Raw genomic sequence first — 144,179 nt, 5'->3', positions numbered from 1 at the left:
CTAGAGGGATGTTTTATTCATTTGCTGTGATTTAGATTTCAAACACCATTAATGAGGCTTTGTGTCAGGGTGTTTTTGTTTTTAAGTTGGCTTGTTCGCTAATCATGGCCACAAGGTCCTTCTCTTGAAACTCCATATTCATAGCACATTCATTTTGGATTGTAAATGCTACTTAGACACAGTCCAGGAATCACTATATGATTCTTGTAAACATTTGTACAATGGGCTGCTGCAATAAAGGCAGATAAGAAAATGCCAGTTGTGTAACTCCACCTGGAGTGCTTTGTGCAGGCTTGGGCTCAAATGGTGTAAGTGAGGGAAAGAATGTAGAGAAATTAAGATGAGCTGTATTGAAGCTATTCCAACAAATCAAATACTGTAAAATACATAGATTGAATGACCGTGTCTTAGACATGCCAACTGAACATTTAACCTTTATGTCCCTGTACAGTACCCTGACTTCATTTCCCAGCCCAAACGGAGCAAGGAAAAGATGCCTGACCGCGATAACAGCTATAATGGTACTGGCAATGATGAGGCGAGTGCCAATTCCTATGTCATCTGCCGGGACTTCCTGCGCAACGTCTGCAAGCGGGGCAAGCGCTGCCGCTTCCGACACCCTGACATCAACGAGGTGACCAACCTGGGAGTCAGCAAAAATGAGTTCATCTTCTGCCATGACTTCCAGAACAAAGAGTGTGTCCGCATCAACTGCCGATTCATCCATGGCACCAAGGAGGACGAGGATTGCTACAAAAAGACGGGGGAGCTCCCCCCACGCCTCCGCCAGAAAGTGGCAGCCGGGCTTGGCCTCTCCCCAGCTGACCTCCCCAATAGCAAGGAAGAGGTGCCCATTTGCAGGGACTTCCTCAAGGGGGATTGCCAGCGGGGAGCCAAGTGTAAATTTCAGCATCTGCAGCGGGATTATGAGTATGATGCCCGGGGGCTAGCCACCCGTGAGCAGGGCATCACCACCCCCGTGCGTCGGTATGACCCCTATGACCCCATGTACGACTCTGACCGGTGCTATGACGACCATGACCCTGTGCTCAAGCGGCGGCGGGTTGATGGGCTCCACTTTGAGACTTATGAGTATAACTTCACAAGTCCACGTACAGTAGAATACCGGCTGCTGGAAGAGGAGAACATAATGCTCCGCAAACGAGTTGAAGACCTCAAGAAGCAGGTGAACAACCTCCTGGCCACGAATGAGGTCCTTCTGGAACAGAATGCCCAGTTCCGCAATCAGGCCAAAGTGATGACTCTAAGCTCCACAGCGACAGCCACTGAGCAGACTTTGGCACCCACAGTGGGCACTGTCACCAACTACAACCATAGCATTGCCCAGACTCACACTACCCTGAGCAGCCAAGCTTTGCAGCCACGGCCTGTCTCCCAGCAGGATTTGGTGGCTCCAGCTGGAGCACAGGCAGCACCCCCCCAGCAATGCAGCACCTCCTATGAACCCCGAAATCACCCCACTGTCAGCAGCTCTGGCTCAGACCATTGCTCAGGGGATGGCTCCACCTGTCTCCATGGCACCTGTTGCTGTCTCAGTGGCTCCAGTGGCTGTGTCCATGGCTCAACCACTGGGGGGCATCACCATGAGCCATGCGACCACACCCATGGTGACATACCCTATAGCTTCCCAGAGTATGAGGATAACAGCCATGCCTCACTAGCCCGCATCCAGGGGACATGCCCTCATTCAGCTTGTGCTACCCCTAAGTCAAGGGAAAATACAAGAATCCATGTCTGTCCTGTTGAAGGATACAGAAAAGATAATGAAACTGATTTTAAATGTGGATCTGAAAGCCACTAGAATTATCACATGGGGAAGGACTGTGTTGGGTTGACAATTTGCCTTAAGCAGGCATATATGACTTCCCCGCCACAAATAACAGCAGGGCTCAGGGATGATAGAACTAGCAAAGCAGTTTGACAAGTGCAGTAATCTCATAGCCTCTGTGTGTATGTTGTATCTCTTTTATAGCTTGTCCATTCTCATGGAGTTACCCACCAAGTCCTTTGAGTGTATTAATTCAGCAAATGGCCCTGCTTATGGAAACATTGCTTGCACATACATGCTCATTTCTCTGGTGTACCAGAGAAAATACAGTTGTGCTCCCTGGTACTTGCCAATGGAATGGAGAGAGGCTTTCAACTACTTGGTCAAAGAAAAGACTGAGGCTCAAACAGTGCTAGATCCACAAACAACAGAGACTGATCCAGACTTTTCTTAGTGTAGTATTGCAAGGACCCAGGCTCTTAGTTTTAACTTAATTTGTATCTTTTGCTCTAATAGACAGAGAGATATGTGGTAAGTCTCAGAAAAAAAACAGATTTAATGAATTTTTTTTCTAGCTTGATCAGAAATGGAGAGGTGAAATGATATATATGGAAACTGCAGATTCAATATGCTAGTGTTACTACAGTTTGACAATTTGTAGAGTAAAAGTGGTTGCAGACATACACTTCAAAGAGTCTAAAATGCAGAGACAGGATCTCTTGCAACCACTCAAAGCCTGAGCAGCTTCTTCCCCTTTGACACCTGCAGGGCCACCTGATGCCTTGCTGGATCAGAAGCAGTTCATCAGTAGTTTCCCACTCTAGTCTTTTCACTAAGGTCTTTACTGCCTTCTGCCTGTATTTCATCTGAATTTGTCTCATTTCCAAGAGTTTCTAGTTTGTAAGAAATTTCCTGCTCTGCATCACCTCATGTTTTGCTATACAACATAGCACTCTTTTATTTTTAAAGAAAACCTCCCTCCATGTGTTTTTTGTTTTGTTTTGGTTTTGGTTTCATCTTGATTCCTTTTTTTTTTTTTAATTGGTATGAACTTCAGCTCCTCCTTGGGTCAGAAGTAGCTTTTGCATCTTTTATGTTACGTTTGGGTTGATTTTTACTAGAAGGTTTGAAAGAAAATGAGGAAAATGTTTCATGACCCAGCTATTTCTACAATTAACAGTGTAAATGTTTTCAGCTATTAAAACAAATATACAGTACTCACACATTTCCAATGATTATATGATTTTATATATACATTTTTAGAAGGTCTTCTCTTTCTCTTCCCCCAGTATGTAGGTTTTTTTCATATGCAATTCAGAATTTCTTTTGTGAAAGAGTATGGATTTTAAAATACATTCTGTATAGTTGAACACATCAGTTTCCTCCAACACTAACCGCATTAGAGGAGATAGTGGGATTGTAAATGAAATGTTGTGATCTAGGAGAGTCTTGATTTTAGGCTAAATTTGTAGCAGTTGTAAACTTGATATACGATCTGGTCCAACCAAGATTTACCAAAAGTAGACACCCTGATCCTTTTCAGTAGGCCACTAACCTGAGGAGATATTCTTTCCATATCAGTGTTAGATTGAGACTAACTAAGGTATGTTAACTAAGTATATTTTAAATTATGTTTATTCAACATAGGTTTGTTTGTGATTGTAACCAATAGTTTAAAAGTACATCTTTTCATGATCAGTGCCTCTATAACAAAGAAGGAAAATCATATAGCCCTCCAGATGTTGCTGGATTGCAATTTCCAACTTTCCTTACCATGGGCCATGCTGAATAGGGCTGCGGGAGTTGCAGACCAATGGCATCTAGAACCACACGTTATTCCCTCCCCTGCTGTTTGCTCTATCTGAAAATCATATTTTAAGTTTGAACTCTTTTAAACTACTTGTTTAGGGATAGTATATCCCTTCAATGTTAGGGATAGTAACTTGGTCTGTTGGCTGTATCTATGTAGGCTTTTTGCTTCCACTTTGGAATCATAGGAGGAAGACCCAAAATCCCTCAGTGACATATCAGAGCTATAGAGAATTCAGAAAAAACGACAAGAAAAATCAGGGTGTGTTTTTATGGTTCAAATCACAATCTGATTTAAAGTTTTTGTTTTTTGCTGCCTTTGTATAGGATTGACTATCCATACTGTGCCATATATCCATGCATTCTGATTTAAATGACCTTTCTATTAGAGGGGTCTCTGTGAGCATTTTGCATATCTAATACTGTTTTCTAGGCTGCTGTTTATGGTGGCCCTATGAACGAGAGACCTTCAAGAGCCCTGCTCATCACAGGTCTTGCAAACTCAGGCCCAGTTTCTTAGGCTGAGGCAATCTATCTGTCATATGGTCTTCCTCTTTTTCTGCTTTCTTTGGCTTTACCAAATGTAATCTTTCCCAGTGAATCATGTCTATTCATGATGTGTCCAAAGTACAATCACCTCAATTTAGTCATTTTGGATTCTAGGCTTGATTTCCTATCACACCCATTTGTCTTATTGCATCTAACATAAAGGGGATAAAAGAGGTTCAGCTGCAGCAAATCTGACAGGGCAAAGACAAAAGAACAGTAGAACTTATATATACACTTCCTTGTCAAAATCTGTGACCAGTTCTTATGTGTATGGCCTACACTGCACATCAAATATGAATGCTGCATCTTTATATTGTAAGACACATTCCAGTTTAAATTGTATTCAGGTTGGTTCCTGCAGTGTGTAAGTGAAATTGGATTTTTTCCCCTAAAACCCTGCCTTTTTCATTTGCTAAAATGTATAGTGCATTTAAACACCAGAATGTTATATTTGTATAATTAGCCTTCATAAGCCATGTGTCCACATCATTGATAAATACAGGCTTGTCAGCATTTGATTTAAATATTACCCCTTGGGTGAGATGAAGGTTAAGAAGCTGACTCAGAACAGACACAGACCTGGACAGGTTGCTGGGAGTGGGGGGCAATGGCTGACACTATCTGGCATTTACTGGCTTTTCAGACACCAAATTTGGTTATTTCTTTGAATTGTACAACTCTTGCTGGATCAGATGAAAGGTGCATGTACTCTTATTCCATTCTGGCTGTACCTCACTAAATGCCTATGGGAAGGTCACAACCAGGACATGAGTAACAGATGTTACATAAAACTATACTAATAGTTATGAATAACACTATTCTTCACTGATGTGTCTAATTTTTTTAAGCTGTCTACATTGGTGCCTATCACTACATCCTGTGATGGCAAATTACAGTTCGACTATTCACTATATGAAGAAATACTTTTATTAGCCTACTATTCAGCTTCAGCGAGTGACCTTTATTCTAGAATTGTGAGGAAGGAGGAAAAACAACCTATCTACTTCTTCCATGCCTTGCATAATTTTTTCACCTTTATCTCAGTGCTCCTTACCTGCCTTTTTGTCAGCTAAAGATCCTCTATGCAACATACTCATTCATCATAGGCAATATGCTCCAGACCTTTGACCATTTTGGTTGCCTTTTCTTTTTAACATTTTCTAGCTTCTTAGATTGTAAGCCTGAGGGCAGGGAACCGTTTAACTAAAAGATTGTATGTACAGCGCTGTGTAAATTTACAGCGCTTTATAAATAAAAGTTAATAATAATAATAATAGCTATACAGAATTTATGGAGTATGGTGCTTAGATCTGGAAAAAATCTTCTAAATTGTTTTAGAGATGTGCACAATAGCAATAGCAAGTACATTTCTATACAGCTTATCAGCAAACTAAGCACTTTCTAAACAGTTTACAATGTGTAAGCTAATTGCCCCCAACAAGCTGGGTACTTATTTTACAGAAGGATGGATGGCTGAGTGGACCTTGGAGCCCTGCCTAGGATCAAACTCGATCTTGTGGCCACTGCACCATGAGTTGGTGAGATGATAAAGAATGGTAGAATGGATTCTTGGTGTTGTGTGCCTTCAAGTCACCTCCAATTTAGGGTGACCCTGAGGCAAACCTATCATGGAGTTTTGTTGGTAAGATTGTTCAAAGGGGGTTTGTCTTCCTCTAAGAGAATGTGGCTTATCCAAGGAATGGGATAAATATCAGGAATGGGAGACCAGCATGCCAGCATCTTTCTCTTGAGAATCCAGCCAGCTGGCTTTCCCTAACCTGACTACAACATGCAGTTCCAAGCCAGCATGGACATCTAGAGGAAAGTTGGGAATGCTGTTGGAAGTAATCTGATACACACCCCTAGTAGTTAGAAATGCCTTATTTGCACTCTTCCTATCTCTTGAGTTGAGTAGCTGCCTGGGCTTTTGGCAGCCACAGTCCTCTATCCCATTAGGAAGCCACATTTCCTGGAATGTGGATAACAGTGGAGCCATTGTTACTGTGTGCCTTCAAGTTGTTTCTGACTCATGGCAACCCCAAGGCAACCCTATAATGGGGCTTTCCTGGCAAGATTTATTCAGAGGTTTGCCATTAGCCACTGGCCAGTCAAAAATTAGCATGCCCCTTGGGGCAGAAGCACTTACCTGGGGAGGGCATGATACTGTTTTGAGTAAATGCCAGCAGTTCTTGATAAATGGCATGTATTGAATGTAGCAATGTCATAGCGGCTGCCTAGAGAGCCTTTGACAAGGAAAATGAAAAGCAGAAGTTAGCCAGGGAAAGGAAAGGTTTTAAAAAAACAAAGCATAAGAGTGGCTAGGATAAAACTGTCTAGGGTCAAGCTGTTCCTAGAGTCAAAACTAGGTGTATTTATGAAATAGGCAGTTTCCTGTTTATCTGTCAGGTGTGTCTGTTGTGCATGAGAGTTTTTTGTTTAGCAAAAAAAGTGTATGGGAGATGGGGCACCATCTACCCTTCCTTTGCCTCACTGTTCAGCTATTTTTAGTCCTTTCCCACAGGCCAGCTCCAGTACTGGAAGTGAACAGGATGGTGGGAGAGGCAGCAAAGTAATGTAGGGGAAAGAGGTGGTTCAGATCTTCTCCTTTATACAAAAGTGCACAAGTGGTTGCCTAGGTTTACTTTTGCACTTTGAGTTAGAAAGATTCTGAATCTCGAGAAAAGAAGCTGTTGCAGATATAAGGAACATTACATTGCAAAGGAGAGAGCCAGTGTGGTGTAGTGGGTTGAGTGTTTGACTCTGGTCCAAAGTACACTGCAAAAATAATCCAGTTTGAGACTGCTTTAACTGCCCTGGCTCAGTGCTAGGAAATCCTGGGAACTGTAGTTTATCATGGCACCAGAGCTCTCTGACAGAGAGGGCTAAATGTCTCACAAAACTACAGTTCCCAGAATTCCCTAGCACTGAGCCAGGGCAGTTAATTCTGTCTCAAATGGGATTATTTCTGCAGTGTGTTTTGGACCTCTGCCTCTGGAAACTAGGGTTTGAATTTCCACTCAAACATGGAAATCCACTGAGTGACCATGGGCAAGTCACACCTCTCTGAGGAAGGCAAAGACAACCCCCCTCTAAAGAACTCTTGCCAAGAAAACCCCACGATAGGTTTTCCTAGTCAGAAATGACTTGAAGGCACATAACAACAATAATGTTGTAAAGGCTGTAGAGAAGTAAACTGAAGAGAATACAAGAGTTATCTGTAAATGTCAGCAGGCATGAAATGGAGATAGCAAGAAAGGAAATAAGGATGTATTGTTGGGACAAAAAAATTGAAAACAGTTTTAAAATGTATTCCATTCTAATTCCATCCATCTTGAGCACTCAAAAAGCAATGGCCAGTGTGTTTGTAGCTATTTGAATCAAATTAGTCAAATGAGGTTCGTATCTCATTTGACTAATGAGATGGGGGTTATGCTATAAAACTGCAAACATTTTGAATAGGGAGGAAAGAACAGGCAGGGACTGCACCTGCGCTGCAGAAATAATCCAGTTCGACAGCACTTCAACTGCTGTGGCTTAATGCTATGGAATTCAGGGAATTGAAGCTCTGGTGTCACAGCAAACTACTGTTCCCAGAATTCCATAGCATTGAGCAGTGGCAGTTAAAGCAGTGCCAATCTGGATCATTTCTGTAGTGCGATTGTAGCCAGGGAAATTTTTTTGCCATTTGGTAATACTAGAATCCACAGTCAGTTTGATTGGCAAAAGAAAATACAGTACTTTATACAATATGTGCCTGTACTGCTGGATTAAACAGTATGTGGACTCACAGAACAACTATATAGGCTTTAAACTATCAGGTGGCTGCTCCGATAAATAGTCTTGTTTCTTTGTTTTGAAAAATTCACGTTCCTGGAGAGCCTGGATATGTATTAAAAGGTTTTTGTGACAGATCCACCTGGTAGACAAATGGATGTAATTTTTTTTAATGTTTATGAATATTCTATCATCTAAGTTCTCAATCACGGAATTTTAGTAGCAGACACAGGGATAGGATTAGCAAGTGACAGGCTATGAAAAGTCAATGGCATGACACAGGAATTAAAGAGGTTAAGAAGAATCAATGTAAAGTTGTGGTGGAAGAGATTGTGGAGTCTGGAAAGTCAGTGTTGGGCTAAGTAAACTCATGGTTGAAGGCAGAGCAAGCAATCTAGAAATTTGAACTTGAGGGAAGAGTAGATATAGGCAGTACCCTTTTTTTAAAAAGAGCTGCAGAAGAGTCTAGAAATTAGAAAAGATAATGGAAAGAGTGGCTCTCAGAAATCACAGACATTATTCTAACAGGCAACTGAATTCATTTTGTGTAGTACGAAGAAATATTTGCAGAAGGAAATAGATTTTAATGCAGTCAGCATCCAGCAACATGGTTATTTTTTAAATCAAGAGAATGATAAACTGAAAATTAAAATGACTGTTACCTTTCCATGTTTACAACATATATTAATTGAATATTGTTGGAGCTAACTACTTGTGTAGTCAAAAATGTTAATTAATTCATATTGAAATCTGCAGATAAAAGGTTTATGTGAGTATCTATAACAATACCAACACAGAAGACTACATCATTTTGCTATGTATCACATACACTATTGCATCCAATTTCCCTTTGTGCCACAATGGCTAGATCATCACCATCTTGAAGACATGACACAAAAGGAGAAGGGAATGGCAGTGGAGAAGGGAAATAAGTCCAGCGGTTCTTCTCTCCCTCTGAGGCCTGGACCCTGGCAGATGGCATAGAGGGAGGCCTCTCCTTACTCTGGGCTAGCTAGACCTGATGGACCTGGCCTGCCTCTCTCCCTTTGAGGCAGGATGGTATCAGATGGACTGGAGGGATGCTCATCCATGAAGGAAAAAGGTGACTTAGGGCAATCCCCATTCCCTTCCTAATAGACCTTATAGGGTTATTGTGGCAGGTTACAGACGGGCAAAAAGGGGTGTGCCCATGACGTCATGAAGGTATAGCCTTTAGACGGCCCTTACCTGAATGCTGCCATGAACGCACCGCCTGCACACCCCAAACGGGAAGAAGCGGCATTAAAAAGGTACCGCTTTTTACCGCTTCTTTTCTATATACTGCGCAACTGCGCATCTCCGTCTGTAAGCTGCTGCACCTGTACGCCACAATTGTCACGCCACAAATTTAAGTTGCCCATTTAAAGGCTCCGAGTCAGCTGCGTCGCATAATGAGTCGGGGTCCTGGAACATGCACAGTTTGCACCGAGGCTCTAATTAGAGTGTCAGATGCCATACAGATGTGGAAGCTGCAGCACAGCTGCACTCTATTTTAATGCTCCTAACCCTAACCCTAACCCTAGAGCTGCATGTACGCATGCGCTGCTAGAATTGTGGAAAGTTTGGACTTTAAAGTGAACCCCTACACACATTCCTGTGCCATTTTCACCTAACAATAAAAAAACGCTAAAACTTTAAATATTTACATATGTACAAGGGAGGTGATGGGGGATGGCAGGGGGACAGCGGTGGCAGCGGTGACAGCTGTGGCTGTGCATTGCAGATTCAGCAAGAGCGGTGACACTGGCAACGTGCAAGCGGACAAGGATGTCAACACCAGCTGATCACCAGCTGGCAGGAGCCCACCTTTGTTCTTGGGTAGGGCGGGGGGGGGGGAAGTTTAAAGGGGCCTGGGCACTTTAAATGTGCACATACGCTTTCTGTCGCTGGTGCTGACCGCCGCAGATGCGCAGCTGCGCATCCACCAGCCGGCAAAAGAAAAAAAAGCCGCGTTTTTGGCCGCCCGTGTGGAAGCTGCCTCTCTCTTTGCAGCGTCCTGCGAGGCGGCGGTATGGAAGCTGCGGGTAAGAAACGGCCCCAGGTGAGGCGTCTTCACTACCCCCAGTGTGGAAGCCCCATCCACCTTAGCCACGCCCCCGGGGCGGGTGGTCTGGAGGCTCCGTATTCAGGGGAAGACACCTTCAAGACGTCTTCCCCTGCCCGTCTGTAACCCACCTGTGAAAGTAAAATAGGCTAGTTCTTCCTACCCTCCCCACTCCCCTGGAAATGCTGTCCATAGCTTCTAAGGGGTTTATCACACTGGGGCTAATTTCAGCATTAAAGAGAGATTAAAGCACATTTAAAGCATCCTGCAAATAAAGTGAAAATGGGGAGTAATTGCGCAAATGATTTATCACACACACTTGCGCAAATAAAGTGATATCAGAAATGCATTGTCTCTGAAATCCCGAAAGTAAAAAGAGGTGCATTAATGCATCTTTGTGGCCACTTTAATGGCAGGTTTTGTGCAACATCGTGAGAAATGGCTTAGTGTAATTGTGCGGGATTTTTCCGGGATATTCACAGGAAAAACTCCCAATCTTCTTTGTGTAATAAACTCCTTAAAGAGATAAATCACACCTGTTCTTTTGTTTTACCTGTGTCACTAGTTCTGTGCTCAAATTAATTCATCTGTGAAAGCATTGTTGCCCTGGGGATATTGTGATAGAGATAGAGGTATTGGTTTGCTGTCTTAGCTGGAAGTGTACATCCAGTTATGGATTTCAGAGTGGTACTTGTGCTGATGAAATATTCATGTTGTGTGAGCTGTTAACATTTCTGCCTTCTTAGACAGTACAGGAAAATAGACCAAATGGGATACTGTCATCTTGTGAGTTTCATGTGCCAAGGAAAGTTTCCTTGGTTGGGATCTGTATCTAGCAAGTTGTGAACTTCTTCCAGGTTTACTGAATGTTGTAATGTGGCAAAACCTTAATTGTCACCAACAGATCAGCATTTAATTTTAAAGATTCCAAGAACTCAGCAAGTGAAGCAATAACTCCATTACAGAAAGCCCCCAAATCAGATACATATTGGTTGCTTTCCCTGCATCTTTTCTTATGCTTTGTTGATAGTTGAATTCCTGTCAGCATACTGTTCCATCTGGCTATATAATAGCTTCATCTTTAAATGTCTTGACCCATGTAAAATGAAAATGAGATATTTTTGTTCAGAAGAATGTCTTCTGAGCCTTTTTCATCAAAAATCATAAGGTAAGAAAGCATTTCCAAGATCTAGTTCTATTCACTGCCAACGTAGCAAATCCCCAACTACAATATCCCCAAGGGATGGTTACCCAGTCTTTGCTTAGGGATAATCTACACACTTGTATTATGCACTGCAGATTTTTGCACATTCACATCAATCGTTGCCTTTCCATGTAGACTTTAAGTTTTGGGGGGAAGGGGGCATGAACTCCTTTGTATCACATGTGGCTGGATTGCATTCTATTTGACTGGTATGAGTAGTGTTTTCATTGTGTAGCCTAGCCCCTAGGTAATGCAGCATATATTCACAGAAAGTTAAATGACCACATTGAATGGTTGTCTTCTGAGGAACCTTTATGCTGTAATAGCTTTTGAATGTCTTATCCCTAAAATACCACACAGGACTCATAGTAACGGGAATGGGTTTTCAGCTTCTTGGTTATACGAAGTTTTTGTCCTCATCTACCCTATAGGTAGGTAATTATTTTCTCTCTTTCTCTTCTGCTGTTCCCATATCCTCTCCCCTTTCTACAGTGTTTCTCCACTTTCTTTTAATTTTCCACACACACTCCTCTTTTATAGATTTCCCCCTCCCAGCTTTTTGCAGTTATGAAAATATTAGGAAGTCCTCCTAGGACAGCAGATCTTGTGCTAGCAGTGGGGCTGGGTCAGAGCATAGTTGCCCTGCCCCCTAGTTTGCTACCACACATTATTTGCATGGCCATGCACATCTCAACCACGCTCTAGCTTGACACTTTGGAAGAAGGGGAAACCAGGGCTTTTCTGGCTGTAGCCAAATATGTACGGTTACAATCAGAATTACACATCTGTACATGCTACTGATACTTGGAGGATTGGAGAGAAGTATCTCCTCAGTTTTGACCCACTGGCTTCTTGTGCACTGTAGGGGAGAGGTTTTGAATACTCCATGGGAACTGTGTTCCCCTTACTTTATTTAATCTGTATTGTTGTTGTGTGCCTTCAAGTGACAGGCTAAGAAGAGATGGCATGCAAAGCCATTTTTGAGGATGCGTGAAGAGTGGGGAAGAGGAGGAACAGGCACACCTGTTCCTCCTCTCCCCCCCCCCCCCCCCCCCCCCCCCGACCTTCAGTTGCCTCTCCGGAGACAGTTGAAGGCCTGGGAGAGAGGGGGGAGAGAAGGAATAGGCATGTGCCTATTCCTCCTGTTCCCCACCCCCCATGTACCATAGATTTGCCAACACGGCCTTAGAAATTACTGCCTATTTTTGGGGTGTGACTGCATAGAGAGAATAACAGTGGACCCTCTGTATTGGTGGTCTTTGGATCTGCTGATTTGTTGCCTGTGAATTGCCACAGCCCAAATTATTCAGTGGTGAACGTACATGCTTCAGCACACGCGTGTTCTTCACTGCCATTGAATAATGTGGAGGCACCTTTGTCTGCTTTTTTGTTTTGTTTTGTTATGGTGTCTGGGGGAGCACAAGCAAACCCCTGTGGATATGGAGGGCCCACTGTACAGAGAACAAACATGGTGGGGGAGAGCTAGGAACTATATAGAACTCCAAGGTTTCTCTCCCTTTTGGAGTTGTCTGAGTGTCCCCCAAATGATACTCTTAGTATTCTTAGAATAGATTTTAACTAGTTTTATTTTGCACTTCTAAAAATTAAAATGGAGTATTTCACCTAACAATAATATTAGGTTTTTCAACTATGCAGCTGAAACATCTATAATATATAATAAAATACAAAAATATATTAATCAATAAGAAATTAAAGCCAATCATCACAATCCATCTATAGAATGTGTACAAAAATATACATATTTTACATACAGCTTGATCCACCAGACTGTGGATATGATCCAATGATAAAAGCAAATGAATATAGCCACACAGCATTTACATGAAGTTTATGCATTTTCCACCAGGAGTTTCTTACAGATGTTCTGTCTTCAACCTCTGTTATGTTTAACTATATATCTCCCTAGACAGTCAACCACATCTAACCATTGAGGGAATGGAAAAGTGAGCCTTATTGTTGAACTTCAGTCTAGTAATTAAAAGGAAGACCAAAATATAGAAGAATGAATGGCAAGATGAGTGGACAAGGCCAGACAGCAGAAAGCAGCTAAAAGTAAGGTGAGCAAAACGATAGGGATAAGCTCTGGAAGGGACAGCCAATCTAGCACAGATATAAGGAATCATGAATGATCAGTTGATAACAGCTCTATATAATACAAACTTATTTAAGTATACTTAGGGAAACAGACCATAATACAGATGCCCTATTGGGATAGAACAACTAGGGCTGGAGCAAAGAGGCATGAAAGAGCAGCCTGAGTCTGCTCCGGCTGGAAGTGGTTTGGAACTGCGCTGTCCACACGCTGCGCTGTGAAAACAGGGGCAACTGTAGTTGTAGGAGTGCTCAGTTCTGTACAAACCTTTTTTTAAATTATTATTATATATTTTTTAAAAGTATAACAGCTTTTTCTTTTTCTTTTACATTGATTGTACATTTTCCATTTCCCCCCCACAATACGTACAGATAAACATACAATCATGTTCTTATTCCCACTTATCGTTTATACATTCTTCTTTTTCTTAAATAAAACTTCCATCCTCTGGAAACTTACTTTCATATTGACATTTGAGTCTGTTAATCTTAAAATTATAAATCAATATTCAACCAGTTCCTTCACCTTTTCTAGTTTATATTAATATCTGCTAATTTCTTCCAAATTAAACATGAATTTTTCCATATTTGCCTATTGTTTGGTTCTTTAACTCAAAACTCTTTTGTAATTCTGGCCATACATCATTTTTTCAACCTGGAGTATTCCTTTCTTATGTTTCTGTTATGATTCGTCATTACCTAGCTCTATTTTTGCGGTTAATCCTGTGTTTTCTGTATTCGATCAATATTATCTTTGACTATTTACAAGAATATTCTTCTTCCTTTACATGCTAATATTTTTCATATTAAGGCCTATTTATCTTGTTAGAGATTTCTTGTTTACATACCCAGAAGTATACTGCTATACATTAGTATTACAAGCTTTTCATAATATACATTTCCATTTAATTTTTAGAAAATTATAAAAAAAATTTCCAACATGATTGTACTTCTTCTTCTGTTTTGTTTTTCATCCATGCTGTTAATCTGTCCATTTCAGCTGTCTCGTAGAGCTTGATAATCCATTTTTCTAAAGATGGTATTTTCGTGCTCTTCCAGAATTTCGCATATGTTATTCTTGCACAAGCTAATGCATAAAATATGAGTCTACCATTTAATTTCATCAATTCATTATCTACCATTCCCAACAAAAACACTTCTGGAGTAAATGGGATTTCAAGTTTTAAATCTATTCTCAGACATTTATATATACCAATCCAATATTGTCTAGCTAACTTACACGTCCACCACATATGAAAATAAGATCCAGTTTCTTTTCTACATTTCCAACAAACAGAATTTACATTCTTGTACATATAAGATAGTTTTCTGGGGGTGAGGTGCCATCTATATACCATTTTATAGATATTCTCTTTTATTTGTTGTGAAGTTGTGTATTTCAAATCTTTCAACCAAACTTTAACCCAGTTTTCGTATTTTAGGTTATGGCCTACATTCTGAGCCCATTTTACCATAGTGTGTCTGACTACTTCCTCTTCTGTATCCCATTCTTGCAACATTTTATAATAACTGGAGATCAGTTTTGTTTTTCCTTTTAGCATGATTTTTTCCCATTGCGTCTTTTGAGTTTCTATCCCCTTTAACTTTTTATCAATTTTCCATCTTTCGTATAATTGTCTATGTAAATACCAATGGCATATTATACCTGTTTCTCTTAGTTCTGCCTGAGATTTTATTACTGCTTCTCCTTCTGGATTAATTGTTAATAAGTCTGAATAATATAGCCAATTGGGTTTCCCTATCCCTTCTTTACCAAAAAAAGCTTCATGAGGGGAACAACATTGTGGAATGTTTTTACAGAGTCTTATTTTTAACTTTTCCCATACTGATAATAAAGCTCTTTTCACAATATGATTTCTGAATTCCTTGTGTATCTTGTCTTTATCGTAAAAGATATAACCATGCCAGCCATATCTCATGTCCCCTCCTTCTAATGCTAAGGTTTTTTCTTCATTCAACAGTATCCAAATAGATAACCAGTTTAAAACAGATGCAAAATAATACAGTTTCAAGTTCGGTAAGCTCAGGCCTCCTCTACTTTTACTATCACACATGATCTTCTGATTAATTCTGGCTCTCTTCCCTCCCCAGATGAACTTTGAGATATCTGCCTGCCAATTTTTTAGTGGTTTAAATGAATGCAATATCGAAATAGTCTGAAATAGAAACATAATTTTGGGTAGTACATTCATTTGTATTACCGCTATCTTTCCAAGGAAGGATAACTGGAGATTTTCCCATTTCTTTAGGTCTGCTTTAATTTCCTTCCATGTTTTGTCGTCATTGTTATGGTAGAGATCGGTATTTTTGTTTGTCAGTTTGATTCCCAAGAATTTTACTTCTTTTTCTAAACCAAAACCACTTTCCCTCAGTAGTTTCTGTTCCTCTTTACTATCTATATTTTTTGTCATCATTACAGTTTTACTTTTGTTAACCTTTAAACCAGATATCTCCTCAAAATCTTTCAATACATTCACCAAGGGTTTAATTCCTTTCTCGGGGTCTTCTAATATAAACACAATATCATCAGCAAATTATCTTAATTTAAATTCAAACTTTTTAATTTTTACACCTTGAATTTCTTTCTTGCCTCTTACTGTATTACATAGGGCTTCTAAAACAAAAATGAAGAGAAGAGGGGACAGGGGACATCCCTGTCTCGTACCTTTAGTTATGCAAAATTCTTCAGTTTTTTCTTGGTTAATGATCAATCTGGCTTTTTAATTATTATAGATTTCTCGAATCCATCTTAAAAACACTGGACCTGCTTCAACCTTTTCTAACATATAAAGCATTGTATCCCAACAAACATTGTCAAAAGCCTTTTCCAGGTCAGTAAAAATTAGCACTAATTTTTTTCGTTGTGATTTTCAAAGTTCTAATACGTCCATTATAATCCGTGTATTATCTTTAATCTGTCTCTGCGGTAAAAACCCTGATTGATCTTCATGTATCCAGCTTTTCAGTATCTTCTTCAGTCTTTCAGCAAGTATTGTTGTGAATATTTTGTAGTCTGAGTTTAAGAGTGAAATTGGACGATAGCTTTTCATGTCCAATGGGTCTTTATTTTCCTTTAACAGAATAGTAATGTTTGCGTTGTTCCATGTGTCCGGGAATTTACTTTTCCCTATTGCATTACAGGTTGATTTTAACGGTATTATTAATTCCTCTTGAAACTCTTGATAATATTCTATTGGAAGTCCATCAGGACCAGGGGATTTCCCTTTTTTCCCTTTCTTTATCGCTTCTATCACTTCCCCTACACTGATTGGATTATTCAGTATATCTCTTTGTTCATCTTTGAATAACAATAGATCAGCTTTATCTAGAAATTTTTCTATTTTGTCTTTTGATAGTTGATGTTTTTTGTATAATTCTGTGTAGAAGGTTTTGAATTCTTGTCTAATCTCGCTTTGGTTCATTGTTAGTCTGTACAAACCTTGACTGATGAGGTTCACATTTTTTTCTGTCCTCGTAACTACAGTTGACTCTCCGTATCCATGGATTCTGCATGCATGGCTTGAAAATACCCTCAATTACAAAAAGCAAACCTTGATTTTACCATTTTATATAAGGGACACCATTTTAATATGCCATTGTATACAATGGGACATGAGCATTCATGGATTTTGGTATCCATAGGTATGTGTGTTCCTGGAACTAAATTCCAGTGGATGCCATTGTATTTAATATCTAAAAACATTTTCCGTAATATGCTGTGTTTCATAGTCAGAATTGACTTTTTCTGAATTTTGAAGAGAGAAAAAATGTATTAGATTGAATCTAGATTTGATCATGCTTGGGGTTTACCCCCCTGAATTAAAGGAGATTTGTGTTAGTCTTAACTGACAGCATTTCAGTGAGTCTACACTAAATATGACCAGGTCTGGATCAAACCCATTATTTCTTTGGGTAGTTTGCAATTTAATACAGTACTGATAGGACATTTTCTACATTTTCACTCGAATGTCATAGGCAACAAGTCCATTAAATGAGAAACCAAGATAAAATTTTACATTTTCATTCCCAGGCGGCACTGAATCAAAATGCAGAGGCAGAATTGGAAGCTGTCCAGAGTGCCCCATTGCAAAAACTCTGCCATCTTCTGTCCATCCATTTACCCTTTCCAGGATATTGTGTACTTCTTCTATTTTCCACACTTGACCATTCTGCCAGTTTTTTCGACGCTCATCCAGGGAGCCTTTCATTAGTTTATCAATCTTTGTCCTGGGCACAATCTTTGCCAGGCCATAGCCCTTGCCCAAGAAAAAGATTGTGTAGATTCTTTTCTTCCTTGGGGCAACATCCTTTATTTTGATATCATGCAAGCGCTTCAAGGTATCGAGGGCGGACTTTAAGATGTCATCTTTATCTGAGGAAGAGACTTTATCCAAAGCACCATCAGGCCAGTAAAGTAAAGTAAGCAAAAAATGAGCACTGGCAGGGAAAGTAGTTTTCCACTTTTTAAAGAACCTCTTGCTGAGTTCTCGGAGTGTGCGTAGGTCAAGGAGTTTGGAAGAACCAGGTGACAGGCAAGCGAGAGTACAGTGACACAATATATAATTTATAAGGTCTGTATCCTCTAGACTCTGTGGGTCTTCTGAATATAAGCTTATTATTTTTTCCAGACTTTGAACGGATTTCTTATCATTCTTATCTGAAAGGAATGAGAGAATAGTGGTGACATTTCCACCACCATGTTTGTAAATATTCATTTGTCTAATCAACTGGGTATTAGATCCTGCACCATTTTCTTCAGCAAGTGTATCAGAACTAAAAAATGTTGCATAAACCTTACATTGTCTTTTGAGCCATCCTCTAGGGTTATAAACTTGTTCTTCTCTCTTATCTTCATCATCTGTTTGGTTTTTATCTGTTTGGAAGTAACTTAAGTCCTCTGAAATCCAGTCAAGAGCATTGTAAATATTTTGCCGTAAGCCCTTTAACCGGCTGTGGAGTTTTCCCCATGGCTTTTTAATATCTTCTGGAATGTAATCTGTAAGTAAATACTGGACAAGTTCAGGATGCTCTCCTTTTGTGTCTTTAGGAAATACATCAAGAGTAGATAGCAGTTTCAGTAGGCGACATCCCACTTCTACTTCTCCAAAATAACCTGAGTTATTCATGGTATCCTTTTCAGATTTTGCAGCCTGCTGTGTGGCTCTAAAGCACTTCATAGCCTTAAGGGCAATTTCTATAATTTGAATGGTATCTTCAGGAGTGTCTTCATCTGATTTTTTGTCCACCCTAAAGCTAAACCACTTCCTATACACCTGCCCTTCTGTGTCTAAAATAAATGAATCATTTGGCAAACGAGATTTGGCTACTTCTGCCCAGAGTTTTGCATCCTCAAACTTTTCATAAACATAATGCAATCTGGCAAGTTGTTGTGCAAAGAATGCATCTTTTCCCAAGCATTCATAAGCATATTTTAAAACCTCTATGGCTTTTTCTGGGTTTTCTGTGTTACAGACATGCTCAATGAATGGGGAGAAAAGGCTGTCAGTGTTATCTCCTCTACTCTTTTTATCACGCCTTATGAACAGATCTCTGATGAATTTTATAAACTCTTCCCGTCCAAACCGATGCTGAAGAAACGCTTTCTCTTGGAGAAATTCCATGGCAATTTCACTCTGAGTCTGACTTCCTGAGAGCTGATTCAGTATTTCTTTTGCCACCAGGTGGTGTATTATTCGAATAGATGAAATATATGTGGTGGTTTCTCTCAGTTCAATGAAAATAAGCCGTGCCTGTTCACTTAAGTTACTTATGAAATCATACTGCCTTACTGTCATTTCTTCATATGGCATAAGTCCCAGGAAAGCCTCACAGTGAGATAAAGAGATGTATGAATTATGTACATAGAAATTGAGTAGGGCAACATATCTCATTAAACTAGTTTCCCGGGAAGTTAAGTCTATATCTTTAAGCAAGTGTTCTACAAATTCTCTCACGTATGTTGTTTCAAACTCATTACTCATGAGAACAAAAGTAAGTATGTATTCCAGTTTAAAATCCTTCTGATTTTCAAATTTTTCTATCTTTGTTCTGAACAGGCTTTTCTCTTTATCTGTCAGTTTGTGAGTAACAGACACTGTATCCTGAGGGGATGCTTTGCAAAATTTATCAGGGGCATTGGACCGTTTACAGCACAAAAGGATGAAAGAAGGCCTGGAAGAACGTCGTTTGTTAGACCCCATGGCATCTGTTAAAGCACAATTTAATTCCTCAAGGTATTCTTCATCATAATCTTCCACCAAAAGGAGGACTGGGAGACAGTTTTTGAGGTCTTTTTCATCATAACATTGGAACTCAACTGCATGCTGACAGACAGTAGTAACTGGATATGTGGTTTTGATGACAGCACAACGTAAATCTTTTCTCTGCTTCCACAGCACTTGCCTTGCAATGGTACTTCCTCCACTCCCAGGTTCATGAAACACTTTAAGTTTAGCAACAGAATACCGGAACAAACTCCCATATACAAAATCATTCAACATTCTAGACACCTCCTTACAGGCTTCCCTTTCGATAATTTCCCCACACTTCCTTTTATCAGCAAGCCAAAAATTTTTCCAGCTGACTTTTTTACCCCTATAAAACGTTTCATCTATCATCTGTATTTCTCTTGTACTCAGAAAATCTAATTTGATATCATCACATTGGTCAGCACACAATATTTCAAGAGAATACATTTTCTCTTCTTCCAGTGGGGGAAGTACACACAGACCCTTTGTGGAAACCGGTAAATGTCTGCAATTAGTTGTAGAGGGCAGCATGCTTTGGATGGTAGCATCCACATGGCTTAGCTTCATGCCTACAATACTCCGCTGTTGTAGTGTCTCAATGCTGCAGGATGTCTGTGCTAGATTAGCCCATTTCTCATAGTTTTCTCTAGATTCTGAAAGGCATATTATGAAATCCATGCCATTCATTTCACTGTAAAATTCATGGAAGGTGTCTACAATTGGTTTCTCTACAGGTGATAATAGTAAGAAGAGCACCAGAAAAGATCCCTTTGGGAGGAGGTCATCACAGATAAAAGATACTGCTTTTTTCAAATACTTTCTCTTTGTTCTAATCCAAGTGTTTTCATCACAAGTTTTTTCATTACCAAGGAAGTCACTGCGTCCATTGCAAAATATCCAGCTTTTCTTAACAAATAGGCACAGATGTTTTTGAAATTCAGTTGTGCTCATCTTGTTGTCATTGGAATAATTTTGCAAAAAATGAGGACTGGTTGCATGGTATTTTTTGTAGTTGGAGTACAAACCTGACACATTGGAGTCTTCATCAAAATCAAACACACAGAAAATGTTAATGTGCCTCAAAAAGTTAATAGATTTAAGGTCTTCCTCTCCACATTTGTTGGTAACAAGAATGTACCACATAGAGCTGTCCAAGTAGCTTTTGCCATCTGTCAACAAGACAGATAATTTTCGCCCTAAATTTTCCGGAACATCTGTTTGATTTTCATGACTGGATTCTTCAGCTTTCTTCCTCCAAATGTCTCTTTCTTGTAAATCCTGAATGAACGTCACTAGATTTTCAATTGTTACTGGTTCAGAGCTTGAACCAGCTCTTTGGAAGGCAATTTTATCTTTTTCTAAGTTTACCTTATTACTTTTTTCATTAAAATTTGGTAGACGTACTTGAAAAAACTTTCCTTTTATAATGTCAGATAATGGTTCAATGTCAACTTCTACTACAAAATACTGTTCATGGCTATCTGTCTGAATAACTTCAATGAAAACTGGAGGGTGAATACATTGCCTTGCAGCAGCTTGAACATTTGCATCAAAACATTTCCCTATGTAATCTAAAGCATCAACATAAATTTCTGTCTCTCTAATTGGTATCCCAATGATTTGTCCATGTGTCCAGCCCTTTTTCTCAACACGATCCATCACTCCAAAGTGAATAGTGCCATTTGTTCGGACATTCAGGCAAGCAGAAGCAAACTTTATCACTTCACGGGCAAATTTTGCTTGCAGCCGTGGTCTGTCCAGCAGAGCAGCAGTATCAAATGACTTGTATTCATGGCAAGGACTGATTAGATTGAGGACTCCCGTTTCTGGAGAAAGGACTGCATTTCTAACATATTTAAAATTAGTGTTGTTGGTGCTGAATGGCCTGAACGTGCTCAAGCGTACTCGATCATGCAGAACAGAAGTATTCTTTGTGCTTTCCATTTTGCTCAGAACATCACTTGTGTGTGCCATGACTTCTTTATTTGAGCACTGTGGTTCTGAATCTCTATGTAGCAAAGAAACTGGTTTAATGTCAGATGTGTGTTTCTCTTTCTCTCTGTCACTTTTACCTTCTTCAGTTGATGTATCTGTGTCTCTGACTTTTGGTTTTTCCCTCCTTGATGAATTAGTTTTGCTGTGGTCTAATGCAGGCATTTCCCTAATGGTTTCATAAACTTCTTTGGTGACATCTGCCCCACTATCCTGTTGCAAAAGCTGATCTCTTTTCTGCATTAATATGTGGATCTGGCCTTGTTTCATGCCCATTCTCTTGAGGAATTTATCGTCTAATATTTTGAGTGCTGGGCCAGTTACTTCCTCTTCACAGAGCTTTTCAACATACATCCTTTTAATCCCAATGGACTCAAGCCAACACTTAACATGACCCTCATGCCATTCATCCAGAGGTAAACCAGTGTGATCTGAAAGTAAAAATTGGTAGGTTTCAATATGGCATCAACTATCCTGCAATCCTTCCTATATATTTAAAATCCTGCATGCATTTAGTCAGAAGTTCATTTTTAGAAAAGTCAAAATTGAGAAATTAAAAGTTCTCAAAATGTATGAGATGATCTCCTGTTAAGATAGGTGTATACCACAGAAGACACATGGCTTCACTTCATCCATCCTTAGTTTTTGCATTTTATTATATTTATATTTTCATATATATATACACACACACATGTTCACACACAACAGACTAATGAGGATGGTAAAATAAAAGGTCAGAGGATCACGGTCTCGGTTTCCAGCAGTGACCATTTCCTACTGGCTAGGAACTGTTGCAAAGGGATTTATTTTTGTTTGTTTCTATAAGTGGGGAGTTGTCCAGTACTGTATGGCTTCTCTTGCATTCAGCATATCCCTGTTGAGGTACAAACCTCTCCTTCCAGCTGTGAGAAGGCTAGAACAGTACTGTGGTTAAAAGTGCCAGACCAGGTTTAGTGAGATAAGGGTTCATATCCCCAACTCGGCCATGAAGTTTTAGAAGGTGATAATGGGCAAGTCACTGTTCTGTCAAGCTAGCCAACCTCTCACAGTTGTGGCTCGATTAAAATAAGGGCTGTGAAAGGTCCATACATGTTGTTAATTATTATTATTATTATTATTATTATTATTATTATTTATATACCGCTTTTCCAAAACTGATCAAAGCGGTGCACAACAAAGAATACAAAATACAATAATCAAAAATAACAACATGATATATACATAACATTAAAACTTGAAAATAAAAATTCAATCGCAATTTAAAACCATAAAAATGTTAGCTTTAGTTGTATGGAGAAAATGCTGGCTCATAGCAAAGTCCAGGCTGCTGGAAGAGGAGATACATACCCATTTTGACTTTGAAGCTGAGTGTTTTTTTGGTGGAGAACTAACAAGCAGAGCTGAAAAGAAAAATAAATTGGTGACTTGCAACAAAAAATGAAACATAGTGCTGGAAATGTATACTTATGTTACAATTTTGTTTTTAATGAAAATTACTAACAAAGATATTTTTAAAAAGAGAAATAATATGGTGAAAGATATACGGTAGATTTCTAGCATTTGCTTTGCAGATAGGTTGAATGAAATTTTTAAACACTCTAAAACAGAAGACACTGTTTTCACTGTAGACAAAATCCACAAGTAAGACTATGGTCCAGAGTCTCTTGAATCTAGGAATAGCCACAAAAATGGAACCACATTTTTCATACCTCTGATCTAGTGCCAGTTCACTATACTGAATTACCAGGATAAAAGTAAGGACAGAATGACACATTTATTTACCCTTTGTTAAGAGGGAAATGTTCCCATTCCGATTCTCCTCTTCAGTAATACACCAACTCAGATCTTATTGGGCCCCAATTCCCATCATCACTAGCCAGCATAGTGAGCAGCGAGGGGTGATAGAAGCTGCAGTCCAAAAACATCTGGAAGGTACACATGTTCCTCATTCCAGATACAGGATGAGTCTCCCTTAGCCAAAATGTTTGGGACCAGAAGTGTTTTGAATTACAGAATACTAGTATTTGCATATATATCCAAAATGAGATAGCTTAGAGATGAGACCCAAGTCTAAACACAAAATTCATGTTTCATATATAGTTTATACACATACTTTGAGGGTAATTTTATGCACAATATTTTAAATAATTTTGTGCATTAAACCAAGTTTGTGTAGACTGAACCGTCAGAAAGCAAAGGTGTCATTTTCTCAGCCACTCATGGATAGTTTTGGATTTTGGAATGATGGATAAGGGAACCTCAGTCTGTATAATAATTACCAGCTCTTTGCAGGTATGATTTCTATCTTACAGAATCCCCCCCTGGAGCCATCCAACAAATTGTTTTACCAGCTGAAGGACAGGAGTGAATCCTATGATCCAAAAGAGAAAATTGGCCCAGTATTAAGGGTTAAAGCTTTACTGGCTCATGCAGCAGAACACACCAGAAAATGTTGCATAATTTTTAATTAACTTTCCTGTCAGTTAGCAAGCATACTGCTTCAGTTTCATGTAATCTTCAGTCTTTCCTAGGAGATCCATCAGGTCTCCACAGCAGTTTAATGGTCTAGTAAGGAATGGATATGCAGGGTTTCAGTTCCCCGCTGTTTTACTCATCTGTTTCTTTATGATTGAAATCAGGAGTGTTCCCACCATAACTAAGGTGGCCCATTTGATGCTTACTGCTTACTACTTAAGGTACAGTGTGTAAGATAGAGTTCAGAGATCTTTGTGGAATACTGAGAAATTTCTCCCAACAATAGACATCAGACTTAGACTGCAATGTGCATATTTGAGCAAGGAATTACTTGTCCAGGGCCTTCCCAGTTTGTGTGGACAACAGAAGACCTGTTGTTTCACAAAATACTCCCAAACACTACAGTGGACCAAAGGAATGGCAACAGAGCACTTTTCCACAGTAGGGCCTTTCTGAATTGGGTAAATCAACTAGTGGATAAATGATAAAGGTGTCCTTATTATTATTTTTAAATACACTTCTCCTCCTAGATCAGTGGTCTCCAAACTGTGCCTTTTAAGAGATTTTGGACTTCAGCTCCCAGAAGCCTCAGCCATGTTAGCCAATAGTCTGGGATTCTGGGAGCTAAAATCCAAAATCCCTTAAAGAGCACAGTTTGGGGACCATTGTCCCAGACAGACTGACCACACACTTTACCTTGTGATTCCAGTGACATGCACATTCATAATCTGGAAGTGTGCAAAGCCTGAACTAGTACCATGGCTGTTCTTGGTGTTCCATGTTATAATTTGCCCACTGTGTGATCCTAGGAAAGAGGGAAGTAATTTTAGAAGTTGGTGTAAATTCAGTTCATGTGATTTTGTTGATCCTTCTGAGCAGAATCATTTGAAAACATCTGAGAAACAAACTGTAGTCCCCTGGACTCCACATCCACTAATATCTATCAACAAGATGCTTTCATCATATCACCACATAGGAGATTTTCACACAGGGACAGGATAGGGATGGGATTGCTCCTTCATCCTTATCCCATCCTTAACCCTTCAATGACTGCAATGGTGCAAAAGGCTTTCAAACTGTAGCCCCAATCCTTCCATTAACCTGTCATTAAAGTGGAACTGCATTAACGTGAACTTCCAGCCAATGTCATTTTAATGACACATTAATGGCAGTATCTGTGTGACTTAATCTGAAAGCCTTTCATGCAATCACCATCATTTGTGCTTCCCGGACGGGATAACCACAAATCCTATCTGAAAGTCCTTCCTGCAATCATGCAGGAAGGGCGGGAACATGACAGGACAGGGACAGGACATCCCTTGTCTGATAATCCTGGTTGTTTAAGAAAATGGCGTTCACAGTATCTGAAACCATGATCAGTTTGAGGGTAACTAACTTACAGATCAAAAAAAAAAATCTGTTTCCTCATGGGCACCAGTGAAGCTTCTTATAAATCAATCATGAAACAAGAGGTTTCAAGTGAAGGATATTAGGGAAAATAACCCTATCTTCTGGTTCTCTCCTGGATAAAACAGCTCTCTTGTTCTGCCCCAGGCTGCCTGGCAGGGAGGTAAAAGCACAACTTCTTCCCTTTTGAGAAGCTCTGTGTGCAGCATGAATGCTCAAAGTCCTTCCTATCTATGTTGTGACAGGGTTTTAATTTTTACACAAAATCTCCACTTGGGAAAAAGTGGTGCGTTTGGAAAACTGATAGAGGTGCAGTTGGATGAACAGAAAAATTAGACACATGTTATAAATTGGAGATAGGACATTGGAGTGGAAACATATAATGGCATGAGCATACAGAAATCCTGGTGCAACTGTTTAGTAAATCAAGGATTAATGTGAATCCAGGAAAAACAAAGAGGCAAGACAACTCTGGAAAAAAAAAGCAGGAACTGATTACTTCATTATTAAACCAAGACAAATTTATAAAGGAGTATAGTTCGCCCTCCATTTTCATGGTGGAATCTGTTCTGGACCCTCATGAAAACAGAGGCTCCTGCATATTCAAATCTCATAGGCTTCAATGGGGCATGTGCCCATGTGCACACCTGTGCAAGCGCACCCCATTAAAAATAGCGGAGGTTGCTCCTCCATGGATTTTCAAGGTCGCAAGTTAGGAGGAGAAACTGTAATTGTTATTCTGCTGTTGAATTGCTGCCTACACCTCCTCCTGTTATACACCAGCCAACAGGATCATGGTTTGTTTATTTTTTCTTAATCATGGGATATCTGAGCAGATATATCCATGGCTGGAAAATCTACTTTTTTAAAAAAAAAACTGCTTTGGAAGGACAGTTAGCCTTTGCTTGCAATTTTCTTTTCAAAAGGGCTGCTAGTACAGTCTGCTAAAAATAAAAAATACAGCAATAATACAATGAAACACTGAAACCAATAAAATTAATTAAAAAGAGTAAAATAAAACCATAATAATAATAATTTTAAGAAGCAGAGCTCATGTACCTTGGAATTGTGAAGACAACAAGATTTCCCAGGGATTTAAAATTGATGGAGGAACAGGGAACTACAGTTTCTCACCAGTGTCCTAAACTATATCCCATCTGAATGGGGACCAAAAACAGCAAAATGCAGGCCTATTACTTTGTTATAGTTGTTAGCTGCCTTCAAGTTGGTTCCAGCTCAAGGTGACATCTCCAGGAATCCCTATCCTCCACTGCCCTGCCCAGGTCCTGAAAGCCCTTGCCCCATAACCCCCCTGACTGAGTCTATCCATCTGGTTTGTGGTCTTCCTTTCTTTCTTCTCCCCTCTACCTTTCCTAGCATTACTTTTTTTTTCTAGTGATCCATGCCTTCTCATGATGTGGCCAAAGTACGATGGTCTCAGCTTAATCATCTTTGCTTCCTCTGATCTGTTCAAGAATCATGGTATTCTAAGTACTCTTCTCCAGCAGTACGTTTCAAATGAATTGATTTTCTTTCCGTCTGCTTCCTTCACTGTCCAGCTCTTGCATCCATACATAGTAATTGGGAATAGAATGGCCTGAACGATGCTGACTTTAGTGCTCAGTTGTATGTCTTTGCTCTTTAGTATCTTTTCCTGTTCTTTCATAGCTGCCCTTCCCATTCCTAGTCTTCTTCTTATTTCTTGACTGCAGTCTCCAATCTGGTCAATGTTTGATCCTAGATACGGGAATGCTTTAACTATTTCAATTTCCTCATTGTCTAGATTGAATTTGTGTATTTCTTCTGTGGTCATTCTTTTGTTTTCTTTAAGTTCAGCATCAGACCTGCCTTTGGACTTTCATCTTTGACCTTCCTTATTAACTGTTCCAATTCCTGAATGTCTTCTGCTAATATTATGGTGTCGTCCGCATATGACTAACATCTTCAATTTTGTGTCTCCTGTATGGTTTTTAACACTTGCCTGATGAAGATGTCAGTGGAGCTTTGAAAGCTTGCAACATCTATACTGTATTGTGCATTTTGATCCAATAAATATATCATTGTTTGGTGGATTTTTGATGTTATTGGCTAAGCTATTTTGGTAAGCTTTAAGTGTAGTGCCAGAAGGGGGCAGCAAAGCATAACCTTTTCAAAAAGTGTTAAGTTTCGTTTTACTGCTATCAAGCAGCTTATAGTGAGATCAGGATGACTTACTGTATGTCAAGAGAATCAGAGTCAGAAGGCGCCTGAGTCCAAACCCCTGCTCAGTGCAGGAATTCTATCTAAAGCATCCCCAGCAGGTAGTTTTTATTTTATTTAAAAATCAAGCTTACAATAATATACATTATGTGCAAACGAATACATGGCACTTCAAGCTGTTAACATTTTCATAACGATTTATGTTTATATCACACTTAATGTCAAAAGTCTGGTAAGTAAAATTCCCATACTGTTAGCAAGACTGGATTTTTATAAATTTTGGAGTGTGTGGAGTTCCCTCTGACCCCAAACTGACTGTCCTTATGATGAGGCAAGGAGACCAGGTAGGCCACTCGCATGAGTCAGGGCAGGATCCCCTGTAACCAATGCTCTGAGAAATTCCCAAAAGGTGATGTGGGAGTTGCTAATGGGACAACTATCACCTTCAAGCTTAAGACAATACAAACTGGTTGTTCATAGTCTCACACTTGATGGGCTGGTGATCAAATCAACGACCCACCCATCTGCCTGGTTTTCATCCCCTGATTGTTTCAGACCCAACTGCAATGGCAATGCCATCCTACACCTTGGTTTAACAATGTCCAGGCAATCAAACACCTTTGTCTAGGCTCTGGCTTAATGGCTTGGCCAGAGGCTAGATTTTCCCTGTAAGAACCTTTGGATTTGCCCAGTCAGTGTGTTACTTTAAGAATACAGCTTGGCTTCATGCCACACTAGACTTTAGCTCCGGCTCAGCCTACCCCCCCCCCCTTCTGTTGGAGTGTCTTATTGCCCCACTTGACCCCCTTCCCCTGCATTGGATTCCAGGAGAAGACTACTGGAGTAAATATCACCCTCAAATCTTTTCCCATTTTTCCCTCCTTTATTTCCATTGAGTCTGAAGTGTGTGTGTGTATATATATATATATATGTGCCTATTGCTGGGTGTGTGTGTGTTTTTCCTTTTAATAAAAACCAAACCTTAATTGAAGAAGCCTGTCTCTGCACTATTTCTTAAGGAATTAATTGGTCCTTCTGTAGACAAATTTGTTTTTTTTTTTTTTAAATTAGTCTTTATTAATTTTCAAATAAAATAGCCATAAATTCAAATCACAATCACAAAGTCTCTATTACAAATAACAAATTAAAATAGCCAGTTATTCTTGTGTTTCTTCCGTATCTTCAAATCTTCATACACCCCTTCTTTAAATATCTACTTCCTTCTGTTTCAGGTATTGGAAAATAACTATATTAAAAAAAGAAAACAATCCCGCTTCCACTTTGTCAAATCGTTTGGTATATAACACAATAGTCCTAATCACTCATCTTTTGTACGTTTGTTCCCATCTCATACCTTACGATAATCTTAACAGCTTTTAAGAATAATAAAAAAAAATTCCATATATTCCTGGAACAATTTAACTTCAATATCATACAAACTCAAAATTGTATATAACCCTTTATGGTACATAATAGTCCCTCTGGCTGCTACTCTTAGCTTTCTCGTTTTTCCCTTTAGCCTTGTATTCTTCTCACTTTGCACCATTTCAAAGCTTGTTTCTTCCTGGAGATATGGTTAGCTATAACAGGTTAGTTCAGCTTTGTCCAAATCTTCTTATTCAATTTCTAACGTCCCCAACAATAGATCTTTATCCGTTGGTAAATTATCTTCACTCCGAGTCTCTGTAGCCACTTTGCTTCCTCCTTCTAATGAAGCTCTCCTTTCTCCAAATGTAGAAGTTTCTCTTGTCTCACTCGAAGGGGAGTTTCGAGTTTCCCCTTTTTCCTTTTCTTCACTCTGTAGCAATCTCTTATAGAATTCCTTTGCTTTCTCCAGTGAGTTGATTTTAAATCTTCTTTCTTTAAACATAAAGACCACGCCTTCTATATTTCCCCATCTATAACTAATATTCTTCCTTTGTAGTAGCGCGGTGAGGAACCTATATTGTTGTCTTTGTTTCAGTATAGATAAGGGCAAGTCTCTATAAATTTCCACTTCCACATTATCAATAGTCAAGCCTTCCTTAAAGTTTTTTTGAATAATTCTCTCCCTGATCCTTGAGTTATTAAAACTTACCGCTATGTCACGCGGCAGTCCTTTTTCTTGGGCTACTTTGGAAAATATTCTAAACAACTTATCAATTTGAACATTGATCAGATCTTCCGGGGAGTCCAGAAAATTGGCTAGGGCTGGAATTATTTTTGTCTCCAAATTTTCTCCTTCTGTTTCAGGGAGGCCTCTTATTTTAATTGCTCTATCTCGTTGTTTCTTTTCCTGTGCCCATAGAGCTCTTTCTTCTTTATTTTGTATTTTCACTATCTCTTTGATCTTATTTTCCAATTCCTCCGTCTTTCTTATATTCAAATAAACTTCCTCCTTAATTTCCTTAAATTCCTTGTTCAGACTGTCAATTTTCTTCCCTATGCCATGTATTTCTGTCTGTAAGTCCAATCTTATTTCTTCCCTTAGGCTTTTCTGTTCATCCCTTATTTCCGCCTTAAAAGACTTTTTGAACTCCCGTAGTTCCTCTAGTATTATTACAGTTAAATCCTGTTGTTTATTTGGCAGGTCTGTAGAATCTCTTCTATTTCCTGAATGTGTCCAACTCATATTATCCTTTCTAGTTTTTGTTTGCCTTGTCTCCATTTGATATTATTTATATCTTACTTCTGATGTAACAAATAATATTAAGCCAGAGCCAGAAATATAGTCCAGAATCAACTCAAATTCAAGGGCACCTCACTTTCTTTCTTAACTACTTGTCTGTATTTATATTCTATCAATAGCAGATCTAACCGGGACTTTCCTCAGGGTGTTATTTCAAGGCAGTGATCAATTGTAATAACAAAAGAAAAAACTACACCTGCCTGTAATTAGCCAAATGCCCACAGCGAAATAGAAAGCCTCTTTAAGCTTTTCAACAGATCGTTATCAGCTGAGTTGGATGCTAGCAGTTCTCCAGCAGCTGCTCCCAGCGAGTTTCCTTCACTTAAAGAGATACACCTTATTTTTAAGGCTCTGCCAAGACCGCCAAAAGAGAAAGATCCAGCTCCAAGTAAAAATCAAAGTGAGAGAGAGACAAAACGCAGCTGTCTCCTCATTCTCTTCTTCTCCTTCTATTAGCCAGAGATAGACAAGTTTCCAAAGTCTTTTTTGTTATTTCCAATCCGAATCCACCCAAATCCAAGACTAGTGAAACCCTGTGTGGGTTTAAACAAGGTTTCTTCTGATGATTAAAAGTTGTAGCCAAGGCTGGTACCTGAAGGTTAGGCTCACACCGCGTCGGCTGCCTTGCGACTCTCGTCGAGACCTCTTCCTCTCCCGCGACGGCTTCCCAGCACAGGAGGGCAAAGAGGACTCTGGGGACCCCGACAAGCCCTCGCCCCAAATCTCCCTCAATTTGGGGACTTTTCTGGCTCCAATAGATGTAGATATATATTGGAGCCTTAAACAAGTCCGCGGTGGACCTTCGGAGACAGAGCAAAGCTACTTGCCTCCGTTTGCCTTGACGTCTCAACCGGAAGTTCCCCTGTAGACAAATTTGGAATAGGCCTTGAGGAGTCGGCAGGACATCCCTCTCAGCAATTTGAGCTAATTAAAAATCCCTTTAAGTAGAAACTTCCTAACAATACGTACAATTGAGTATACTAGTCCACATCTTATCTGGACAGTATTTACATAAAATATAGCAGTGCACCCCTAGATCTCTGCCAGTGGTTTCTGGGGGAAGGGAGAGAAATCAAAATCCACAGTGGTAAGCAGTACTAATTCACATAGATAACATGTTGCAATGCAAATATGGATTTACCTTGGGTGTGTACCTTGGCTTTTTTTGCTCATCTGAAAGATAATGAGAAGCCTATACAACGACTCAGACAAGGCTGCAAATTTCCTTATGAAAACTCATGGGCAAAATGTTTTGCCTTCTATGGCGGGTTACAGACGGGCAGGGGAGGACGTCTTGGAGGTGTATTCAGCTGAATGCGGAGCCTCCAGACGGCCTGCCCCGGGGGCGTGCTTCAGGTGTTGGAGCTTCCACACGGGGGGCAGTGAAGACACCTCACCTGGGTCCGTTTCGGACCCGGAGCTTCCATACCGCCGCCTCGGAGGACGCTGCAAAAAGAGAGGCAGCTTCCGCACGGGCGGCCCAAACAGTGTGCGGCAGTGTGGCTGTGAGTGTGAATGAGGCGCAACTGTGCAGTCTAAAGCTAGGCAGGAGTGCTGTGAGGTAGCAATCTCCAAACTCTGTCCTTCCAGGCATTTGGACTTCATGTCCCAGAATCCCAGACCAAAGGGCAAGGTGGCTGGGGATTCTGGGAGATGAAGTCCAAATGCCTGGGAGGACAGAGTTTGGAGATTGCTGGTTTGGGGGCCAGTGAGCCAGGCATGGTGGGAGGAGAGAACAGGAAGGGTAGAATAGATAGGGCTGGGAGGGAACACATGCCCTGGGAGGCAAAATGATGTCTTTATGGGACATCATGGGACCTAGTGCCTTGTCAGTGCTCCCTGCCCCTTGATCCCAGGCCCTCTCTAGTTGCCCTTTGCCTTTGGGGGCAAGTTTAGAGGGCATCAAAAGGTCTTGGGCACATTCAAACTCCGGGGGTCTCTTTTTTTTTTTCTTTTGCCGCATGAGAAGTGCGCAGCTTCGCAGCTGCAGCGCTAAGCAGCGGCGGCAGAAAGCCTATGGGCACATTTAAAGTGCCCAAGCCCCTTTAAAACAATTGTGGTCTCCTGCCAGCTGGTGATCAGCTGGTGTTGGCATCCTTGTCCGCTTGCACTTTGCCAGTGTCAGCAGCATCATAGATGCCTCCTCTCCTTTGGTCCCCGCGCTCCTGCTGAATCTGCAATGCGCAGCCACAGCTGTCTCCGCTGCCACCGCTGTCCCCCTGCCATCTCCCCTCACCTCCTTTGTACATACAATATTTACAGTTTTAGCATTTTTTATTGTTAGGTGAAAATGGCAGAGGAATGTGTGTAGGGGTGCACTTTAAAGTCCAAACTTTCCAAGCAGCGCATGCGTACATGTTGCTCTAGGGTTAGGGTTAGGGTTAGGGTTACGAGGCTTAAAATGCACCACAGCTGTGCCTCAGCTTCCACAGCTGCATGGCAGCGGACGTTGCAAGTAAAGCCTGACTGCAAACTGCGCATGTTCCAAGACCCCAACTCACTATGCGACAGAGCTTTTAAATGGGCAACTTAAAGTAGCGGCGTAGCAATTCTGGTGTACCGGTGCAGCAGCTCTCATGGCTTCTTCCACTTCTCGATATGTGTCAGCATTCAGGTAGGACTGCTCCAGTTTCTGCAGTTACTCCAGTTTCTGGGACCATATAGCTATCAGGTCAGCCATCTCAGTATGAGACCAAGACGTCCCCCTGCCTTTTTTCGGGGTGCTGGTGGATGGCTGAGCCATCCTGCCTGGTGGCAAAGGGGAGCTGCCACACAGCTGTGCCAGGAGCAGCCAAACTGTGCCCGTTCCCAGGTGAAAATGGCGCAGGAATGTGTGTAGGGGGTCACTTTAAATCCCAAACTTTCCCTTTTCACTTTCTACAACCAAAACATCCGCCGGCAAAAGTTACAACTTCCCGCGGTTCTAGCAACGCATGCACACAAGTGGCTCTAGGGTTAGGGTTATGAGGCTTAAAATGCGCCGCAGCTGTGCCTCAGCTTCCACAGCTGCATGGCAGCGGACGTTGCAATTAAAGCTTGACTGCAAACCACGCATGTCCCGTGAACCCGACCCATTATGCGACGCAGCTGACACGGAGCTTTTAAACCGGCAACTTATATTTGCGGCGTAGCAATTCTGACGTATCGGTGCAGCAGCTTACAGACGGAGCTGCGCACGTACGCATCAAACAGAAAAGAAGCGGAAAAAAGCAGCACCTTTTTAATGCCGCTTCTTCCCGCTTGGGGCGTGCGGGGGGCGTGTTCATGACGGCATTCAGGTAAAGCCCGTCTGAAGGCTCTACCTTCATGACGCCATGAGTACATCCCTTTTTGCCCGTCTGTAACCCGCCATAATCACCTTCCTTTTTCAAAAACAAAATTAAAGTTGTGAATCTGACCAAGAGGCAGCTGGTCCCTATGACTGCAGCTCTTTTCTTCTTGACAGAGAGATCTGCTCTCATTGGCAATGACTTTATCACAAGCTGTCCAGGCCTACATCATGCAATGGCTTATTCAGAATCCAGTCTGAATGCATTCAGCAAGGCAGGCCCCCTGCTCCTGAACACAATACTGAGACAACTGCAACAAGATGTAGTAGCTGAGGATGGATTAAGCAAGCATACCCTCAAATATGAGAGGGCATGAGAGCCAGCGTAGCCTAGCGGTCTGAGTGCTAGACTACAACTCTGGAGCAGAGTGACCAGATGTCATAACTGCAAAGAAGGACAAGGCACTGCAATATATAAGGCATTCAAAAAAGGGTAGGGCATAGCAAAATAAAAGCTACAAAACACTCCAATTATAAATCCATGCTTCTTAATCCTGCTCAAAAGGGAGGACATTTTGCAATTCCTCCTGGACAGAAATGTAGGACACAACTTGGTCACCCTGCTCTGGAAAGCAGGGTTTAATTTCCTTCTCAACCATGAAACCCACTGGGTGGCCTTGGGCAAGTCCCAGGGGAAGGCAAGGGCAAACCTCCTCTGAACAAGCCTTGCCCAGAAAACCTTGAACTCCAGAGCATGGAGCCGTGGCAGTTAAAGCGTTGTCAAACCGAATTATTCCTCCAGTGTGTGTGCAGCCTGTTTCTTACCTTGGGCAGCATGTTGCATGCATCCTGCAGCAGGTGGCTTCCAGAGGGCTGCAAACGTTTGGAGAGGCTGCTTTGAAGGCAGAGAAGGAGAGCTGTGAGTTACAGCCTGGTGTACCCACAGTGTAGAGACCTGGCCTCCCCCAAAGCAGGCTTTTGGAAGGAGGGAGCAATGGAAATGGGTCCAAGGCTTCCTTCAGCTGCCCCGCCTATTTATTTATTTATTTGTTGGGCGGGAAAGGCTTGGTTCTTCCTCTTCAGCAGCAAAGGGGGGTGGCTACTGCCTTTTCTTCTCTTGGCTCCTCTCAGCTTTCCAGGCAAGGCTCCTCCTATGGGAAGAAAAAGAGATGCCAGGGGCAGTGGGGCTGGGAGGAAGGATGTGCTTTCACTTTGAAACAAAAGGAGTGGCTTAAAAAAAAAGGCTAAAAAAATGTTAACTGTAGCCTCTACATTACGAGCAGTTTCCACAGCTGTAACTGAGCACATCTCCATCTAAAAGCCCTGAGGAAAATTCTCCCCCTAGGCCTCCTCAACCTTCTGTCCAAGACGAATTCCAAAACGCCCTCCATTCTGAGCAGGACTAAGAAGCCTACTTGTCTCACTTATATGCTGAAAATGTCATAAGAAAAGCAGGATTAGAATCAGAAAAAAGGAGCGAAGAAATGAGGAAGCAACATTAACAACCTAAGATAGGCAGACAACACCATATTATTAGCAGAAGATATTCAGGAATTGGAACATAGACTCTCTTTTGAAAGAAGTCCTCCTGAATCTCCACTCCACTTCTTTCTGTCTATAGTGACTAGGGAGTTTATCATGCAAAGGTGATTGGAAGTTTATCCTGTGAATATCCTGGGAAAATTGCATAATTACATGAAACAATTTCACACGACGTTGCACGAAACCCAGAGTGAATTAGAAGAACAGTACATGTTTACTCACAAGTGAATCCCATTGTGCTCAGTGAGATTTACTCCCAAGTAAATGTGCTTAGCATTATACCCTTACCTTATCAGAAATAAATTTCCAGTGTGATCTTAGACAACTGTTCCGTAGCTATATGTACATTTAGGTTACTTACTCATCCTTTGTGCAGTTGAATACCCACAGTTGGCAGCTCTCATGTCAATGCCTTAGCCAGTTTTAGCAGGATTCATTTTTGTGGTTCCATTGTCAGAGAGAGCTAGATGAACTGAATTGCTCAGAAACAAGCTTTCTGAAGACTTTGGAGGATTGTTATGTAGTTGTGTGGATATTCATGTTCTTAATCATCCTTTGTCAATGAACAGTTTAACACCCAGCACTGGAACGAGGAAGCAACCATACAAGTGCATGCGTGCTATCAGCCTCACCCAGTTGCATCTTGTGGTTGTACTGTCAGATACAATTTGACAAAAATATTTTCTCAGAAAAACTTTCAGTGCTGTTTTAAGAGATGGCCACATGTTTGCATCCTTGGATCATGAGACTGGTGTAGCTGATAATATACTCTGGAATCGCTGAATGTGCACAAGTTTGGTACATGTATCATGGAGAAACAGATGTCGTCCTATGTTGGTGTCACTACACTGAAGCATCTGCCCTCCACAATTATGGACAGTTTTAAAGAAACATTTTTACATCTATCACTGAAAAGGGTATGTGGGGTGAGATGAGGTGCTGTTCTAGAATAAGCAATGGAGGATTTAGATAGTGCAGTCTCTGATGTTTTATTTGCCATAATCCATTGCAGTTGGCAGGACTTAATATGTCACATTTTATAAAGCTTTTTCAATAACTGGTGGCCTGCATCCCCACCCTGTCACCCCTTGGAACAGAAGTAACATTTGTCATTTCAGACATTGCTGCCACTTCAGTTCATAATGTGGCCAGGCTTGTAACATAGCACTAGGAAAATTTAGTATTGTTGATATAGCTTTCAGACACCTTAATGCAACATGGCCAATTCTGGGACTTACAGTCGAATTCTACAAGTTCTGGACATAGGAAGCTGCCATCTGAGGATTCAATTGTTCACTTCCACTGTTTCTCTCTTCCTTCTTGGGCCATGCTCTTCAACTGAAAGAACAGATGAAATGACAACCAGTGCATTCAGATTTTTCAGCTTTCTCATCAGCTCTTATAATAATCTGAAGGCTATGCCTTTCAATGTCTTTGGTTCCCACATGAACCAAAAGGAAGGGATTACGGTCAATAGCCTTGATGAGTCTTATCAGCCTCTTTGTTACATCATGGATTTTTGTCCCGGGAAGTCAGTACACCTCTTGAGACATCTTGTCAGGCTCACAAATTACTGATTCTGTTCCCTTCAGCAATCCCCTACTACCACCACGCCACTCCTCCGAGGATTAGCAGAGGCCGTTCCATGTGTTGAACCTTCCAAGGTCTCAGGGACATTCTCTGAGGACTGACACTGCTCCTCTTCTTGCGCTCAACAATAGAAGCTAAAGCTGGGCCCCCTTTGCCTGCTTTTTCCCATTGGGAAAATACATATTTACTATATTCTGAAAGAATTTTAAGATGGACTATCTGACAGTATCTTTTTAGTTTGCTGCGGATGACATATCTTTATGTTGATGAATGTTGTTTTAACTTCTGCTCATTTATGTTGCTTGTGTGTGCTACAATTTGTAGTTTTATCTGTAAGCCAACCAAGAGTTTGATATTTGTCTTAGAAGGGCAGGATATAAACATACAAGTAAATAAATGAATAGGGTGTTATAGTGGAATCCAGCAGGTTGGCACAATTCCACCATCCAGCACATGGTAATTGCACATGGGTGCATAAAGGAAGCTCCCTCTCTTGTGTATCAGAATACGGCACATGTCCCTTCTCAAAGGTTTAGCAGTACCAAGGACATTTTGATGCTCTCCAGTTGTTGTTGGACTACAACTCCCATCAGCCCTAACTTGTAGAAACCAAAGCTGAGAGATGGTGGAAGTTGTAATCCAACAACACCTGGAGAGCCACATGTTGGCCACCCTTGGTCTAGATCTATGTGTGGATTGTGATGCCAGTATTCTATCAGTGCACTTGCAGATATATTTGACAGCCTGAAAGGATTTCTTAATCTCTGGGCAAAATGCTTTGGTGGTTTGGCTCTCAGATCGTGGCTGTTTGACTTTTCATGTATGACAGTCCCCTCTTTTGGACCAAAGAGTGAATGCTGACAGTAGGAAACAGAATATCAGTATTTCCTCAACACAGAGAACTGGGAGCGGCAACTTTTATGAGATGAGCGTTCTGAGTATTCTAATATTTTCTTTCTTCATTCATTCAAGAAAAATGAAAGTGAAAGCACCGCTATGGCAGCCTGCTTTTCATAAATTTTGGATATAAACAGATGTGTCATTGGGTAACCTGTCCTCTGGCTGCAATGATACCATTGTTCTGATTTTACATTCATTGATTCATTGGGGTTTTGCTTGCCTATACTAGCAAGCAAAGCCACACTTGAGTCAACAATTAAAATGCTCCTTTGGCACATACCCCCAGTGCTTCTCAGAATTAAAAAAAAAAGAAGAAAGAAAAGAAACAAATTGGCATTGTAATTGCCACCAAAACTTGATGGAAAACTGCTAAATTACTGAAACTGGTGAGAAAAGGAACAAAATGCTATGATACTGACTATCACATTGATTTTAGTGCCTTTGGTTGTCAAGGGGATAGTCAATTTCATGTTCAATGTCATATTCATTAATTTTCATTTACTGGTAAGTATATTTGAGCTTTTTAAAATATATAAATACTAATTTAATCATATGGTATGAGTAGGGGGGAATCCTGTTTGTAAATAATGTAATTAAACTTTTCAAATAAAATTAAGCAGGCATGAGCAGGATAATTTTATTTGTTAATTTGTTAATGATGGAATTTAAATGTAAAAGTAAAATATATGTGAACATGTAGTCAATTTTCTATTTTCTTTTAAAAAAAAACACGAAGCTTGTGGAAGTAGTTCATCCTGAAGCACCAAGTAGTGACACATGCAGGCCTAGGCAAAGGAGATAAGGAAAAAGCATAACTGCACACTCTCTAACTCCCAAGGCTGCATAGGCAAAGGCCCTTGTGGGGTTCCCCCCTCATTGTCTATGCTTTGGCAAGAGAGTTAACGTGCTGCTTCTCTGTCCCAATAGTATGCTTATATTTTGTCTTTAAAAAGGAATAGTTCAGCCTATGCATGGATCTCAGTGTATGTGGATGAGGGTGACAAACTGACCTACAGGGTCACAGAAGGTGACAAATCGAACTAGAATTTCAGAGATATGCCAGTTGGGTAACTCTTACCTAATTTTCATAATGATTTTGAGATTTCTGATTTTTGAATACTAGATGGCAACCAGAAACCCATTTACATTTACTAGTCACTTTCTTCAGTATCACAGAATTGTAAAGCTGGAAGGAACATTAAGAAGGGGCATCTAGTACAACCCTCTTCCCCACTGCAGGAAATCCATGGCCAAAGCATGCCTGACAGATGGCCATATAAGGACAGGTTGCTTACCTGTAACGGTATTTCTTCGAGTGGTCATCTGCGAATACATACAAATGGGTTTCACTGCGCCTGCGCAGTGCTCTTCAGAAACTTCTAGAATCACTGGACAAAGTACACTTTGCAACATATAGAAACTTTTTGGCGGTAACTCCGCCCACCCTCTATAAAGCCCCTGCTTTCCCGCTCTTTCCCCAGTTCTGACTTTTTTCCGCCATGTAGGCGACATGAGAAAGAGCCACCCAAGAGCAGGACACAGAGGGGAGGATGGGCGGGATTTGTATGTATTCGCAGATGACCACTCGAAGAAATACCGTTACAGGTAAGCAACCTGTCCTTCTTCTTCGTGGTCTCTGCGAATCATACAAATGGGTTTAGACTGACAAGCTTAGGTAAGCGGCGGAGGGAGCGTCCTGAATCCAAGTAATTTCAAACGTGGTTGGTTTATTCAACATAATAAACTCTTAAAACACAAACCCTGAGTCAGTCATTTTGTTACTCACTCACACCTTAATAGTGCAATAAGGTACAGTGGCCCTGAACAAGGCAACCCATAAAAATTATCCAAGACCGGCACACTGAACAGCTGTGCCAAGGAAGGCACTTCGCCTCTGTGAGTAACATCAATAACCAGAGCAAAATTTTGATACCGGTTAATGTAATTCACCTTGAACCATAAGTATGGACCTGCCCTGCTGTATTGCCTGTGCAATAGACATACCTTCAAGACAACGTCATTCATAAGACACAAACATGTAGCAACCATTGTGACTTGGTAGAATAACAGTAATGATTACACATTAATGTAAACCAGATACCAAAACAGCCCTTCCAAACGCTGCATCACGTTTGGCCCTAGTGTTCAGCCTGTAGTGTTTAACAAATGTCATTGGCTGGGACCAAACAGCAGCCTTACAGACATCCTCCAATGGGACCCCATTCAAAAATGGAGAAGATGCTGCGACCGCCCTAGTTGTATGGGACCAAACCCTGGCCGGTAAAGGCCTGCCCAATAGTTCATAGCAGAGGTGGATGGTAGCAGCCACCCACTTAGAAAACTTCTGTGTAGAGACAGGTAGTCCTTTCTTCGGCTCCGAGTAGCATTGAAATAGTCTATCGGAACGACTCGAACCCGAAGTTCTGTCCAAATAGAAGGCCAGAGCTCTCTTAACGTCCAAGGTGTGCAAGTTCCGTTCAAAGTCTGTTGTCGGGTTTGAGGCCAGGGTAGGCAACACAAAGTCCTGACACAAGTGGAAGGCTGAGACCACCTTAGGCAGGAAGGTAAAGTCAGTACGGAGGACAACCTTATCTTTGTGAAAGACAAGGAATGGTTGGTCCCTCCGTAATGCACAAAGTTCGCCCGCACGGCAGGCAGATGTAATGGCCACAAGGAAAGCAGTCTTCCAAGTCCATAGTCTCAAGTCCGTTGTGGCCATTGGTTCAAAGGGCTTGGATGGTAAGGCAGACAAAACCATGTCAAGGTTCCAAGCTGGGGTTGGTGTCGAGACCGGGGGGTAAAGACTAACACAACCTCTCAGAAACCCCTTCACCAATGGGTCTTTGAAGAAGGAAGGTTTTCCTTCAAATTGGAAATGGGCACAAATAGCTGACAGGTAGCACTTGACGGAATTGAGGCATAACCCCGACTCCAGAAGCGCCATCAGAAACTCCAGCACCACTGGAGCTGTCACCTGAGCTGGGGAAAGGTTCCTGTCAGTCAGGAACTGGAGGAATCTCTTCCATTTGGAGGTATAGGACCTCCGCGTTGATGGTCTCCGAGCGGCACGGATCACCCTCCGTACCAATTCCGACAACCCGGCTAGGGATGGAGCCTCCAGGCCACCAAAGGTAGGCTCTTGATGTCCGGATGACGGATCCGACCACTCCGGATCGTGAGCAGGTCGGGGTGAGGCTCGAGGCAAAGAAAGGTCCTCCTGGAGAGGTGGATGAGGGACGGAAACCACGGCTGCCTTGGCCACCATGGTGTGATGAGGATCGCGTCCGGAGGCTCCGTCATCATTCTGGACACAACTCTGGTGATCAAGGGGAAGGGAGGAAAGGCGTAGAGCATCACTCTCGTCCGTGAGAAAACGAACGCGTCTCCGAGGGATATGTTGGAGGGCGTCCAGGAGCAGAACTGGGGACAGTGGCTGTTGTGTTCCGTCGCGAAGAGATCCACCTGCGGTGTCCCCCAGCGACAGAAGAAGTCAGTGACCGCTTTGGGATGGAGTCTCCACTCGTGGCAAGAGGATGGAGTCCTGCTGAGTTGGTCCGCTAGGATGTTGTCAAGCCCTGGAAGGTGAATGGCTTGGAGGAGGAACTTCCTTGGAATGCACCAGGACCAGATCCGTAAGGTAATGTCTAGAAGGGTCATGGACCTGGTGCCGCCCTGCTTGTTGTCTGTCTGGAGCAGGATCACCTTTCCAACAATTGTGGACTCAAATGCCCTCAGAGCCTTTTCCATGGCTAGCATCTTGAGAGCATTGATGTGCAAGGATTGTTCTTTCAGAGACCATCTGTCTCTCACACAAAGGTCGAGCAGGTGTGCGCCCCATCCCTCCAAGGATGCATCTGTGGTTAAAGTGACATCCGGTCGAGGCTGAGAGAAGGGCATGCTGACGCAGACGTTGCGGGAGTCTAGACACCAGCAGAGTGGCCGGGCCACGGGCCTTGGAAATGTAAGGAGCTTGGACGGTCGGTCCTTGGATGGGTCGAAGACGGAGAGGAACCAGGCTTGCAGAGGTCTCGATTGCAGCCTCGCCCATGGGGTGACAAAAGTCGTTGACGCCATATGGCCTAGCGCTACCTGGACATCTCTGGCTCTCAGTCTCCTGTGATGGATGCACGTTGCGACCGCCAACTGTACCACTCGGAAACGGTCTGGAGGGAGATAAGCGTTGCAGGTCTTGGAATCGAGGATGGCGCCGATAAATTTGACTTGTCTTGATGGGGATAGGTGCGACTTTTCCCAGTTAACCACCAGACTGAGGGACGACAGGAGGTCTAGCGTGAACTGGACTGTGTGTTGAAGCTCCAGTCGGGAGGAAGCCGCCAGCAACCAGTCGTCCAGGTATGGGAAGCCTCTGAAGCCTCTCTGATGTAGATATGCCACGACAGGTGCCATACACTTTGTGAAGACTCTCGGTGCCGTAGAAAGGCTGAAGGGAAGGACGTTGTAGTGGTAGGCGTTGGGGCCGATGGCGAAGGTGAGGAACCTCCTGTGAGACTTCCGAATTTCCACGTGGAAGTAGGTGTCCTTCAGGTCGACGGTTGCAAACCAGAGTCCCTGATGGAGCAAGGGAAGAATGGAGGCGAGAGTTACCATACAGAACTGTCTGCGGGCAAGAAAACAGTTGAGTTCCCTCAAGTCCAAGATTGGCCTAACACCTCCATCAAGCTTAGTACCTTGAGAAAAAGCATGAAGAAAATTTTTCGGAATCGACCACGGAGATCACCCCTTTTTCAAGCAGTGAGCGCACTTCGTCGAGAAGGGTGTCCGAGGGGATGGTGGAACAAAAGGCTCCAGATGGTGGGAGGTCGGTAAACTTGAGGGCAAAGCCCCTACGGATGATGTCCAAAACCTACAAGTCATTAGAGACTGATGCCCAGGTGTTATAATAGGGCTGCAGTCTATCTAGGAAAAAGGGGGCAGAGGAGACAATGTGTGCTGAACCCCTTCAGGTCCTCTTCTTTCCCTGATCGGGTTCCTGCCGGCGGCCCTTCCGATACCTAGACGGGATGTTACATCTACCAGAGGAGGAGGAGGACTGGGACAGGTAACGCTGCCTCTGCTGACCAGGTTGTTGGAAAGAATGTTCCTGAGAGAATGATCTGGCGCCCTGACCCTGATGTTGCCACGGGCGCTGCCTCCGACGGAAGGATGGTATGGAAGCAGAGGAGGACATACTGTGCTTCTTGGCTGCAGCCTCCATTCGATACTTCCGATTTAGCCTCTCGTCTGTCTCGGAGTGGAAGAGACTGGAGTCGTCCACAGGCATGTCCTCGATAGTGGACCTAACGTTGGGGTTTAGGTCCGAATCTCGGAGCCAGGCATGACGGCGCAATGCAATCGATGCTGCCATTGATCTCCCAGAGCAATCTGCCACATTTCTAGAAGCGGTGATGATCCAGCTTCCTATTGAATGTGCCTCGTCCCGTATCTCTACCAATTTCCTCTGGACGTCATCCGGGATATCCGGGACCAAGGGTGAGATTCCCTCCATGAGGGTTTGAACATAAGCCCCCATACAAGCAAGATAATTAGAGGCTTTGACCGCCAGGGCAGACGCAGAATATGACTTTTTGGCCAAGCCGTCGATCTTCTTGCCCTCTCGGTCTCCAGGCGAGGTGGCCAACTTGTGGATGGATGTTACCTGGGAGCCTTCCAATATTGCCGAGTTCTGCTTCGGGTGGTTGGCCAACCAAGGAGCATGAGTCGGTGAGATCCTATATAAGAATTCTATTTTCCTGGATGATCCCACCAGGGAAGCGGGGGAATCCCAAGAGCACTTCACTATGGACTCCAGGGATGGCAGAAGCGGAATCGATGGTGGTGTTGAGACCTTGCCGTGGACGCATCTATCCACCGGATCCTTAGCCGCGTCTTCAGGATAAGCCAGCTCGATACCGAGAGCGTTGGCGATCTTAATAACATGTTTGTTAAATGAACGGATGTCATCAGAGGGGGAGGCTGGCTCTGGATGCATCTGCTGCGGGGACGGTGGAGGAAACATCTCCAGGTCAGTCTGGTGCTCAGAAGACTGATCTTCCTGGTCCGACGCCGAGTCCAGGGTGATTATGTGATGAGGTTGACGGATTGGGGATGGCATTGGATCCGAGACGGAAACCCGCTTTGACATCGGTCAAGTAGGAGTCGCTGGTGGTCTGGAGGCTGTCGCAGAAGGAGTCCCTGGCGGAGGCCTGGAGACTGTCGCGGATGGGGCAGAACGGCTGTAAGGCTTCGTCAAGACACACAGGAGAGCATCTTCTCTCGAAACCGACATGTAGTATTTGTCTGTCTCGGAGTCGTAGAAGACATCTCGATCTGGACCCTTCTTGCGGGGGGGGGGTGCAGAGTGGGGAACCGGTGTGGGAGACCTCGAACCCGAGGACCCGGGATCATCATTGTCATGATGGAATAGAGGAACGGTGGAAAGGCCAGACATCGAGGGGACGTCCACATCAAACAGCTGAGGAGATTGTGCTCTCGCCTCCGACTGATGATGGTCCTTGGTCTTCTTGTGACAGAGGCCGGTTACAAACCGGCATTTGGGACATCCGGAGGACGTCCCATTTTAAAAAAGGGGCATCTCTTCTAGACGCCCCTGGGCCTAATACGGACTCTGTCCGTACAAGATGGCGCCGGCCCTTCTACATGGCCAGTGCCATCTTGCGTATCGGACGCGTCGCGTCCGTACGCGTCGCGTCCTTTGTGACGTAGCGAGTGCGCCCCTGGCGCCTCGCTACGTCGCAAACGCGACTCTAAAAGAAGCTCCATTTTGGAGCTTTTTTTTCGGTCCGCAGGGGAGCCGCGCCGTGTGGAGGCTCCGGCTCCCCCGCGGACCAACTGGCGGCGGCAGACCGCCACAAAGCGGCGGTTTGTATCCCGCCTATCTTTCTTAGAGGAAGAAGGCTTTGGGTCCTCCCGAGCGGATAATGTCGACTGCCCTGACTTCTTGGAGGCCGTCTTGGGATCCGAGGAGCCCTCTGTAGGCTTATGGGACTTAGCCTTCTCCGACGAGGATTTGGCCTTTTTAGGCGGAGGGGCGTCCTCCACGTCGTCTCTCTTATCCCGTCTTTCCTTGGGAGCCTTGGGCTCAGGTGCTGGCTTGGAGCCCGGGTCGGACGGCTTGGTCTTATCCTTCTTCGAGCCCGATTTTGGCATCGATCCCTCGGATTCAGCAGGTGCCGTCCGTTCGGTCTGAGGCCTTGGCAGCGGCAGAGAGAAGGACCTGGACGGGATACCCTTGGACCCGCACTGTTTGTGGGGGTACTTTGAGGGCTTGTCGGTGGTGGCACTGAATCTTGGGGTACCACGGGCCACATCGGTGACAGCACTGGGCTCAGAAGAACCACGGGCTGAGGAGGCGACCGGGGCCGACACGGTGCTAGCTGGGCTGGTGTGAGCAGAGAACGAAGGGGCACCCGGGGCAGACGCAGGATGGGAAGTCTCATCATGGGACTTCACGACCCCCTGAAGCAGAGCCGAGGTCAGGCGGGACTCACGGTTCTTGCGGGCCTGCAACATCATGGATTTGCAGAGGGCACAGGATTTAACGTCATGGTCCTTCCCCAAGCAGAGCAGGCATGAGGAGTGCAGGTCTTGGATAGGCACCTTGCCACCACAGACGTTGCACTTCTTGAACGGAGCTGGAGGCATCATGGAATCAAGCCGAATCTTTATCCTGAGACGATGGTCAAGCAAGCCAAGGTCAACAATACCGGGGGTGGTCCACCAAAGACAGAGTCAAAAAACGGTTTGAAGTAAAAAAAGCCAGTGATTCAAAGAGCAAAAATGAGCGAAGTTCCCTGAAGCAGCTAATGCGGCGGTAAAAAAGGAACTGGGGAAAGAGTGGGAAAGCAGGGGCTTTATAGAGGATAGGCGGAGTTACTGCCAAAAAGTTTCTATATGTTGCAAAGTGTACTTTGCCCAGTGATTCTAGAAGTTTCCGAAGAGCACTGCGCAGGCGCAGTGAAACCCATTTGTATGATTCACAGAGACCACGAAGAAGAAACTCTTAAAAAAAAAATCTCCAGTGAAGGGGAATCTATCACCTTCCAAGGAGGCGCATTCTACTGTCAAACAGCAGGTTTCCAATTGCTATGTTAAGAAAGATTTGTGTACTACTATACCCCCAATTGCCCTAATTTGGCAAGGACAGTCCTGATTAATCCTCTGTCTTCCCACTTTTTTAGCTGTTAAAATATCCCAGTTTTCCCTTCCTTCCACTTCTCCCTTTGTCCTCAACTTACTTTATTTGCTGCAAACTGAGTTCAAGATGCAGAAGTAATTTGCACTTCTCTCTAACTTGTGTGTTTTTCCTTATTAATAATAACTTTTGCTGTCTTGACTACACTCTGATGTTGTTTTTCCACACATCCCAGTTTTCATCTGTGAAATTGGAGGTTATGTAGCACATCTGTTGTTTCAAGTGCACAGTCCATCTATTTTGCTTATAAACTCACCACACTACACTCATCCCTCCACATTCACTTGGATTAGGGGCACAGGTCCCCCGTGAATGTGGAAAAACCACAAATAACAAAAACACCATTTTCACCTGAGATAACACCTCTCCAGGAATCTCTAGGTCCACCAGTGCAACTCAGTAGTCAACATCTGCCAGACATTGGCCATAGAGTTGCACTGGAAGAGCTACAAATGCCTAGTGGAGTGTTCTCTCTAGGTCCTTCGGTGCGACTTTTGGTCAACATTGACCATAGAGTTGCGTTGGAGGACTTAGATATTCCTAGAGATAACATATTAATAAAATTCTTGAATAATCAAAGCCACAAAAGTCAAAGCCGCAAATGTGGCGGGACAAGTGTACTTTTGTTGGCTTCTAGTTTTTTAATGCTTAAATGCTGTTCCAGAGACTAGGACCTGGAGCAATGGACACAAGCTACAGGAAAAGATTCCACCTCAACATTCAGAGGAACTTCATGACAGTAAGGTCTGTTCAATAGTGGAACACACTCCCTCTGAGTGTAGTGGAGTCTCCTTCCTTAGAGGTCTTTAAGCAGAGGCTGGATGGCCATCTGTCGGGGATGCTTTGACTGAAGGTTCCTGCATGGCAGAACGCGGTTGGACTGGGTGGCCCTTGTGGTCTCTTCCATATGATTCTATGATTCTATTTGTATGGTGCATCAACCATACTGCTCTGTCATGTCTCTCCTTCCTAAATTTGCTTTGTCTCATAGTAAATGATGAGTAGTTCTTTGGTCAGGGGTAGGCAACCTGCGGCCCGCGGGCTGGATCCGGCCCGGCGAGGCCTTGGGACCGGCCCCAGCTCGGTCCTGCCGCCGATTGCCGCCGGGGCCTTTGGGGGGCAATTGTCTATAGAAGCCTCAGAAACATGTATTTATATTAACATTTTTTTAAAAATCAGTAATTTTTTTCACATGTCCTCCATTTTTTTAAAAACAAAGTGTCCTCCATTTGAAAATTTTGTCCTACATTTGTCCAGTTTATTTATATATTTAAAATTTTTAAAAATTAATTAATTAATTATTTTTTGACTTCGGCCCCCCAGTTGTCTGAGGGACAGCAATCCAGCCCCCGGCTCAAAAAGGTTGCCTACCCGTCTTTGGTAATGATGCCTTCCATTGTAACAATTTCAACCACTGTTGGACATGTTAACCTTTGCTAATTTGCTACTAGCATGATGTAGTGGCATGAGTGTTGGACTAGGACTCTCGATATCAGGGTTTGAATCCTGATTCAGCCATAGAAACCCACTGTGTGACCTTGGGCAAGTCACACTCTCTTAGCCTCAGGGGATGACAATGGCAGTCCCCCTCTGAAAAAACTTGTCAAGAAAGCCCCTATGATAGGGCTGGCTTAAGCTGGAAATGACTTAAAAGCACATGACAACAACTTTGCAGATTTGTTAGTATTGAAGGAAACAGGGATTTTTGTGGTTTTAGGTACTTCCTTGGTGAGAGAAATGTGGTTGTTCTTTGTCATAAAGCTGTTGTGGTCCAGGTGCTTTGAGTTACACCAGCATTTTAGAATAGGAGTTAAAGCAGGGGTAGGCAACCTTTTTGAGCCGGGGGCCCGGTTGCTGTCCCTCAGACAACTGGGGGGCCAAAGCCAAAATAAATAAATAAATAAATAAATAAATAAATAAATAAACCGGGACAAATGTAGGACAAAAATTTCAAGTGGCGGACACTTTTTAAAAAATATGGAGGAGATGCTAAAAATTTGCTGATTTTTAAAAAAATGTTAATATAAATGCATGTTTCGGAGGCTTCTATAGACAATTGCCCTCCTTGCCCGCCGCTTGCTCCCCTTGCCTGCCACTTGCCCCCCCTTGCCCGCCTCCTCCTGATAGGCCAAAGGCTCCAGCAGCAATCAGCAGCAGGACCAGGCTGGGGCCGGTCCCAAGGCCTTGCCGGGCCGCAGGTTGCCTACCCCTGAGTTAAAGTCTTTCTTTTGGGATGCTATGAGTTTTGTTTAGAGGAGTAGATTGGATTTTATAGTGGTAAGAACTCTTGGACTGGGGAACTGAACTGAATGAAAGTTGTGTGAATCTGGTTCTATGTTTTGTGTTCCTACACCAGCTGAAGTGTTGTTTTGTTAAAATGGCACATCCAAAATTTATGTTTCAGTTTGGGGATGTAGGAGTGTAAAACATAACTGAACAAGATTTTTAAAACCTTCCCCATTCCAATAATAACATTGCTGAATCAGGACATACCACTGATTCCATCCTGCCACCCCCTCAAGGGAAACTAACGCCTCTGATGGGAAATGAGGCCTCTTCACAGAGAAATCGAAAGCATAAGATATCCCTTGCTCCTCCTCCTCCTCCTCTTGCTGCCTTCTTTAACACTTTAGAGCCAGCAGGGAAATTGCTAAACCTGAACAATGTTAACTTGTGAATCTGCTGCTATTACTGCCCCCTTGTGGATGGCAGAATATGCTGACTCCTATGTATCTTAACTGCACGGCCACATTTCAGAATTTCTGCCTTCAGGTTGGTCAGCTTTTCTATGAGTAGTTGGCTATTCCCACCCCAGTGCTAGCTATAGAAAAAATGTCAATTGAACAACTGTGTTTTACTTTACTGGCTATGCAGATCAGTGGGATACAGGTTAAAGAGCCTCTTCTCCATCCGCTCTTTGTAAAATCGATGCACAGAACTAATATCTTTCAACATTTCACAGATGAAAACCAGGCACATATGGTCAGGTGTTGTCAGAATACCAAAAATCATTAATAATGGTTTAGATCTTATTTGTCTGGCAGATCTTTTGCAGTGGTCACAGGTGGTCAGACTTCATCTCCTGTTCCCTTATCTGTTGGAGTTCCCCAGGGCTCTGTTCTGGGTCCCCTTCTGTTTTCTCTCTACACACTGTCCTTAGGAAAACTCATTAGCTCTTTTGGTTTTTCCTACCATCTGTATGCCGATGACACCCAGTTGTATCTTTCCACCCCCGACCTTTCTCCAAGGCTTGAACAGCAAGTTTCGTCTTGCCTCGCGGCTGTCTCGCAGTGGATGCACCATCGATGTTTGAAGCTCAACATGTCCAAGATAGAGCTTCTTGTCTTTCCTCCTAAGCCCACCCTTCAACACTCCTTTTCTGTCTCTGTGGACAACATTTCTATTCAACCAGTCCAGCAAGCCTGCAGTCTTGGTTTTATCTTTGACTCTTCTCTGTCGTGTATCCCTCAGATCCGGACCACAGCCAAGGCTTGTAGATTCTTCTTATACAATATTGCCAAAATCCGACCATATCTCTCCGCCTCTACTGCCAAGATCCTGGTCATTGCCCTAGTGGTCTCACGACTTGATTACTGTAACGTCCTCCTGGCTGGGCTTCCTCTTTCTCACCTCCGTCCTTTAATCTCTGTTCAGCGTTCAGCTGCACGCATTATCACATCTGCCCACCGCTCTGACCACATCTCTCCTTTGCTGGCATCCCTTCACTGGCTCACCCTCCCTTTCCGCATTCAGTATAAGCTCCTGCTGTCGACGTATAAAACCCTCCATGGGCTGGCCCCTCCTTACTTATCAGACCTTCTTTCTCCTCACCTTCCCACTTGGGCCCTCTGCTCTGGTAGTCAAGGTCTACTGTCCCAGCCCAGGATTTCCTCTGCCCCATCTCGGATTCGCCCCTTTTCATTCGCTGCCCCTCACTCCTGGAACCTTCTTCCCCCGCGAGCAAGAGCCATCACTTCTTTAAACAGCTTCAAAATGGAGTTGAAGACCATCCTGTTCAGAGAAGCCTTCCCAGGCATTGCATAATTGTCGCTTGCTATTTGATGTTCTTTTGTCTGTTTTATTGAATCATTTCCTGTATTGCTATGTATTTTATATGTATTATCCTACTAGAAAGGCCCCTTCCCCACCACCTTTCCCTTCTCCTTTTGTGTCGTGTCTTTTTAGATTGTAAGCCTGAGGGCAGGGAACCGTCCAATTAAAAAGATTGTATGTACAGCGCTGTGTAAATTTACAGCGCTTTATAAAGGTTAATAATAATAATAATAATAAAGAACACACAAGCTAAGAGAGGTTGCAGAAGTTTGCTTTTATCTGAGCCTACTGGGAAGAACAAGATTCCACTCCTCCTCTCCCCCCCCCCGCAAGGGGGAGGTAATGGAAGATAGTAGTAGCAGGAGAGAGAAACCAGGGCATTTTAAAAACATCTGAAAAACTGGGATGACAGATAATTGGGACTGTTGCTGCCAAATAAGGACAGTTGGTGAATATGTGAACTGGCTCTGACCTTTGTGATTTCTGCACTTTAACTCTTTATAGGCCATGCAACTATATTACTGCATATATATTTTTTTCAGCCTCTAGATTAATTTTTTTAAAAAAGCAATGAAATCAAAAGACATGTTTATTGTAGATTCTTCTGAATACAGAATGATAGCTATACACACCCAGTTGAAAATGAGCGTCAGCATTTGTTTTCACCTGGTTTCCCCCCCCTCCCTTCTCTGTCTTAGAATGAGCATCCCACAATGTGTGAAAAAACTGCTGTGTCGACCAGAGAACCAACAGACTTCCAAGTTTTCCATTTAGTTTTTGTTTTGCAAACCAGAAGTTTGATGGAGAGCAACAGAGGGATTGGATACTAAGGAAAGAAATGCCCATTCTGGATATACAGTATGGTGGATGTGTAGCAGTGAGTGACTGAATGAGTGGCAGGAGGCTGAAAGGATGGTTTTCCTGGGCTCACAGAAGGGCCATTCCTTCACTTACATGCAGAGGGACCATGCACACTGTTTTAAAAGGAAAAAATGCTGCACACTTATTTCAAATGCTATTTTTATTCTTTAGCTGTCTGATGTTCTTATTCTGAAGAAATATCAAAGTCTTGTACAAGAGAGCTATAAAAATAAGAAATATGATTTCAATTAAATTAAGATTAAGACTACTGTAATTTTCAAGCTTTAAATCCTGCAATGTCCATATCTGGTTATCTTACCTTACCTGCTCTTGCTTTATAAATCTAGAAAAATCTACTTCCCTGTAAAGTAAGACCCAAAATGAATAGAACAAAAGACAAAGCAAAATCATATGCCCACATCAATGCCCAATCATACAATTAACCATTAATAATTTACTCATGTAAAACACATAAGAATACAGCCACAGAGATTACAAACATTAAAACATTTTATCCTGATTCAGTGAAAATGCACAAATTGGTTGAAAAGATGCAGTATACCTTTGCTTTGTCCACTTTTAAAAATTTGTTTACTGCACCAGAGAAGGTTTTGTTTTTATATTTTTAGATTTTAAAAGATTTGGCATGCTTTACACTTGTACCATTTAAATGTGGTACCACTCTGTAGTAAAAATTAAATAAATATAAATATGTAAAATAAATATTTTGTAAAAGAATACTACAAATGTGATGGTGGAACTCAAGAGCACATTACTGGGGATTCTTAATGGTTTCTGGACAGACAACGTACATCATTTTTAGGGACACCGAAAAGGAAAACTGCATCCTTCACAATGTGAAGCAGATGCCTCTCGCTTTTCCTTCCAGAGAATCTACATAAACAAGAAATAGGATTTCTTCTCCAATTTAAAGGCCTGAGATTTTATTGTGGCTGTATAGATAAAATTTCTATGCAGTTCTGCTAAGTTCCACTACCTCAGAACAAACAACCTGGAGAGCAATCCCACGTAGGTGAAGGGGATGAGTGGAGTTTCTATAAAGGCACCATTTCCTAAGCACTGCTCAGTTTGTGCTGGGAAAAGGTACAGTATGTATGTATAGTTTTCCCTCACTTCCTTCTTTCTATCTATCCATCTATCTTTCTTAGCATCCTGCTTTCTTTTTTTAAAGAAAAACTCCCTCCCATTCATCATGGGCAGAAATACAAATACAGCCAGCCCTCCATATCCATGAATTTTTTATCCTCAGATTCAAGCATCCATGGTTTGAAAGTATTTTTAAATTTCAAAAAGTAAACCCTGATTTTGCCATTTTATATAAGGAATTCCATTTTACTTTCCCACTGTATTTATTGGGACTTGAGGTGGGGGGGGGGGGGTTCCCTGGAACCAAACTGCAGTGGATACAGAAGACCCACTGTATCCATCCATCCATCCATCCATCCATCCATCCATCCATCCATCCATCCATCCATCCATCCATAGTAGCTTTGGCCCCAACAGGTCTAAGGACATTGCCAAATGCATCCCTTTTTACTCCTCACAGATGGTGGAGCCTCTGCAACAGCAAAACTTCCTGCTACCATCCAGGGAGAGCCCTTTACAGATGGATTTCCCTCTTCTCAGGCCAGGAAGGAAGTCATCTATAATATCTAGCAGCGCCTCAAGTTACACTGAAGACAGCAAGGACTGATCCTTTGATGACCGTACAAACAAAATTAAAGAACTTTTCTAGATCTGCCAACTGTCGTGAAGCCAGAAATGGCATCTGAATAGTTTCCTCCAAAGGTATAAAGGATTTCTAGTATTATAACTCAAGTCATGTCTTGTTCCAGAAACATCTTGAGTTGTGAGACTCTCTCCCCCCCCCCCCCCTCCCCCCCCCATCATGGCATACACTTACTCATGTTTCCAGTTGGTCATTTCAAGGCCACCTTTGGGTCTATTTTGAAATATTTGGGAGATATATATATATATATATATATATATATATATACTATATATACTATATATATATATATATATATATATATATATATATATAATTTCTATACTATACTTCTCTCCTGGACAGTTACAGGGTCTTGAATGTTTAAATCTTATATTCCCATTAACAATCACTCATTCTTGCATCTGCTTCAAGTGCACAACATGGCAGTGGCCAAAAACAGCATATGCTACAGTTAAAAGGGTCCTTCTTGAACTCCTGAAGGTGCTTGGCAAAGTTAATGCTTCTCAATGTTTTTTTTAAATGATTCTGTGCAGTAACATTGCCTGAATGCCAGTATAAAAAGAGTACACAGTGTACGTATTTCCAGGATCATGATGACACATTTGTCAAATTGAACTACTTTGTATTCCACTTCACTTTTCTTTACAGGAGCTGCCTTTTGTTCACTCCTCACTTCTGTAATATAAAGCTGTGTGCAAGTTACCTAGTCTCCTTCCTTGGATTCCAACCTGGAGTCTATTTCCTGAGTTAGAGCAGGCAGAGCACAAGGCACATTGGGTAATTCTGGATCTCTCAAAGAGGCTTCCCGGTCTTTGACAATCCTGCTAGTCACCCTGTTATGGACAGGCCTGTTCCACAGCCCTGCATGTGTAAAGAACAAGGAGCCTCCGTCTTTCAAACAGCATCTGCAGGGAAATTGTGCCCATTGGAGTCCTGCATATAGTAAGGTTGGAATAGTCTTTCCTGGCAGCAGATTTGCATAGCATGGTAGGTGTGTAGAAGAAGGTGAGGGAAACGCAATGTAAAGTAATGAACAAAATCATCAGGGACAGAACCCAGGGTCTCCTGCACCTCTGGGGGCAGTTCTCTATAGTGGTGTTTCTGGAAGAAAAAGAAGGGACAGGAAGGGGAAGGGAGATAATAGAACAACATGTTTGCAACAAGTTCACATTTTTAATGCAGTATTTTACAGAAATCATCCTTAAACTTACTAACCCATGTCCTCTGGAAGGGTCTCTATAAGATACCCCAGATCTTGAAAGAGATCCGATCTCAGATTCCCTTCCTGGCCTTACAGAAATTTCTGCATCATTTACTTCTCTAATATTAGCACTCCAACACTGGGAGACAAAAGAAGTAGGCAGAATACATTCTCTTCCCCCTCCCATGCCATTTTCTCAATCAAAATCCTGAAGTGGCTGTTTATTCTGCTTAAAAAACACAAAGGAAATGCCGCAAATAGTAGGTGGAGGTTGACAGGTCTTGAGACAGTGAAAATAGTTCAGGCTAAAAACTTTATCAACTTTTCAGTGCTGCTAGTCCAATGGAGTTCAAGGGGTCTCAATGATGTATTTAATTTAAAAAATCATGAGATCCTATTATTCACCTGATGCACATATTATCTATTTTGGCTCACCACATCCAAGCTTTAACTGTTTACAATTACACTACATGAATGGACAGATTTATTCTGGTACAGGCAAAAAAAGAGAAAAAAAGAAAAAAGAAAAAACAAAGAAAAAAAGTATGGTTTACATCAGCGGTTCCCAGCCTTTGTTGGGCTGCGACCCCCACCCGTGGGAAGGGAGTGGAGGAGGAGGCCCCACCCCATCCCCTTTTCCTTGTGGGTCCCTGCGCCAGCGCTGGCACTCGAAGGGAAAGGAGGGAGCCCCGCCCCCTTCCTTTTTCCCTGTGCTGTGCCTGCTCCAGCGTCGGTACCCGCGGGGAGAAGGGGAGGGGGGAGGCAGGGGGGATTCCCAACCTGGCAACCCCCGAGAAGGGGTCACGTGACCGACCCCCAGGTTGGGAACCCCTGGTTTACATGAACATGTGGGAGAGAGACAGTTGTTTTTTGTCCAATCTTAAGAGATGCTTTCCAAAACACATACCTTATTTCTCATTGCCCGCAAGAGATCTCTGACGGATCCTCCTTTATAGGATCGGAATTTTCGAAGATCTGCAAAAAATATATTAGAATAATTGAGTGTACATGCAAACAAACTCCAAAGTGACTATAATAATTTATCTAGTTTCTCACAGTTGAGTCTCCCCCCCCCACCACCCACCAGAGGTAACTGCCTCTTTACCAAAGGGCAATTTGCACAATCATTACACATGAAGACCCCCATTGAATCCCAACTAGAGTAGACCTACTGAATCAATTGTTGAGTGTTAAGTCTACACCTATGTAATTCCTACTGACTCAGTGGGTCTACTCTACTTTGGATCACCAATAGGATTTAGACTGAAGTATTAGTTATTCCAATTAATTCCCTGTGAAGGTACCATGATGGCACTTTACCTGTCTGTAGAGGAACAGTGATGTGCTCTCTCCAGTCCATATTCACCACCGCTCTTCCTCCTTTCTCTAGCTCCTTGACGATTAGACCATCTAAGGATTCTTTTTCTATTCGATCACTCACATCCTGCAATTGACATTATGCAGTTGCAGATGTCATGTTTGGCAACAGGCATATGTCAGAAAAATAAAGAAATCTCCTTCCTCTGTAGTACCAATGGAAGGAAGGCTGCTGCTTTTTCCCAGGGTCTCCCAGGCTATAGCTTCAAATTTGGCATATACAACTCAAGGTAACAGCTTCCCCAGGAGGAATCAGGGAGACAGCAACAGGCAAATAGCAAGGTGCACAGACTTCCCTGGAGCCAAAGGGCAGCACTCTAGGTTCCAACCTCCCTTTGGGCTACAGTATGTGGGCTTCAGGGCCACTGTTCCAAAAGAAGGAAGAGAAGGATATGCAGTGATTGCCCTCTTTCTCCATATCTTTCATACTTTCTTCCACAGCTGTGACAGTGGGCCCTGCCTTGCATCAGTCTATTGCTATTATGTGCATTTGAGTTAATGCCAACTTATGATAATTTGGCAAGGTTTATTCAGAGGAGGTTTGCCATTGCCTTCCTCTGAGGCTGTGACTTAGATCATCCAGTGTGTTTTCATGGCTGAGTGAGGATTCAAACCCTGGTCCAACCTGCAACTGCTAACACACACTAGCTCTCTCTCTTGTGGGAGGGCCAAAGCTGTCAAAGCAGAGGGCTATACATTAGGAGGTATGAGCAAATGGTACTCCAGAAGTACCAAGGCCAGCAATACTGTGGTTCACTTGGCATAGGCATCATTACTCCAGAAGTGTTCCCATGATCACCTTCAAATTGGGTTATGGAAAGTGATGCTGGTCTGTAGTTGCCCTCCTGTCAGCTTCCTTGATACTTCTTGCTTTAAAAATTCTCAAAAGATTTAAAATGGCATCTGTTTGTACTACTGAAATGTCATGACTGAATGTCAGCAATTCTACTGTTTCAAAATAAAAAATAAAAAATGTAAAGGCAAGAAATACACTGAGTCCCATACTGGAGAAGAAAGAACAGCTTGTCTTACCTGTAAGATGGCCACTTCCTGTTGTTTTCACAGAAAAGAAAGAGAGGACATGAGAACAAAGGAAGCAAATGTGGTGACTGGAGCAGTTTCGTGCCTTGTCTCCGTCAGCATACGTTTTTCCTCATTCCTGCTCCAGTCGCCACATTTGTTTCCTTTGTTCTCATGTCCTCTCTTTCTTTTCTGTGAAGAGAGAGAGAAAACACCTTCCTGGGTTTTACTGCTTTGTCCCTTCCATTTGTTATTTTCCTCCCTTTTCCTTCCTAGCCTACTCATCCCTTCCCTATCCCTTCTTCCCCTGCCCCCCACTTGCTGGAGCAGACATGTATGCAGGGAAAGAACAAACAACCTGGGATGCCGGAGACAGTGCAAACTGGTAGGATCTGCACTGAAGCAGTGGGTCTTGTCAGATCCACCCATCCCATCCTAGTGGAAACATAGGGTCATATGGAGGGCAAAGGAAGTCAGGAGGAGCCTCCTTCCATAGTGTAGCTAAGCATCAGTATGCTGATGACACCTAAATTTATTTCTCTATGTCCCCAACTATTGCAGAGACTAGGGATGGCATCTCTCCTCTGGATGCCTGCCTTGGGTCAGTAATGGGCTGGATGAGGGAAAACAAACTCAGACTGAATCCAGAGAAAATGGAGGTACTCGTGATAGGTACCCCAAGTCCAGGAATGGAGTTTTGTCACCCAGTCCTGGATTGGGTCACACTTTCCCTAAAGGACAAGGTTCGCAGTTTGGGAGTACTCCTGGATCCATCCTTACAATTGACATCCCAAATAGATGTGACAGCCAAGAGTGCTTGGTATCAGCTTTGGTTGATAAGCCAACTGCGTCCCTACCTGGACCGAAAGCACCTTGAAGCAGTAGTATTTGCACTGGTAATCTCTTGGTTAGATTTCTGCAATGCGCTCTACCTGGGGCTACCCTTGTACCAGAAGCTTCAATTGGTTCAAAATGCAGCAGCCAAATTGCTCACTGGAACATCTAGGTTTGACCATATAACACCAATACTGAAATCTCTTCACTGGCTGCCAATTAGCTTCCGGGTGCAATACAAGGTCTTGGTTGTTATCTTTAAAGCTCTACATGGCTTGGGCCCGAGTTACTTGCGGGAGCACTTCTCCCTACATAATCCACCCCGCACTCTCAGAACATCTGGGAAGTTTTTACTAGAATATTATAATACCAGGTTAATGACAACTTCACATAAGGCCTTCACTGCCGCAGCCCCAAGATTATGGAATGACTTACCGGAAGAGATCCGTCTCATTACTACCTTAGAGGCCTTTAAGAAGGTACTCAAAATGGATCTCTTCCAGCGGGCTTATCCACTGAATTCCATATAAAAAGGTTATGATGACTGCTCTTCCTTGACTCTGATTGTTGGCTAATGGATGAATTGTAATTTTATAGAATTAATAGGAATTCTTGGTAAATTCAGTGTTAGTATTTTTTTTGTTGTATTGATTGTAAATTGTACTAAGGTTGTAATCCTGCCTCGATTCGTGGGAGAGGCAGGAGGTATAAATAAACTATATTATTATTATTATTATTAAGAAACAAAACTGGGATAGCAAGGAGGGTCATCCCACCTAATGGATACCCTCAAAGGCACTGCATATTTTCTGCCTTTCAGAGATGTGAGTGGAACAACACACATTCAGCATGTTCCACCCCTCTACACAAAGAAAAGGCAAGATAGGAATTAAATAAATAAATACTCTACTCATGTACCTTGAAATAAATCTCTGTGTGTACATGCCTTCAATCAGAGGTGGTCTTACTAGTTCCTTCCTTTGAAATATAGCCCACAGCACCTGATAGTCATTTATGGCCTCCCATCCAAATACTAACCAGAGCTAACCCTACTTAGCTTCCAAGATCAGAAAGGATCAGGTGCTTTTAGGGTATTCAGGCCCCTGAAATCTATACAAATGGTTTATTACCTGGGTTCAACTTGACCCTAAAATAAGAAAATTAAAATTTGGATTCCTCAGCATTCTAAATCTTGTCAAGGAAAAATGGGAAATTCTACCACCTTACAGATCATGCAAAGTAACTTCTTACAAGAAATTACCAATTTTGCCTGATTAGCTATGCAGTCTTTACAACTCTTATATTCAGCTACCACTTCTCTGCCTTCCGAGATTGCAGGAGGCATGGTCCATAAATTAACCCAAAGGTTTAGACAGTTACCATTTTTTAAAATGAAAACTGGATTTTTTAAGGAAGCTGAATTCTTTGCCATAGTACTAGTGCCTGCATTTTGTGTTCTTGCAGAATTGCAACCATAGAGTGCTTCCTGTAATATTATGCACTGAGTTGTAATTCAACCATGACATTTTAGAAGTAAAGAAAAACTTCTGACTCTCAGGATGTTTCTGTCTCTGAAGGATATAGGGCTGTAAATTGTCATTATACAGATTTATATTTATAGCATGCAAAATTAAATAGCAAGGGGAAGAGAGAAGGAGATCATGGCTGACCTGAAAAAACTGGAGCTGCTTCTCTAAACTCCAGAAAAATGGATGCTTTAGTACACAGTTAGCGGACGGCCGTTTTTGAGGATCTGTACTTATCATTTGCTCTATTAAGTCACGAGCTACTATGTCCTCTGTGAAGGGAAGAAGAAAACAAATGTTTATTCAAAGCATTTTGTATGTTTGTGAATTTGTTAAGATACTTTTGAGTAAACCTAACTGCTGACTTTTTGAGACACTCACACAAAAAAACCCCACAAACCAAATTCTGTTTCATCTTGAACTCTGCAGGCTAGAGAAAAGCAAGGATATTATTCTGAACTCCCAAATCTGAGAACACTTGAACATCACATTTTGGTTTTTCTCACATTTTTTTCTTTTGGTATAAATGCACAGGACATAGCTTTAAAGACAAAGGACACAAACCCATGGACCTCAAATGCAAGTTGGACAAAAATCGGGGATGTGCAGTCACAGGCTGCATCTGTATTGCAGAATTAATGCAGTTTGACACTGCCTTAATTGCCATGGCCGAATCCTATCAAATCCTGGGATTTGTAGTTTGTTGTGGCACAGAGCTCTCTAACACAGAACTGCAAATCCCAGAATTCCATAGAATTGAGCCATGGCAGTTAAAGCAGTGTCAAACTACATTATTTCTGCTGTGCATCTGCAGCCACAGTTACCAACAGTTGAAAATCTCTGTTTGCTTACCATGTTTTTCTGGATTCAAGAAATCCAGGCTGTAGGTACCAAGCAAAATGTTGGCTTGCCGCTGCAGGGATTTGCCAAATGGATGGCTGCCTTCAGATACCACGTAATAGAAGACGCATCCAGCTGAAAAAATATCTACTGTATGTGTCTATGAAGAAAAGCATAAAAAACAGAAAGATCAACCTTACACAAGAGATAGCAAACTTATGTTCAACACCCAAACACACCTGATTCTCTCCTCTCTCATTTTCATAATATAGTGACCACATAACTCCATTCAATTTTACTTGGCACAAGGTGCATTAATTTTTTTCAATGATTTCTTGTGATAAAGTCAATAAACCCCCAGGCCAAGTTAAAAGATGGAGGGAAAAAACTGGGTTTACAAAAACTCTGCTCAGCAACAAGCATTGTGCCTTTAGTGTTAAATTGTAGCTGAAATAGAAACATTAAATCAATGTAAGGCCTTCAAGGGCATTTGTTAACTTTCTCTCTCTAAAGAAAGAAAGTTGCCTAACAAAAGTCTTTCTTCAGTTTACACTCCAAAAAGAAAAGCAAACCAAACCAAATCAACCCCACCCCCCCCCCCCCCCCCCCCAAAAACCCTCTGGAAAATGTATAATGAATAATCAACCTGTAAGATGTACTTACAGGATTCTCTTTGCAGTCTTCACTCAGTATTTCTGGTGCAATCCAGCCTTCAGTGCCTGGTACTCCAGACCGACGACTAAAACTGTGTCTGCCTACTGCGAGCTTCTTACACAGGCCAAAATCTGAAATCATGGCTTTGACTTTGCCATGGGCGTTAGGCATAGAAATAAGGATGTTGTGGGGTTTCAGATCTCTGTGGACTAAATTAAAAAGCTATCTTATTTTTTGAATTTATTTATTTCAGATTGAATAAGTTTGCAATTACAGACAAGTTTTGAATAACACATGTCTTTCCAATTTCTCCTGTAAGAATGTGTACAGTGGTACCCCGGGTTACGAATTTAATTCGTTCCGCGGCGCCGTTCGTAACCCGAAAGATTTCGCAACCCGAAACCACTAGCGCTGGAAAGCCACAGCTTTTAAATTTCGTGCCAAAAAGCGCCGAAACACACCAAAAAAAATTTCGTAACCCGAAAAATCTTTCGTTACCCGGAACAGTTTTTTCCAAGCTAACTTTTTCGTACCCCGGAAATTTCGTAACGCGATCAATTCGTATCCCGGGGTACCACTGTATATGCATGTGTGCGTGCATGTACATGCATGCATATAAGAAAAAATAAATACTACCACACTGCAGTGGATACAGCTTCCAGAAAGATCTATTCAGGCTCCTCATCTTCACTCCATGATGCTGATATTTGGTATTCCCTCAGAGTTAAGGTAAGGTTAATATGATGTTACAGTAGCGGAAGGTACAGATTGAGTCTCCTTTATCTGAAATCCAAGTGTTTTGGATTTTGGAATATTTGCATATACCTAATGAGAAATCTTGAAGATGAGACCTGAATCTAACCATGACGTTCATTTATGTTTTGTATACACTTTATACACATACCCTGAAAGTAATTTTATACATAATATTTTTAACTGTTCATGAAACTATGTTTGTATACACTGAACCATCAGAAAACAAAGGTGTCATTACCTCAGCCACCCATGTGGATAAGTTTGGAATATTTTGAATTTTGGAATTCTGGATAAGGAAGTCTCAACCTGTAGTTGCTACCCGATTTGCTTTTAACCCCACTCCCCAAGTTCTCTATACTTCACTAGGGTACACACACTCTCCTTATCTGAGAATATGACCCATAACTAAACCTAAGCATGTGTAACTGAAAAAACTACCATTCCTTCCTTATTTAGCTCTGTTTCTACTTTCCTCTCCTATTGTTCTCCTGTGTGAAACTTTCAGTTCAGAACTCTTTGTGGCTTTGTCTTCTTGTAGTCTGTGAAGTACTACGGCTATTGATGGCACTAGGTAAGTAACTATGGGACAGAATTTTATAGTTTAAAAAAATACTTCATATTTCACCTGTTCCCATTTCAATATGAGTTTGCTAGATGGACATTAAATAGTAAGCTGTTCCAGAAGCATCCCACACTTGAGACTCTAATTTGCATATATAGAATTTACTGTCCTTCAATTTATGGAAGGATTACAATGAAATACACCAATCTACCATCCCACCAAACAGCACAGAATGATTTACAGATATTCAAGACTTGAGAGGGCCAATGTGGTCTAGCAGATAAGAAATCATACCTGGACTAAGCAGGTCTGGGTTTAAATCCCAACTTAGTCCTGAATTCCTTGGATAGTCTTGAAAAAGTAATTTTTAAAAATAGCTGGTTTCCCAAGATAAATTATATAAACATAAGAGAACAAAAGATTGCTTCTTCCACACTTGTAAGTATCTAAAAATGTAATACTGTTCTTTAAAAATTCAGCTGTCACAGAAGATGGATACTAAAATAAAATGGTTTCTTACCAATATTGAGAGAATGTAGATAAGCAAGACCAGACATTGTCTGCTGCAAGAGGGTGATTGGTTGCAAATCATGGTGAGTAAAGTCCTTCTGTTCCACATACTAAAATGCACAGAAACAAAATCAACATGAGTTCCCAGCCACAATGTTAGGCACAGCCTCTTGGGAACAAGCCCCACTGAATACAGGAGGATAAGTCCTGCAGAAACAGGCATAGGCGTGGGCTACATAGCTTGTAAGCTAATTCACAGGTACTAGATATATTATCCTGAGGCACGAAATAGCCATTAAATCTTGAGAACAGACCCAATTTAGAAAAAAAGCTGTCTATTCTTCCCCAAGGTGATTACAGTGCCAGTTCCTGTCCTTAATATACAGAGCAGAAAATATTATCCAGATCATGGGGTGAGAAATATACAGACCGTAGGCCACATTCCCACCTTGTCTTTGTGGGTCAACAAAAGTCCCTAGCATGGGTATTTGTTGCAAATAACCCATTACATTTCCTTTGCAGCTGCACTGGGGGAAGCACAAGCTCCTTTTAAAGAAGCACTTCTGTTTTCCTCATGCTGTGAAGTGAAAGTGCTTGTCCTAGAGAGGGTCTCCAATGTGCTGCTAAATTTCACTAATGAAGCAGCAGGAGGGATGCATCCCCCTGTGGTTGGCAGGAGACAACAAGGCCCCTGGAATTTGCTGATACCTGATGTGGAGGTACAGATGCTCCTGCCACAGATTTAAGTAAAATTATAAATAAAGTATAAAAAGTATGAAAAATAAATGACACAGGCTGAAATGATCAGGACCTGTCCTTTTGAACAGCTAGACTTTGGATTTTAGAGCTACTGGAGATGTATGTGGAACCCTTAATTTACCTCTTGTAAAGTGGCAGCACAAAGCTCCAGAGCTATGTATTGGAATTGCCGGTCCTTTTCTGTACAGAAATAGCGGATGACATTGGGATGCTCATCAGATTCTCTCAACAGCTGCACCTCCCGGTCAGCAAAGCTGAAACATTCAGGGAGAATTCTCTTCACAGCAACATCTCGGCTGTCAAATGTCCCCCTATAGTTATTGCAACACACAGAGAGAGATTATTAACACAACTCGGATCCTTCTTGTGGCATTTATCACATGAACAAACTTAAACTTAAACCTGTACTTAAACTGATTCCAATTTGGTTTAGAAGAAAGAAGATCTTGGACTATAGGCCCGTGCTAGGAAACATTATTTTTTTGACTACAGCTTCCTAGTAGCCCTGTTCTGGGAACTGCTGTTTAGCCTTTTCAACATCTGTTGTTGCTACAGATAAGCAGTTTCCTCCATGATGCTCATGGTATTAAGTGTTAAAAGGGGCATGCTTTCTCCACCACAGTGGTTGGATTCAGCTTCTTTTCAAAACTTTTCAAGACATGGCAGCCAGACTGGTCACTGGTACATCTAGGAGTGATCTTACATCTAGGAGAGACCATCCTGTTCAGCCCTCACCTTCAGCACTTTTCACCCATCTGTATCAGGCCTTAGTTTCTGGGAAAGGTACAAAGTGTTGGTAATTACCTTTAAAACCCTGGTTTGGGTCCAGGTTATGTAAAGGATTGCCTCCTCCTGTATAATCTATCCTGTACATTCAGGTCCTCTGGGAAACATTTACTCCCGTCAACCAGATTAGGTTGGCAGCTGTCACCCAGGAGATTTTTTCTTCAGCTGTCCCTAGACTGTGGAATGGGCCTGCCAGAAGAGAGTCAACAGCTGAATATGCTATCCAAATTTAAAATAGCATTAAAGACCATTCTCTTCTGGCAGGCCAATCCAGATTTTGAAATTGTGAATTTTAAACTATGGACTAATTGTTTATGTTCTTTTAGGCTGATGCTATATGTTCAGTTTTAATCTGTTGCTGTTCCCAACCTCAATCCATGGAGAAAGGCAGGCAAAAAAATCAATGAATCAACAAATGAATAAAATTAATAATTATTATTTTCCACTGGGAGGTGCTTTCCCTGAGCAAGAGTTCCATTCAGAAGGCTCAGGCTGGTACAAATGGGAGTGTGAATGTCTCTGTGTGATTTTTGTTGATGTACCAATTCCCTTGTAACCCCAAGCACCACCTACTCCACTGTTGCAGAGAGCACCCAAATCTTCCATAGTAAATTTGGGGAGGAGTTCAGAAGATGGCATGGGGAGAGAGGATATACAGAGACTGCCACTGTTTCCATTCTGCAGCAGGATTTCTCTGCTGGATCAAATGCCACCTCTGACAGATGGAGTCCTTTGGCACTTTAAAGACTATCAATTTTAATATTTAAGTTATAAACATTTTTAAACAAAGGATTTGAGGACTTGGCCAACCAGAAAAAGTGGTCCTTGGCCATGCTGCAGTTCTCAGTTGTAAAGCAAAATTGTTGACCTTCACTGCAGAGAAAAGAAACACGCTTTCACAACTTTCCCTTTACTGCAAAGTCTCCAAATTCTTCAGTATAAACATGGAAATTTACATGGCTAAAAGGAATGCAAGAAAGGTTGTCTCTGAACACACATGCACACACAAAGAGATTAGGCACACACAGGTGACTAAAAGAGCTGTATCACACATGCTTAATTTGGTGCAAGTACACCAGAGAAATAAATACTGGTTATTTGACCACATCATTTCTTGTCTGGTGCTTTACCTATAAACAATGGTTCCTTCAGCTCCATGTCCAAGCACATCTTTTGGGTTGAATGAAATCTTTCCAACCACTATGGTGTTTGTGTTCCTATCTGGCCAACAAAAGAAGGAGAGGGAACAAGAAAAAAACCAACTATCACACACTATGATTTTGCAGTCATATATTATCAGGTAGGTCCCAGAGCTGCCTATTATCAGGTGGAATTTGACTAACATCCTCCATAACTACACTGCTGTGGCTACACACCATTTCCCAATCTGTCTCCTGAAACCCACTTTAAAATCTAGACAGCCACACCAAGGGATTGAGTTCTGCAGCACTGGCAAGTGGGGACTGTAGGAAGTCACATCCAGCTCCCTCCCACCTGCAAGTGATAGTATACTGATCAAAGGCAGGGATCCTGTAAGGTCCTGTTGTGACTTGTTGACACACTGCCACTCACCAGCCGGAAAGGACTGGCTATGTCATCCTTCAGTGCCCCACTCACCAGCATCACAGGACTCCATCTCACAGTGCACCTGGCTGGATTTTAAGGTATTTTGGACCTATGCCAACCAACTGTGCCCCAATCTGGGCACAATGAAGGAAAAGGGAGAGGTTATTTACACTGTCTGATCCATCGTTCTATAAATTGTTCTTACTGCTGGCTAACTGCCAAAAGTTGTATCAGAAAAGTGCTTGCCTCCTGGTTTTTGTGGACAGGATACAATAAAATTAGTATCTAAAAAGACATCAACTTTGACAATGTAACAATGCAATTCTATACATAAGCAATCTGCAGAAAGAACCATATACTAATCCCTAGGTTCAATGCGATTTACGTTGGATAAAATATATGTAGGATAGCAATCTAAATAGAATAAATAAAAATGTTTTATACAAGATAAACTGATTCAGCCTTACTGAAGAAATGAGGAGCTGCCAGAAATTAACCTGGTCTTGAAAAACAGTGGTGGTATGGTGCTGTTCATTCCCCATTCATTTAACTCTGTTTGTTTAGACCTTAAAATAAATGCAATATTTTAGTCTTAATCCCACTAAAAGAAAAAAATAGATCACTGCTCCCACCTTCTTCTTGTTCAGTGGAAAGGCAGCTTCCCCCATCAGAGGCAGAGACATTGGAATATGCAGAATGGTTTGATACTTTGGGGGACAGGTTTGGGGAGCTGGTGGCTGAGCCCTGTAGCCGGGTGGATGGACTATCAAAAAATTCTCCTTCAGGGTGCAAATCTGTGGAGGGAATGAAGGGCTGCTGCTTCAGTGACTGTATCTTCTCTTCCAGCTGTTTCTGGAACTGCTGATGTTGTCGCTGTTGCTGATGACGTACACTCTTAAGAAGGAAGAAATAATATTTAATAAGAATTGTGATTGTTTTATGCTTTCAGGTATCACAAGAAAACATAGTATAAATAAATAAATAATAGTTTACCATAATGGAAAACCTTGGGTTTACACATTTTCTCAACGCTTTCCCTTCCTACTGCATAGTTTTGCCTCATTTTTTTCATTAACTGCTGCTTGTTTTCACCAAACTAGACAAAATAGGGATAATCTTAACTATTGTTTGTTTTAAACAAGTCAGCATCAAATTGCATATTATGAAACTGAGCTGTTTCCAAAACATCCTGAGAATTAACTAAATTTCTTCTGCTGTTAATCTATAACATTAATTGGTGGATAACATAAATATTAATCTGTGGTTAACTGAAACTGGTGGCAAAAACTTCTCATTTTGTGGTCAGTCAGCATCTGAATGCTGACTGAATCTTCAAATGCTGTGTAGGTTATTTTTTGTTTTCTTTTGTGAAAAGAAGTACAGTGGACCCTTGTTATCCACTGGGGTTTGGTTCCAGGAATCCCTGTGAATAACAAAATCCGTGTGTGCTCAAATCCCATTAAATACAATGGCAAAGCAAAATGGTGTCCCGTATGTAACATGGGAAAAATCAAGGTTTGATACTTTTTTTGAATATTTTCAAGCTATGGTTGCTTGAATCCGTGTATAAAAAATCCCCTGTGTATAAAAAAAATCAGTGGATAAGGAGGGCCAACTGTATCAAAATCAGTAACGATCCATACATCAATGCAGATAAATGAGAGACACATTCTGAGTGGTATTCAGCCTTTCAGGATTCACATTAAATAATGTAATGAGGAACATTAACAACTTTGCATGGCAAAAAGTAGCAGTAATGAAAATCATGTTGCTCTTCTGTCCATAATTCTAAAGTTTTTATAACCAAGCAGATATGAATCCCTACACAGGGTCACACAGTATACAGTCGTGCCTCCTTTTTCACGGGGGATCCGTTCCTTACCCCTCTGTGAAAACTGACTTTTGCTTATATTGAGCCCCACTGGCTTGAATATAGGTGCGTGGTTGCAGAAGCGTGCAGGCGTGTGCCTCGAGCGCACAACTCATTTTCCCCCTCTGTTCACCCGTCATGCGTAAGCGAGGGACGTAAGTTTCAGAACTGCTAAAACAGAGGGAGGACTGTATATATACCCAACTCTCTTCCATGCCAGCATTCTCTGAAGATACCAGCCACAGATGCAGGTGAAATGTCAGGAAGAAATTCTTCTAGAACATGGCCACATAGTCCGAAAAACCCTAAAAAACCATATCTATTTATTGGTTGTCACTATGCATATTGTGATTTGTTAGTCTTTAAACTACTCTCCCAAGTTGACTAAATGTTATAATCCTGAGTCAAAGGATCATACATTTATTTACTAATTCATATATGAGTCCAGTACTACGCAAATATACTGCTGAAGAGAACAAGTTATGAAAGAAATAGCATTAGATTTGGTTCTCTGCAGTTAAGACGCTCACTCTGATGATCGCAAGGTCAGCAGTTTGAGACCCAGGAGCCATGTGACAGAGTGAATTACTGTCACTAGGCTCAGCTTCTGACAAACTAGCAGTTTGAAAGCATGTAAAAGTACAAGTAGATAAATAGTTGCCACTTTGGTGGGAAGGTAACAGCATTCGGTGTAGTCATGCTGGCCACATGACCATGGAGTTGTCTTTGACAATGTTGGCTCACTTGGCTTAGTAGCGGAGATGAGCACTGGCCCCTACAGTCAGACACAACTAGACAAACATGTCAAAGGGGAAAGCTTTATCTTTTACTTTAAATTATGTCATACTGTTGAGATAACTGTATATTAAAGTTAATTGAGGCATCACTATCTGATTGAACTTTCACAGAAAGACCTCAAGATCCACTGAAAGCTGTTCTTTTATATAGATGCTAAAAATGCAACATTCATTGCACAATAAATTGTAATGTCCTTTATATTAAATATACTTATCTTTCTCTTCCCTTAATAAGTTTAAAGTGGTTGACATGAAGCCGAGTAGCTTCCCATGAAGACAATTACACCGTCTACACCTACTTACTTTTGTCATTGTTACAACACTAGGGGCCCGTGCATTATTCAGCATTGCTAAAAGACTATAGATATCTCCTTCTTAACTTAGAACCCAGTTCTTTGCGTTCATTTTATTCAAACAGGTTTTGGATCCGTCCTGCAACATTTAAAAAGAAATCCTCCAAAAGCTGAACAGAAAAATGTATAATCTAATATTGTATCTTCTTGATTTAACATTATGACCAGTATTCTATGTTAGCTACTTAGTTAAGTATACTTAACTAACTAACCTTTCCTGGGCCAAACCCACCCGCAAACCAGGCAGAAACATCAGAAATGTCATGCTCCAATTGCCTGCAGAATGGACCTCCTTCTCCCAATGCAACTGCTGCCTAGTACATAGATTGAGTGAGTTATGATCGTGGCAAGTGCTGCAATTGTGACTAAGTAGCAGATGTGAATATGGAACAGCAATCCAGATTTATTCATTCGTAATTGTTCATTATTCACTGTATTGACAGTATTGCCAGGATTGTAACTCCCCCCCCACCCCAAACTTACTTTGCTGAGCTTCAACTGCATAGGGAAAAGGAGATCCATTCTGCTGGTGAATGGAGCATGAGTAAATTATATTTTTGTTAGGTTTTTTTTTTTGGGGGGGGGGGAGGCCAGGAAAGGTATATACTTAACTAACTAGTCTATTTAACTAAATAACTGATATAGAATATTGGTTTATATTCTTAATTGTCCTGAGGATGAGCTGAAACTGTGCTTGGTAAGATCTAAATCTGGAACAAACACAAATAATAACTTCCCTTTGTTCTGGCGTGGATCTATCTGTGTACATTAACTGACAGAAGAAGCACCATCTGTAGACTGAGGGGTGGTGAAAGTGATTCCCCTCTATGTGCACCCTTTGTAGATTCACAAGATGATGCTTCCATTCTCTCCTTTGCCCACCTGACCCAGACCTGTAAGCTACTCCAAAACAGCTCCAGAGGATCTCCCTGGGTCCACTTGTGGGGTTTCCTTCACTGAATGTAACACAATCAGATGTTGGCCTCCGCAGCGATGACACACACTGTTGTCTGAACACCCAAACTTGTTACAACATAAACCAACCCATTACCATTGGATATGTGATGACAAAGGCCACCCAGCCAATGAGTAAGAAGGTGCTCAGGACGACTGTGGCCATGTCCTTCAGAACGGAGTCAACAGGAGCCTCTGGTCGGAGGCTAGTCTGGCTGGGGGTCTCTCCATTATTCTTTGGCAGAGGAGGAGGTAAATTGTTTGTAGAACTCCCAGTTATATCAATTGCCTGAATGGACAAAGGACTCTATTAGTTCAGAAGCTTTAATGAAAACCACCATTAAACTCATATCCATGGTGGGTGTCCAGTCATTTATATCACACATTAACTAACAAAGATAGTTCTCAAAAAACAACAACATTCAATTACATAACCCAAAACAAATTTACAGGACTCTAAGGAAAGAGAACAAAAAGTGGCCAAAACAGCAAAATGTTTAGTAAGGAGAACATCATGATTTCTAAAATCTATTACTGGTTGATTTGGGTACTCTAAAGATATCTGCACAATTGGCAAAAATTAGGGCAGATATCCTGTTAGGAATTTACATAATTAGAAACTGGCTTATGATCATGTAAAGGTGAACTGCAATGCTATGCAATACTCATCTTCTCAGAAGAGGAGCAGATAAGTAGCTAGATCTTGGGGACCATTACACAATTGGAACCAACAGCATGTATGTCGTGGCATGGTCCCCATCGCAATGGCCATCAGAATTCTATCAGACACATTGTGCAATGGACACCAGAATGCTATGGGACTTATTGTACAACAGAACCTCCCAATGTCCAACAAAAGAGCATGCAGGACACCCTGATATGCATCACTGTAATTCACTAGGTTTATGAATCCTGTCAAGGACATAGCTATGGCATTATAAAATTATGGACTGTAGTCTCTGAAGCAGGATCTTGGCCTGTATTTGTATTATTATATTGAGTTGGATCCATGAAGACTTAAAACTGATACACTGAAATTAATGTGACTTTTGAAAATCCTATTAATTTTCAAAATGAAATTACACTATGAAAAAGCATCCAAGATCTTACAGTTCATAATCTATTTCAGTGTGCTTCAAGATATATGTCATGGACCATGGTTCCATATTTATGCCACACTATTAACATATTTGCATACTTTCCTGGAAAGTTACTACAGCCGTGGTCCACTGACTACCACTTTGAATAGCACTGCTATAGTTCATATGTACTTACTGGAACTTGTGAGCTTTCAAGTAATTTTGTAACATTTCTCAACCGATTCATTATGTCTATATATCTATATTCACACTCCATTCTTAAGAAGGACCCCTGGAATCTCCTTCACTCTAAAGGACTGAGCAGGACCACAGCCATTTAGATACAGCAATACTGCTGTATCTAGATGATGCTCTCAGACTTCCCACTGGATCCATAAACAGACTTTTGAGATTACTAAGGAGGATGCCTGTGCACCTTGTGTCTTTCTGGTCCTTTGTAACAGCCATATCTGACAGAATAGCCCTTACATTGCTCCCAGCAGACATATCCTCTGAGGCTCTGATCATAGGCTTACCAGTAGTCCCATATCAAGATATAGGGTGCATGAGATAATGACTCATATTCTACAATATCTACTTATTTATGTATGCATAGCTGCTTGTGTGTGTGTGCTGTGCCCCAGGACTGTTTGTTTGGTTTTTTCTGCCATCTCTGCACAGCTGTGCAACTCCTGAGGAGCACTGAACAACTACACCACCAAGGAAGCCAGAAACAGCTGTGAGGAAGAGGAGGAGGGGCGTGCTGGTGAGAGCAGCACCTTCAAAAGGCTCCCTCCTCACTCTGACCCCAAAGGACGCTGCTTGTGTGTGTGTGCTGTGCCCCAGGACTGTTTGTTTTTTTCTGCCATCCCTGCACAGCTGTGCAACTCCTGAGGAGCACTGACCAACTACACCATAGCTTTCTACTTGCGCAGCTGTGCAGTCGTGCAGTAGTAGTGCCCAACCCCAAGGACAGGCGTGTGTGTGTGCTTTGTGCCCCAGGACTTGGGTTTGTCTGTTGACCCCTGTGCAATTGCGCAGTGCCTGCGGAGCACCGGACCATCTACACCATCTAGTTGTATTAATTGTGTTGTGTAGCTGTGGGGTGGGATGGTAGTGGGTGAGCACATCGGCCAGAGGAATGTGCCTATTGTGGGCTCTCCTCCAGGTACTGACTGTGTCACTGCTTAGTGGGAGAATGTTGTATGGCAGGTACGACTCTGGTGGGGAAATGGGGGGTTGTGTTAAGTTAGACCTACATGATGGAGCTCCAAATGAAGTAGTGTGGGGCAAGGGGAGATATAGCGGTAGAAGGGTGGAATTACGACATAAGGGAAGGCAGGATCGATGCTTAATACCTATCCTGCCTTCCATCCACCCTCCTAACCCAAAAGAACCGAGGGTCAATCCAACTGTACCACTGACCCTGTCCCTGCTCCTGTGCAATGTCAGGTCAATTAAGAATAAGACCCACATCATTCACAATCTTTTGGAGGATAAGAACTGTGACCTGGATTGCATTACAGAGACCTGGCTGGGGGCTGAGAGCAATGCAGTGTGGGCACAAGCTCTTCCAGCCGGGTATACTGTTAAGGAGTAGAACAGGATATGTGGGCGGGGGGGGAGGTGTTGCCATAGTCCATAAAAATACTCTTACCTTAACCAGGAACCCCATCCGGAAAACGGACTTCATTGAGTGTATTTACCTGACCTTGAAGGCTAAGGATAGTCTGGGGATCCTGTTGGTCTACCGTCCACCCCGTGGGCTAACAGACTCCCTGGCCAAGCTGACACAGCTGGTCTCGGGACTGGTGCTGGAGTCTCCCAGACTTCTGGTTCTGGGAAACCTCAACATCCCTTTTGAGGCCGTCTCACAAAATCTAACAGGTGCAGCTTGGGAGTTCATGGCTTCCATGATGGCCATGAGCCTATCCCAGTTAGTCTCGGGCCCAACGCATTGCGCAGGTAATACGCTCGATGTTGTCTTTAGTACGGATTCGGACACTCCGTGGGCAGAGGTAGATGGTACCTCTGCTCTGTCATGGACGGATCACTTCCTGGTTGAGGTTCGACTTAAGGCAACTACCCAAATCCCCCCCGGGGGTGGAGGACCGATTAGGATGGTCCACCCTTGAAGGCAGATGGAACCCAAAAGGTTCCAAGAAGCCTTAGAGGGGTTTATGGTTGGATCTGGCGGCGATTCTGTTGATGCCCTGACTAACATCTGGGACCATGACCTCTCCAGAGCTATACACAGTATCGCTCCTAAGCGTCCTTTCCGGCCCGCTTCCAATAGGAAATCATGGTATACTGAAGATCTCCGGGAAATGAAGCGGGCCGCGCAACAACTAGACTGCTGGCGGAGACACCAGAACTTATCCAACAAGACACTCCATGAGGCTCTTTTGAAGTACTATGGAGTGGCATTAAGCGCAGCAAAGAACTCCTTCTATGATGCGCGTATTGCGTCTGCGGAGTCACGTCCAGCAGAGCTGTTCAGGATGGTTAGGGAGCTGACTCAGCTTCCTCCCACTCTGAATCCTATTTTAGAACCAACTAAGGCCTGCTGTGACGATTTCAACAAGTTCTTTGCAGATAAAATCTCTCGGATAAGGGCTGATCTTGATGCTGGCATTTTAACAGAAACTATAGGAGAGGTATCCAGAGCTTCCGTGGACTTTATTAAACTGGATCACTTTGAGTTTGTTCATACCGATGAAGTGGACAAGCTTCTTGGAAGCGTTAGGAAGACGACATGCTCTCTCGATCCCTGCCCTTCTTGGCTGACCGTCCAGGGTGGCGATGCTGTAACACTATTGTTACAACGTATTATCAACGCATCATTCAGGCAGGGAAAATTTCCATCAAGTTTAAAGCCAGCAACAGCCAAACCATTGCTCAAAAAGCCCTCCCTGGACCCCCTGGTAAGGAACAACTATAGACCAGTCTCATTGTTGCCATTCTTAGGCAAGATGATCGAGAGAGCGGTCGCTGTCCAACTCCAAGCAGTCTTGGATGAAACCGATTATCTGGACCCATTTCAAACTGGCTTCAGAGCGGGTTATGGAGTGGAGACTGCCATGGTCGCCTTAGTCGATGATCTCCGTCTGGGCATGGACAGGGGAAGTGTGACCCTGTTGGTGCTTTTGGACATCTCAGCAGCTTTCGATACCATTGACCACGGTATCCTTCTGGAATGCCTAAAAGAGTTAGGTATTGGGGGCACTGCGCTCCAGTGGTTCCGTTCCTACCTCTCGGGCAGATTCCAGATGGTGCAGTTGGGGGACACTTGCTCCTCCAAGAGGGAACTGACATCTGGCGTCCCTCAGGGAGCTATTTTGTCCCCCACTCTGTTTAACATTTACATGAAACCGCTGGGAGAGATCATCCGGAGACATGGGGCGCGGTGTTATCAGTACGCTGATGACACCCAAATATGTTTCTCTGTGCCTCTGACTGATGCAGTGACTAAGGATGGCATCTCTCCTCTGAATGCCTGCCTGGAGTCGGTAATGGGCTGGATGAGGGAAAACAAACTCAGCCTGAATCCAAAGAAAACGAAAGTACTGGTGATAGGTCCCCCAGGCCTTAGAAAGGAAATTCATCCACCTGTCCTGAATGGGGTCACACTTCCCTTGAAGGATGAAGTTCGCAGTTTAGGAGTACTTCTGGACTCGTCCCTGCAGTTGACATCTCAAGTAGATGTGACGGTTAGAAGTGCTTGCTATCAACTCTGGTTGATATGCCAACTGAGACCCTATCTGGGCCAAAGGGACCTTGAAACTGTGGTACATGCTCTGGTAACCTCTCGCTTAGATTTCTGTAATGCGCTCTACATGGGGCTACCCTTGTACCAAGTCCGGAAGCTTCAGTTAGTACAAAACATGGCAGCCAGATTGGTCACTGGTGCGTCCAGATTTGACCATATAACACCTATCTTGAAAGATCTCCACTGGCTGCCCATTCACTTCCGAGCGCAATACAAGGTGTTGGTTACTACCTATAAAGCCCTACATGGCTTAGGCCCGAGTTACTTGAGGGACCGCATCTTCCCCATATGATCCGCCCCGCACTCTCAGAACATCTGGGAAGAACTTATTGGTAATTCCACCTTCCAAATATGTTGCCATATCCCAGATGGCCTTTTCAGTGGTGGCCCCGCGGATGTGGAATTATCTACCCGAGGAGCTCCATCTGACAACCCCCCTAGAAACATTCAAAAAGAGGCTTAAAACTTTTCTTTTTTGTCAAGCCTTCCCCCCCTGAAGAATGAAGCTGCCTACTCTGTTGCCATCGATTCCCTACGCTTACCCCTGAATGTGAACGATTGTGTTTAAAATGTTTGTGATTGCATGGTTTTATTATGGGATTTTATCTATTTTATGCAATGTTTTAATGGTTTTTTAATTGTTTGTATACCGCTGTGATCTGCGGAAAAGCGGTATATAAATAAAATTTATTATTATTATTATTATTATTATTATTATTATTATTATTATTATTATTATGTAGCCTGACCTCACCCATCCATCCACTTTACCAGGCAGCAGCTCAATGATTTGTTTAGCTGGTGATAAGGGTGCATGATGATGACAAGTATGCCTCCTCCCACCAGTAAATGAGGCTGCAATAAGGAATTGTGATATGGCTCTTCCTTCTGATAGCCACAGCTTTGCTCACTTGTGAGGGGGGGCTCCAATTTTTCCCATTAGTACTCCTTTCCCATGAGAAATTCACATAATTCTTTTACTATGAATTTTAAGTTTTAAATACCAGTTTATTCACAACTACATTTACCTGATAAATTTGCAATTGGTCAGGCTTTTAAACAGACTAGTATTTATTTGTTGACTGCTTTTGTTATTTCATTGTTAGTTTTAGATGATAGTGTTGAATTGTGAATTTGTTATTGTGTGTCAATTTTGACTTACAGCAACCTATCACATGAGAGACGGGATTCCCATCCCTGTCCTGTCCTTCCCGCCCAATCGCAGGAAGGACTTTCCCACATGATCCGTACCTGACCCATCTAGGCAGCGCCAGTGAAAGTGATTGCGTGAATCACTTTCATATGTAAGCGCACTGAACTTCTCATTCGGCCACCAGGGAAGTGCTAGTGAAAGTGATAGTGCTAAACGCTTTCACATGAAAGCACTCTGAAAAGTGCTTTCAGCCATCAGTGAAATGTAATTCTCCTGTCATTTGCCATCATTTTTTATTAACAGAAGAACACATTAATACAATTACACTTCACTGTCAAGTGAATAACAGATTCAGCGTGCTTCCATGTGAAAGTGATTAGCGCCATCACTTTTATTTGGGTCATGGACAATCCCGTCCTTATCCTGTCCCTGTGTGATAATCTCTCTTGTCAGAGTATTCTTGGCAAGATTTATTCAATGGTATCCCATTGCCTTCTTCTAAAATATAGCCCACAGCACCTGGTGTTTCCTGACAATCTCCCTTCCAAGAACTGTGCATTTTTGTTTATCTATTTTATATTATAAAATAAAATAAAATAAAATAAAGCTATATGTGACTGAGAAAATGTACTGATGATATTCTCCTAGGTTCCAGTCTGTTTAAGAATCTGTTAGATAAAGACATTTGTTCTGTTTTTGAGTGAGAGGGTTTATGAGATCTGAAATTTACAAATCCTATCCCGACCACTCCCCACTATCCAGTTTAAAAAAAAACAACAAACACACACACACACACACACACACACACACAAGATAAACTTCTCCATGCTGCTACTTCCCTAATGAATGTGTTAACAAAAAACATTTTATTTACTAACCTCTTCAAAAGCAGCTTTGTCAGATTCTGCTGGGATCACATTTTCATGTCGCTTTGGCAAATTACTTGGAAATTTCTCCAGGATCTTGGTTGGAGCCGATAATGGTGTCTCATGGTGCCCTTGAAACAGAAATATGTTTTCTATTATTCTCATAGAAAAGAAATGGCCAAGTCACATCATTTGATAGTAGGCTGTATTTAAATGGCTTGAAAATATGGTGACTCAAGGCATTGCTGGCAACAAACTTCTAGATAAGGCCAAATATTTGTTTCTTATTCAGTATTCTGCCAGGAGTAACCAGTTTATAAGATCTTTGCAAGCAGGACATGAAAGTGACAACAGCCCTTTCTGATGGGTGGGGAAGACCTGTGGCCCTCTAGATGTTATTGGACTACAATTCCCATCATCCCTACTCACCATAGCCCATTAAGGACAGTATGAATTGCATTCCAGCAACATCTCAAGCTGTCCACATTACTCATCTACCCTCTATCAGTTTATCCAAATCTGTTCTGAAAGCTAACAGTCGTCACTACATAGCCACTACATGACTACAATGCTACAAGGCCCCTTCCCCTCCACCACTCCCTTCTCCTTTTGTGTCGTATCTTTTTAGATTGTAAGCCTGAAGGCAGGGAACCGTCCAATTAAAAAGATTGTATGTACAGCGCTGTGTAAATTTACAGCGCTTTATAAAGGTTAATAATAATAATAATAATAATAATAATAATAATAATAATAATACATGTTGTGGGAGCAGATTTTGTAAGTTGAATACTTATATGCTCTGTACTTACAAAATATTTACTATTAAATACTATTAAATATCTTCTAATTTGCAAATGAATGCAAAGGCTGTGAACAGAATGTCTACCTATTCAAGTTTTAGTTCACACATTCATTCTTACGATAGCATATAATTTCAGATTCTAAAATCTAAAACTAGAAGTACACTTTTGCTAATAATCCATACAAAAGACAACTATACTGTTTTGTCCTTGAGCTATTTTACATCCCTTATATATTAAAAAGTGACAAAAATATAAAGTAGTTTCATCACTGTAAATATAAATGGTTGTTGAACTCCCATATGAACTTTTATGTTGCATTACTTTATTACTTAGGGCAGGCCAAAATAAAGCTGCTTTTGGTCACTTTGGAGGTATGCTATTCAAATACGGCATGCGTCCTAAGAGGCCGTAAGCCACACCAAAGCAACACTCCAGTCCTTAGGACTGCAGTGTAGCTTTGGCACAGCTTCTAGCTTCTTAGGATGCATGCATCATTTAAAGAGCATACCTCCAAAGTGACCAAAAGCAGCTTTATTTTGGCCTGTTTGTATGGGCCCTTGGTTATGTAGAACAGGCACTTTACTGAAACCACTTTACTGAATTGCAAAGACAATTAACAGGGCATCAGCAAGAGTGCCTGATGTGCACTGAACCAATGTGATATGCATCACGACCATTGCACATTGGTCCTGTTGTGCATTGGGCTCCAATGTGCATTAGACAATTTGTTGGATCTGCTACATAGTAATGTAACAGCAGCTTTTTAATGGACATTACACAGCTGCCCAATACTAATTCCTGCGTAAGTAAGTCCACTTATGAAGATCTATGTCCCCAGCAGAATTTTGTCCATGTTTCACCAATATGCTCCTTATTCCCTATCTTAATTTTACATTTTTTTCCACCAGAGGGCACTACAATGCAGAAGAAGTTGGATGTTTACCTATTAAAAGCCAGTGATTTCTCAAATAGTGGAGACTGTTCTTTTGTTTAAATCCAGATGAGAACTTCAGATCAGTACTTGGAGTGATAACGCACTCTTCAATGGTGACACCATGTGTTTTCGGACCCTCAATCAGAGGTATGGGACTTCCTCGGGGCTATAGAAAGAGAGAAATGTGTTGATACTGTTCTTTGGACCCAGCAATACAGCATCTACTTTTTACAAAGCAAAACAAGCAATTTTTAAAATTTCACTGGAGTTTAATTTCACATTTTGAATCTCAGATGTCTATATTTATATAGATGAATGAAGGCCTCCATGATATTGCTAGCAAACAGATAAGAAGCTCAAAGATTATGGGCCATAAACTAGGTCCATTACTGACATAAGGTGAAGCACCAAGAAGCCCTTCCCATATGCAGGGGATCCATTCTGGACCACCACCCTCAGCATATGGGGAAAGAGCGTATGCTCAAGCTCCATAGAAAATAATGGGGTGCATGCTCGCAGCAGTACGCAACGTGGTTACGCACCCCATTACTTATGCTGGGGCTTGCCTTCCGCATAAGCTCAAAGCCGTGGAAGGCAAGCTCGCCAATGGGGAGGGCCGACTATATTTTATTGGTACTTTGGATTATTAATTCAAGGTTGGATTTGAATTAGCCCTGCTCACTGAGAGAGAACAAGATGATCTCTGTGCCTTCTATGAGGAGTTTTTCACTTAAGTGATTGGTAAGATACTAAATAATAATAATAATAATAATAATAATAATAATAATAATTTTATTTATATACCGCCTTTCCAAAAGATAAAGGCGGTTTACAAAATTACAGAAACAAATACATAACACATGCAGACTAAAATTCACTCCCTTATCCCTTAACTAAAATACAATCATTAAATTATAATTTAAATTAACTAAACCTTTAAAATGATTAAGATTAAAATAAACAAAGTTAAAATAGGCAGGCATGCAGGGGATATTTGGGGCAACCAGAGGATGACCTGCATCAATGAGCAGGAGGATCAATTGGGTAACCACAGCCAACCTGGTTTTTCTTGGCTGCAGTAAACTCATCCCAGAGGACCTGAGTGTGCAGGGTGGATTGGGTGGAAGGAGGTACTCCCTAAAGTAAGCTGGACCAAAGCCATGAAGGGCTTTAAAGGTTATCACCAACACCTTGTACTGCACCCAGAAACTAATTGGCAGCCAATGAAGCAATTTTAATATGGGTGTTTTGAACCACTTGAAGTTTCCGAACTAGGTACAAGGGTAGCCCCATGTAGAGTGCATTGCAGAAGTCTAGTCGAGAGGTTACCAGCACATGTACTACCATTTCTAGGTTCCCCGGTTCCAGGAAGGGGCACAGCTGGCGTATCAGCCAAAGCTGATAACAGGCACTCCTGGCTGTCACATCTATCTGAGCTGACAACTGAAGGGACAAGTCCAGGAGTATGCCCAAGCTACGCACATAGTCCTTCAGGGGAAGTGTGACCCCATCTAGGACCGGTTGACAGATCTCCATACCTGGATTTGGGGTCCCTATATTAAGTACCTCCGTCTTATCTGGATTTGGTTTTAGTCTGTTTTTCCTCATCTAGTCCATTACTGCCCTAAGACATTCATTCAGAGGAGAGATGCCGTCCTTAGTTACTGCAGCAGTTCGGGACATGGAGAGATATATCTGGGTGTCATCAGCATACTGATAACACCCTGCCCCATGTCTCCGGATGATCTGGCCCAGCAAGAACTGATTATGACTAGTCACAGCTTTGGGAACAATTTTAAAGTAAAATGATGTAAAATAATTTACTTTCCAGCTTTAAAGTGGCAGAATTGGGACAATTCATTTCTCATGGTGGCTAGCATCTTGTTCAGCAGTTTCAAGATTGTAAAATGGATTTACAGTCTCCTAATGACTGAGGATTCATGTTTACAGTCATGACTGAATGTGACCCGCAAAAAGCTACCTTTGCAGCCTGGCAGTGCCCCAACTGAAACATTTCCGAGGTGCTGCAGATGGGTGTGTGCGCGCACTGCAGTGCTCTCCCAGTTGTAAGGCACCTTGAGAAAAGCAATTTTGGGAGGCTGCTATGGGTTCTCTCCGGCTTCCTCTTCTTGATGTGCCACATGACTGGGAGAGAGCTACAGACATCATTTCCCAACACCTCAATCTCCATTACCTTGGAAACTCTTTGGATGGGTCCCTACCAGCCTGAATGAATACATTTTGAGGGGGCTTCTGTGGCATTGTAACTGTCATGGCCAGCCAAGAGCAGGTCTCGGAGGACGAGGAGGAGGATGTGATTACTCCAGTGCAGGAGGAAATGGAGGCTCCACCAGGTCCTAATTCTGCCCTGCCAGATCCCAGTCCTGTCCTTCCAGTCCCAGAGGACGAAGGTCGGCCAGGTCCTAGCACTGGAGAGATTCCTCTTGAGGCTGAGTAGCCTAGTGGTGACTCTGGGGAAGAGCCAAGCCTGGAGGTACCTTCCTTTAAGCAACGCAGGGCTGAGAGTGCTTGCGTGCGTCGGTCCAGGAGAAATGCTGAGAGACAATTGGCAAACAAGCCTCAGCTAGCACCGAGAAGAGAGTCTCCTACTTAACCACCTGGGAGACGCCGACTCGATGCCAGAGTTTATTGCAGTATCCTTCTGTGTGATTACTGTCAGCACTGGCTCCTTGCTCCCTGGAACCCTTGTTTGCCTTGAACCCTTGACTTTGGAATGGACTGGACTCTTGTTACCTTCTGGCTGCCCTGACCTTGGACCGAACTGACTTCTGTGCTCTGGAATCCTGACCTTGGCTTTGTTACTGTGGACTAACCGAAAGGCCTGTAGCATGCCTTTTAGCTCCTTTCTTGTTAAACAATCCTTATCAGCAATTGTTTGGATTTGTGCTGGCTGTAGTCCAGGACAGAAACTGTGATGACAGAACTCAATTTTGTAGTTTTGCTCATCATGGGCATGATATTTTTCTGTTTAACATGTCGACATTGATTCCTCCCTCATCTCTTCACAGAATGTAACTAACTGAATGATTAGGGGGAAAACCACATGACTTATTTGTGAACAGAGTTGCTCACTTAAGCAGTAGTTAAAATTAACAGAAATCCGAACTGTAAAGAAATATGGAAAGTTCAGATTTCCATCTTGCAAAAGGGATGGCACAATAGAAATTCAGTAGAACATACCATAATAGCTACTCCTTCATGAACCATTGATGGCGATGCATACAAGCCTGTGGAATGTTTGCCGACATAGAGCGTTGGCCTGGAAGCACAGTAATGAGAGGCAGGAAGGTAATTTTACAGGGCTGTTTCTATCTCCCCCAACATCCATCTGTAGACATAGCTGCACACTATATGCTATTGCCAAGCCAACTGGATGACCAGAAATTTATGGTATTAATGTAAAAGAGCACTCTCGTTTTTAGGAAGTGCAATTCCTGCTTTTTATAATCTCTGGTGGCACAGTGGTTAAATGCAGTGGTCAAACTGTAGCCACTCACTCACAAACCACAAGGTTGTGAGTTCAATACCAGCCAGGGGCTCTGGGTCGACTCAGCCTGGCATCCTTCCATAGGTTGCTAAAATGAGTACCCAGCTTGTTGGGAGCAATTAGCTTACACTTTGTAAACCACTTAGTACATCAGTAAGCAGTATAGAAATGTACTTGCTATTACTGTGCAAGATAGCCTGTCTGTTGAAACCACTGGAAATAGTTCCCATTCATTGAGAAGGAAATAAATGTGTGTGTGTGTGTGTGTGTGTGTGTGTGTGTGTGTACCCATTCACCATTTAACCTGCCTACTCTTTCTTATGCCAATGCCTGGTTATATTAGTAAGCCAGTGCATATAAACATGGTTTGGAGCAGATGTCATACCAGACCATGACCTACACGAGGAAGCCATTCTTTATCAAAAGATAAACAAGGTCCAAACCAGAAGAGCCAGTGTGTCACAGCAGTTTGAGTATTGGACTATGACTATGGAGACCAAGGTTCAATTCCCTGATTGGCCATGAATCTCTCTTGGTGCCCTTGGGCAAGTCACATGCTCTAAGCCTCAGCAATGGCAAACCTCCTCTGAACAAATCTTGCCAAGAAACCCCCATGATAGGTTAGCGTTAGGATTGCTGTATGTCGGAAATTACTTGAAGGAACACGGCAATAACAATAAACCAGATATTTAAAGGCCTCAGTTAAATGGTGGTGGTGAGAATGTATACCTTTTCTGTATATTTTGGATGTCTAGTATTATTTTAACGGTACAGGACTTGTTTATTAACAGGCTGAAGCCAAATCCTGAATTCCATTATGTTAAGACAATTTGAAGCTTGACTTCATGTTAGTAATTCAAAGGCTGAAACAATGTTGAAAGTTGATTATAAAATGATCTTTCCTGAACTGCATGTGTTTTAATGAGATAATATCAACATCACATTGGTCCTCTTATTTTCTGTATTTGAATATCCACATATCTTGGTCTCTGGTTGCTCCTATGCATAAGGCCTTTCCAAGTGATACAAAACAATACTAGTGCTAGACCTACTCCAGCATTATCAAGGTAATATTCTTGAAGGGAAACAACAGGTATGCTATCAGTAAGTTTAGTTCATGTACTAGATTTTAAAAAACCTGGACTGAATGTAGAGAAGTGCAAACAAACACAGTGAGACTGTTCATCTCTTTCTTGTTGCTGCAGCTCCTAGAAGATGCTCTTGAAGATTGGAGCATACTTCAAAATTGCACGAGTGGCACAAACACTTGCAGCTGGACAGTGATTTGTGGAAATGTGGGGCCCCTTTTGTTCTGGGCAGAAGCACCTTCCACAAACAGAAAGAGGCTGCTGTTTTAAAAGAGGGAAGAGATACAACTCAATAATGGAGAAAAATAGTCTAGAAGGAGAACAAATACTTACACTGCACAATTCCCACCCCTGATCTAGAGCAACAGTGTAGTAGGCTTTGAGGGGAGAGGTTAAAGCTGACTGGACTTTAAAAACACATCACATGTAACAAGATTTAATAATGATTGTAAAAAAATTATATGGAAAGATCCTACAACCATTTCAGTGCTTTGGCAAAGCAGAATCTCCTTCTACAGCATAAGACTGTACATACAATTCTTTTAAACCTACACATTGTTTGAAGGCACTGGAAAATCATAGTGAAAACATGTATCTCCTTCCTCACCTAGATAAACAGAGCTGACCTCACATAACAAGTTTTTAAAAAAGGAAAAGAAATCAAAACAGCAGTGGGGGGGACTTACATCAATTTACTTTTGGCCTCTGTTTCTTTTGGGAATGGATACTTCCACTTAGTGATGCGTCCAACTTCACCAGACATGAATGTTAGGTAGCGCAGTGTTTCTACCCCCACATTTGTGTGCATCACTTTCCACAAGCCTTCCCGCTGCCAGATGTAAAAAGCTACAACAGGGGAGCCATAATTCTGGAGCCACAAGATGTCCCCTGACTCACTGTCAACAGTCACCACCAGCCCATCTCCATTAGACGCAAAGTGAGACATCTCTACAACAGATACAGAGGAAAAATATCATATTGAGCTTTTGTTTGTTCAGAGCTATGTAAAATGTGCCAAAGTATCATTTCAGCCTGGCATTAAAAATCAACATTCTTACTATATTGGACGTCTTCATCAGGCAAGGTTGCTGCATAATCAAAATAAGTAGCATTCCAGCGGACCTCTTTACTCTTGGTATCATACATGGTGATGGTATATTCTGTTAAAAAGGAATACACCCTGTAAATCTGTATTTCCACTAGACAGAATAGTTCTACATTCTCAGCCACAGCAGAGGCAGTATGACTACCAGTGCAGGCAGTAAGGAACATGAAAGTGAGGGCACTGTGACACTCATGTCCTGGTTACACACTTCTCCTTGGTATCTGTTTGGCCGCTGAGGGAGCAGGATGCTGGACAAGCAATGAAGTTGGTCTGAACCAGCAGGGATTTCTTTGCATTCTTATATAAACAAAGACCGAACTGTTCCCATATTAGTTAATCTTCAAAACAAAGTATGGTTTCAGATGATATAGGATGGCACTGTGGGAGAACCTCCCTGCCCTAACTAGGGACTTCCTGAGATCAGTTAACTGGCTACAGTTGGAAATGGATGAGAAGATGGATCCATGGTCTGAACCATCATGGCTGCTCCTATGGTTATTTTACCTAGGACAAAGTGTCATAGCCAGGCAGGTATTTCTGAAGAGACAATGTGGCATAATCACCAACATGGGCTGAATAAAATGTGATGGTAAAGAAGTCAACCAAAGATAATGATTTATACAGCCATTGTGCACTTCACTGAGTACCTGCAAAACTGCGCTTTCCATTGTTATGTGAAAGTTAATTATTTTTTAATGCAAACCCTTCATCTTGGGGATTAAACAGACCTCATGACCCAAGGTCCTTTCAGGCCTGCCTGGCTTTACATAGTGACCTTCTTAGTGAAGCAAGTGGGAAAGAAAACATACCTGTTCGGCCAAGATACAGGAGAGATGTAGATGGGCAGAGGCTTTCAGCAAATGAAGAAGTTAAAGTCTGCTGTTTTTCCCCAGTTGCAAGGTCTACCACATACCAGCTATCCTGCTTCTTCCCTAACAGAAAAGACAATAATTGAGTATCATGAAAATTGATTCTCAAAACACTACCTTCCTCAATACCCAGCCAGCAACTTGCTGTTCAAAAAGTTGTTTTACAGTGTGGTGTGTTTTATTATCCCTTTTATTTTCATCCCCCTAACAACACAAGGGAATTGAGGCTGATAAGGAAAAACAGCCCAAGCCCAGCCACTGATTTCAATTCTGAAAAGAAATCTCAACATCAATATCTAAAAAACCTGCATAACTGCAGGATAGAACCTACTTCAATAGATAAAAAGGCCAATAACAAAGCAGTGCCTTGGACAACAGCTTGAGACAGGTAACTTATTTTTATAAGGAATTAAAAACAAATTTAAATATCCAAAAACATCATGAGGAATACAAAATTTACAGCTATTGCTGGGGAAAAATTTCCAAGTGTGATCCTTGTCAGTACAGCATAATTAGAAACTGATATGTGTACTTGTGTGGCAACGTCCCATAATAAATACAGTTTACTATTAAGGAAGCAAATCAAGCCATACCCATGTACAGAATTCCATCCGAACTGCGGCAAGGAGATGCTTGGACTAGTTCAGGGATGGTGAATGGCAGTTTCTAGAATACAAATATCAGCCATCTTAATATAACACAGAATATGAATGTTAGCCACCTTAGATTTACATCTAGTACTTGGTGAGTTTTGCAAGACAAAACTAAATTACAGTAGTAGATTTCATTTCTAAGCATGATGTCTGTGCCAAATGAAAAAGAGTGAGGAATTGCCTACTTTAGCAATCCCATGTACGTCACTGCCAATTTGAATTATCTGCATGCTGTATCTGCGTCACACGACATGACAGAGATTTCTATCAGGAGACCTGCTGCATTAAGTTATCATCACAGCAAGATAGTGACAAGTATACGGCCATATATTTCAAAAATCAGATACTGTTGCTGTTTCTAATGGAAAAACCTTCTATTCTTCTTGCTCCTCTGTTTTGCCTTCTCCCTATTTATACCCCTGTAATCTTAGTTGTTAAAAATGTGAAGTTTCTCATCCCCACCACACAGCAATTTTATCATACACCACATTCACATTTGCTCAATAGGATTAATATGATCTAAAGTTCATTTCACACTACTGTACCTAATTATAGCAATATGATTCCACTTTAACTGTCTTGTTTCCAGTGGCATCCTGGGTGATTTGCAATTTAGTCAGAGGCACCAGAGACTTCTTGCTGAGGATTCCAAAGGTCCTGTCCTCAGTTGTATATCCCAGGATTCCACAGGATGTTGCCAAGACCAAGTGAATCAAACACCTTTGATTTTGTACTATGAACTTGATTTAGGCTGCTGCAACACTGCATTTTGACAGTTAGAATTTAACTGTCGTAGCTCCATCCTAGTGAATTCTGGCACCAGATCTCTCTGACAGAAAAGGCCAAATATCTCACAAAACTACAAATCCCAGAATTCCACAGTACTGAGCTATGGCAGTTAAAGTGTTGTCAAACAGCATTATTTCTGCAGATGCAACCTAGGTCTGTGTTTCAAAGAATAAAACATAGGAGCAAGAAACTCATATTACCACTCTCTAATATTTAAAAATATATTTCTTGTAAATGAGGAAGGGGATGATGACAATTTACGGTCTATGAAGCCAAAACTAAAATGTATCTTCGCACCAAATGGAAACATAGATTTACTTTTTATGTTTATTTCATTAGGCTCTTCCTCAATGGAGACCAGAAACAGCATATTTTGTCCTCCACATTTATCATCACAATACTGTAATTTTATCCTCACAATAACCCTGTGAGGCACTTTAGTCTAAGAGACAGAGACTGGTTCAAAGTGAATTTCATAGCTAATCAGGGATGTGAATGATGATCTCCCCAGTCAAAGTCTATTTTTCTATCCATCATACACCCTTGGCTCAATCAAGAGGACATCTAATACTGAGCGGCAAAATGCCTTTAATTAGTTAATAAATAAAAAAAGTTTGGTGTGTTAGTTTAAATCTCACACACAGAGGGAGATTGGGAGCACTTGGGAACATATATGAAATTCTTCTCCTCCGTCACGGCCAGATAGCTATGCACTGGATGTTACATTTACATAAACACAGTATGCACATCTTAATCCTGCATACAACACATGCATGGCACATACATATAATAGAGACAGGAGCTAAATATGTTAGTGCATTTAGCTGCTATTTAAATGATAAGACGAATGCATGTATGTCAGAGAGAGTGGGGGCACCACAAGGAAAGGCACAAGGTTGGACTGTAATGTCTTTTTCACTAAAGCCTCTTCATAGCAATAACGTTACAAAGTGAAAATAGAGATATTTTTGCACATTCAACTGCATTCTCAAGTCACTCACCACACCACCACATACCAATACCTGCACTGCTGAAGATGCTGATCCACTTGTTCCCCACCCCACATATAGGGAAAGGAAAAAACACATACACACTTGCTTTTTACTCTGAAATATCCTGCACTGACTTCTAAAGGATATAGAGGACACTGATGGGCAGCAGAATGAAGATGGCTCCATGCCTCAGAGATTTAACTTTCGGCAACTCATGGAAAGGACCAAGCTTCAAGTATAACAGTTCTGCATACAGTATGTTTAAAAACAAAAATGGAAAAGGTATCCTCAAAATGTTAAAGTCATCCAACCAGTTCAAGTTTCAAGTTTGTGTGCAGGGCACAAAAATACTTCTTGTGCCTTATAGAAACATCATTCACAAGAACAAATTTGTGAATTTCACTAATAAATTGGTGACAGTAAACTGAAATAGTGAAACAAATCTGGTGCATTTTAGAGCTGCATAGAAAGAAGGTGTCATTTTTTCTTTGCTGTGGGAAGAGGAAAAATGGAGCATAACTGCTACCCCCAGGAGCTAAATATACTTCAAAAGTTAGAAGAATGCCTTCCCGTGCATAATTTTAAATATTCTAAATGATACTAGAGGTTAAAAACACACAATGTTCAGAAAAGGCTGCCACCTACACAAACAACAAACAACAAAAGTGACGTTAAGAGCACAGGAAGCTGCCTCACTGACCATCTCTGGCTATGAGTCCAGCTAGCCCACTGCAGGGATGGGGAACATGCCATCCTTGAGAAGCTGTTAGACTGCAACCCCAGTCAGTCTTAGACAGCATAGCTGATGGTGAGGTTGATGGGAGCTGCAGTCCAACAGCACCCAGAAGGTCACATATCCTCCGGTTTTGGTCTACTATCTGGGAAGATCATATTCCATCTGATTTAATCAGCCACCATCGGATTAAAATAAAAAATAAGATGCAAGATCTGTAAAGCACGTTTACAGACCACAATGTCCTGGGAGGCATTTGAAAGGAAATATATTATTTGTCAAAATTATAAGAAGTCAGAACAAATTCAGGGGGTAAAACTTGTAGGAAGTTAATATTTATCTCTGTTTTATCACAAGACTGCACTTCTTAAGAATTACACAATGAACCTCTGTGAGGTGATCTTATCAGTCCTGTTTAACACTTCAAGAACTTTGAAAGAAACTATAGAAGCATCATGTACTGAAATTAATACTGGAACTAACACAACCACTCTGTACATACATTTTTCCAGGAATAGGTAGATTTCTTTATAAGGTTGATGAACATCTTGATTATTTCAGGCTGTCATTAACCACTGTTCTAGCCACGTCAAAAGATATTGCAAGTACCAATTACACTCTTTCAAATTCAGCATATATATTATATTTTAGTGTCTATTAGGCTTCCTGTAAAGCCAAAGACATTTTCCTGAAGCTGAATGCAAATTTCCTAAATGCAAATTCAGCCCATCTTGCCCTCAAACCAGGGTTCAGGGAATCTAGATAAACTGGCATCACAGCTTGAGTGCATTTGTTCTTGGAACTGGCATCCTAAACTTGGCTTCAACACATAACAAGCTTATTAGCCAACTGTATGAGTTGTTCATCATACTGGAAAATATAAGAACTTCACAGGCAGAACCTGACAGGGTTTTTTTTAAAAAAATAAAGGACACTGATTGACTATAAATGGGCCCCTGTTGAGGTTAAACTGTTGGATTTGGCTTGGGAGATCTGGTCTTAAAATTCCCATTGAGCCACAAAATTCCCTGGGTGACCTCAGGTAGTTACTTTCTTTTTCAGCCTGACCTACTTCAAAGGATTGTTATGATGATCCAGTGGGGTGGGGTGGGAGGCTTTATACCACCCTGAGCTTATTGGAGGAAAAATTGGGTATAATGTGACTAACATAATGAAAATTGCTTTATATTTATTCATGCATTTGCTCCTTTTAGTACAAAAAGTGCCACACTCATGACTTATCATTTACTCCTTGTTCAGACAAAACTGTTGTTACGTATGGATTGACAAACTGTGATTTTCACCTGCCCTCCAAACCAGCACTGGAAAACTTGGGAGTTATTACAAGATATGCTCACACACCCGTGTTACATCCAGCCTAGCCTATTAAGATGCTGTCTACTTTGTACTGCCTTTAAATAAAATTCAGAAAATCCAGCTGATGCAAAATTTGGCTGCTAGAATACTTGTAGGATCTAGCCTGCTAGACAAAAATAGACCAAATTACAGATTTCTTTACATATTAATTTTATATGTCAGGCTGATTACCAATTTATTTCTGGGTTCAATTTAAATGGTGGATTTAATATTTAATACCTTGATCTAAAGGACTGTCAACACCCATATCCATCTGTTTAGGGCTTAAGATCAGTCTCTGACGTCCAATGTTCTGACTCCCCATGAATGTTTATCAGGTCAGCAAGCACAAGGAACAGGATCCTTCCATCTGTGGAAAATCCTTCATTCCATGAGAATATCCTTCTGTCAGAATTTAACTGGGCTCTCTCTATTATGGCCTTTAAACTGACTCTTTCATCTTTCATTCTACTAAGCTTTATAATGCTGTCTTCCTATATATAATTTTACACACACTATTTATTTATGTATTCCAATGTTGCATTGCTTTTCTAAGTGTGTGCTCAAAAAGGCAAAATAGAAATTAAACAGAAACACCATAATTCATGAAATTATAACAGATTTAATTTTATGCCTGAAATCTTTGAAAACTTGGAACCTTTCAAACAATTAATTAACAGCACAGAAATTATAATCTTCTCCAGGTATTTCTAGAGAAACATTAAAGGTAAGGTAAAGGTATTCCCCATTGATAAGGTTGTCAAGTTGTGTCCGACCATAGGGGGGCAGTGCTCATCTCTGTTACTAAACCAAAGAGCCAGCGCTGTCAGAGACAAATCTGTGATCATGTGGCTGGCATGATTGCACAGAACGCTATTTACCTTCTCACTGAAGTGATACCTATTTATCTACTTGCATTTGCAGGCTTTTGAACTGCTAGGCTGGCAGAAGCTGGGACTAGTGTTGGGAGCTCACCATATCACACGGCACCTGGGCCTCAAACTACCAACCTGCCGATCTTGCAGTCAACAGAGTCAGTGTCTTAATCACTTGAGCCATTGTATCCCATTGTGCAATAAATGTAGTTTTCCAGGATGGAATTGCAGAAATCCAAGAAACTATTGCAAATTCAGGGACAATCAAAAATGCCCAGGGATTTACTGTTTATTGTTATACTTGACTGTAAAATTTTTAAATTATTTTTCGAAAAGGCCAGTTACAAAATACAGACACGGGACAGCTGGCACATCACAGAGATAAAATCACAGTCATAACAGTTTTATCAGGCCTTGAGAATGTCTAATGGAAACAAATCTTTGTCCTTATCCCATGTGACAGTAGTATGTTTTCAAACACAGGTCTGCCCTAATCATGTATGAAACAATACTGTTTGTGTATTCAGGAGCAGTGATGGATGAGTTTAATTTCAAGAACAAAATGGGAGGCGGGAACTGCATTTTCCAGTTACTCATTCCCAGCAGCAACTTCCCAGGCATTTTGCTTACATTTGGGTGGCAAAAATGATGGCAGGTGACAAACTGAAAATTGAGCTGCTGATGGGGAGAGGATTCAACACCTTTACCCATGCTTGTACTCCTTTTGCTCATTAAATTAAACTCCCCAACCGGCCCTAAACAGAGACTGAGGTAGGTCTTACAGATAAGGGTCTGTATTTCTGTCTCTCTATTTCTGACCTCAGAATCATCCTCTCTAATGCAATGGATGGAAATTCCATGGCAGATTAATTCATGTGGAAAGGCTTTTGGACAAACAAGGTGACCAAACTCAAAGCTGTTTAGGGAAAGGTTCCCATGGTTTTATTGCAAGATTTTCACTTTAAAACACACACACACACACACACACACACACACACACACACACACACACACTAAATGGTCTCTACTGCAGGAGCATCAGGTATTGGGAACAATTAAGGCACGTACTGTAAAAAATACACTGCCAGACAGCCCTCTTCAGTAATGCCTTACCATTTTGTGAATTTTAAAGAAACATATTTTTTCACTTTAATGAAAAGCCCTTTGAAGGCTGTGCATGAATCTTCTCTTGTATTGCCTTGGGCCCATTCTGTAGAAACAAAGCAGCAATTGTCTGATCACATTATACGTACAGTCAAGCCTTCGTTATTCTTGCCACCAAGTGTATACAGGCTTCCATCATTAGGATCAGGAAGAAAGGCTGGTCTAGGACTGAAAAAAATTATTAGAACAGTAATTAATTACTGCATCTGTGAAAAGGGAAGCACAGTAATACATAGAACTTACTTCCTTGTGAAGACAGCTGTTTTTAAAAGCATATCTTATGCTATTTTTAATGGGAAAAGTGAAGTGCAAATACAGCACATTAAGCCACCAGTTTTTACCACAGACCTAGTCCCCAGAGCAGACACTAGATTACAACATCAGACTTTTATGCCAGTACTTTAACTTGCCTTGATGTACTTTTTAAACTCTTATCTTATATTTACTCTTTCCAGAAATCTAAATGCTCTTTATGGCCAAGAATTTATATCCATTTATCTCTTTAATAAATTCAGAATTCTAATGACATATTTAAATAAAAGCCTTTCTTTCCATGTTTTGCGGTGGTCCTGTTCTGATATCTTCATTTTTAGAGATTGTTTAACCCACAATATCTTGATTCAGATAATTTGAATTAAAGTATGTGTGAGAAGGGAGACATAAGCATATCATCACAAGACTTGTTCTCAGTTTGAATAACCATGGATTATCACACTGAGATCTTTATGTCCAAACCAAGGCACTAATTTCAATTAATGAATCCCCTCCCTCCTTCCAACTGTCATCTTCTGGCCTTAGAGGGAGTGAAAGGACAGGGCCAACACCATTGGGCCTGGGCTCGATTAAGAAAAATAGCCCTCCTTCCAGTACATCTGCCTTGGTTCAGGCCTCAAAGGGAGAGAAGAACTGTTGGACCTGATCCCCCCCCCCATTCCCTTCTCCTTTTGTGTCATATCTTTTTAGCTTGTAAGCCTGAGGGCAGGGAACCATCTATTATCCCCTCTGTTGTAAGCCGCCCGGATTCCCAGTGATTGGGAGGCATATAAATAAATCCTATTATTATTATTAATATAGGATAAGATGATATCAAAAATTATTAATAGTCACAACACTATATACATTCTTTTTATCTTACAGAGCAAGTTTCCTTTTTAAAAAGAATATTATCTTTGGATCTGGAAACTTGTTTTTGTTGGTACTGTAGAACAAAGCTCTGATTGTAGAACAAAGGACCTGGAAACTTGTTCTCTTACTGTAGAAATTATTTCTTTGAATACCTTTAGATATTCAGTGTAAGCACATTTCCTTTTAATATGAATGGCTAGGGACTGGGAGAACATATAACTATCATTAATTAATATAATTAAAATTAATTAACTAGTTTATAACTAATTTAAATTACTACTAGGATACTACCATGAGAGTGATTAATTTTGGGCAACCTATATCATTTATATTTTTTGGTCAAGGGGGAGCACTAAATTAATATTGCTCCCTGAGTACAAAATAATCTGGATATACTGTAGGCCACCAGTCTTTTTAGTAGCCTTTTCTGATGTTTTTAATAGCAGATTTTAACAGCAGTTTTTTTTCCTAGCATGGAGGTTAAGCGACTGTAAATGCTGCACCTACATAATTTTGTGTTTTGGCTGCTGCTTAAAAGTGGAGGCAAAGATCCAGAAAAGAGGTGGCAGTACTGTATCAGCTAGCTGCAGGGCATTCATTTAAACAGGAGAACATGATGGGAAGCACAATCTTCAGGACTCTTCCCACCACCACTGCAATGCACTGCAAATCCAAAACATTTAGGCTGCATCTGCACTGCAGAAATAATCCTGGTTGACACCACTTTAACTCTCACAGCTCAGTGCTATGGAATTCTGGGACTTATACTTTTGTGGGATATTTAGCCTTCTCTGTCAAAGAGCTCTGGTACCACAAGGAACTACATTTCCCAAAATGCCACAGCATTGAGCCATGAAAGTTAAAGTAGTGTCTACCTGGATTATTTCTGCAGTGTGGATGCAGCCTAAAAGCACAATCCTAAATGCAAACTTTTCCCACCTCTGATTTCCTGCTGCAGTTTTGGGTGCCCTCCCAAAAAGTTACCTGTGTCCTGAAAGTGGTAGTTCTGATAGGGTGGAGGGGTTTGCATGTTGCAGCTGGAATGGAGAAGCAACAGGTACCTCTCTTGCATAAACAAAAGGCATTTCATACATGAACCTTTTTAATATAACACACAGATCCTATGAGAGGCCTTTTACTTAGAAGTTTCTTTGTAAATTAAATAAGCAGCAAAATGGTGTAATGATTTTGGTTTCCTTTTCCAAATTACTGAGGCCATAATCACAAAGGATGTGCATGTACTAGGTGCTAGTGACCATGTGCAACCTGAAGGATTTGGGAGTGTCCCCTTTCTTCTACTGTAGTACTCATTATGTCCTCATAAAATTTTTTTACAGCTTGGCATAGAGGGCTGTGCTGGAGATGAAATGGACTGGAACCCCTTTCTGCACATGCATTCATAAGTTATTGGTTGTATACATAAAGTTCACTTCACAGAATTATGGTCTTTATATCTGGGCCAATTCAATGGCTTCCTTTTAATTTTAAGAGGCATTGACAAATATCTTCATCTTGTTATGAAAATCAAGCTAGTAACCACAGGAACTGGAGATGGGCTGCAAGGGAAAAGAAAGTAGACTTACTCTTCCACATGTAACGGCACTTGAAGCACAGGATCTGCACAGAAAAAAATATCAGAAAGTCAAGGTCCAAGCAACTAACCTCTCCCAGCATCACACCAGGTTTGTAGTCTATGATGCACCTGGCCCACCTGCTTCATCTACAAGTGATATTAGAGGTTTATAAGAAAAAATACCAAGATTCAGTGAAGGGGCAGGTTGGGTTAGTAAGTGACCAGTATTCTGTACATCAGGGACCTTGTCAAAATGAGCATCCTGCTATGTAATACAATTTACCTGAGTTTCTGACCATGGAAAGTGTTTCTGTCATCCTACTTACTCCATTATTAGATTTCCCTCTGATTCTTATTCTTACCTTAAGCCATCCTCTTGTCCTCTTCCTCTATTGCTCATATTTATGTCTCATCCGCACTTGAGAAATAATGCCATTTGATACCACTTTGACTGCCATGGCTCAATACTATGGAATTATGGGATTTGTAGTTTTGTGAGATATTTAGCATTCTGTCAGAGAGCTCTACAAATCCCAGAATTTCACAGGATGGAACCATTGCCATTAAAACGGTGCCAATCTGAATTATTTCTGCAGTGCAGATTAGACCTTAGACTGCAAATTATTTGGGTCAGGGACTAATTTGTGCTTTTTACTCCACTAACCTTCCCACAAAATCAGTAGTTCTCACCCTCATCACATGGTGATACCAAATAGTGATTTATAGGGACAACTGATGGTAGTCCAACCAGCATGGGGACCAGACAGTTTGCTGTTTGTTGTTAACTGCCTTCTAGTCTACTTCTACTTATGCAATCATTTTAGAGGCAGAATGGGAGGGACAATTACTATTCCTACATGATTCAGCATGGGGTCTCTCATACAGTCTTGAACAATTCCTCTTTCTGATGTAGGTTAGTTCCACAGAAGCTTGAGTTCCCCCCACTCTCCCACGCCAATGAACATCAGCTTGTGTAGAAGAGAATCCAGGTGATGTCACTGCTAACCAGTTGCATTCAAGTATCCACCAAAAAGGGGGGAAATGTCACTTAAGTGCCAGCAAACAAACCACCAATAAAAGGGCCACGAGAAAGGAGAAGCATTACCATTCCTCAAACAGCATTTACTCAGTAAACACATGTTTGGATCTTCACTGGGATCAGCCTTGCAGAATAAAAACAGGAAATGCTGTGTTATTAAGTGCTACATGGAAGCATCTACAATTCTCCATTCAGTTTCTGAAGAAAGAGCAATGCTGAGGCCCTGCCGAAGGATCTTTTGTAAGGAAGCAACATTGTTCTAGAGCTGTGGTGGAGAATGATACGGCTCTCCAGATGCTGAGTAGGGCTGATGGGTGTGGTGATCCAACAAGATCTGGAGAGCCACACAATTCCCAACACTATTCTAGAACCTATGTGATACAGGTTGAGCCTCCCTTATCGGAGATGCTCGAAACCAGAAGAGTTTCAGATTTCAGAATTTTTTTGGATTTTGGTATATTTGAATATACATAATGAGGTATCTTGTAGATGGGGCCCAATTCTAAACATGAAACTCATTTATTTTTCATATATACCTTTTACACAAAGTCTGATGGTAATTTTATAAACTATATTTTTAATAATTTTGAGCATGAAACAACATTTGTGTACACTGAATCATCAGAAAGCAAAGGTGTCACTATCTCAGCTACCAAAGTGGGCTATTTTGGATTTTGTAATATTTCAGATTTTGAAAATCTGGATAAGGGAGACTCAAAGATATTGACAAACAAAGAATATGTCCCGATGAGGATGACCAAGAGGATGAAAGCTCTGGAAACCAAGACTTACAAGGGAGGTGGTGATGTTTAGCTTTGAGATGAGAAAAAAAGAGAGGTGACATGATAGCTATCTTTAGGTATATGAAGGACTGTCATATAGAAGATGGGGCAAATTTGTTTTCTGCTGCTCCAAAGTCTAGAACACAAACCAAGGGTTTCAAATCACAAGAAAAGAGATTTCACCTAAAGATTAAGAAGAACTTCATTACTGTTAAGAACTGTTTGACAGTGGAACAGACTACTTTGGGTAGCTGGGCTCTCCTTCTTTAGAGATGCTTAAACAGAGATTGGATGTGCATTTTTCTGGATTGCTTTAGTAGTGTACATGGCAAGGGTTGGATTAGGCAGCCTTTGCAATCTCTTCCACCTCTATGATTCTATGATCCTCCAGGTATTCTTGAACCTGTAATATCCATTATCCTTCAACAGCGGCTATGGCTATGCTGTTTGGAGCTGATGGAACCTGCAGTCCACAGGTTGCCCACCTATGTGGTAGAAAAAGTTCCTGACAGTTATAAAAATATTTATGAAAGGACGAAGAGAAAAGGCAAGAATTAAAACAATATTTTAAAAAAGAAAAACAAGACCGCAATCCAATAAACACTTATTTTGGAATAATTCCTATACAGTAATATCAGATTGTTCTTACTTCCTAGTAAATGTGCACTGAATCCCATAAGCAGCTGTGCAACCCTGCAACATACACATTTGCCTTCAGTTGCTTACAAGTAGAAAATATACATAAGGCATGCACATTTGAACTTCATCTACATAAAATGATCTTAAGAATTTAGATAATTTAGAACTAGAGATTTAAAAGGCCCTGATCTTTACAAATTAAAAGCAGTAAAACTGTTAATAAGAAAACACATCTATATGCCAACAATGTCCAATGCTACAAGCAATTTTAGACTAGCCTCCTCCCTTACACAAATAAAATGATGCAACAGCAAAGAAATAAGAGGACAAGCAATCCACGCTCCAGACTGCTTCACAAAAGGCACTGTTTCTGTATAAACACACTGTCAGGCTTAGTAGCTAAGTTTTCCCCATTACTGAATCTCCATGGTGGAGAAAGCCCCACCTGTTGAATTTCTGACAGTCCAACAACTGTTTAAAGCACAGAGGTCCTGCCAATAAAAATGTGCAAATTCAGATCTTGTTTCTCAGTGGAATAGCACATGCACACAATTCAAACAAAATTATTTTGTTGCTATATATGCTATTTTATCCTGTGCCTACATAACAGCAACCTACTGTGCTTTTTCAATACAGGGCAAAATAGAGAGCTATGCTTTTGCCACATTTTGTGTGTGTCTGTATTGTGTGCCTTCAATTCGTTTCCAACGTATGATGACCCAAGGCAAACTTATCACAGAGGTTTCTTGGGAAGTTTCTTCAGAGGGCCTTTGCCATTGCCATTCTCTGAGGCTGAGAGACTAAAAACCCTTGGGTTTTTAAGACAAAGTGGTTTTGAATCCTGCTTTCCAGAATCATAGTCCAATGTTTAAACCATGGTACCACATTGGCTCTCTTGCCACATTTTACAATGCACATATAGTTTTCATGCATGCAAATGAAAACCATGCAGGAAATAGTCCTGTGCATTAATTGTTGCAATTTTCAGAGCCAGGATTTTGATCCCCAATATGAACACACTTAATTTTTAGCCTTGCGTCTGCATATCTCCATCAATACACTTATTCCCCCCCCCTTTCCTCTGCCTTTTAAAAACAAAAAAACTCTCCCCAATGACAATGCTACAACTGAACCCTGATTTCATGCTTTCAGAAGGGCAGCAGTCCTGAAGTAGAAGCTCAGCATTTTGTAGCCGTTGCATGCACCCAGTCTTTATTCAGCTGTTTGGAAGTGGAACACACACACACACACCCATTTTTCCCCCACATCTATACTTCTTTGTACTGTTGCAAACCTTGACATTCATCAAACCTGCTGATACTTTTCCCCTTGTGTCCAGATGGTGTCATTTTGGCTACAGACAGATCAGCAGAGAAGGGAGATCACCATCAGGATAAAGGATTGTGGAGCCCTGGATTCTAAAGAAAGTGTTCTTTAAGTGCTATGCGATGCTCTCCTGACAAGGCATACACTTAAGATTAAACAGGACGTTCAGAAAAATGCAACTGAGAGGAATAAGAGAGATAAGAACCATGGGCTCAAGTGTTTACAGTCAATTGGATGGTTAATAAGCAAGGAGAAAGAGAGAAGAACCCAGGGTGGCTGGTTATCAAATCTCTCTCTCTCAAAAAAGTAGTGCCTCTGTTAGATGACACTTTAATTAACATGCTAAAGGCACTACTCAAGGCATGTAACCCACTGACTTTGCCAGTTGTCTTGGTGAACTGATTAAGGACAGAAACTTTTCATCTTGGAAAAAAACAAGCTGTGCTGATTAGAAAGGTCACTCAAAAGCCAACTTGAGCAATACCAATAGTAAGCTTCTGTAGCAAGAAGGTTATTTTAGGAGTTTCTTTTCCTGAATCACAATTCCACTTGCAATGTGCTCTAGCCTGATTATTTTAAATACCCAAAATACATTTTAAATGTGTTAACTAAAGTCTCTTATGATTGTGGCATAAGATTGTGGCTTCTAAAGTCATTGTGATTGCAGCATTATAATAATTTTCAAAAGTTCAGAAATGCCATGTTGCATCACATCAAAAAGTTTGCACAAGTCAGTACTGTGATCTCCAACTATGGACAGCCAGCTACCACTGTCCTCTGTGAGAAGTGCACACAAGCAGCACATGCATATGAAGGATAGATAACCTTTCTCTAGCCCAGGTCCTGACAAATCAGTGATATACTTGCCTGCCTCTTATGCAGCAGGTTCTCTTTCTGAAACTTTCTTGAAATTAATTTGACAAAGCCCTTTAAATAAAGGTTATCAGGGCTAAACACCACACTATAGTTTATGGCAATACATTCATTACATACTGCATGTCAATGCAGAGGTATCACAGATGTATCTAATGGCTATAGAATAATTACTCTTATTCCTTATAATACTTCCTGATATTTAATTTTTCATTTCACTATCACCAAGGCACATTACTGACTCATTAATTCAATTTTGGAATAAGCAGCAGAATATGTAATCATAATCTGCATCCTGGAAAAATTACTTTTTGGGCTACAGCTTCCAGAATGGCTACTGGCCATGCTGGCTGTGGGATTCTGAGAGTTACCATCCAAAAAAAATCAACATTTAGCTTGTCCAAGCTGTGCAAAAATCAAGTACATGCCTTCTTCAATAGCTGGCTGTACAGTACAATTTCAAAATAATGATTGTTGCAACATTTATTCCCTTTCCAGAAAACACCCCAAACCTTTAGCCAACAAATGTTTTAACTGGAAATGCAGATTAAGTCTGTTCAGGTGTGGGAAAGCTTCAGATACAAAATCTCTACATTTTAGAGGCCAGATATTCTTTATCAGAGGTAAACTAGACACAAGGCAAAAGGCAGAAACAGGGCAAGGGGTATTCATGCATGCATGAATTGTGAATAATTCTACTCTACCCTTCTCCAAATAAGAACACAGAAGGGTTTGCAAGTATTAATCATGCAAAAACCAACAAAATGTGTAAATACATCAGGGATAAATTTAGTAAATAATAAAGCAGCAATATATCCACGCTATCACAACAGAACAGTTAAAACAATGGCAATACAAGATGATGGTCCTGGATAACTTCATTACCATTACAGAGTACACATAAGATAAACAGCCAAATAAAGCTCCTTGAGCAGTGACACCTTCATTTTTTTCTGTGTGTGTGTATGTGTGTCTTCAAGTCACCTCTCAACTTATGGAAACCCCATGAATTTCATAGGGTTTTCTTAGGCAAAGAATACTTAAGACGTGGCTTTGCCAGTTCCTTCCTCTGAAATATAGCCTGCAGCACCTAGTATACATTAGTGATCTATATAACTAGATTTCATCAAACATTCATTGTTTGCCAATAAGAATCCCTAGATCCCAAGCCTTCACACTTAATAGTACTACTCTGCTTGAAAGGTTCTGGAAATATCCAAGTTCAAAGCACTTTGTTCTTCTGCTTGTTACATGTCTGCAGTATAAATTAAACACTTTATTGGTCTTGTCTAGACCAACATATATTTATGTCAGAAACTTTTAATTAAACACTCGCAATGTACAAGAAATGGTAGTCTTTAGAGGATACATGTAAACTGTTATTTTTAGTTAATGACATAAGACAAATGGGAATTACAGTGTAATGTTGCTCTGAGCAAAGTCTGAATCTGAACTCTTTGCTCCAGGCCAAATGAAACAGCTTCTGGCCACTTTAGAGGTGTTCAAACAATGCATGCCTCCAAAGTGGCTCAAAGCCACACTGAAGCCATGCTGCAGTCCTTTGGACTGGAGCAAAAAGGAACTGGGATAATCCAGCTCTTGATGGTGTGGATTGGGTCCTGTGACCATGCCCCACTTTGCATGGTCTTTGGGGCGGGCCGTGCAGTCAGAATGGTCTTGATCTGCTTGCAGCTAGAGTGGACTCGAGCTATTCTTTGGTGCCTGTCTGTTCTGGTCCTCACTCTAATTAAAATATTTATGAAGATAAGTCGGAATGTCCCATGCCTGTATTACTTCTACAACTGCTGTACAATGAGTGTAGTGGAGTGTTTGCTGTGGTGTGGGACTGTGTCACCTAAAGATTGAATAATACAACAAAAGTTGTAGCTACCCTGTCTTTGGCAGACTAGCCCTGTTACAGACTGCCAAAATAAAGCTGCTTCGGGTCTCTTTGGAGGTATGCTATTTAAATGACGCATGGGTCCTAAGAGTCCGGAGGTCACGTCAAAGCCACACTCCAGTCCTAAGCACTGGAGTGAAGCTTTGGTGCAGCTTCTGGATTCTTAGGGTGCATGCATCATTTAAATAGCATACCTCCAAAGAGACCCGAAGCAGCTTTATTTTGGCAGTCTGTAACAGGCCTATGTTTACTTATTGCCATTTTGCAGCTTGCTTAATTGGTCTGCAAACCCTTCATGGAGAAAGGGAAAACCCAAGTTTGTTAATTCACATATATACTGTACACTGTAAAACTTGTTTAATAGTTATTTTTAATAAATCAGTAATCATCATATTGTAGCCAAAGACTTATGGGTATGCACTCATTCACAGTTATTTCTGGGTAGAGTGAATTTTCTTACACTCCTGCTCTATTTTAGCTTTTTCAAGAAATATCTAGGGAAAAACCTGGTTTCCAACCTTGCAGATCATGACCAGAACTGTGTTGGTGACACCCCTTGGTGTAACCACCTGTTATGCCAGTGTATGGGTTTTTGGTCACTACAGAATCTCGTTGTGCAGTGACACCTTTCCATTCCCAAGACAAGCCTGGCTGTGCTGGTGCTCCCTCCTGGAGTCAATCAGGCATCATCTGGCTGCAGTTTTGCCACCAGGAGAAAGGACCAAAGATCATCCTGGCCTCAGACCTCCATGGCACCTGCTGGAGGTCTGGAAGGGTAATGGCTCTTCCCTTTTCCCCACTATGATACTGCAGGTGGATGGTTCCCTGCAGTCCCACATAAACTGACCACTGACTGGTCAGGGGGTTGTACCACACAGTATCAATGTGTTGCACGGAGAGTAGAAGGGGAAGCTGAGCAAAAGTATATTGGCAGAAATGTACAACACCTCTTAGTGTTGGCTAAGAACAGGAACTTAGCCAATGTCAAAATATTTAATTTCAAATTGCTGTACTGTTTATCAATAACAAGCACAAAGCAAGTGTTGTTGTTCTTTTTAATTAAAATACTGTGGAATAAGGAGCACAACGAACAGGGGTATTTTCTTTCCCACACCACCCCTGGGTTATTTTAAAATCCTGGAGAATATCCATATTTTCAGGGGGTGGGGGAATTACATTTCAGACCTCAAAAATCCAGATATAACCATTGAGAAAAAGTGTTTCTGTTTTATTTGTGATATTAGCCTTTTAAAAATGTATCTTAATGTATATTTATTACTGCCTATTAATAGTATATTATGACACTATGAGTTTAAGAGTATAATCCTATGAATAAGAAAGGGAGTCACAGGGATCCGATGGCTTAGTGGTTAAGATGTGAATTCTGATGATTGGAAAATCAGAAGGTTGGCAGTTTGAGGCCAAATGCTACATGATGGGGTGAGCTCCCATCACTAGTCCCAGCTTCTGCCAACCTAGCAGTTTGAAAGCATGCAAATGCAAGTAGATAAATAAGTACCACTTCAGTGGGACCGTAACAGTATTCTATGCAGTCATGGAATGACTGCCACATGAGTCATGACCACCGGAGTCGTCTTCAGACAACACTGGCTCTCCAGCTTAGTACCTGAGATGAGCACTGCCCCCTACAGTCTGATATGACTAGACATTCATGTCAAGGGAAAACCTTTACCTTTACTCAAGAAAAATATTTCCATTTTCTGCTGCCCTGGCGGGAATACTGTGAAGTTGGAAAGATGCTTTTCCATGGCAAGGTTTATCATGCTGTGTAGAAGCCAGGACCCCTCTTTGCAATGAAAGCAAGCCCCCACATAAAGTTGTTGAGGGAAACATCTCGAGACACAGTGGTGTAAGGAAAGAAGAGGTACCCTGGGGAGAGTTGCAAGAGGGGCCTCAGATCCCAGCAGAACCCAAAGCCAACACTCACAAAAGATGCTGGGCAACTGTACATGAAAGGAAAATTCCTGTCCCTGCTTGTTTACTCAAATGCCAGCACTGTCATCCTGCATTGTTATCTGCAAAGGCATCCAGAAAGCATACAGCTCTGCCTGATCATGTGAAGAAACACTTGCCTGAGTTATATAACCACAAGGCAATAATTGTATTTTCTGATCAAGCCACAACACCAGGGACTGCTCTCCAACTTTCCTGGAACTGGAGGTATCTTTCAGCTCATAAAACTCTTGGGCATATGCCATCTGTGCTCAGGGACCCATTAACTTTTAATTTTTCAGTTAGTCCTAAAACTTCACCCCTATTTCACATAGTTATTTAGAATTTCACTAGCTAATGGTCATGAATGCAATGGACTTCAAATTTTTCCCCAACTCCACTAACCACATCCTACACACAAGTGTAGACATAGGGCTTATCCTATGCCTTGCACTGAGTGCTATAGTGATAGAGAAGCAATTCTGTCACATGCCCATGGTAAACGCAGCCATTCAACCCTATTTTACTCACATAGCCCCATGCTGGATTCTTGGTCATGATACAGTGAGGGGCAGGATGAGATGCTGACAACTGTCTTTTCTATACAGAAGGAAGGGGTCATGGCAGGCAACACTAAAAAAATAAATTATGCCTCCCTTTGATTTATTATGAGGTACAAGAGGCTCTAAAGATGCCACAGTGCACTTCAGAGTTCTGGATTCCTAGCCTTCCACACAGTGGTCTCATGTGGGCAATGTATGGAATAACTGGCATCCTTGTTACCTGTGTTGCTGATGCTTCTGCGTTTTATCAGTCAGGGACTCTGAACAGATCAAGGAACACAGTCTCAGGCACATACACCTGCTAGACTGAGTTCCTCAAAAAGAGGGAAACAAATCCTTAAGTGATTCTTTCCCCTGCCTCCTTTTTCAGATGGGAAGGCACACCCAGAAAAGATTATTAGACCTTGCCAAAAGTTCCTCCTCTTGTGCAATCCAGCAAGGGCCCTTCCCAATTAAATCCCAACTGCTGGGTCACAGTAACCATTACAGGCACTCCCTAGCCATTCTTCTCTCAAGAGTCTTGGTGCATTTGTAGCATTGTGTTAATGTTGGAACTTCTTTTTCCCTCCAAAATCTGAGCATGGGTGCCTTGGCAAGCACCCCCTCCTTCTTAAGGGCTGTACTGTAAATCTTGGACTAACTGTTTCAGTTACTGCTTCTGTTTTCCACTTCTCCTTTTCATCTACAGCTTTCATGTGCTTCTTTGAAAGTCTGCCTTGACCTCCTCCCACCTTTTTTGTTTGCTTATGATGTAAAACTGGCAATACAAAATGGATAGGGTTTGGGAAAACAACATGTTTACATTTTGCAAAGCTGAGAAATACACATAACTGCACAAGCATCAGTCCAGCTATGAAGGAATTAGACAAGATTCTTAAGTGTAAAGATATATAATTGAATACTAAAGTTAAGATTGTCCATGTCATTATATTTCCGTGTTCTATGTATGGTTGTGAAAGCTGGAGAGTTAAGAAAACTGACCGGAAGAAAATCAACTAATTTGAAATGTGGTGCTGGAGTTCTATGGATACCATGGACTGCTAAAGAGACCAATAAATCGATCCTAGAGAAAATCAAGCCTGAACTCTCCCCAGGAACCAAGATGATTAAACTGTCATACTTTGGACATATCATGAGAAGACATGCCCCACTAGAAAAGAGAATAATGCTTGTAAGGTGGAAGGCAGTTGGAAAGGAGGAAGATGAATAGATCAGTCAAGAAAGCCATGGCCGTCAGTCTGCAAGACCTAAACAGGCTGTTGATGGTAGGGTGATTTGGAGGGTTACTATAAGTTCATAGAATCACAGAGTTGGAAGAGATCCCAAGGGCCATCAAATCCAACTCCTTCTAATGCAGGAATACACACTCAAAGCACTCCCGACAAATGGCCATCCAGCCTTTGTTTAAAAGCTGAGGTTGACTTGTCCACAGTTAACAACAATCTCAGGTAGGGACACCAACTTAGATATGTTATTTATTTATTTGTTCTAACTTATATGTCTTTTACAACATCTCCCTATAAATACTGAAAATTTTTACATAAAGTTCATGGGTAGCAAAATAATTTAAATCTTGAAAAAAATAATCTTCAGTAGCTGTGCCAATGGTATTTAAGACCAGCTAGGATGAAAAATGTTAGCAACTTTTAACCCAAAAGAGGTGTAACATCCTTTGATTAGGCTTAAATAAGACTAAACACTGTCAAAGATATCTAAAATGTTAGTTCTTCATTTTAAAAGGGGGTAGTAGCAAGCACAATTCTCATGGTGTCCTGACCCCTATAGACTTCGTAACATTAAGCCAGAACACAGAAATGCTTTCAAAAGTGTTCTCTATGTTACTGAGTCTTAATGTTCTTTGTACTATAGAGAATTGTAGTTTTATTACATACGGAACCCCATCAATGGGTATTAAGTACTTTACAATACAAGTATTGAGTAGACTGCATGCTGATAAGGATCCAGATGAATAGTGCAAGTGCAATAAAACTTTTTCCAGAACTGGATTATCCAGTCTGACTGATCTAATGTACCAATGATATTTTACAATAGGTTTGCTTTAAAATTAAAAGTATTAATTTAAATAACTCAAGTGCTTTCCATATCACTGCTATCTACAAGTTCAAAAGCTTTCCTCAAAGGAATCTCTTTGTCTCTTATTTTTTGAACCATTCGAGTCAAAACCACCAGTGGGTTTTGCTTTGCAAGTGATATTCATTTAGCATTTATTTTACTATTTGAACGGCTGCAATATTATATTCTTAAGCTAATCTGGATACTGCCATATGAAATATTTCTGGAAGAACCATACCATACATAACTATTAAACTTAGTCCTCTAAGAGTTTGCATAAATATGAGATAATAAAAAGTCAGTCTAGAACATGCCAGAGTTAGTTTATCAATATACAGATGAGCAGTTGTTAATAAGAAAACTGAGGGTGCTTCTCAAAGGGTGTCAGGAACATCTCAAGATATTTTGCTGCCTGAGGCAAAGGTCAGCATGATGCTTCCCTACCTAATTACCATATAATTACTGACTATGCTATTTAACTTGCAAGTGATGAAGAAGCCTTATCAGGCTGAAATGTGTCTGCAGTTTGAGTTTAATTTTATTTTACCTATGTTGTATGTTTGTGATCTTTATACTTTAACTGTACCAAGTATGCATTTAGTATTTTTCTAGTGATTGTAAAAAAAGTTATGCTTGGAAAAAAATAACATAATGATGCTTCTTTCATTTTGACATTGTGACTGAGAAGATAATGACCTTTCAAATAATCACGGTCAACTCCATTTTACATTGGCTAAAACCCAGAGCATCCTTTCCTGTGAGTAAACAGTTGGTATCCTCTGAGGTTTGGTTTCAGAACTCCCCGTGCATACCAAAATCCATGGATGCTCAAGTCTCATTATATACAATGGCGTAATAAAATGTTTCCTTTACATAAAATGGCAAAATAAAGGTTTGTTTTTTGGACCCCCCCCCCCCCCCCCCCACATATTTTCAAACTGTGGATTACTGAATCTGAGGATGCAGAATCTGTGGAATTAGGAAGGTTGAATGTATTCACTTCCAAAAAAGTATTCACTAATTGTGGTGTTTACTAATTTACTAAGTAACTCCTTCTGTCAACTGAATGGTTCCTGATCTCTTCAGCCATTCAGCTCCTTCTTCCCCCAGCAGAACTTGTGCATTTTCAAAAGCTAATCCTGATGGTTGGAGCCCCACTGGAGTAGATTCTGGAGTTCATGGGTCTGCTGGAGAGTAGGGAGAGTAGGGAGAAAAGTGGGGCAAGTGCCTCTGCACAAGTCCACTAGTTTCACACTAAAATTTATCTTTAATTCATGATATAGTGCATCAGCTTCACACAAGTCTTTCATGTGCAATCAGTTCGCAAGAACTGAACTCAAGCCATTTTTGTTTGCATGAAGTACAAAAGGTAAAACTGAGGTTTGCTTTGACATATCCAAAATTAGCTTTAGACTGAAAAAACACAAGTCCATTCAAGTTTGTTGATGGTCTGCAGCATCTACATAATCATTGACAATCATATTTGTTAATTAAACGAACAATTCATCAAAATCACCAATGAATGCAACATAGTTAAATATAAACTCCCTGTACTGTAGAGCTCACAAGTGAGTTATCCTAAAAAGTCCACTTAAATATGTCAACTTATTTTAAATTAAAGCCCTCTTTATCTAAAGGAATAGATCTCTTACCCATTGTGGAATATCCAGATGGCAGATTCCCACACTCCTTATTGCGAAAGAATAGCAACCAGGACAGAGTGTCCTTTGCCAAGCAGCACACCAACTGGCAGGTAGAAGCAGAGTCTAAACATGACTCTCTAGCACATAAAGACAGCAGACATACAAAGCCTAGGAACAGATTCACCCAGGCTGAAATAAGAGCCAACTGATTATGTTTTCCTTGTAGGCTTCTGATGACAGTCTTCATAGATCATGATACTGTACCTAAATGGTGGCTGATTTTATACACATGATGGCTGTTTATGTTACACTGTAGTGGAATTAAGCTGCAAAATAATTATAATTATCCACAAGGATAATGGTCTGTTCAACCTTAAATTGGCTAAATGTTCAGATGCATTAGATGTTTATGGTCCAAAATATACTACAGAAATAATCCAGTTTGCGAAAATTTTAACTGCCTTGACTTGTTTCCAGGAAATCCTGGGAACTGATATTTAGTCTGGCACTGGAGCTCTCTCACAGAGAAAGCTAAATGTCTCACAATACTACAGTTCCCAGAATTCTCTAGCACTGAGCCAGAGTAGTTAAAACCATCTCAAACTGGATTATTAAAAACCAACCAACAGAGATTGCTGTAATTTCTGCAGATGAGTTGCCCTGAGAAAAGGACCATAGACTCAGCAGGCAATCCTATACACATTTACCTATGAGACTTACTTCTTGACTAGACACGCATATGATTTCGCTATTCAGCTGAACTCATGTGCACATTGCCTTAAAGATACAACCCACTGTAATCAATAGGGCTTATGTCCAAGTAAAATGGGGGAAAAGGTCACCCTATTCAGACAGTAGTTATGTTTTCTAATATTTGAAATGTCTCCCAACATTATGTTGACTTTTCAGTTATCAAAGTTAGAGTGAAAAGAAGACAAGATGACATTTACCATACCAACCTTCTTTTAATGTCCACTTAATTGACCCTGTCCTCTTGCTAACTGCATGCAAACTCCCGTCAAGAGTTGAAACAAACAACAACGTCTCTGGCAGAGTCACTGAATTGGCATTTCCAAAGTTCTGAGGGGAAAACATGAAAAAACAACAACATCCATTTACTCTACTGTTAATGAAGCAAATGTTAAGAACTGTAGGAAAAGCAAGAATTATAACTATGCCACATTCCACATAATGACCAGTTTGCCTCCCAGCAAGATAAACACTAACACAAAAGCAGTGCTGAGAGGCAATATGGTGTAGCGGTTTGAGTGTTGAACCAAGACTCTAGGAGACCAGGATTATACGGGGTATAAATACTTCAAATAAATAAATAAATAATCCAACTATATTCAATTTCTGGCATATACAGTGGGATTATCAATCAACCAACAAGAGCTTCTTTCACTCTTCTCTGAGAGAAATAGAAAAAAGGCTCACCTGGACACCATGTTTGTTAGGGCACAAAGCAGCACACTGCCCAAGGACCATCAGATTAAACCATGCCTATGCTTCATTTGTGACCATTGCTGCAGCATAGGCCTTAACCTAGAGGGAGTTGTTACTGACTCTCTGCCACCTGAAGACCATAGAGATTGGAAATAGAGCATGCAAAGTTCTCAGGAAGTTTGTTGATACAATGTGGAATTAATATGATGAAGTATATCCTGTAAAACTAACTGACAGAGTAAAGAACACTGTCTAAAAAGGAAATTGAGGAAGGGTTAATAGTGTTTGTAAAAGACCATCATTTAATCCAGAGCAAAAGTTAAAAATCTAGTTTGTATTTCAACCTCATCCCTGAAACTCAAACCTACCAAGTACGTAGTATGAAACCCACCAGCTCCCTACTCTCATGTCACAGTGAATACCAACTACAGAAGCAGTCTAGTCATGAGGCAGGAAGAACAGCTTTTTTGCGGCACTATTAAAGATGGTGCAATGCTAGAAACGGACAGCATGGATCCATGCAGCACAATCCAATAGAAAGTTTGCATTCACACACCCTTCTGAAATGAACTAGGGCTGTGAAAGAGCTAGAGTACTCTATTCAATGGGAAGGAATGGCGCAAGGTGCCTAAGAAATCCTGAGGGCTTTACGTCAGTTGCTGTATGAAGAGACCACAAATTCACCAACAGCAATGAAAAACCTGTTAATACACATTTTTGGTGGCTCTTGGAACTCTGGAATGCCCCTTTACTAGATATCTATCAAGATCCTTGTCTTCTCCAGTCCATCAAAAAACAAAGAAAAAACCCAAAACAAAATCCTTTATTTTACTCTGAACTTTGGTTATTTCTTAAAATAACTGCTTAGGTACTGTGTTTTTTTTTCTTAACCACCTGTTAAGTCTGAGAAGTTTCAGAAGTATATTTAAAACTTAGCTGGTATAGCAAACAACATGAAACTAGCTCTAAGAACGACAGAAATTCTGACCAGCCTAATCTTCTATGTCACTGCAACAGAATTTGTTTCAACTAGAAAGTTAACACAACAAAGTCGTACGCATTGCACTTCTGTTCTTTTTCTTTGTTGATTGTAGACTATAAATGTTACAACCCCTCCCCAAATGGTGCCATGATGGAAATACAAAGAGCAGAATTTCAAATCTGATTGGTGTGTTACAAGAAGAATACAGATATAATGCAAAATGTTGCACTTATTATCAATGAAACTAGTTGCAGATGATCAAAACCACACATTGAAGTGAAAAAGTGAACACTTAAGATTGGAAGATTCACTGTTTTGCAAAGACAATAAATGAAGATGTCCAATTTTGCTCTTTTTGTTATATTTTTTACTTCTAGTGTATTTTGTTATTTCCAGGAACAATAAAATAATATCTTTATAATAAAAAATCAAGCATCCATTCTGGTACAATATATTGTTGGACTATCTCAAAATTATGGTGCTGAATACTTGCTGCTAAATACTTTCTTGTTTAAATATAGCCTCACATGTGGAATAAAGCTCTCTATTCCTGCATCTCCTTTCACATAAAAGAGGTAACATTTTGTCAATATGGTATAGCCTGAATAATATTAGGTGCTACCTAAAACTATCTGAAGTGTCAGTTTACAAACTAATGCCTATGTAGTTTTGAGGAGCTCTCTTCCAGATCGATTTCCACCGTTTCCAGAATAGTGAAATCCATGTCCAAGACTGTAAGGTATGTTGCCAGAACAAGAGTCATTAAACCTTTTTTAGATAGGAGTATCTAATGGGAGACTTCAGATGCAGACTGGGAGTAAATCACATTTCATGCTTTCTAATATTTAACATATGGTAAAGAGCAGTGCAGGTAAAGTGCCCATGTGCATTTCTCACACACCATAAAATAATAAGTCTAGAATGAAACAGTGGGATGAAGTTTATGGAAGAGATATAATACTATATGCCTGCAAACACTTGAAAAGAATTATATAAACTTCAAAAGAATGGCCACATTTTTTATTTCTTTTCATACAGCATCATGCCATGCTTGACAGAGTAATAAAAGCAACAACCAGGTCCCTAACCTAAAGATCTCTTAGTCTACATTTCACACGAGACAACCAAAAAGAAGAAACATTGATAAATATTTAAATGTTGGAAGAGTTAAGCAATTCTCACACATCCTTTTCTGACAAATGGTTAGGAAATCTTAAATGAACACCAAACGTGTGGGAGGGAGGGATGGTGCAATAAAAACTGAAGCACATGGTGTTTCTAAAAGATGGCATTGAAATTTTTGGACACTGGTAGACTTTTATTTGGATGGGAAGCTGCCAATGAATAGCAGGTACTGTAGGCTACATTTCAGAGGAAGGAACTGGCAACGCCACCTCTTAGAGTATTCCTTGCCTTAGAAAACCCGATGAAATTCATGGGGTTGTCATAAGTCTACAGGCAATTTGAGGGCACATATGTTCACACAGGCTTGGCTTTTTTTTAACTTTAGGATATAATAATTGCATTGATATTTAGGGTGTGTATTTCATTCAATCAGCTTTTACCTGACAGATTGCACTTTCAATATTAATTATTTAATCTCTCACCCTACACAGTGCAACAGCCATATGGCAAACTTGTAATAAACCACCAGACAGCTCCAAAGAAACAAGTGACAAATTACCTTGTTGATCAAACAGTTAGAAAGTAGCAGCCCCTGTAAGTTAAACCAGTTTTAGATCCTTCATGCATTTTTTTCTGTTTCAAATGGATATGTACTAAAATATTTATATCCTATCCTGTCTCACAGGATTTGAGTGTTGTATGGATGAAATAAATTTTAAACAATTTAGAACAATTTAAATGTAAAGCAATGAGAAAATTTTTTAAACAGTGTAAAAACATATTTTGAAGATGAACAAATAACAGATGAAAACAAGGAAAAACCTGTAAAGATTTTGGGCCGAAGAGTTAGCCTCCAAAGGTTTCGATAAAAGCCAATTTTTAAAAGCCAACAGGTGGTGCCAGTCAGTCCTTCACAAGGAGGACACTCCAGAAATGGAGCAATACAGCAGAGCAGGCCCTCTCCCATATCCCTATGTCTTACTCCCACTGTTGGGACAAAGAGGGGAACCCTTCCAGCAGATCTGTCCTTGGAAGTGTACACAGAAAAACACACTCCTTCAGTTATCAAGGCCCTAAGCCAGTGGTCCCCAACTTTTTGGGGTTACTGCCCTCTTTTCTCTTGGGTGACAACCCTAGTCCCCCCCCCAACACCTCTTTCTTAATATAGATCTACTATAAGGGTAAGGTAAAGGTTTCCCTTAACATGAATGTCTTGTCCTAACTGACTGTAAGGGGTGAGGCTCATCTCCGTTACTAAGCTGAAGAGCCAGTGATGTCCGAAGACAACTCCATGGTCATGTGGCCAGCATGAGTACATGGAACACTGTTACCTTCCTACCAAAGTGGTATCTATTTATCTACTTGTATTTGCATACTTTCAAACTGCTAGCTTGGCAGAAGCTTGGACTAATGACAGGAGCTCACTCTGTCAGACAGCACTTGGGTCTCGAACTGCCAACCTTCTGACCTTCCAATCGTCAGAATTGGCATCTTAAGCACTAAACCACTGCATGCAAATTCAAAACAATCTTGGTCACTGCTCTCTTTGCAGCCAATAATGTTGGGAGCAGCAACTGAGCAACTGGATGAGCAGCAATCAAAAATCCTCTCACCTGTGCCAGCCTTACAGAAGCTTGAATTCAGCCAGGAAATGTATTGACAGCCCAAACAATTCCTTTAAAAACCAACATGCTACAGTTTCTATAAGATGCTCTAGTTAACAATCTAGTTACTGTATTCTGCATTACCTGCAGCTTCTGACTTGTCTTCAAGGATGCTTATACTGTATAAAAAGAACTACACTTTTTCAGGAAATTTATCTTTTACAATTTTTTGGCAAAACAGAACTATTTTTTTCCAGTTTCAACTAACTCTTTCTTGAGAATCTGTCATCATCTCAAAACATTTGCAAACTGATCCAGTATAATTTACTATAGAAACTCTCTTTCTCTCTCTCTTTGCTGCAAGAGTCAGGAACAGGAACTTTGCAAACTAGTAAATTACAGTTCATAAGCAAGCCAAAACACTCATGAATTGAAAAAGTGAAGGAGCCAGAAACAGGATGCAAACATCCTGGCTGTTAACTCTTAAGCTACTAGAATGGTCTAACCAGTTTGTACAGTTGCATCCTGTCTATCCAAGTTCACATCTGAAAGGCATATTAGAAGCCAGTGGGTTACGCACTATTTATACTTTCCGTTATAAATATACTTCTAAAAAATTTGACTGAACATTTTTGTGTCTTATATGATTTTTATATTTATCCCTCTTTAGGCCGTCAAGCATATTTCTACAACATCAAAATGTTAACCAAGTGTCATTCCATTCCGTTCTCTTGACATATCATAACTTTGAAACTAATTGGTAAATACAGAATGTCATTAAAAAATCCTTGTTATGTCACATATATGGACTATCAGTGAATAAATATGCAATGAAGCATATGGGTTGTTCCCACTCTTATAAAGTAAGTTTCACCTCTTCATTTATGAAAATAAAATGTCACTTCAATAGTATTATTTGTTTTGGCTGGGAAACTCTGCTTGAAATCCAACCAATGTTATTTAATGCCAGAAACAGAAGAACAGAAGTGTGTATTTTCCAAGGAACAGCCTTGAAGCTGAGCAAATTTTAATCACTCCAATACCAATCAATAAAATATTAACACAAAACATATCTCGTAAGTGTATGGCATTACTAAGAAAATAGGAGTTTCTTTGATCAGGACATTCTGTTTGATAAGAGAAGTGTATTAAAGGAAGTGGTACAACACTTGGAAAATATGAAGCTGATCATATCAGCTTTCCCTCACCTAGGACACCCCCTCGCAAAAAACCCAACAAACCCCAAGTCACATTTCCTCAGTGTTCTGATGCAACTTTCCCTCTCTCATTATATGTTCAACAATCCAAATTCCATATCTAAACATTTGCAATATATAGCAGGGAAATTTTCCTTCCAATGTAATTTAAATGTTTCCAATAAAATACAATTATACATATTAAAATACAATTACATTCATCAGAGTAATTACATTATGATATCAAAATTATAAAGCCAGTGTGGTGAAGAGATCTGAGCACTGAACTACAACTCTAGAGATCATGGTTTGAATCCCTGTTTGGCCACTGAAACCAACTGGGTGACTTTGGGCAAGTCACCCGCTCTCAGCCACAGCAGCAGACAAACCCCCTCTGAATAAACCTTGCCGTGAAAACAGAATGATAAGCTTGCCTTGGAGTTACCATAAATCAGAAAGGACTTGAAGGCATACAACAAAAACCCAAACTATTAAAATTATACATTTAAAACACCAATTAAAATAATTTAAGAACAAATGAATCATAAATAAGAAAATTGTTTGCTACATGCTAAATTTATATAGCTACTTTACTATTAATATATAGCATTGCTTCATAATGCATGAACATTCATTTCATAAAGTCTGGATGCTTCGTGAGATAATAATATGTTTTTAGTGATGTCTTTGTACATTTTAGCAATGTTTTTCTGTATTTGTTTTGTATCTTTTTATAAGTTGCCTTGGAGTCCAAGAAAAAGAGGGATAAAAATACTGTAAATTAAATAATAAATGACAATCATCAGTATTTTCACTGTAATCTACATTGCCTCATAGTGAACAAAGAGAATACTAGATTTCTTGCTATGAGGCTTCATAATCTTTTATATATAACTGAAATCCGTGAGGGAAATTCCATGTGAGCAAAGACTCCTTAAATTTTTAAAAATTGTCACCTAAGAGTTGTAAACTGGATGAAGTTAAAACTGATTGCTCACTCCATAGGTCCAATCTACGTATTTTTGGAAGCGCTATACGCGGCTGAGTTTATGTGCAAAACTGTGTAGAGCTGCACGGGAGCGTGTGGGGCGCAAGGGGCAGAGCGTCCCATTTGCCACATGCACAAGCCCCATTCACTTGAATGGGGCTTGAGCATACACGGTATTTGGCTTACGCGAGGGGTCCGGACTGGAACAGATCCCCCACATAAGCCAAGGGTGCACTGTATGTCGGGGGGGCTATACCAAGGAAGAACCCGGAGCTCAGTGAAGTAACTAGAACCCTTGGAAGTTATACGGGTGTACCTTCAGTGATATAACTGAGGCCCATTTGTTCTCCTGATTGAGACTTAAGCTGTTGTTTTAGGCTGTTAATTTGAAGTTTGGAGCATTCAACGCTGGCTAGTGTGCTTTATTGTAACTGAAACCGAAAGTGGTTGCATGTGTGCTGCAGCCATGTCTCAGAGAGTTAATGTCCCGCCCACACTAGTGGAGAATGCGGGCACTGCCCCAAGGGCAGGGCCTCCTTCTACTCAAGAACAATTGTTTGCTTAGTTCGCAGAGCAACAAAAACAATTAATGCAGCAGGTGTCAGCACACCAATTACAGGTATTAGACCAGATATATGTCACCCAGCAAAATGCCCAATCGCGACTAATAACCCAGATGGCTGAAATGTTAAAGGCTCCCAAGACAGAAGGGTCAGAAGAGGGAACTGCTTTGTGGGCTATGGGTCTAAATCCTTTGAAACTGATGAAGATGGGCCCTCAGGATGATGTGGAGGCATTTTTAAATACCTTTGAACGGGTTGTGGAGGCGGCCCACTAGACCAGAGAACAGTGTCCCTAATCTTAGCTCCATGTTTGACAGGTCCTGCCCAAGAGGCGGTTGATACTCTCAGAAAAAGCCCAGAGCTACGAAAAGGTGAAAGAGGTGATATTGCATACCCCTGAACATCTCGGAGGAGACTTATAGACGAAGACTCTGAGAATTGAAATGGCAGACCGGGCTACACCCATGCACTTTAGGGCAAAAAATTAGAGACAATGGCCGGTTACACACCGGCACTTGGGACGTCCGCAGGACGTCCCATTTTAAAAAAGGGGCGTCTCTTCTAGACGCCCCTGGGTCTAATACGGACTCTGTCCATACAATATGGCGCCGGCCGTTCCACACAGCCGGCGCCATCTTTACGTATCGGACGCATAGCGTCCGAACGTGTCGCAGCGCCTATGACATCGCGAATGCGCCAGCGGCGCCTCGCGACATCATAGAGGCGCCGCAAGAAGGAGCTCCATTTTGGAGCTCCTTTTTTGCTCCGCGCGGGAGCCACATGGTGTGGCTGCTACAGCTCCCGCATGGAGCAAGCGGCGGCGGCGGCGACAGACTGCCTCAAAGCGGCAGTCTATAACCCGCCCCCGGGATACGCTGGCTCAAACATGTGGTTAGGATGTCCCTGGAAATGGCAGAGTTAGTTTTAGTGGAGCAGTTTGTTCTAGCCCTGCTGGTCGCTGCACGGAACTGGGTCAGGTGCCATAGACGGATGAAGCCATGGCTTTAATGGAAGCGTCTGTTAATAGAGAAGACCAAGAGTTAGAACCCCCCCCCCCCCCGGCCTATCCTTCAAAAAGAGGCTTCTGCATGCACACAGCAGTGGTGGCAAGCAATATTTTTCTTCTCATGGGGATAATGCTCCAGAAAACTCCTCAATATCCAGGCGCCTCCTGCCCAGAGACCCATGAGGCATGGGCTATGTCCAAAGAAAGAAAGCCAAGAAGCCCCTGCCACACAAACGCTGCATTCACTCTTCGGACTGCACTCAGGATACCACCAACAGCATAATTTTGTATTCCAAAGTGAGAAAAACCTGCTGGGAAAGGAAGATAGCACTGATTCCCACCATCAGCTTCAGTCTTCCTTTCCAGTATCATTTGTATATGTATCTCTCTACCCATTTAATGGGCATCTCAGCCACCATAAATAACTTGTGTAGCTCACACACAGTCTCTTTCCTTGGTGAGTTTTCTCTTGTACCCTATGTGATTTGAGGCAGGTGCTGCATTTATGACCTGCCCCCTAGGTTTTTCCTAGCATGGAAAGCTTCAGACTGAATGGAAGATAGAAGGGCACTGCCTAGAAGTCTGTCCAAAATCTCTCTCTCTCACACACACACACATGCTCACACACATACGCTGCTTTTCTTCTTGAGAGGTAACAACATAAGGTGGAGGTTTAACAATCCCAGTGTGCTCCCACACTCCTCTTCCGAATCCACCCACAGCTGCTCAGAGACTGGAAAAGTTACTTTTGAGGGTCACTCCATCCAGAATCTCCCAACCGCCCTGTCCCCTGACTTGGGGATTCTGGAAGTTGTAGTTGTAGTCCAAAAAGAAATGTTTCCAAGTTCTGTAGCTGCTTCATGTGAGAAAATAAAAGCCCTTTGGGAAAAGATGTTCAAACAAGTTGCAGCTGCACAGACCACTGAGGTACAACCAGAAGTGCACAAAACCAGAGAGGTCCCCTTTCACTTCCCACTGGGGAATGTTTTGAGCAATTCTATTTAACATGAGCATTATTATATATTAAATGCCCTACTACTGTTGCATTTTGAACAATGCTATCCTACACATGTGCATTCAGAAGAAAGAATATTTGAAATACAAATTCTGAAGTATGCTATGTTTTTAAACAGAGCCAGAACAGGTAGACTGAGGAGACTAAAAATATAAATAAAAAAATGATAATCAAAGCTGCCTGCCAAATACTGACATTTAAATAGGGATATAATGGACTAACCTGTACCTAATATGGGTTCATCATGCTTCTTCCCTAAAGCATTATTATACCCTTTAGAAAAAAGTGTTCCGTCTCTTTTACAGTGTGGTCGTACCACAGCCATTACTCCACTGGGGATAAACAGTCCCACCTGACATTCAGATGCAGCAGGAGCAAATATTTATAACAGCAAATCAGGGAAGTTATTTATCAAAGTTGCATTCATAACCTTTAAGCGAAACCTGGGGGTAGGTGGTTTTTTTCCAAAACTTGACCAAGTTTCACGATGTTCCTTGGTACACTATGATCAACTAAAGATTTAAACTTAACATTTCCTTATTCTTTCTCTTTTCAGAGAAAAAGTTATAAATCTGAAAGCAACCACAGCTGCTTCTATATCCTTCCATTAACCTTACTCTTCATGAGCAGAATTGTTAGATATGGGCTACTGAGACACTTCAAATCAGAGATGATAATGAATGAAGCATAAACTTCAGATTTTAAAAAGTGATATGCCAGCAGCCAGTAAAATACAATCCTGTCCGAAGTTATTCCAAACATGGTAAAAAACGTTCAGAGTGGGAGGAAGGCTGCATGTGCTACCCACTTCCAGTATTACCTCTGAACTCTAGAGCGCGGACTTTCAGATATTTAATAGTAGACAATACGGCACAAGCCTCAGGCTCACACTCTCCTCTTGGGAGATCAGAAGTATCCACCACAGATCTTAAATGAGCTGTGGATGCCTCAACTCGTGAAATTGTTGTGTGTTTAAACCAGAGATGAGCAAAGTGCAGATTTCCAGGTGTTGTTGGATTGCAGGTCCCGTCCATCCTAGACAACACAGCCAATGGTGAGGAATGTCAGGAGATTCAATCCAACAATACATGGAGACCCAAACTAGGCCCATTTCTGCTTTAAACTATGCTTTAGGAACAAGCCAAGATTTCAACCCAAGTGTTACTATCTACCATGATCTACATGCATCTAACAATGCAAAAGTACCTAAATGACACATGCCAGGGATCTTTGGCCTAAAGCCATGGGGCACAACTGTTCTCTATGGAACAGGAATGTGCCCAAGCGACCTCTCACAGCAGAGAGAACTGTAGACTGCAGAAAAGATGAAGAAAGGAGCTTTTTGCTTTTCAGCGGCAACATATTTCAACCGTGTACTTGTACCAGCAGTGGTAGAAGTGATAACATACTATGATTAGGGTAGTAAATGGAGAAGGTGTGGCTACAATAAGAACCAGGAGGCCAGATGTTGCCCATACTTTTGATTGCAGAATGGACAGAGAAAGGCATTTGCACACATACATAGGCGGGTTATAGACCGCCATTTCGGACGTCCCTCAGGAGTCCCATTTTAAAAAGGGGGGTCTCTTCTTGATGCCCCTTTCTCTATCACAGACTCAGTCTGTGACAAATGGCAGCAGCCGTTCCATACAGCCGCCGCCATGTTTACGTCTTGGACGCATAGCGTCCAAAAAGGTCGCGGCGGTTATGACGTCGCGGGTGCACCATGGGCGCTCACGACATCATAACGGCGCCGCAGGAAGAAGCTCCATTTTGGAGCTTCTTTTTTGCTCCGCGAGGGAGTCGCATGGTTTGTATGCTGCGACTCCCTCGCGGAGCAAAGAGCAGCGCCGGCAGACCGCCGCAAAGCGGCGGTTGTAACACCTCCTAGTTCTTCAATCACTACAGAGTGGCAGAATCCAACCTCTTGTATCTGCTCAAGGACAGGATGATGATGAGTATTGGTTTGCTAGTCTATGTTGTTTAGGTTAGCTTTCACCTCATCTGTTTTACCTAGGGAAAGCAGATTTCTCAAGTGTTATAGAGTTTAACTTAAAATGTCAGAACGAGTTAGGGGTTACATGGTTTGATCTGGACTGATCTTTTGTCCCAGTGTTCTCTGATGATCTGAGCATCTTGGGGAACTATGGATAATTTAAACATATTTCCCTGCCTTTTGTAGGTTGCAGAAAGGGGGGGGGGGAGGAAGCAGAGGTTACACCTACAGTACTTAACAAAGCAGCAAACTATGATTTCTACAAATACCTGTAATGGGCCTATGTCAGATTTATCACGTCTCTAAAACTTACATTCAGAAAGTTAAAAAGTTTTAACTTCTTCAAATCAAGCATTTCCAAAGTACATTAACCTTTTATAAATATTCCTGCACCTTTTTAGTAAGTGCTAACCATTATGTCAAAATAGGAAACACCATGCTGCCTTCCTTACATAATGAGTACCATGAAGACACCAAGAGATACACACAGCCAATTCAATTTCTTGCTTAAAGCATGTTAGGAGTATGATCATTTCAACTTTTTAGATTCTCTCTCTCTCTCTCTCTCTTTTACGTTTGTATTTCTGACATATTATAAATAGAAAATTCAATCTTAAGTTCCATTTTTTTTAAAAGAAAAAGTATCCACACAGCAGAAAAAATCCAGTCTGAGACCACTTTAACTGCCATGGAGGGATGCAAAGTAGCTTAAAGGAGAAGGGATGGAAATGCTGCATTGACAAACATTTTCATATGAATGCAGTACCCAGTAAGACTCATTACTTAGCTTTCTTTGAAAGCCCAATAGGGCTTTGCCGTCAGTAAATAATGGTACAGTACTTGCAGTCTTTAGACCAGAGACCATACGGCCTTGTCTACACATCCAATAGACTCCAGAGGTGTCAGAATGAATGCTACAGGCAGCAGGAGGTCATTTTAGGATTTTTTTCCTAGTGTGAAAAAATAATTTCTAAGGCAACAGGCAAGGGACACAGTCTGCTTCTTCTAAACTGAAAATTCATGATTTTTCAGCTTAAAGGGAAATTTTAGTGAAAGGATGCAAATATGCACTTCCCTCACCTGCTGTGCACCATAGTCTATTCTGCTAGCTCAGAACTCAACTATTATACCCTACAGCATGTGTAGATGTGATGTACCTAAATCTTAATGACTAAAATATTATATTGGGTTCAACAGGTTTGACTAACAACTTTGGGTAAGTGAAAAATGTTCTGTGAATGTAAACGAATGCAAAAATGTACAAATAATTTTAAAGGCTACAGGTTTTTGAGACCGAGGTGGTATTTATTTGTGCTAGTTCTATAACCTAGAATAAGACAAAATATACTCAGTGTTATAACAAATTGGTGAACAATGCACCACTTTTCGATTAAAATAGTCTAAAATTACTTATTGTATATATGGTTTCTATTTCTTTTATGATATACTTGAGAAATTATGACTACACAAAAGGCTTAGAAACCATAAGGCAATGTAATGAAGTAAGCATTCAAGATTTCTATACTAAAATTGCCAGTTAGTTTGCTTAATGTGACCTCATACCAAGCGAAAAATGTTAATAACAATATCCAATCAGAACATACTAGTTAACATTGGATATTGTATGCAGGAGTTTATAAAACATGGAATTTTTGTTCATCATTAAAACTTAGAAACGATCATGCTGAGTTAGCTAATGTTGTCATGATCACAATACAAGCATCTGGTACTGCAACAGTAGTCTCTGGAAGGTTTAGAGGGCCTTCCCAGATTAACTTGTCTGTTCCATCAACTGCCTACCTGCTTGACCTTGTTTATTGGCATTTAGTCTGGAATGTTATTTTAAATTTGGGGTGGGTGGGTTTTTAGGTTATAGGCTTTTATGAGATGAATGATTATTTGGTATTTTAATGCATTTTAATGTTGTTTTAATGTTGTAAGCCGCCTCAATCCAATTGGAGAGGTGGGATATAAATACATTTTATTATTATTAACAAAAATGAAAGCTATTCCACTAACAGTAATCATTAGCAGCCTCTCTGGCACAAGAGTCTCTCTGTCAAGCAAGCATCCAGCTATTGCTGTCTTCTGATTTATTGATTTATTTGAATGTAAACTTACTGTTCTAGTCTACTATTTTAAATGAGGAGATAAAGTTACAAACAAAATTCAACAAACAACCAAATGGCTCCTGAAACAAGTAGCTCTTGATTGCCCAGCAAAAGGCAACCAGTAATGAAGCCAGGCAGTACATTTGGCACAGACAAAGTGTTGCAAGGTCTATGCACCAGTACAGAACAGGTAAATAATGTCATTTCCCCAATGGGGAAGATGGAACATGTCACCCCATACTCTGCATTGGAGGAATGGATATTCTGCTGGACATCTGGAATGATGGCCACCTCCACCTTCTCTCCTGCAAGAGGTATTTGCTGGGCTAGTGCCGGAAGGCAGAGGAGTCATACAGAAATCAACATTCTGTGATTGTCCTGGACTCTTCTGAGAGCTCCAGAGCTGTGCACTTGCAAAAGATGTAAGGTTTTGCAAATGTTTCTGACATGTGTGCACAATCCTTTAGGGGCTCTAAACGCAGGATTCATGCGAAACACTGCTTAAGAAAGATCTGAAGCAGAATTCAAGACTCCTCCCTCGCCCTTTCCCCCCACTCCTGGGAAAGAACCAAATGACCACAGCCAAAGATCAAGATACAATTTAAACAAAATTTCCCTAACCCTGATATCTGTTTTCTTAAAAGGTTTAATCTAGCAGTGATCAAACAATCTCACATTCAAATCAACCAAGGGCACCCCAACTGAAGAGTCTGGTTCTTTTCTGGGGAGTAAGTGGGGAAAAAGAATGGGAAAGAACTGTTTGAAGCATAAGAGACAAACACATCACACACCTCCTCTTGTGTGTAGCCCTGAAGGGAACTGTAGCCTGAATCCCTCCCCTAAATACTATAGATGCAATAAGGGGGAGTGGGGGGAACGGGGATGCTGCATTAACTTCTTATCTGAAGTTTAATCTCATGTTCTTTGTGCTCCCAAGAATTTTATTAAATTGAACAGAATGTAGGATCAGACTGTGCAGTCACATTTGCAAATATTTTACTGAATTCAGTCTCTGAACCTGCCTCTGCTCACTTTGATGAGAGCACACAATTAGCTTCAACAAACAGCTGAAACATAAACTGCATTACAGAGAGCTAGAATTGGACATATGGGCATAGCAAAACATTTAGGAGCACTTTCGCACAATAACACAAGCAACCAGCATGATGATCATATATACCCTATGATTCACTGCACTTATTTTTGTCAACCAGTTCTCTAATTACATTGCTAGGTTACAGGCAGATAGCATGCATAGTTTTTTTTTAGAAAAACAAGTCACTATGTTTAATGCAGAAGTTGAACCTGTTATTTCTATGGTATTACTGATGTTTAAAGCAAAATGGAAGTGTCACACTTTTAAAATATAAGCTGAAGCAAAGCTTAAAAGTCATTTTAGAGCCACAATAATTCCAGCAACTTCTGTACTGCTAATCAGATTTTGCAACAGTTCTGTTTTTTTTTCTTTTTAAAAATTATTTATTCCATTTTTATTCTACTTTTTCATCTAGTAGCTTTCTCCATTTTATCCTCAGAAGAATAGATCTGATCTAAGTAACACATGCCTTAGTTACGCTCAGTTTAGATTACTGCGACAAGTTTTACATGGAGCTACCTTTGAAGAAACTTTGAAAAATCCTGTTGGTTCAGATATCAGCAAAGGTGATCATTGGCACTCACCCATGGGATTGCATTATGTCTGGACTAAAACGTCTGCACTACTACCCAGTCCAATTCCCAGATACAAATGAAAGTGTTGGCTTGGATAGAGTTCCTAAAAGATCACCTCCACTTGTACTAGTCTGCATGCACTGTACGATCTATTGGAAAGTTCCCTCTCTGTATTTTAGTCTTGGATGGCAAACTTCATTTAAAGAAAGTGCCGTGTGTGTGTGTGTGTGTGTCCTTCCATCTTGTCTGTCTGTCTGTCCTTCCATCTTGTGGGTACTCTGTGAGATTTCTTGCACCCCATGTCTCCCTAGGATTTGCTAACTAGTTAAAATATTCCTGTTCTGGTAAGCCTCCACTTTGCTGGGCAGATCATTTGTATGTGGTGGCTTTTCAGGTTCCTTTTTTTTATCTTGATTTCTTTCTTTCTTGGAATTGTTCAGTGTTTAATTGTTGCAATCTACTGTGACGCAGCAATATAAATGTAATGGAAGGGTGGTTTACACATTTTCCATGCAAGGTACTGAATTTAATGAATGAATAACTGCTTTCCAAATTAGGTTAGGTTAAGAAAAAGTCCTCATTAAATGAGCTTCCTGGCTGAGCAGACATTTGAACCTAGATCTCCATAGTCCAAACACAATATACCCCATTACATTATACTGGCAGTCAATATTTTAAATGCCTAAGTGGGATAGCTTTCTGCAACATTATGCTCTCCTGATGTATAGGACTATAACTCCTGCCATCCCTTTCTGTGGATGATGGAAGTTGTAGTCTAATACATCTGGTAGGCATCATGTTACCAAAGGCTGATGTGCCATACAAACTTAGCCCTGCTATCTATGCCCTTCTTTTCGGATAACAGAACAGGCTTGGACACATACAGTATACAGACTGGGTTTTCCAATTTTGGCCAATATGTGTATGCTATGGGCTACATTCACTTCTTGAACAACATTGTTAAAAATATTAAACACTATTGAATTTCCATTCAAAATTTCATGAGATTGCTTTCAGTATTAACAAGTATATTATCTACAGAAACAACAATAACCAGAATTAGATAAAAACACATACAGTGATCCTTGCAAATTCACTGGGGTTAGGGGTGAAGGATCCCCCTGAATGTGGGACAACTGTAAATAAAAAATACTACTTTTTAAACCTCAGAAATACCTCTCTAGGAATCTCCAGGTCCTCCAGTGCAACTCTATGATCAACGTCTCCTAAAAGTCGATTATCTTGCTGGAGGACCTACAAATGCCCAGAGAAATGTTTTCTCTAGGAACTTTTAGGTTCTCCAGCAGAACTTTATGGTCAACGTCTGGCAGAGTTGCACTGGATAACCTTGAGATTCCTAGAGAGAACAGATTAATCAAAAATATAAATAATCAAATCAGCAAAAGTAAAAGCTGCAAATGTGAAGGGACAACTGTATAGATTTCTGCAAAGAGGATGGCTATATTATTGGTAGTAATTGTACATAAGGGGAAAGGCATCACATTCTGTCTGACTTTGGAAACAAAGCAGAGTCAGTCCAGGTTGGTCTTTGGATGAGAGACCACCAACAAATATCAGGTGCTGAGCAAGGAACTTGAAAAAACCACCTCTGATTATTCTTTGCCTAAGAAAACCCTATGCTATTTCTGGAGTCGCCATAAGCCAACATGCCTCTTGAAGGCACATACACACACAAATGTACTTGCCATATAGGCAATTTATCTGAAAACTAACACAACAGTTTTTGTTTTCTCTATTCAAGAATTAAGAATTTAATTCATCCATATCCACTGAACCTTCTTGGCTGCAGCCACAAGAGAAAAAGAAAGAAAGAAAGAAAGAAAGAAAGAAAGAAAGAAAGAAAGAAAGGTTCCAACTTCCTCTGTAGAATGAGAACAGGTAGTTCCAGATGGATGGCCAGAATCCATGCACCTTTTTCTAAGGTTCAGCCTGTCTTGGTATTAAGAGTCTCAGATAAATTAAAAACTTTATGTGGGAGAGTTATAATGAAAATCCCACAGAAAAACACTTCTATATTTAGTTCCATATCATCATAATCTCCTGCTATCAACAGTGTTCCAAGATCTCAAGGCACGGGTCTTTCCCAGCCTAACTGCCTGAGATTCTTTTAGATGAACGGAGGCCTGCATGAAAAGCATGTGCTTCATCACTTGGCTGCTACTGCCTTAAGCCATGGGATTTCTAACACATTTCTATCACCTCATGACCATGTATGTAGCATAAAACAAGCAAACAAATGAGATAACAAATAGACATCAGAAACAGTCACTGCAATTTTTATGAATTTTATTTTCAAGTTCCCCACAGTAAGCACATTTGCTTACTGACACAGAATGCAGCATATCTAACTCTGGATGTAGCTGTAATTATTGTGTTTTTAATAAAAATCCCAACCTTTCCTCTATGAACCACTGGACAAGTGAAGACCTTTCAATCATGGCATCTGCATTTAGAAAGGAGGTCAACAAGGCAATTGGAAGCTGCACCTCCCAACCCAACACAGGATGGGTGGGATGGAAAAAAGAAAGATGCAGCCAGGGTGGAAGGGGGCTGTAACATCCCTTAACAGTGCTTTGTAAGTATACCAGAAATTTGTATTTTATTTGTGAAGTTATAAATTAAGCAAACAAAAAGCCAATTTGGGTACTGGTAGTTCTACAATTTCATTGCTGTGGTTTTTGCAGTGGGTATGCAGTGCACTTCCTAGCACTAATGCAGAGGAACCGTGCCCCATTGCTGCTGGCACACAAGAGACACTCAGGTTATGCATGTTTCACTTTATACAACGAGTAAGCATACCAAAATAAAAGATTATGTTGCTTTGTAGAACACAAGCCTTTCAAGACAGCCTGTGTATTTGTGTTCTGCTATTTTTTTTCTTCACATCAAGGTTAATGTGATTATTTTTACCCCAGAGTAGAATTCTAGTCAGACTCTTTAAGGCAAATGTTAAAAAAAAGAAACACATGTGTTGGGGCTGCTTTGGTTGTGTATTCCTGCATCACAGAGGTTTGTATTGGATGGCCCTTGTGGAGTTTTATAAAGTTAATAGGAGTTTTAGATCCAGACAATATAATCTGGCTACTTTTTTCTACACAAAGGGCCTGTACAGACAGGCCAAAATAAAGCTGCTTCGGGTCACTTTGGAGGTATGCTGTTTAAATGATGCATATGTCCTAAGAGTCCAGAAGCTGTGCCAAAGCCATGCTCTAGTCCTTAGGACTGGAGAGTGGCTTTGGTGTGGCTTCCAGCCTCTTAGAAAGCATGCAGCATTTAAACAGCATACTGCCAAAGTGACCTGAAGCAGCTTTATTATGGCCTGTCTGTACAGGGCCTAAGAACCCTTTTGGATTGATTATTTCATTCAATACAAGTATTTAGCAAAGAGAAAAGATGACACTAGCATCCCCAAAGCTTCAAAAGTGATTTGTTATATAACTAATTACAACTCCTCCATCCCTGGTCATTAATTGCCATTAATGTTACAATATTTTTAATTACCTATTGGGAAAAAAAGGATACATTACCTTGTTATTTTTCTCTCAATTTTTTAAAAAGAAAATTTTAGGACTGACAGAGGAATAGGATTTTAAAAAATTATCTCAATGTTCCTCTCAAAATTTATCATAACCCCTTTCAAAGATAAATAACTGGAAAATGCTCCTGCCATGGCATTACCTTTCCAAAATGGTGGGATTGGGTGCTCTTGTCAGCGCTGACTGCAATAGTGCTGCTGTTAGGGTCTCTTATGTCAAATACAATACAATTTATTGAGTAGCCCAAGGGACTTATGTCTTATGTCAAATAGTTTTTTGCCAAGGAGCCAGATTAAATGTGCCAAATGCCACTGGGTAGCAGCAATAATGTTGGGGGGGGGGGAGGAGTTGACACTAGAGGATCTCTCCAAAACAACGACAGTAGCACCATAGCTAACATTTGTTAGTACTGTGCAGAAAAAGTTCTGTGCAACCTTTATCCCCACTATGGTCCTAAAGGCTGCAGGTTCTGCTTTTCTTTCTTGCACACCAGTCCTTTGACTGAAGGCCCCTCCTGCTGCCCCCTTTCCCCAATGCCCTCATGCAGCCCCCTTTTCTCTCACTGCCCCCCTGGATCTTTCCACTGCCTCCAAGGCACTTTGGGAATCACTAGTGCAGATCATGAAAAAACATGGATCATTCTTAAAGAAACAGGTGTACCCAGTGGTATACCTAGCATATTTTACACCTGGTGGGGATCATTTGTTTTTTTGTTTTTGTTTTTTAAACCAACAAAAGAGGCTGCCTATCTCTTTGGGCATCCAGCAACCCCTAAAGAAAGGGGCCAGTTAGCAGTGGATAGCGGCAAAGGTGGGGTCAACCCCATATTTCTGCTGCCACCACCACCTGTTGTTACTGCCTGTTTCTCCAGGGCTCCAAAGAATGAGGCTTCCCAAAAGTTCAGGGTTTCTCCTTTGTCCGGCCCAAACTAACTGTGTGTCCGGCAGGCAGTCCTAAACATGAAGGCAGCCTACATTCCCAGAGTTGGCTTCCTAGTTAAGTTGTCATGATGTGCAGGAGACTGAAACAGAGAATTCAGTACAACTAGCTGTTATACTTCATCTGAGATAAGAAGAAATACATATCACGTTTCTTCAGCACACTACCTTCTGTATAAACAGGTTTTGACGACATTAATGAGCTATCACTATGTATGTGTAGAATAGTAATGGAGCAGGAGTGGGAGGAGGAAACTTGACAACATGGATTTAATTCTACATCACTAGTTAGCAACACTAAATTCAGCTGAAAACTCAGTTGAAAACCAATTTTCTACGGCACAAGCACAGCAACATACTTTGACTTCATTTTATCAATATCAACACACAAACCAAACAGTGCAAGGAGGAGTTATTGAGCAATAACCCTTTCACCACAATAGACTGCAGTTCCGGTAATGACTGAAACCACACATGTGTGCTGATGGAAGAGCCTGTGAAAACAGAGGTACTGTACTATGGATTTCCTCTTTTGCAGGAAGAGCAGATTTATAATAATAACTGAAGATAATAAGAGAAAAGGGAAGAAGGGGGATAAAAAAGAATTTAAGGAAGGGAGAGGGAAAATAAGTTTAAAACTAAATTTGTATTTTATCACGAGCTTTCATAGCTATAAACTTCTTCAGGTGCAGTACAGACTGATATTAAAGTCACTGTACTGCATCTGAAAAACTGGGTTTATATCCACAAAAGCTCATGCTAAAATAAACATACATTTGTTTTAAAGATACTTTTATATTCCTTTCCCCTCCCCCTCCCTTCCTCCTTTTTATGCTGCAAGAAACTAATACAGCTACTTTTAAACGTATTTACTTTATTTATGCAACCTCTCTTCCCAGGATGTGACCTAAGACAATTTTTTGAAAATTAAGAAGGAACAAATTTTGTTACGGGGTACTTTCCCACCAAATCAGTCATATTCTTCTCACTTATTTTCATGGGCCATCCAAATAAGACTATGATCTAACCACTGTCACATTATGTTTTTGCTATGGTTCTTTGACCTGTTCTCAGAAGATCTGACTTTCTGAAGAAAAATGGAAGAAAAGTGCAGTCATTTACAGACATAGGAGTTTTTATGGCTACTTCCCATCTTTTTTTAAGGGGTGGGCTCTGATGTGTCAGTGATAACTCAGAAAAATGGATATATCACAGCTCAGCTGAACTCATCAGAGCTGTACAGTTCACACATTTCTAGAAATTACCATTGTATTTAAAGACAGAGCGATAGAGAGCGAGCAGACGTACAGGACACTTACACTTCTTTTTCTAATTTCTGTATTCATGTGAAAAACTGACCCCATGAGTTTCAAAAGCTGATCCACAGAGTTTCAAAAGCATAGTGAGTTCATCTGATGGGATTTTACAATCAGAAACCCAAGCATCTCAATTCACTATGCAGGAGATTTACAAGGAGTTGCAATGATGCAAATTGTCTGCCACCATTTCTAAGGGGACAAACCTTTTCAACTCAAACCCCAAGCCTCAACAGGGACACCTTACAAAAGGTGAGCCAGCCTTAGAAAATATTCTATTGCAAGCCATTCTCCCAAGTCCATTGCTTCCTAAGTCAAGGGACAATGCCCATTCCTACATCACAGCAAGTGCTACACCTCACACCAGGGGCAACCTGTGGACTGAGGGGCCACACCAAAATGAAGTTCAGGGGTCTCCCTTTGCTCAGTTGACAAGTCTTACTGTGGCACACCACCTGGGAAAATATCAAAATGTAAGGAGTGACTACCTTTTATTACTCAAGAGACACAGGTCCAAAACATACTGCAGAAATAATCCAGTTTGAGACTGATTTAACTGCCCTGGCTCAGTGCTAGGGAATCCTGGGAATTGTACTTTATTGTGGCACCAGAACTCTCTGATAAAGAAGGCTCAAAACTGCAAATCTTACAAAACTGCAGTTCCCAGAATTCCCCAGCACTGAGCCAAGGCAGTTACAGCAGTCTCAGACTGGGTTATTTCTGCAGTGTGTTTTGGACCATAGCCGTGTTAGTCTGGAATATCAGCATGCAAAGGGGTTTGTAGCACCTTTGAGACTAACAGGGCAAAAGAAGTTGTAGCATGCGCTTTCATAGACCTTAGATGCTGCAGCTTCTTTTGAACAGTAGCGCTACAAGATCCCTTTGCATACAGATATCTTTTATTATGTTCGCATTCAGATTCCCAAGGGAAGGTGAGGATGACATCCAAGAGGCATCTCGCACACACCATACTCCACTTGCATCTGAGGAAGCAGGCTCAAGCCTAGGAAAGCTCAGGCTGCCAACTTCTATCTTTCACAAAGTCTGTTCAAGGTGCTGCAAAAGATCCCTTTGCGCACCATATGTCCACTCAGGCGTCCACAGAAAGAGGATGGTGGGATGCTAAAAGGATTCTTCCATACTTCACCACTACCACCACTATTGCACCACACACTTGCTTCATGTAACTGTCTACTCTTATAGATCCTGGTTAAGAAAGAAATAATAATAATAATAATTAATAAATATACAATCTCCTGCTTTAACAGGTTAACAAGTACCCTGCTCTTAGGATCTTATCAAGGCATGGAGCAATGAAAGCAGGTCATTGTGCTGGAAAGAGCCAGTGTGGTGTAGTGGTTTAAATGCTGGGCCATGACTCCCAAGCCCAACTCGGTCATGGAAACCCACTGGGTGCCCTTGGGCAAGTCACACTCTCTCAGCCTCGGAGGATGGCAGCAAGGGCAAACCCCCTCTGAAGAAATCTTGCCAAGGAAACCCAAACACGACAGGTTCCCTTCCTGGTTGCTGTGTGCCTTTAAGGTGGCCAGAAGTCGGAAACGACTCCAACAAGGCACACAGCAGCCACGAAAACATCAGCCACACACCGGCAGGAAAGGCTGGGCAAACGCCGCGCCTATGGTCAGCGACCTCCCAACGACAGTGGGCACCGCTCTGCTGCGTCCACATTGGAGAAATAATCCGGGTTGGCGTCGCTTGAACTGCCATGTCTCCCTGCCTATGGGATTCTGGGAAGGGCAGTTTGTTGCGGCACCAACCTGGATTATCTCTCCAATGTGGACGCACCCCCCATCCCTCCCTTGCCGGGAAGCCCACTCCCTTACCCGGGGCCCCAGGAGCAGGAGGAGCATGGGCAGCCAAGCGCCCGGGCTGAGGAGAAGGAGAAGGCGCCGACGACGAGGACGCTGCCCCGGATGCCTCCGTGGCTCCATGGTTCCCTGGTCGGAGCGCGGCGTCTGGGGCCCTTCCTCCTCCTCCTCCGGAGGCGGCCCTCTCTAGTTTCCCCTTCAGCCGCAGCAGCGTCGAGAGAGAAGAAGCCTGAGTCGGGGGTGGGGTCGGGGAAGAGGCGGCGCGGAGCCTGGTGCCAGGGCAAGGCCTCTGGGCCTCGGGAGCCAGGCCCGCCCCGTCCGAGTCCGTCGGGGCCAAAGAAGGCCTCGCCGTCAGGAAAAGGCCCCAGCGCCTCAGGCCGCCATGTTGCCCTTCCAGGCATGAGGAGGGCCTGAGAGCACTCTCTCTTTACTACCTCTTCTCTCACAAGAATAAAATACACGACCACTACGTTTTATACCATTTACATTTAAATAAAGATTATGTGGTGTCTGGTGTTTTGCATCCACAATGGAGAAATAACCCGGTTTGACACCGCTTTAACTCTTTGTCTGGCTCCTTGCTATGGAATTCTGGGAGTTGGAGGTTGTTGTGGGGCCCAGAGCGGAGCTCCGCTCTGGGCCCACAACAAACTTGAACTCCCAGAATTACATAGCCTTGTGCCAAGACACTTAAAGCGGTGCCAAACCAGGTTATTTCCCCAGTGTGGATGCAGCCCTCGTTTTTAAAGCGTTTTTAATCTTGGGTCCCTATGGCATACAAATGAAATAAATGATATAGTAATGATTGTCCTGTTACAGACTGCCAAAATAAAGCTGCTTCGGGTCTCTTTGGAAGTATGCTACTTAAATGATGCATGGGTCTAAGAGTCCGGAGGTCGCACCAAAGCCAAAACTCCATTCCTAAGCACTGGAGTACAGCTTTGGTGCAGCTCCGGATTCTTAGGATGCATGCATCATTAAACAGCATACCTCCAAAGAGACCCGAAGCAGCTTTATTTTGGCAGTCTGAACAGACCATTGTTGTGTTGTGTTTTCATTTCACTTTAATCTCTCTTTATGCCAAATCAGCCCCAATGTGATAAATTATGAACGCTAGGATTCAATTCCCAGCTCAGCCATGACATTTAGTGGGTGATCTTGGGTAAGTCACGCTCTCTCAGCCTCAGGAGAAGGCAAGGGCAAACCTCTGAACAAATCTTGCCAAGAAAAAGCCCATGATAGGTTTGCCTTAAGTGTTGAAACAACTTGAAGGCACACAATAACAGCAAGGAAATAACCTGGTCTCTAATTAGAACAGTTTTATTTAAGTAAATTCAATATTTAACTCACCCCATGTGTAAACTTTACAAGTAAAAGAAGTTTGGGAAGAGGAGGAGGAGAAGGGACCAGGCCTCCAAGTCTTATTCCCCTCCTTGAGCAGCTCCTTTGGAGTTCCTGCCCCACCATTTGAGAACCACTGGACTAAAATACAATGTACTGTATAACTAAACATATGAAGCCATTTCAACACATAGGTTAAAACACATACACATAAGATTAAGACAGCCACTGCACATTAAAATCACCCAGATGTGAAAAAGATACCAACGTAGGCTAGATTTCTAAGCCTTGATTGGGTGGTAAATCTATATCACAGCAGGGCCACTTCAGTCTACTTTTTTTATCTTTATTTTTATCATAGCAAAATATAAAATAATTTCTTCAGATACATAATAAAAGGATTATTACATAAAATGACCCTAAACCAAAATATCATATTACTTAACTACCCTACATCACCTCAATAGCATCATGTCATCACACAGTCTTGTTTTTTGTCAATAAAAAAAAAGGGGGGGGGGGAGAAAAAGGAAAAATACAGAAATTGAAGATTATACCTTACAAATACAGGTCTCAAGGAGCCTATAAGCTCACTTAAATTTCATGTTTATCATGCACCTTATTGCCACCTCAGTCTACAAAATTTTATAATCTTCAATCTACTTTTACTGTATTTTAATCTGTACAAAGCACCTTCATACAATCCATCTATAAATCATCAGAGCTTTTAGGACTATAATTCCCAGAGTTCTGCAATTAGCATGCCAGATAAAAAGTTATTTTTAATTTAGGTTTCCAATCTCAACAACAACAATAAAGAAAAAATAAAAAGTAAATGAGAAACTAGGTACCAAGGAGTAACTAGTGTCAGGTAAAGAGAGAAGAGACTTTCTAGAAAGTTCCCATTAGATACTGTACACATTTCTACCTAGGGCTAGGCCATAATTTCTCCACTTTGTGGAGGAGGTCAAAATGTCTGCTGCAGAATACAGGGCAGGGAAAGTGTGGCCACTCTGGGGCCACAACAAACTACAGTTCCCAGAATTCCATACCATTGAGCCAGGACAGTTAAAGCAGTGTCAAACTGGATTATTTCTACAGTGTGGATGCAGCCAAAGACTAGCCTCTCCTCAGTTTTTCCATCTCTCTGTGATTATAGCCCAGGTAATGGTAGTTTGGAATTCTGAGGGGGGAGGGAGATGGAATTCATATGCTGTCTTTGCAAGACATATATTGTGGCCTGTGTTGAACTAGTAGCAATGTTCAATTCCTCGCACATTTTCATAAACAAAACAAAACAAAATCTGTAGAAGGGGGAAAGGTATGCATATCAAAATGTATTAAATTTAATAAGTCTTCATTGCACATTCACTGAGTTTTGTTTTGTGCACAGTACCTAGTAAATATAGACACAGACCCTGTCTCAGAAATTTATACAAATGAGAAGTTAGTTATGGCTTTGTAAACCATAATCAGCATTTTTAATTGTGCCTGGAAACAAACTGGCAGGCAGTGAAGCTGTTTCAACAGAGGCATTGAGAGTGGTCTCTGTAACCTACCTCCAACAGTGGCTGTAACTCTTTGGACCAGCTGAAGTTTCCAAAAATTTTCCAAAGAAAGCCCCAAGTACAGCAAATTACAGTAACCAAAGCATGTACCATCATGGCCAGATCCGGAGACTGAGTCTCAGGGAATGGGCACAGTTGGTGCATAAGCTTTAGATGTGTAAAAGCGCTCCTGGTCACTGCAGAGACCTGGGCCAGGAGTACCCCCAAACTGAACCTGAGATTTTAGGGGGAGTGTAACCTCATCTAACACAGGCTGGATCCCCATTCCCTGGTCTGCCTTCCAACTGACCAGGAGCACCTCTGTCTTGTCTGGATTGGGTTTCAATTCGTTTGCCCTCATCCAGTCCATTACTGATGACAGACACTGGTTTGGGATCAGGACAGCCTCCTTCAAATGGATCTAGGATCAGGACAGCCTCCTTGGATTCCCACCAGCCTTAGCCAACCTGTGAGGTATGTCGGTGAGGTATGCTGGAATTAGTGCAGTATCTGAAGAAACTCCTCTCTGCCATAGCATATTTACATATTTCTGGTTACCCAATAATGGAAAACCCATTTATCATTACCTGTAGAGAAAGAATCTTCACCACCTTCAAATACAACATACTCAAGTGCTTGGTTGGCCTGTTATGTCCTTGCCCTCAAAGGGAACCATACATAGGTTTTGAGCCTGAAAAATAAAGATATGTACTGCAGCTCCCCATCTGTAAAATGTTTATTATTATACAGTAGTGTCTGCCCACATGTAATTATTGTGAAGATACAGATGAAAAAGTGGTATTAGTCTGAGGAATAGAAAAAGCCGTACAGACGAATGGGCACTAACCTAGGTTAGGGCATTTCCATGGGTGGAGAGGAGGCACATATAGAAAACCTCTAGGTATCATTATTGTCCATGGCCTTGGCATTGCGTTCTTTAATTTCTGTGTATGTGTGAATGCTTGCCACGTTTTTTTATTGTTAGAACTGTTATATGCCACTTATCATAAGGGGACATGCATACCTGTTAAAGTTAGTAGCAGTAGAATCAAAACATGAGTGGTGTTAACGCTTACCAGGAGGGCCAAATGTGAGAGTTGTGAAGGATTTTTCTTGTAGCTGAACAAAATGCTGGACAAAATGGGAGAGCCACATGCATACTGCTAAAATACCTGAAAGGTCAGTTTTGCAGAGCATTTGAAAAGTGTGTGGCAAAAGCCTGTCTAACGTCTCTGGCAATTGTAACTTGCAGACCAAGTTCATCCAGTGAGAAGTGTATTTGCTTTGCACATTGGCAGGCATTTCAGGAGAGAAAGTCACCCTGACCCTTCTGTATCTATGTGTATATGGGCTTCAGTAAAAAGAGAAACCATGCCTTTCCATTAACTGTTTGTCAGTTCAAAAAGTCTGTGAACAAACATAATGGTGACATTTGAACCCTGTAACAGGAAAAAAAAGCTGTTTACCAAATGACTTTCCTGAGTCTCCCAAGGTAGTGTGTATGCCTGTATTGGTGTATAGTTCTGTATACTTTTGACCTTGTTATATATATCATTTGCTGTTGTTATTTTTGATAGATTAGAAGGCAAACAGTGTTCTGTTCAAATATAAGGTGCATCTACACTGTAGAAATAATGTTTGACACCACTGCCATGGCTCCTTCCTATGCTAGAATATGTAGTTTTGTGAGGTGCTAGCACTCTTTGGGAAAGAAGGCTAAAAACCTTGTAAAACTACAAATACCAGGATTCAATAGGATGGAACTACAGCATCAAAGTGATGTCAAACTGCATTATTTCTACAGTATAGATCGGTGGTTGCCAAACTGTGCCCTTTAAGAAATTTTGGACTTTAGCTCCCAGAAGTCTCAGCCATGTTAGTCAATAGTATGGGATTTTGGGACCTGAAGTCCAAATCCCTTAAAGAGCACAATTTGGGGACCACTGGTGTAGATACACCTTTAGTTATCTCTAGCTCCAAGTAACTTCAGTTACTCAGAAATAAATTCCATTGAACTAAAGAGGTTTTACTTCTAAATAAGGATGGAGCCTGCACATATTTACTAGGGAGGCTGTCCTACTAAACACAGTAGGACTTGCTTCCAGATAAACCTACGTAAGAATCAACTGTAAGGGTTGCCATAAAAAGGACTACAATCTAACCTATATTTAGGAATAAACTCTAGTGGGATTTACTTTGGATGCATATGGTCTCATAGCAGGCTCAAATGGCACCAATTAGACTTCAATGAACTTCACAGGATGCATGTCTGAAGGGCTTGTAAAAAACCATGGAGCACATTTATCCATGGCTCCCCAAACTGTCCACTCCCATGGTAAAGGCAAAAATCACTTGTGTGCAGAAACACCTCTGTTGAGGAAGTTGATGTGTTCCTCAGCAGAAAATTTGGTACTGGAAGCAGAAATAACTGGAGGGAAATAGAGTTATGTTGCTAGATCACAAGAAAGAAGATCTGTTTGACACCTTTCAGGAAACTTTGTCCTCATCACTGACAATATGCACATGTGAAATGAAACAATGAAGTGAGCTAAACTCAGAAGTAAGCATTTTTAAGCCTTCTAGAGACCACTTGAAAGCTTCTGCCAAAATGCATCCAGCAATTCTTTCACCAGCCTCCTTTTTTCTTATGCCAATTTTGGAGCCAAATGTATGCATTTATACATGGTTAACATGCAGGAGGTAGCTGAGGAAAGCAGGCTTATTTTGCTTGCTTGTATGTGCTTTCCTGTCAACTTACCCCATTAATTCATAGGGTTTTCTTAGGCAAGATATACAGTACTCAGAGTGGTTTTGCCAGTACAACCTATAGCACCTGATGTTAATTGGTGGTCTCCCATTCCAAGTACTAACTAGGGCTGACCTTGCTTAGCTTCCAAGATCTGATGGGATCTGGTGCCTTTAGGGTATTTAGGCCACAGGATTATTTAGTATCCCATTTTCTTTTTGTTTTGTTGCTCATACATGCTCACACATGAAGGATTCTGGATGCAGCTTCTGTTTACCTTACCAGTTGTAGGCTACAATAGAATCATATTCTTTCTCAGCTCATTTTATTGCATTGTTTACAGCAGACATACTGCTGCAACCTGACACTGACCATTTGTATTTCCCTAGCTTTCCTTTACCATCTTCCCAATGCTGCTGCTCTAAAAAAAGTCCAGCTACACAGAGAATGAAGAAGAAAGGGGATACACACTGGAAAGGGATAAGAAGACTTTGTAAAAAAGGAGCATCTTTGTCAGAGGCTTTGTTAACTGAGGTATGTCTGTCCTGTTGTATTCTTTCAGCCATAGTTATCCTAAGTAAAAAAATTAATGGATTTTTGTGGGAAGGGAGACACAGTAGAATGCAGTGGTTTGGCAGTGACATTATCTAGATTCTCTGTAATAGTTGACCAAACCAATTATGTAATTTCTGCAGAAAACAGGAGGGAGTGAAAGCACTCCAAGTCATTATATTGAAACAAGTACTGTATTCTGATTTCTAGAAAAATCATTAATGTGGTCTAATATGTACTTTGCTAGTTGTCTTAATATAAATACATTCATTTCCTGGACTGCAATAACAGTCAGCACAACACACACACACACACAGAGGCATAAATAGGGGCCTAAAAAGTAAGAAACTGATTATTTCCTTGCCATTGTTTTTCCTTTGTTTAATTTTTCCATTTTTTAAAATATCCACTGGAAACAAGTTCAAAAGTTCATTCTACACCAAGGGGACATTTCTTTGGTACTGTACTATTTGTCCAAAGCATATAATAGATTTAATGTGTTGAAAGCACAGCAATGAACAATTTCATTTTATCTTCCTATAATGATTTTGTTCTAGCTGATGGGCTCCTGAAATAGCTTACCTTCCCCAGAGGAAACTATATGGATGTGGGAGAGCATGAAAGATACTCGTCTAACTCTACCTTTTAAATATTTTAAAACGAACATTTACTGTCATCTAGTGGATAAAAATATCAAACACATGTTGGTGTTTAAAACATCATTTGTTTTTGGGAGCCAAAATAAAATGTAAAAGTAGTCAAGGCACCACCTCCTGTCAGACCAGGTATAAAAACAGATGTATAAAATATAACTATAGTCTGGCATTCTGTTGGTTAGTCTTAGCTAGAGAAGACCAATAGAACTACTACAATGTACAGAGAAAGAACCAGTTTCAGTTCTAACTAAAATCAACAAAGAAGGAAAACAAAACAATGGCCCACAGGTTGGAAATGATCGATATACCTTCCCATTCTTAAAAAGGGGGACATAAAAGAGTGCAGTAGCCATAGGACCATTATGCTAAGCTCCCACACAAGAAAAGTCACACCTCAAATTTTGTAGCAGAGACTCCAATCATATAGGGAGCAAGAAATTCCAGAGGTGGAAGCTGGGTTCAGAAAAGAAAGAGGCAGTAAGGATCACATCACAAACATTGATGGATAATGGAACACACCAAGGAATTCCAAAAGAAAATAAGCATGTGCTTTATAGACTACAGCAGGGGTAGGCAACCCTTTTGAGCCGGGGGCCGGGTTGCTGTCCCTCAGACAACTGGGGGGCCGAAGCCAAAAAATAAATAATTAAATAATTTAAAAAAAAAATTAAATAAATAAATAAACCGGAACAAATGTAGGACAAAATTTTCAAATGGAGGGCACTTTTTAAATAAAAAATGGAGGACACGTGAAAAAATTTGCTGATTTTTAAAAAAATGTTAAGATAAATGCATGTTTCTGGGGCTTCTATAGACAATTGCCCCACCATGCCCCTCGCGCGAGACGCCAAAGGCCCCGGCGGCAATTAGCGGCAGGACCGGGCTGGGGCCGGTCCCAAGGCCTCGCCAGGCTGCATCCGGCCTGCGGGCCGCAGGTTGCCTACCCCTGGACTACAGCAAGACCTTTGATTGCATAGATCACAAAAAGCAATGGAACACCCTTAAAAGACACGGGAGTGCCAATACATCTGATAGTCCTGATGAGAAATCTGTATTTAGGACAAGAAGCAACCGTTAGAACAGAATATAGAAAAACAGGATGGTTCCCAATTGGCAAAGGGGTTAGGCAAGGCTGCATTCTATCACTCTATCTGTTCAACTTGTATGCAGAAAATATAATACATAGAGCAGGTTTAGATACAGAGGGAAGAGGAGTGAAGTTTGGAAGAAGGAATATCAACAATCTAAGATATGCAAATGACACCATAATACGAGCAGAAAGCATCACAGACTTGGAACAATTATTAAAGTCAAAGCAGGAAGTGCAAAGGCAAGTTTGCTGTTGGACATTAAGAAAATAAAAATAATCACTATGGAGGAGATACAGTACAGGAATTCAATACAAAGAGGAAACTGAAATAGTTAAAAGATGTCCCATAGCTTGAATCAATCAATAATTGATCAGAATGGGGATTGAAGTCAAGAAATAAGACTGGGATTGAGAAGGGCAGCTGTGAAAGAACTAAACAAGGTCTTAAAGTCCAAAGATATCAAGCTGAATACCAAAGTTAGGATCATCCAAGACTTTGCATTTTCCATCACCATGTACAGATGTTCCAGATGTGAATGCTGGATAGGGAAGAAAGCTGCTAGAAAGAAAATCAACTTTTTTGTGGTGCTGGAGAAGAGTGTTGATACTATGGATAGCTAAAAAGGCATTCTGCAACACATGAAGGCTGGAAGCCAAGATGACTACATTGAGGTTGTCATACTTCAGCCACATCATGAGAAGAGATAACTTACCAGAAAAACCAATAATCCTAGGAAATGTAGAGGGCAGTAGACCACATACTAGATGGATAGACCCAATCTAGGAGGTCACAGGCCTGACCCAGTGGAGGATAAGGCATCTTGGAGAAGTCTCATCCACAGAGTGCCATGAGTCAAGGCCAACCCCAGGATCGCTATTAACAACTGAGTAGACCCCCTAATCCAATTATTGAATAGTGAATCAAGACATACATAAATACCATTGAGTTGGTGGGTCTACTCTGAAAGAATTAGCAACAGAATTTGGGCCAAAATTCACAGACATATAAATAAAACACAGGCTAAAAAGAACAGTCAAATGTAAAATGAGGCAGTGCTGCTACACTGTATGTAAAAGTAATGCAGTTTAACACCATTGGCTCCACCCTACAGAATCCTGGGATTTGTAGTTTTGTGAGGCACTAAGCACTCTTTGGCAGAAAAGGATAAAGTCCTTGTAAAACTACAAATACCCCCAAATGCTTATCCACTCAGATTTTGATTTATAGCACAATCCTACACAATCCTGCTGTAAATTTTAGTAAATTCAATTGTATCCTTCTGAACACATCATAAAGTCACCACAGCCATCTGGCCTGAGGCCTTCCTCTCTCTACTTCCCTCCATCTTGCCTAGCATTATTGACTTTTCAAGTGCCATTCTCTCATGATGTGGCCCAAAAGTAGGAGAGCCTCAAACTGATAATCTTGGCCTGTGTCCACGCTGGAGAAATAACCTGGTTTGGCACCGCTTTAACTGCCATGGCTCAAGGCTATGGAATTCTGGGAGTTGTAGTATGTTGTGGGGCCCAGAGCGGAGCTTGGCTCGGGCAATTCTGACTTTCACTCTCAATTGTATATTTTTCCTCTTTAGGATATTTTGTAGTTCTTTCATAGCTGCCCTCCCCATTCTTGGGTTGCATCTGCACTGCAGAAATAATGTAGTTTGACACCTTTAGTTGCCCTGGCTCAATAACATGGAAGCCTGGGAGCTGTAGTTTCATGCCCTTGATAAACTACAATTCCCAGAATTCCATAGCACTGAGCCATGGCACGTCAAAACGGATTATTTTTGCATCCTTAAATCCAAAACACACTGCAGGAATAATCCAGTGTGAGACTGCTTTAAGTGCCCTGACACAGTGCTAGGGAATTCTGGGAAGTGTAGTTTTGTGAGACATTGAGCCTTCTCTGTCAGAGAGAGCTCTGGTGTCACAACAAACTATAATTCGCACTGAGCCAGGGCAGTTAAAGCAGTCTCACACTGGATTATTCCTGCAGTGTGTTTTGGACTTTAGTGGTCGTCGTTTTGCTAAACCGCATTAAAGGGCCCAGGCGTTTGAAAGAGAATGAAAACAAACGGCCTCCTCGCGCACGGCCGGTCAACGTCACGACGAGACCGCCAAGGCGCGCCAATTGGCTCCTGCCGAAAAGGGGGCGGGGCTTGACGCGTCACGATGGGTATAAATAGACGCGCGGCGGCGGCGGGCGGCCCTTTTCGTAGGAAGTTAGACGAGAGGGTAGGTGCTTGTCTGCCTTGTTCCGGAAAGCGGCCGCCATTTTGTTTCGTGGGACTGAAATAATAGGGAGGGAGAGAAGGACGGAGGCTTCCTTTCGGATGCAGGGAAGGGAATGGTAAGCCTGACGTAGGCGGGGAAAGGGCCCCAGGAAGAGTAAGGCCGAGGCGGTGGTTGTGGGTGGAGGGGCTTGGACCCTTCAGTCCCGCCATTCTTCACCGCCTGAAAGGAGGGCAGGGACTGGAGAGGGGCTGCGGTCCGTGCCTCTTGGGAGACGTCTCTCAGGCCTTGGAAGTGGGAGCCCCGCATTTGCCTCGGGCTCCCCGCAGGAAGGATGGCTCCTGGGAGTGTGCCGCCTGGCTTCTTGCCAGCCAGCCCCCGTGGGTTAGAGAGAACCGGGGTACAAAAGTGCAGCTGAACTGAAATGTTGAATGAAGCCATCTGCGCTGCGGAAATGGTGCAGTTTGACACCACTTTAAACTACATCTCCATCCTATGGAACCTTGGGATTTGTAGTTTTACCATGTCTTTAAGCCACCCCTGAAAAGGATGATGGAGCCTCTTTGCAAACTACAAATCCCAGGATTCTGTAACATGGAGCCATGGCTGTTAAAGCAGTGTCAAACTGCCATCATTTCTATTGTGTAGACACACCCTGCCCCACCAGTGAACTGTTTTTATTTTATGTGCGTTAGAGTTGTTTTTTAAATTATTATTATTATTTTTAAATTGAATATATATATATATATACACACACAGAGTGTTACACATGCTCCCTTCCCCTCCTGCTTGTTAAAAGAGTTTAGAATAATTACCCTAAACTTTCCTTCCTTATACTAGCAAGGCTTGTGTTGTTTTTAATACATACTTTACTGCCTTTTCTTCATTATTATTCATTCCCTTATTCTTCAGATTAATTCTCTTTGCTCAAGTGAGCATCCTTGCCTATAATTTTACTACTCTCTTATCACTTGACCCCAATATTTCTGTACAAAAGGACAGCCCCACCACGTTTGTGTGTAGAAACCCTTGGGCCGTTCAAATTCTTTGTTTAAAGTGGATTCCCTGTGGCCTTCTGTCTACAGATGCCACCCATTGCTAATGTATCTGTGGAGCTGGAAGCCTGGGACGAGGCATGGTTGTACCTTGGGATTGTAGCTGTCCTGAAACATTGCTGGCTGCTGTGATGATTTCTCTTAGCGTGTTAGACTGCTGACGCACATGAAGAGAGATTGAATCTGAGCCTCCAGCATCGGTTGGCTATGCCAGTACCTCTTTCCTCAATTGCACCTGCTTGTTGTCATATCAGTGAAACTTGGTCAGTGTCATCATTGATCCCAAAGTGCATGATGTTGTGCCAGAAGTGACTAAAGTGCAAGATGGAGAAGATTGAGGCTCACAGTATGATAAAGTTCTTGCATTTGAAGGGTAATAGTGCCCAGCAAATTCATGAGATGATGGTAGTTTATGGAAATAATTGCCCATCTTATGACACTATTGTGAGGTGGAAAAGGAATTTCCAAACTGGTCACATGTCCCTCACAAATGAGCCAAGATCTGAAAGACCATCATTGATGCATAGGTGCAAAGCAAGCCCTTGGTACCTACTCTGAATTTTGCTCTGCTTGTTTATAGGTCCTGCAAGATTCTACCTTGATGTTACGGAATGGAAAACCCTGCAAGCAACTGTTGCTCCTTGATAAAGTATTGTTGAGAGCATGCACTCTTATGTAAATAAAAGTTCCAAGAAAACTGTGTGGACCCTTTCTTAATAGGCTCAAAGCACTGCCTTTAAACTGGTGCATGGCCTCCTCATGGCCTCACTGGCTACGCTGCAGTGCAAAAATAAAGAACTTGCTTATAACTGATGTTGCTCAGCTGAAAACTGAGTGATATTTTTAAAGGCAAGTTACATTTCATCCCATAGCTATACTTTGCTACATTTAAAAAAATCAGTAGGAAATTGCAGAATGTTTACATTTGGACCACCAGAAAGTTATGATCCAGGACCTGCGTGTTTCTGGTTTATAGGAAGAACTGGACAGGTTGTACATTTGCGTGGGGGGTGTGTGATTTACATGAATAAAAAGTTCTCATGTAGTGAGCATGAAAATAATATGTCTATTTTGGTGGACAAACTATAGTCTTAATGAAGTTGGAATGAAAGGTCCAGCTGCAAGGAAAAAGAATCTGTAAGCATTTAGAAAGGAATGCCATAATCACAATAAGTCAACATGGGTTTCTCAATCTCCTTTTCTGATAATTACCAGCTTGGTAGATGGAGGGATTTCAATAAGGCTTTTGACAAGGTCTCCCACAATGTTCTTGCAAACAAGCCACTAAAATATGGGCTAGAGTAGACAGTACAGCTGTTACGTGGATTTGTAAATGGCTGTCTGGCCGAACCCAAGGGATGCTCGGCAATGTCCTCTTCATCCTGGAGAGAAGTGACCAGTGGGGCGCTGCTGGGTTCTGTCCTGGGCCCGGTGCTATTCAACAGAAAAGTGCCGGATACAGGAATAGAGAATGCTTATCAAATTTGCAGATGACACCAAATTAGGAGGAGTGGCTAATACCCCAGAGGACAGGATCAAAATGATCTTGAAATAGAAAGCTGGGCCAAAACTAACAATTTCAATAGAGAAATGTAAGGGCAAAAAAATGAAGTCAACAGATGAGGCGGGGGGGGGGGGAATACCTATGAAAGGGATCTAGGCGTCCTAGTAGACCACAAACAGTGATACAATAGCTAAAAGGTCCAATGCAATCCTAGGCTGTATCAATAGAAATACAGTATCTAAATCAAGGGAAGTAGTAATGCCACTTTGTTCTGCTTTGGTCAGGCCTCACCTGGAATACTGCATCCAGTTCTGGGCACCACAATTCAAAAAGGATGTTGAGAATCTGGAGCATATCCAGAGGAGGGCAACCAAAGTGGTGAAGGGTCTGGAAACCATGCCTAGGGAGTTGGGTATGTTTAGCCCAAGGAAGAGAAGGTTAAGAGGGGATATGATACAGTATTCCTATTTATTTGAAGGTGAGTCACATTGAAGATGGAGTGACTTGGTTTTTTGCTGCTCCAGAGAATAGGACCCAGAACAATGGATGCAAGCTACAAGGGAAGATTCCATGTCACAGAGCTGTTTCAACAGTGGAACACACTCCCTTGGACTGTGGTGGAGTTTCCTGTAGAGATTTTTAAACAGGCTGAATGGCCATCTGTCAGGGGTGCTTTGATGTGAGTTCCTGCATGGCAGGGAGTTGGACTGGGTGGTCTCTTCCAGCTCAGATTCTATGCTGTAGCCAGTTGTGAGGGATACTGGGTTGACCAGTCTGTTACTGGTTTTCTTAGGCCAGCTACTTGTGTTGGCAAGATCAAAAACCACATTTGTTGTACAGCAAGGGTGAGGAACCTCTTTCAGCTCAGAAAGATAGAAAAGAATTGGGCAACTCCATGCTGGTAGAGTTTGCCTTCAAGTTGTTTCCAAGGTGAAGCTATCATAGTGTTTTTGTGACAAATTTCTAAAGAGACGATTTCCCATTACCGTTATCTAAGGCTGAGAGATTGACTTACCGAAGGTCACCCAGTGGATTTTCATGGCTGAACAGAGATTCAAGCCCTGTTCCTCAGAGTCTTAGTCCCAGCGTTTGTGGTCTTTTTACCCTTTGAGGATTGGTAAAGTTCTAGGAAGCTACAGAAAGATGGTATCATTAGGAGAGGAAAAGTAATTGTGTAGAGAACCTCAGGGGCAATGCAGCAGCTCCTAAAGGTTTGCCAGTCCAGTTGCATAGGCAATCACTACTACAGTGCTACAACCATGCACTGCCCAAAGCTCTTGGACTAGCACCACCTATGATTCAGAAATAACTTCAACACAAGTTTGACATGGGATAAATTTATTTCAGAAAAAGCAAGCCCACTGTATTAACCCACATAGTCTAATTATGAAGTGCAATGAAGTCACTTGTGTCAAATCTGAAGGACTGTTTATACACATTAGTGCATCTAGTCTTTAGACTTTGATTGTTATTGCACATGGAAAAAGAGCCGTGGACAAGACATGCAGACTTTAGGAAGAGGCAGATGTTTTCATAGAATAAGAGCTGGGACAGTACACAAAATGGAATGGTCACAGAAGTTGTAGGTAACAAAAATAAGTGTCCAAATAATAGGAACATTTAAATATATTAAATGCTTATTTTCTTTAAAGGTGTTTCAGGCAAGGTGCATTTTTAAAAAAACAAACCTCAGTTTGCTTCATTTAGAGATGGCAAATCATGAGAAGTTTTATACACAGTAACTGAACACAATGTACAAAAAAGATTTAAAAACCACTTAAAGCAGTACACTATTAAATGGTGATCTAGCTCACCTACTTGTAAACTAAATTAACATTCTCTCAATATAAGTTGGCAATATTGAGTATTAAGAAAACACTCATTACTGGTGTTGATCATTGTTTATGTAGTGTTCAAAATGGTTACTGATTTAATGTGCATGTTTAGCTAAAATGTCCATATAGAAAAGGAACAGCAAGTTCTCTGGAGTGCTGGCCATAACCAGTAGTGC

At 41.4% G+C, this 144,179-nt stretch overlaps 3 protein-coding genes, 1 long non-coding RNA gene and 2 other non-coding genes across 10 annotated transcripts in view; 4 read left to right on the top strand and 2 right to left on the bottom strand.

The window, feature by feature from the left end:
* ZC3H10 (zinc finger CCCH-type containing 10) overlaps positions 1-1,824 on the top strand; it is a 10,960-nt gene extending 9,136 nt beyond the window's left edge. The window contains 2 exon segments of the mRNA XM_042452750.1: positions 452-1,435; positions 1,437-1,824. Of these exon segments, the coding sequence (XP_042308684.1) occupies positions 494-1,435; positions 1,437-1,682 (1,188 nt within the window). The 5' untranslated portion in view covers positions 452-493 and the 3' untranslated portion in view covers positions 1,683-1,824.
* Positions 1,825-12,795: 10,971 nt separating this feature from the next.
* LOC121922942 (sterile alpha motif domain-containing protein 9-like) lies at positions 12,796-36,179 on the bottom strand. Of its 5 annotated transcripts, XR_006102265.1 has the most exons (6): positions 35,502-36,179; positions 34,424-34,749; positions 24,753-24,861; positions 22,929-22,981; positions 16,781-22,012; positions 12,796-13,588 (listed from the first exon to the last, which is right to left on the bottom strand). XR_006102265.1 is itself a non-coding variant. In XM_042452899.1 (4 exons), the coding sequence occupies exons 3-4, from the start codon at positions 22,930-22,932 to the stop codon at positions 17,292-17,294; spliced, it is 4,725 nt and encodes a 1,574-aa protein (XP_042308833.1). In that variant the 5' UTR covers positions 22,933-22,981; positions 34,424-34,749; positions 35,502-36,179; the 3' UTR covers positions 17,289-17,291. The 5 variants fall into 5 exon arrangements, 4 of the variants coding, with proteins under 4 accessions (XP_042308833.1, XP_042308831.1, XP_042308834.1 ...); XM_042452899.1 differs by lacking the exons at positions 12,796-13,588; positions 24,753-24,861 and having other exon boundaries at positions 17,289-22,012; XM_042452897.1 differs by lacking the exons at positions 12,796-13,588; positions 35,502-36,179 and having other exon boundaries at positions 17,289-22,012; positions 34,424-34,919.
* Positions 36,180-52,797: 16,618 nt separating this feature from the next.
* Positions 52,798-129,675, bottom strand: ERN1 (endoplasmic reticulum to nucleus signaling 1). The gene is made up of 22 exons (XM_042451719.1): positions 129,458-129,675; positions 107,059-107,179; positions 93,319-93,352; positions 90,700-90,778; positions 84,642-84,714; positions 83,989-84,111; positions 83,133-83,234; positions 82,761-83,022; positions 80,680-80,758; positions 77,488-77,644; positions 75,754-75,872; positions 68,972-69,163; positions 65,533-65,794; positions 64,465-64,555; positions 62,670-62,859; positions 61,800-61,899; positions 59,971-60,170; positions 59,320-59,467; positions 58,612-58,739; positions 55,031-55,154; positions 54,618-54,685; positions 52,798-53,610 (listed from the first exon to the last, which is right to left on the bottom strand). The coding sequence occupies exons 1-22, from the start codon at positions 129,563-129,565 to the stop codon at positions 53,404-53,406; spliced, it is 2,967 nt and encodes a 988-aa protein (XP_042307653.1). The 5' UTR covers positions 129,566-129,675; the 3' UTR covers positions 52,798-53,403.
* Positions 129,676-139,587: 9,912 nt separating this feature from the next.
* On the top strand, positions 139,588-141,529 carry LOC121922661. The gene is made up of 2 exons (XR_006102207.1): positions 139,588-139,727; positions 141,245-141,529. It is a non-coding gene; the product is annotated as an uncharacterized LOC121922661 (long non-coding RNA).
* LOC121924559 lies at positions 140,790-140,853 on the top strand. Its single transcript, XR_006102664.1, has one exon. It is a non-coding gene; the product is annotated as a small nucleolar RNA SNORD104 (small nucleolar RNA).
* On the top strand, positions 141,390-141,526 carry LOC121924565. The gene has a single exon (XR_006102669.1). It is a non-coding gene; the product is annotated as a small nucleolar RNA SNORA50 (small nucleolar RNA).
* Positions 141,530-144,179: the final 2,650 nt, after the last annotated feature.

Source organism: Sceloporus undulatus, chromosome 2 (assembly GCF_019175285.1).
Source record: "Sceloporus undulatus isolate JIND9_A2432 ecotype Alabama chromosome 2, SceUnd_v1.1, whole genome shotgun sequence".
In the NCBI taxonomy this organism is placed as follows: Eukaryota; Metazoa; Chordata; class Lepidosauria; order Squamata; family Phrynosomatidae; genus Sceloporus; species Sceloporus undulatus.
Note: the sequence above shows the minus strand (reverse complement) of the source record. Positions and strands in the feature narration are given on the sequence as shown.

What these genes read in the sequence shown, in the direction of transcription:
- ERN1 (XM_042451719.1), bottom strand. Translation starts at nt 129,565, where the DNA reads ATGGAGCCACGGAGGCATCCGGGGCAGCGTCCTCGTCGTCGGCGCCTT. An exon ending in GTGCCGTTACATGTGGAAGA is followed by an intron (nt 90,779 to 93,318) that starts GTAAGTCTACTT and finishes AATTTTTTTCAG; the next exon opens with TCCTAGACCAGCCTTTCTTC. An exon ending in AGCAGCTCCAGTTTTTTCAG is followed by an intron (nt 55,155 to 58,611) that starts GTCAGCCATGAT and finishes TGTCAATTGCAG; the next exon opens with GATGTGAGTGATCGAATAGA.